The 142,744-nt window shown below is 46.8% G+C and overlaps 5 protein-coding genes across 8 annotated transcripts; 4 read left to right on the top strand and 1 right to left on the bottom strand.

The window, feature by feature from the left end:
• The first annotated feature begins 25,369 nt into the window (after positions 1-25,369).
• LOC310843306 (uncharacterized protein) lies at positions 25,370-136,016 on the top strand. 4 transcript variants are annotated; one of them, XM_083736433.1, is made up of 6 exons: positions 95,037-95,086; positions 122,428-122,920; positions 123,117-123,198; positions 123,483-123,565; positions 133,318-133,444; positions 133,868-136,016. In XM_083736433.1, the coding sequence occupies exons 2-6, from the start codon at positions 122,519-122,521 to the stop codon at positions 135,712-135,714; spliced, it is 2,541 nt and encodes an 846-aa protein (XP_083592559.1). In that variant the 5' UTR covers positions 95,037-95,086; positions 122,428-122,518; the 3' UTR covers positions 135,715-136,016. The 4 variants fall into 4 exon arrangements, with proteins under 4 accessions (XP_083592561.1, XP_083592562.1, XP_083592559.1 ...); XM_083736434.1 differs by lacking the exon at positions 95,037-95,086 and adding an exon at positions 121,123-121,208; XM_083736435.1 differs by lacking the exons at positions 95,037-95,086; positions 122,428-122,920; positions 123,117-123,198; positions 123,483-123,565; positions 133,318-133,444 and adding exons at positions 25,370-26,051; positions 96,786-96,867; positions 97,152-97,234; positions 97,984-98,110.
• On the top strand, positions 34,686-36,292 carry LOC310842786 (uncharacterized protein; the record flags this gene model as incomplete). The annotated part of the gene is made up of 2 exons (XM_083734925.1): positions 34,686-34,878; positions 34,959-36,292. The coding sequence occupies exons 1-2, from the start codon at positions 34,863-34,865 to the stop codon at positions 36,290-36,292; spliced, it is 1,350 nt and encodes a 449-aa protein (XP_083591051.1). The 5' UTR covers positions 34,686-34,862.
• On the top strand, positions 51,993-102,702 carry LOC310843705 (uncharacterized protein). Its single transcript, XM_083737377.1, has 2 exons — positions 51,993-52,105; positions 100,684-102,702. The coding sequence occupies exon 2, from the start codon at positions 100,842-100,844 to the stop codon at positions 101,958-101,960; it is 1,119 nt and encodes a 372-aa protein (XP_083593503.1). The 5' UTR covers positions 51,993-52,105; positions 100,684-100,841; the 3' UTR covers positions 101,961-102,702.
• On the bottom strand, positions 59,044-68,361 carry LOC310843618 (zinc finger protein 202-like). Its single transcript, XM_083737234.1, has 5 exons — positions 67,869-68,361; positions 67,592-67,673; positions 67,225-67,307; positions 66,343-66,463; positions 59,044-59,694 (listed from the first exon to the last, which is right to left on the bottom strand). The coding sequence occupies exons 1-5, from the start codon at positions 68,268-68,270 to the stop codon at positions 59,399-59,401; spliced, it is 984 nt and encodes a 327-aa protein (XP_083593360.1). The 5' UTR covers positions 68,271-68,361; the 3' UTR covers positions 59,044-59,398.
• Positions 108,850-114,279, top strand: LOC310842785 (uncharacterized protein; the record flags this gene model as incomplete). Its single annotated transcript, XM_083734924.1, has 3 exons — positions 108,850-108,883; positions 112,303-112,718; positions 114,259-114,279. 3 exons carry the CDS (start codon positions 108,850-108,852, stop codon positions 114,277-114,279), a joined length of 471 nt encoding a protein of 156 aa, XP_083591050.1.
• Positions 136,017-142,744: the final 6,728 nt, after the last annotated feature.

The following is a 142,744-nucleotide window of genomic DNA, read 5'->3' as shown; positions in this document are numbered from 1 at the left end:
TTTAAGGGGAATCAGCCATTTTCCGATGGTGCCACCCCGGAAGTAGGAACGGTTTGGATTCTTAGATCACAGACTACAGTTTCTTGTAGATGGACTTCTGGCAACTGATGAGCTGCACCTCACAACGGTTGGGAGGAATGTTTTTGCCAAAAATCTCAGAAACCTCATCAGGAGGGCTTTAAACTGACTAATGTGGGGGAGGGAGACAGTGCTCCTGAAGGTAGGAGTCTATCAATTGATGAAGATGATCATCCAAATGTCATAGACCAAATGGAGCAAACAGCACGCAGACCTAGTGGTGGGAGGAAAAAATCCTTAAATAAGAGACACGGGGGAATGATTAATGGACTTCAATGTCTGCACACTAATGCGCAAAGCATGGGAAATAAACAAGATGAGCTTGAGCTCTTGGTACAGCAAACTAAATATGACATAATAGACATCACTGAAACCTGGTGGGATAAGTCCCATGATTGGAATGTAATAATGGAGGGATACAATCTATTTCAGAGAAACAGACCAGACAAGAAAGGAGAAGCCTGGAGAAGAGGAGGTTAAGGGGTGATATGATAGCCATGTTCAAATATATAAAAGGATGTCACATAGAGGAGGGAGAAAGGTTGTTTTCTGCTGCTCCAGAGAAGCGGACACGGAGCAATGGATCCAAACTACAAGAAAGAAAATTCCACCTAATCATTAGGAAGAACTTCCTGACAGTAAGAGCTGTTCGACAGTGGAATTTGCTGCCAAGGAGTGTGGTGGAGTCTCCTTCTTTGGAGGTCTTTAAGCAGAGGCTTGACAACCATATGTCAGGAGTGCTCTGATGGTGTATCCTGCTTGGCAGGGGGTTGGACTCGATGGCCCTTGTGGTCTCTTCTAACTCTATGATTCTATGATTCTATCCTTGGAGCTAAAATTCAGTACCCGCTGCCTTGAGGGACATCTAAGAGCAGTTGGGCAGGAGAAAGGTCTCCCTTGGGAGGTGGGGGACTCTCCTTCCTTGGAGGTTTCAAAGCAGAGATCAGACGGCCATCTGTCATGGATGCTTAGCTGAGATTCCTGCATAGCTAGGGGTTGTAGTAGTAGTGATAATGATGATGATGATGATAATAATAATAATAATAATATTCCAATAAAACACTCAAATACAATAACCTATTAAACATTGAAAGCTTCCCTAAACAGGGCTGCCTGTTTAGGGAACTAGACCAGCCCCCTCTTGCTTTGGGTTGGACTAGATGACCCTGGGATCCCCTCCTCTCTCTCCACTCCTGAATTCCAGGAGGAGCTTCCTTGCCTCCTGCAAAGCCCTTTTCCCTGCAGGCTCTTCCTCTGGTTTCTGGCCAAGGGAGGGAGATGCTCAGAGTCCAGCCAAGAGCCTCACCCCCAAAAGGATATCTGGGCATGGGCGTAGCCAGGGGGGCAGCTGCCCCCCTAAATCCATAAAAAATAATAAGAATCTGAGAGAGGGCTGAGCTGGAGGGACTCGGCTTGGAAAGGGTAAAAGGGAACCGAGCTGCCTTCCTAGAGAGGACAGGAAGCAAGGGGGGCTGGTCCTCCCGAGCCAAGCCCCCTCCCTCCCCAGTCCTTTCCTGCTTCGGTGTCTCTCCTGCAAGGGCTGCCTCGCTCTCCCCTCCTGGGATCTGGTGAGTCTCCTCTCTCTCCCCCCAGAGGGTGCAGTGGGGAGACGGGGGGGGGGGTCCCAGGGCTGCAGCAGGGGAGGGTGCCTGGGGGGGGGCTGATCTGCTCCTGCAGGGGGGGACCCCAAGTCAGGGAGGAGGAGAGGGACCTGCCAGGGAGGGGCCAGGTCTGCCACGCTCTCCTTCCTGCAGATCAGAGGATCCCAAACCCATTGGCCTATCCCCCCCCTCCCCCGTTCAGAAAAAAATCTCCCTTCTTTAAATAAAGGAGTCCCTGGGACTTTGACTCTGTGTGACATCGCTCAGCCTCATTGCACAACGGAGGAAACGTGCAAATGGTTTTGCAAAGCTGGAGGAGGAGGTGAACACTAGCCCCCCCCCCCCCCAAATAAGAACAACGGGGATGAAGGAAGGAAAAGTAGGAAAGAGAGGCCAGGAATAAAGAGAGGGATCCCAGGCCATAGTTTGGGTGTTACATTGCAAACCAATTTGTGTTAAGCTATATAATAGAACAACAAAAAATCAAGGGAGATGTCTTTGGCCCCGCCCACTTGGCCCTCTGGGGGTTGGCCAGATACATTCCTGGCCCTCAGGGCAAAGAAAAAGAGACCTCACCCCACAAATCTGTCTGGACAGCGGCAGAGATTGCAGAAAAGGAGACAGAAGCAGGGAGTGGAGGTGGGGTAAGGGTGAGGGTGGGGGTGGGGGGAGCAACTCCTGAGGACCCCCAGGTCAGGACCCCCACTAGAGAAAAGCATCCATTTATCACAAGATACAAATGACTCCCTTGTCATTCGGTTCTGACTTCATGCATTGACTGGGAGGCAGCAGAAACCAGGTTGATTAATTTGACAGAAATCCCTTCAGTTGCCTCCACATTCTGCATTGCTAGAAGGCTAGAGACTTATGTCTTCTCCTCTTCCTCCTCCTCTTTCTTTTCAAAAAGATATCTCATGGTCTGGGATGCAGTGAAGTCCAGCCCTGGTTCCCAGCAAGACTCATCCATGCTTGCTCAGGGAACCATTTTTCCCCCTGTCCTAAAAATTCTATAAGAGAACAATGTATTTGCTTTGTAGGATTTGCTGCAGCTTCTCATTTAGACAGACAGAACCTGGCAGAAGACCAAAAGGTCCCTTCTTGAGAACACAGACATTTTGGACTTAGAAGGTTTCAATAATGTTTTTGGGTGGCATGCATATTTGTGGTACAACAAGGTTAAAGCACATAAAGCATTTAAAAACCATATTGTCAGGAAAGCATTGTTTAATGTCTGGATAAGATACAAAGACTTACTGGAAACTAAAACCCCAAGGTGGTTGTCACCAATGGAAGCAAAGGCTCAGAAAAAGCTCAATATGGAGGCCAACTGGCCGAAATATTGGGAAATATTGGAACAAGATGGAGACAAATTGAAATTGCAGAGTTTTGAGAAATTAAAAGATAAGGTGAGAGATTGGCTTCATTATTATCAAATAAGAGAGGCCTATAATTTGGACAAAAAAATTGGCTTCCAGGTGGAAAAATCAAAATTGGAAACAGAATTGTTAGATCCCAAAACTAAGATACTTTCAAGAATGTATAACTTGCTGTTAAAATGGAATACGCAGGATGAAACGGTTAAATCTGCTATGATTAAATGGGCACAAGATATTGGTCATAACATTATGTTTGCTGACTGGGAACAGTTGTGGACCACCTGTATGAAATTTACGGCATGTAATGCCTTAAGAGAGAATATTATGAAAATGATATACAGGTGGTACATGACACCAGTCAAGCTTGCAAAAATATATCGTTTGGAAATGTAAAGAAAATGAAGGTACATTCTTTCACCTTTGGTGGACGTGCACAAAGATTAAGGCTTTCTGGGAGATGATCTATAATGAAATGAAAAAGGTATTTAAATATAGCTTCCTGAAGAAACCAGAGGCCTTTCTCCTGGGCATGGTCGGCCAATTGATGCCAAAGAAGGATAGAACTTTCTTTATGTATGCAACAACAGCAGCAAGAATACTTATTGCAAAACATTGGAAGACACAAGATTTACCCACCCTGGAAGAGTGGCAGATGAAGGTAATGGACTATATGGAATTGGTGGAAATGACTGGCAGAATCCGAGACCTGGGAGAAGAGTTGGTGGAAGAAGAGTGGAAGAAATTTAAAGACTATCTGCAGAAATATTGTAAAGTTAATGAATGTTAAAATGATGTTGGATTGAAAATAAGTGGTATTAGCAACAAAGTTAATAAGAATATGCAAAAATGAATTGATAATGGATGGAAATATAGAGTTAAAATAATGTTAAGATATTGTTAATGTTAACTCTATAATAATAATAATAATAATAATAATAATAATGTTAACTCTATAAGATAAATGAAAGAGGGCAAGGATTTGCTGATTTGATTATGTAAATGGGAATACAAAAAGGGGAGGTGTGAGGAGGTCCAAGAATCAAGCAAAGGAGCTTAAACTATGAAAAACGGTTTTGTTTTTAAATTTTCTCTTATTTTTTGTTTCGTTTTTTGTATGTTGTATTTTTTATTTTTGTTCTTTCTTTTGTGTATTTATGTCTCTGTAAAACTCTAATAAATATTTCTTTTTTTTAAAAAAAAAAGGTCCCTTCCGATCTCTCAGAGGCTTCCTGAGAACACAGATGGATGTGCGAGACTCAGCTGGCCCTGAAGCAGGAAGAGGCCATGCCAGCCAAACTGGGAGCAGTGGGGGATTCTGGTAAAACTCTGTGAAGAAGACCCTGGGTGAGGAGGACACCCTCCGCTCAGAGGTGCAGAGCCAGCAGTTGAGGCAGTTCTGCTGCCATGAGGCCAAAGGACCCCGAGAGGTTTGCAGCCGACTCTACCACCTTGACCATCAGTGGCTGAAGCCAGAAAGGCACACGAAAGCTGAGATGCTGGACTTGGTGATCTTGGAGCAGTTCCTGGCTGTCCTTCCTCTGGAGATGGAGAGCTGGGTGAGGGAATGCGGAGTGGAGACCAGTTCCCAGGCGGTGGCCCTGGCCGAAGGTTTCCTCCTGAGTCAGGCATAGGAGAGAAAGCAGGTGAGAGAGACTTTCCTCTGGATACTCCCAAGGGGCTCCAAACAGGACAGAGAACATCCCATAATGGTCTGCTGATGGCCCATCCTTTTTCTGGAAGGCGTCCATGGAATGAGATCTCACACCCTTCAAGTCTTTGTCATTCTCTTTCTAGTATTTCTCCCCATTCTCTGGTTTGAATCCTTGTTTCTTTCTCAGGGAAAGGATCTCTTTGCAGAAATGGACCCAGATTCCTGTGAGGCAGAGAGGCCTCCGTTGGACACCAGAGAGAGGCCACTGGGTAAGCAGGAAGGTGGCTTTTCTCCACTGGTCTCATTCTCTTGGTTTTCCAATTCATCTGAGGGTTCTTTTTATCTTGTTTTGGGGGGAGAAAGTTGGGACCAAGGGTCCAGACTAGGGGAGATGTATTTCTGCACAACAAACATATGAAATGGGCACAAACGTCCAAATGCTCTCAGTAGGTAAGTCTTTCTCAAAGGCCCATCTGTACTTAGAGATGCCCTGTTTCACCTGTGAGAGAAGCAGGCACTCCTGGCGTCCTGCTTACCTTTTTTCTCTTGCAGGTGGCAGAAGGATGCCGGCAAGACCTCCTGATCCGCCTTTTCATGGGGGCAGAAGGGAAGCAGTGGCTGTGGAACCAGATCAGGTCAGGGGAAGCTGCCTTGTGGGGACAGAGGCTGAGGGATGGAGCAATGTCATGGACTGGTTGGGCACAGAGGAATGGTGGGAGGAAGCAGCTGGGGAACCAGGAAGGGAAGATGGCTCAGAGCCCAAGGAGTGGAGGTGGAGGAAGGATGAGAGGTCAGAGGGAGAAGCCTGGGAAGAGGAGGGGTCAGAAGCTGAAGGGGAAACAGGGCTTAGTGAGCTGGGAGACTCTGTGGCAGAATGCAGTGCAGAATCAGAGGCAGAAGAGGAAGGAGGCGAGTGGGAGAGGAAGGTCGAGAGGCAGAGGTGAGTTAGGAGAAGGAGCAGCCACCGGTGGCTCCCTCTCCTTTTGCCAGAAACCACCCTCCCTGCTTGTCTCTCAGAGCCAGGAGACCCCCTGCATTGCAGGAATCTCTGCTAGATCATCCAAGACAGATGCCCATCCAAAACAGGCTTATTTTATTTCTAGATTGATAACTGAATGCAAATAGTGGCCTGGATTCACCTAACCAGCCCCATCGGCTGCAAAATGGGGCCTGCCTCCCATTCCTCCCCCTCCCCATTTGTCCATGAATCCCTTGAATTTGGCTCTAGGGCATTGGGAGGGAACTCCCCAGAAAAGCCCAGGAGGAGAAAGTGGATCCTTCCATTGGGGAAACTGGAATGCTTGCCTAGGCAGAATGACTTGAATAACACAAGGTGGAGTACAACCTATTTGCACAAAAACGAATACCCATAATTTAAACTTAGAATAAAATAAGCATCCATAAATAAAATGTGCAGCAAAGCAATCCTATTGAAACAACACCGCAATTTACAGGAAGGAAACAACAGAGCATTGTGGAGTAGATCATATTTCTGCTGTCTCAGAGGACATTTCCTTTTTCTTTTAGGGTCCAGTGTGCTTTGAAAATGTCGCTGTTCGTTTCACGGACGAGGAGTGGGCGTTGCTGGATCCTGACCAGAGAGCTCTGCATAAGGACGTCATGGAAGAGAATTGTGGGATCGTGGCCTCTCTTGGTAAGGCTCCCTGTGGGATCGTCCTATCTGCCTGGAAATTCAAAAAATACCTCTATGTGACCAACCTCATATATTTTCACAGAGCTCAACGGCGCCCCCTACAACACCTGGGAACCTAACACCCCCACAATAAACAGTAACTTACAGTTTTTTCTTTGAACAATCTTCCTCAGATTATTCCTTTTTCTACCATGATTGGGCTGCTCTCAACTGCCCAGGCCATCTTCAATATCAGCTTCAGAAATGTTAGGAAAGATAAGTAGCTTCAGGTTTTCTGTTTTTGTTTTTGCTCCTGTCAGTCTTGGGTTGACCCAAAGAGACGACTGACATTGGAGATGGAGGGGATGCCATGACTGGGCCAAACAAAATTCATCCCAGAGAAGAAGAGCTAGACTTATTGAATTTCAGGTAGAAGTAGCAGTGGTGGTGATGATGATGATGATGATGATGATGATGATACAGTGGTACCTCGGTTTACAAACTTTCCGGAACAGGACTATTCTTAAATCAAGGTACCACCGTAGTAATAATAATAATTTATATTTATACCCTGCCCATCTGGCTGGGTTGCTCCAGCCACTCTGGGCGGCTTCCAACACACATATAAAAATGAAACATAAATAATAATAATCTGATTCCATATAGAAGAACGTTAACTTTAAAATGAACAACTTCTCCTAGTGGCCGAAATTGTGGAAACCTTTTGTGAAAAGTGTATTTCTGAGGTTTGATGGCTCATAACACCACTTTTGTGTGGTGTAATCCCATAAAATTATATAGCAATGGAAAGATAATTTAATGAAGAATGTAATGCGATGACTTTTATGAAGGAGTATTTATTAGAACAGCAGTCATAAAGAAAAAACGTGAAACCTTTGGTAACCTTTAGTTTTAATTACGGCCTTACAACGCCTTCCCTTGAAGTGAACCAAGTTTTTAGTTCTGCAGCTGTAATAATGGGAAACCAAGACTGAATTATTGCCTCTGTTAATTGGGCTTTATTGCTGGGTTGCTTCTGACTAACAAGTTTCTTTAGTCAGCTCCAACAGCAGCAACACGACATTGAGCTGAATCCTGTTGAAAATATATAAATGCTTTGGTATCTGGGAAAAGATCACCTTCAGTTTGGGCTCACATATTTCGTTTATGCATTTTTCCACATTTATATTCCCATTAACAACGCAAATTCTGCCCACACCTTTTGCTGCGATACAACTCCAGATCATCACACTGTCTGGGTGTTTCACGGTCAGTGTAATGCAAGTAGGATGTAAATCTTATCTGATTCTTCTCCTCGCGTATTTCATGCCATCACTACCAAGCAAGGAGATTTGGGTCTCATCGCTCCAATAACACCGCCCCATTGTTCCACTGTCCAGTTAACATGGGTTTCATCTTTTCAACCTTTGCTTGAGAGATAACAATAGCTTTTTCCTTAGAATTCTAATTTAGACCAGTCCTTGCACTCAACTTCCCATTACATTGTGCCATGTCATCTTGTATACACCCAGATGATTTTCTTCTCTCATGTAGGCACAGTCTCTCCACTCGTCCATCGTCACTTTTGTAGTGACTGAGTCTCCTTATACATCTTCAAAAATATAGAAAGGCCAACTTTGGTTAAGTTTTCCCCCATCTCTCTTCTAATTTCTTCATAACTGTAGCCTTGCTCACTTAATAGTACAATCTTACATCACTTTCTGGGGACCACTCAACTCCTTGTGCCATTTCTATAATTTTATTATGTCTTACACCCTCACTAAATGAAAGAAGACAAAAAACCAACCAACTTGATAGCAATCACATAACACACTGGCAAAAGTCAACCAAAGCAAGTTGTGCTTCCTTTTTCTGGTTATTTGGCTATAACGTTTGATAGAATACGGGTAATTGAACAAACTTTGTTGGATTGCATTCTTGATTGCATTTTTGATCGAATTATCTTTCCACTGATATATAATTTTATGACATTACTCCAAATTAAGTGGTGTCATAAGCCATCAAAACTCTGAAATATACTTTTTTCCAAAGGTCTTTCACAGTTTTGACCACTGCTTTATATAAAAAAAGCAACATTCAACAACTCATCCGAATCTCATATTAAACAAACAACACAGGTAATGAACACACATGCAATTCCCTTCAGTTCTTCTCCATTTGCTCCTGAGGCTCTAATCCCTTTTTGTCCCCAATGCAGATTGTGATGAATTGGAAATAGAGAGCAAAGGTGACCACGAAAAAATCCCCAGAGAGGAGAAGCCACAAAAAAATTTGGAGTGTGGAGAAAGCTGCAGTCAGAGCTCCAATTCCACATCCCATCAACAAAATCTCATTGGAAAGAAACTCTATCAGTGTATGGGATGTGAAAAGAGCTTCAATCATAGCTCCTCTCTCACTTCCCATCAAAGAATTCATACAGGGGAGAAACCCTATCAGTGTGTGGAATGTGGAAAGAGCTTCAATCATAGCTCCTCTCTCACTTCCCATCAAAGAATTTATACAGGGGAGAAACCATATCAGTGTCTGGAATGTGGAAAGAGCTTCAGAAAGAGCTCCGATCTCACTAAGCATCAAAGAATTCATACAGGGGAGAAACCCTATCAGTGTATGGAATGTGGAAAGAGCTTCAGTCAGAGGTTCAATCTCACTTCCCATCAAAGAATTCATATAGGTGAGAAACCCTATCAGTGTGTGGAATGCGGAAAGAGCTTCACTGATAGCTCCTATCCTACCACCCATCAAAGAATTCATACAGGGGAGAAACCCTATCAATGTGTGGAATGTGGAAAGAGCTTCACTCACAGCCACAGACTCACTTCCCATCAAAGAATTCATACAGGGGAGAAACCCTATCAGTGTGTGGAATGTGGAAAGAGCTTCAGTCGGAGCTCCCATCTCACTTCCCACCAAAGAATTCATACAGGCGAGAAACCCTATCAGTGTGTGGAATGTGGAAAGAGCTTCAGTCAGAGGTCCAATCTCACTTCCCATCAAAGAATTCATACAGGGGAGAAACCCTATCAGTGTGTGGAATGTGGAAAGAGCTTTAGTCAGAGCTCCAAACTCACTTCCCATCAAAGAATTCATACAGGGGAGAAACCCTATCAGTGCGTGGAATGTGGAAAGAGCTTCACTGATATCTCCACTCTCACTTCCCATCAACGAATTCATACAGGGGAGAAACCCTATCAGTGTATGGAATGTGGAAAGAGCTTCAGTCTGATCTCCAATCTCACTTCCCATCAAAGAATTCATACAGGGGAGAAACCCTATCAGTGTGTGGAATGTGGAAAGAGCTTCAGTCGGAGCTCCCATCTCACTTCCCACCAAAGAATTCATACAGGGGAGAAACCATATCAGTGTGTGGAATGTGGAAAGAGCTTCAATCAGAGGTCCTCTCTCACTTCCCATCAAAGAATTCATACAGGGGAGAAACCCTATCAGTGTGTAGAATGTGGAAAGAGCTTCAGTGAAAGCTCCTCTTTGTTTTCCCATCAGAGAATTCATACAGGAGAGAGAGAAAAAGGGGACGTGGCCTACATACATAGATTTGCTGAACGGAAATGGTAATTAAAAGAATATGAGGAAATAAGAGATCATTTGCAGAGTTGGTTACACTACAGACAATTACATGAGTTGTACAAGGAAGATAATAAGAAAGGTTTAGTTATACATTTTCTAGATTTCAACAGGAAATTATAGAAGAAGTGCAGGTGCTGAAGAAAGTGTATAGTATTTTGCTAGAATGGGGAACAAAAGATGAGGTCGAATCGGTCATGATCAAATGAGCACAAGATATAGGACATAACGTACAATTTGAGGACTGGGAAAAATTGTGGAAAGTAAATTTGAAATTTACAGACTGTTATCTTTTGAAAGAAAACTACAGTGGTACCTCAGTTTACATACGCTTCAGGTTGCATACACTTCAGGGTACAGACTCCACTAACCCAGAAATAGTACCTCAGGTTAAGAACTTTGCTTCAGGATGAAAACAGAAATTATGTTCCGGCGGCGCGGCGGCAGCAGGAGGCCCCATTAGCTAAATTGGTGCTTCAGGTTAAGAACAGTTTCAGGTTAAGAACGGACCTCTGGAATGAATTAAGTACTTAACCCGAGGTACCACTGTAGTTGTAAAATGTATAGATGGTATATTACACCAGTACAGAAAGCAAAAATATATAAAACCGAGTCAAGCATATGTTGGAAATGTAAAGAAAAAGAAGAGACTTTTTATCATATGTGGTGGAAATGTAGAGAAGTTTAAAAATTGTGGGAAATGATATATAATGAATTGGGGGAAAAATGTTCAAATTGACATTTTTTAAAAAAACCAGAAGCTGAATTCAGTGCGTTGTCAGAGCTTTGTAGGGAACTAGAGTTCTAAAGTGTTTGGTCCAAGAGATCTGTGGAGAGTGTTGCTTGCCCATCACCATTTGGGAAGACAACCAACCCTGTTTGAAGTTAGCAGAGTCTGGACAGTTTATGTCCAGAACCAAACATTTGGACATACGTTTCCAAAATGCATGTCAGAGTGTTCAGACAGGCTTAGTGAAGCTGAAGTACTGTCCGAGCCAGAAGATTCTGGCAGATGGGTTCACTAAACCTTTGAGCTTCCAAAAACAGGGGGAGTTCTGTGAAGGGTTGGGGTAAGTGGTAGTGCTTACATTCACCCCAGCGGTACAGGATGAGCGGGGGGGGGGGGTGAGGAGACCCAGAGCTTATAGGGTTAATAGCTCGGGAAGTTATATCCTGTCGCTGGGGGGGTGTTCACATAGGGGAAGGGTTTGTACACTTTGTAATGTGAAATACTTTACTTTCTGTTTTGCTTTGAAGGGGAGAGACAGCATGTCAGCTCTTTCTCCCGGATTGCTGATTTATCTTGCCGCTGTACAATAAAGCTTCTTAGATTAGAAAGAAGCTGCGTACGGAGTCTTTTCTGCATGCCTGAGCTTTCTTCACACAGGCCGCATCGCTGTTCACAAACTCTGCTAGATGACGGGAAAAGCTTTTCCCTGGTCGCAGTGGAAGTGTGTTGTTTTTACCTTGTCTGCCAGGTTACCTGTTAATGGTCACTTGACTGGATGACCTGGGGAGGCTGGCCATTCTCTTGTAATGATAATACTTCATTCCTGAGCCAGGTCACAGGCTCACCCTATTCACACCTTAAATGTGCCCTTAAGGCAGGATTTGTGAGGACAGAGACAATGAGGAGGTTTCTGCATTTCCTTTGACCTTGTAGAGAAATATTTGAGGTGAGTGAAAGAGTCAAAACGGCTTTAGGACTTTTCTTCTGGGTTTTGGACATGTGGTTTATATATTGATATATGTGTTTGCTTGGTACATTGAGGAACATATTATATTATATATATATATATATATATGAAAATGGACATCGAATACTCGTTGCCAAGGGATGGAAAGATCAGGAGGCTCCAAAAATAACAGATTGTCAAATCAAATTACAGGAATTTGTGGAGATGGCTCAATTGACTAGTAAACTCAGAGGAAACTCAAAGCAAAAAATCGCGGAAAACTGGGATGGTTATAGAAGATATGTTCAAAAATACAATAATAGTTTTGACTCCATGCTCGCATTCGAGTGATAAAGGAACTAAAAGAAGGTGGACAACTATTAAGGATTATGTTTTCAGAATCTTTTGGAAAATTTATATAGAAAGGTTTATTGTTTTGTGTACATTCAATTGTAAGATAAAATATATGTGAAGGGACTTGATAGGAAGTCAAAACTGAAGAAAAGATTTTGTAATATAAAAGGGGGAAAATATTTATTTTCATTATTATCACTATTTATTTTATTGTATTTTTTGTGTTTCTGCGGGAGTGTGTTTTGTATGGAATGTTTGGGATGAAATAAGACAGTAAATAACAAATAACAAACAAAATATTGATGTATGTAATTTTTATTTCTCAATTATATTTTGTGGTAGTATGTTTGTAATGTTTTTTGTAACATAAAATCATTCAATAAAAAATATTTAAAAACCAACAAACAAATCGGTCAAAATAAATAAATATCAGCAGTAAGCATTGGAGATGCAGACAAAATGAGGGAACCTTATTCCACATGTGAACATGTCCCCAAAGGGAAAATAAAATAAAATAAAATAAATGCTATTTATTTTAAAGAAAACCAAAGCTTTCCTATTTAACATTCTAACGATAAGCATCCCAAATGAAAATAAAAGAGTGTTTCTTTACACGACCACAACGGGTAGGATGTTAATAGCAAAATACTGGAAAATGAGTTAATATCAACAAAAGATGAGTGGCAATTAAAGTTGTGCTAGTACCTTGAAATGGCCACAATGCCAGAACTTCCAAGCGACTGAGATCTACTCCCAGTAATAAAAATCCTGCCAGTGATCTACCCATTGTCTTTGCCCAGAGTTCTTGAGCTTTTCTCAGGGAGCAGTGACCAGAGTGGTGGATCGACCACAAGATCATTTAACAAATTAAAATCATATAAACAATTGTGCTTTAAAAGTACATACCGTATATGAAGTATCAAGATAATAGAACTTATAACATAGTGGTTTCTGCAGTGAACAACAACTGTCACAATGTAAGATGATATAGACAGGCGCAGCATTGATTTTAGTTACAGGTGACAGCAATCTGCAGCTGTAAGGTTTTCTTCTTAAAGTGACCCCTTTAAAACAACAAATGAAAAACAAACTTTATCCATACACAGGTTTGTATTTTGTTGTACATTTGTTAAAATATGATGTACATTTGTTAAAATATGATGAATTGCAACATTATATTCATTTCTATTACTTAGACTATGTAGTACTGATGAAGCCCATAAGAGCGAAACAAGGCATTATTCCAGAAATCCTCGCATAGCTGACAACCTTCCCTTTCTTTGTGGGAAATTCCCTTATTCCAGCACCGTTTCCTGCTGCCATCTGGATTGTTAGATATTCTGTAGACTGTCCCGGGGACAGGTGAGGCTGCTGATGCACAAATTGTCATCTTATCTGTCCTCCCAGTTGAACGACATGGCCCAGGGAGAGAGGGAAAAATAGTGGAAGTGAACAACTGGCTTCGCAAATGGTGTAAACAGGAACGGTTTGGATTCTTAGATCACGGACTGCAGTTTCTTGAAGATGGACTTCTGGCAAGCGATGGGCTGCACCTCACAACGGTTGGGAGGAATGTTTTTTCACAAAATCTCAGAAACCTCATCAGGAGGGCTTTAAACTGACTAATGTGGGGGAGGGAGACAGTGCTCCTGAAGGTAGGAGTCTATCAATTGATGAAGATGATCATCCAAATGTCATAGACCAAATGGAGCAAACAGCACGCAGACCTAGTGGTGGGAGGAAAAAATCCTTAAATAAGAGACATGGGGGAATGATTAATGGACTTCAATGTCTGTACACTAATGCGCAAAGCATGGGAAATAAACAAGATGAGCTTGAGCTCTTGGTACAGCAAACTAAATATGACATAATAGACATCACTGAAACCTGGTGGGATAAGTCCCATGATTGGAATGTAATAATGGAGGGATACAATCTATTTCAGAGAAACAGACCAGACAAGAAAGGAGGAGTGGTGTTATATGTCAGGGATGTGTATACCTGTGAAGAGATCCAAGATTTAGAACCTCAAAGCCAAAGTGAGAGCATTTGGGTCAAAATTAAGGGAGAGAAGAATAACAGGGACCTCATTGTGGGAGTTTACTATAGATCCCCAAGCCAAACGGAGGACATAGATGATGCCTTCCTGGAACAGATGGCCAAGCATGCAAAAGGAAGGGAGATAGTAGTAATGGGGAACTTCAATTACCCGGATATTTGTTGGATGTCAAACTCAGCCAAGAGCATAAGGTCAAACAGATTCCTCACTGGCCTTGCAGACAACTTCATTGTCCAGCAAGTGGGAGAAGCAACAAGAGGAACAGCCATTTTAGATCTGGTCCTAACCAATGTTGATGACCTGGTTAGTGGGGTAGAAGTGGAAGGATCATTAGGCACGAGAAGATCATGCTCTTCTGAAGTTTACTATACAGCGGAAAGGAGCAGCCAAGCATACTAGGACTCAATTTATTGACTTTAAGAAAGCCGACTTCATAAAACTTAGGGAAGTGCTGGGTGAGATCCCATGGACAGTAATACTAAAAGGAAAGGGAGTTCATGATGGCTGGGAGTTTGTTAAGAGGGAGATAGTAAAAGCACAACTTCAGGCAATACCAATGAGACGGAAACATAGAAGGTGCCTAAAGAAGCCAGGGTGGCTATCTAAAGAACTTTTAACTGAGTTAAGCTTAAAAAAGGATGTGTACAAAAAATGGAAAAGGGGGGAAACCACCAAAGAGGAATTCAAATCAAATCAAATTTTATTAAACGGTCACAGACCAGATTAATACGTATAGCTAGTCAACGAGGCATAACACCGGAAAAAACAAAGGACAGTTTCAATACAGATTAGGCCATAACAGCAATTTAGAATTAGACAGCATAAATAAAATTAAGTATTTGCCTTCGCCTGCATATTGACATTGGAAAGCTCTTGTTTCCTGCGCCTAATAGCGGCTACACAGAATTTGGCAACATTGAACGTAGTTTCAGGAACCTTATCTTCTACCAAGGCTCTCATACGTTGGAGTTCTGGTTTATTTTTAAGCTTTTGTATAACTGGGGCAATAAAGGTCAGGCGTAGATCCTCGTAGTAACTACAGTGCAGCAATACATGCAGACTTGTTTCCACTTCCGATGAGCCACATGGGCAAACACGTGAGTCATATGGTTTGCCCTCATATCTGCCTAGCAGCAGGGCAGAGGGCAGAACGTTAAATCTGGCCATGGTAAAGGAGTGTCTGTACTTAGGTATTTGTAAATCAGCCAGATAATTTGCGGGTGAGAACCCTCTCCCAAAGTCTCTAATTGTGGCATGTTTATCCATTTTGCCCATATGACATTGCAGCTCTATGTCCCTAATGCGTTGGAGCACTTGACTTCTGGCTCTCTCATATCCTGCCACTATCAAGATCTGCGGGGAGAATCCCAAGCTTCTTATCTTTTCAAACAGGGAAGCTTTCCAGGTAGAATGAAAGGTGTCTAAGAGTGTTAAAGGAGCCAAACCGGCCGGGGAAAAAAATAAGTTTTAACCAGTAGTGTATCTTTAGAATCCACAACCGCGCGTTAACGGGTGGTTGTCCAACTTCTAAGCGGACAGCTATATTAGATACACAGGGGGGGATCCCCAATAAACACCGATATAATTTTGTTTGAAATGCCTCCATAGGCGCAAGATTTTTAAAACTGCAAACCTGGGATCCATAAGTGAGTTGTGGGAGTATTTTTGCAGCAAAAACCTGGGAGGCCGCCGGAACGTATTTACCCCCTTTCCCGTGGGAAAATCTTGCTTTATTGGCCCTTCCTGCGTTGGCAATGGCATTTTTCATCTGTTGGTGCCACGAGACCCTTTCCTGAAAAGTTATTCCCAGGTATTTGAAAGTTGCTACCTGGTCAATAGGTTGACCATTAATTCTCCATTTGTGTTTCCTTCTTTTTTTTGAAAACACCATAATTTTAGATTTGCTGTAATTTATTGATAGTTGTTCCGCTTGACAATAGTCAGCAAGTGATCTCAAGGGCTTCTTCAAGCCAACGCAGGAAAAGGAGAGTAGGACTGCATCGTCCGCATACAGAAGCACCGGCAGGGGCATACCTGCCAGTTTGGGAGGGTGGGCATTTTCTTTCGCCATATTTACTGCTAAAGAGTTGATATAGAAATTAAATAGCATTGGCGCGAGGACACATCCTTGTTTAACCCCATAGTGCGTTTGAATTTCTTTAGTTAGATTGCCTGACCGATCGCATCTTACCCTCACCCTGGTGTTTTCGTATAGACCACGGATAAGGCGTAATAAGCGTTTATGTTTGTAGCGCCGAGCTTTTCCCAGAGTCTGTCCCTTGGTATTAGATCAAAAGCCGATTTAAAATCCACAAAAGCTGCATATAAAGACCCCCCTTTTCTAGAGTATTTGTCTGCCAGGTGTTGAAGGATAAGGGCCTGGTCTATAGTTGAACGCTTTGCTCTAAAACTAGCTTGAGCTTCTGATAGAATATGTTCTCTTTCCATGCACTCCACTAATTTATCACATAAATGAGCAGCGTACAGTTTGCTAATAATACTTAATAGACTGATTGGTCTGTAGTTAGCTGGCTCAGTTCTGTTTCCTTTCTTGAATATTGGAATGATGATGGCTAAACCCCAATCCTCGGGGATAATAGCCGCTTGATTTATACTAGTGCAGTTTCCCAACCGGTGTGCTGCCGGACGTTGCCCAGTGTGCCGTGGGAGGGAGGCGGGCGAGTCGGGCTAATCCTCCGATGAGCTCCACCTCCAGACCCATTGCTCAAATCCTTTAACCCAGGAGGGCGGGGAGAAAGGGTGGGAAAAAAGAAGGGGAAGAGAAAATATTTTTTTAAAAAAAAGGAAAGAGAGGGAAAAAAGCGAGGGATGGAGGAAGGGGAATAAACAGAAGGGGAGGACAATGAAGAGGGGCGGGGCTTGGCAGGCAGCAGATAACTGGGGAGGGGGCGCGGCTGGCGGCGGCTCAAGGCAGGAAGGGAGGAGCTGCCTCGCGGAGAGTCTTGGGCTGCAGAGATTTCCCGTTCAGGAGCGCGGGAGGCCACGCCGTGGATGGGAATCTCCTCCTCCTCTTCCTCCTCCTCCTCCAGGAGAGAGGGTGGTCCGCCCCACCGAGTCGGGCGTGCTCAAGCGTGGGAGCCTATAGTTAGAGCTCAGCTCCTTTTCTTGCCTTCCCCGCCCCCCCCCACGGAGCACATTTTCCTCGCCCCCCCAACCCCCGCATGTAGAATAGAAGCCCTCCAGCCTCCACGGTGCACAAACTCTCCCCTCTGCAACGAAGCGCTTTGTTGCATATCTTTGGTGAGGTTTTTAGGCAGTCTTGGTGCACCTTAAATCAGCGCTAATTGCGCCTGGACGCAGTATTTACTTCCGAGTAGGCCCCCTCCCCCCCCCGGTAGCACCTGATGTTGCTATTCGTATCATCAGGTTTGTTTGTTGATAATTTAATTGTTTTAAAAGCATCATGCTAAAGAGCTCTCTCCCACCCCCAGACCCTTGGGCAAAACAGAAACACACACACATACACAAACACAGAGATTGAGCCCTGCAGGTTTTATGAAATGAATGGATTCTGAATGCCTGTTTCAGTGGCTTGTCCGCCTTAGGCTGCTGGGCCAGACACCTGTTACACGGTGCAGTCCGTAAGCTGTGAGCGCTGCTACCTGCCGCCGAGACCACATAACGACAGTCTTGAAAGACCTACATTGGCTCCCAGTACCTTTCCGAGCACAATTCAAAGTGTTGGTGCTGACCTTTAAAGCCCTAAGCGGTTTCGGTCCAGTATACCTGAAGTAGCGTCTCCGCCACCATCGTTCAGCCCAGACACTGAGATCCAGTGCCAAGGGCCTTCTGGCAATTCCCTCACTGTGAAAAGTGAGGTTACAGGGAACCAGGCAGAGGGCCTTCTCAGTAGTGGCGCCCGCCCTGTGGAATGCCCTCCCATCAGACATCAAAGAGATAACCATTACCTTCTATGCTGTTACTATTTTTTTATTTTTTTTTACATAAGTAAAAAGTGACCTTTCCCCATCTGGCATGGTGGTGTGCCTCAAGATTTTTTTCATGAAACAAGTGTGCCTTTGCCCAAAAAAGGTTGGGAAACACTGTACTAGTGAACAAGGCGGCTAGCACAGGGGCCCACCATTCAACATTTGCCTTCAGGTGGGATATTGTCAGCACCCGGGGCTTTCCCTGATTTAAGAGATTGAATAAGGCCAGTAATTTCTTCTATGGTTACAGGGGGCCATTCCTTGCCAAATTCACTTGAAGCAGGAAGCAGAACTGGGACCAGTTGATTTGATGAGTATAATGAGAGGAAATAGGCCTCCCATGCTCCAGTATTCGATTTCAGTTGGGGAGTCTCTCCAGCTTTTTGCAATCATTTTCCAAAACATGGCAGAATCTTTCCTTTGGGAGGCCTCCACTAGGCACTGCCATTCCTCCCTTTGTGCCTGGAGCTTTTTCTTGTTAATCAAAGCTTTATAACTGTGTTTTAACTCAAACCAGTCTAATGGAAGCGAAGGTAAGTTCGCTGATCTATAGTTCCTGTAGTTATCCAACAGGAGGTGTTTCATGGCCATGCATTCTTGGTCAAACCAAGGTTTGGATTTATTAGAGTGTAGAGATTGCCGTGGCGTTTTTTTGTTGGTCAGATAAGGTTGTAGGGACGAAATCAGTTCCCGGAACATGTCTAATCTAGCCTCAGGAGTTGGGGAATTAACGAGGTTCTGCCTTCTAGCAAGAAAAGTATCTGAGTGAAGTCTTTCCGATATTTCATCACTCAATTTGCTGGGCCATTTAATACGTGAGTATCTTAGCTCCATGTTTTCAAAACATGGGGCTACAAGTTTATCAGAGCAAAATAAATCTTTTCTTACATCCAGTATTAAACAAAGCGGTAGATGGTCGCTGTCAACCCTCTCCACCACTTTACATTCCCATGCTCTGCTCAAAAGGTTAGATGACACCAGGACGTAATTGATAGTGGAGGCTCCCATGTTGGATATAAATGTGAATTCCCCACTGGGTTCTCTGTCAACACGACCATTTAATACAGTCAGATCCAGATTGTTGGAGAAACGTAGAAGGCATAGGCCTGCGTAGTTGCAGCCCTTGTCTTTTGAGAGCCTTGGGGGAATAGAATGGGCTTCTTCAGAAATGGGAGGTACGTCATGGAAATGAGCATATAACGCTTCGTCTGATTGGCCAATTCTGGCATTTAAATCCCCAGCCAACAGCACTGCCGCTGCAGGCATTTGATTCATTAGCTCATCGACATATGGAATTCAAACAAATAGCCAGCACGTGTAGACACAAAGTCAGAAAAGCTAAAGCACAGAATGAACTCAGGCTTGCTAGAGAGGTTAAAAGCAACAAAAAAGGCTTTTATGGGTATGTTCGTAGCAAAAGGAAGAACAAAGAAACAGTGGGGTCACTCAGAGGAGAAGATGGTGAAATGCAAACAGGGGACACAGAAAGGGCTGAACTCCTCAATGCCTTCTTTGCCTCAGTCTTCTCCGATAAAGAAAACAATGCCCGACCTAAAAAATTTGGAGCAAATGATTCAGCAGAGGAAACACAGCCCAGAATAACTAAGGAGATAGTACAAGAATACTTGGCTAGTCTAGATGTATTCAAGTCTCCAGGGCCAGATGAACTGCATCCAAAAGTATTAAAAGAACTGGCAGATGTGATCTCAGAACCACTGGCAGTCATCTTTGAGAATTCCTGGAGAAGAGGCGAAGTCCCGGCAGACTGGAGGAGGGCAAATGTTGTCCCTATTTTCAAAAAGGGGAAAAGAGAGGACCCAATAATTACCGCCCAGTCAGTCTGACATCAATACCAGGGAAGATTCTGGAGCAGATCATTAAGCAAACAGTCTGTGAGCACCTAGAAAGGAATGCTGTGATCACCAATAGTCAGCATGGATTTCTGAAAAATAAGTCATGTCAGACTAACCTGATCTCGTTTTTTGACAGAATTACAAGCCTGGTAGATGAAGGGAACGCAGTGGATGTAGCCTACCTTGATTTCAGCAAGGCATTTGACAAGGTGCCCCATGATATTCTTGTAAAGAAGCTGGTAAAATGTGGTCTTGACTATGCTACCACTCAGTGGATTTGTAACTGGCTGACTGACCAAACCCAAAGGGTGCTCATCAGTGGTTCCTCTTCATCCTGGAGAAGAGTGACTAGTGGGGTGCCACAGGGCTCTGTCTTGGGCCTGGTCTTATTCAACATCTGTATCAACGACTTGGATGATGGACTCAAGGGCATCCTGATCAAACTTTGCAGATGACACCAAACTGGGAGGGGTGGCTAACACCCCAGAGGACAGGATCACACTTCAAAACAACCTTGACAGATTAGAGAAATGGGCCAAAACAAACAAGATGAATTTTAACAGGGAGAAATGTAAAGTATTGCACTTGGGTAAAAAAAAAATTTAAAAAAATGAGAGGCACAAATACAAGATGGGTGACACCTGGCTTGAGAGCAGTACATGTGAAAAGGATCTAGGAGTCTTGGTTGACCACAAACTTGACATGAGCCAACAGTGTGACGTGGTAGCTAAAAAAGCCAATGCAATTCTGGGCTGCATCAATAGGAGTATAGCATCTAGATCAAGGGAAGTAATAGTGCCACTGTATTCTGCTCTGGTCAGACCTCACCTGGAGTACTGTGTTCAGTTCTGGGCACCACAGTTCAAGAAGGACACTGACAAACTGGAACGTGTCCAGAGGAGGGCAACCAAAATGGTCCAAGGCCTGGAAACAATGCCTTATGAGGAACGGCTAAGGGAGCTGGGCATGTTTAGCCTGGAGAAGAGGAGGTTAAGGGGTGATATGATAGACATGTTCAAATATATAAAAGGATGTCACATAGAGGAGGGAGAAAGGTTGTTTTCTGCTGCTCCAGAGAAGCGGACACGGAGCAATGGATCCAAACTACAAGAAAGAAGATTCCACCTAAACATTAGGAAGAACTTCCTGACAGTAAGAGCTGTTTGACAGTGGAATTTGCTGCCAAGGAGTGTGGTGGAGTCTCCTTCTTTGGAGGTCTTTAAGCAGAGGCTTGACAACCATATGTCAGGAGTGCTCTTATGGTGTATCCTGCTTGGCAGGGGGTTGGACTCGATGGCCCTTGTGGTCTCTTCCAACTCTATGATTCTATGATTCCAGCCAGTCCACCCCGAGCACCAGGGGAAACCGAGGCATGGTGGAAATGTCGAAGGTGCGCACCTCCCGGTGCTGCTAGTGACACAGGACCAAGGTCCGAGTCTCCTGAGTAACGGCCCCCGAGCACAGGAGCCGTCCGTCATTTCCCTCCACCTGTACCGGTTCTGGCTTGTCCTGGAGTGGCACCTGATGATGGGCGGCGAAGGCAGAGTCCATATAGGAGCGGGTTGCCCCTGAATCTACCAGAGCGTGAGTGAGAATCCAGCACCCACCAGGGGGATATAGACGCACCAGAACTATGAGGTGTTGCAATTCCACCGGTGAGGTCCCATCATGTGCTGTTTGGGACCGCAGATAGCCTGGGCCATCAGCTACTGGGGTTGGCCATTTCCCTTGGCTGGCGTTTTCTCAGGACAAGATCGGGCATAGTGTCCACTCCCGCCGCAGTAGAAACACAGGTTCCCCTTCAGACGCCGAGTATTCTCCGAGGTAGAGAGGTGAGGCCGCGCTGCCCCAAGCTGCATTGGTTCCTCCAGTGACTTGGCTGTGGCCGTGGAACTGCTGGGAAGGACCGGAGCTGGGAGCCGGGAGTGCTGGCGGCCCTGAGCCTGGCGATGGTCCTCCAACCGATCATCTATCTGCAGGCTCCGCTGAATGAGGGCGTCCAGCGTGGTGGGGCGATCCATCATGGCCAGCTTGTCCAGTATCTCATCTGAAAGCCCCTCGAGATACTGGTCCTGAAGGTTGCAGTCATTCCAGAAAAAGTCCTGTGCCAACAACCAAAATTTTGTGCCATAGGCGGCCACTGTGGACTTGTCCTGTTTCAACCGCCAAATCGCCCGATTGGCTTGACTCCCCTTCTGAGGGTTGCCGAACGCGGTTTCCAGATGGTTGCAAAACCCTGTATAGTCTGTCAGCAAGGGAGAGTCTTGCCGGAGCAGCAGCAATGCCCACTTGGCCGCCCGGTCCTTCAGCAAGCTGATCAGGAAGTGCACCTTAGTGCAGTCATCGGGGAAATTCTGGGCTCGCCCCTGAATATACAGCTTAGTCTGGGCAAGAAACATGGGAAAGCTGGCTGGGGACCCATTGAATTTCTCCGGCAGGGCCACTGGGTACTTGCCAGAAGCTGGGGCGTCGGCACCAGGAGCTGGTAAGGTGTCCAACCCAGCTGAAGCGCTGTAGCTGCATTGCTTGGCTGCTGAGCCAGGGCGGGTCAGGAGCTCAGGCAGGAACTGGCAACCAAGAATGCTGCTCCCGCAACATGGGACCGGGGCTGGCCGGCTTTTATCTGCCCTGAGGCATAGGGCGTCCCCGATCCTCTGGTGACTTGCCTCTCTAACCCTGAGCCTCTGCAGCTCAGGAGAGGCTGGATCTTCCTCCAGCAGCTGATCTTCCTCCAGCAGCTGAAAGGCAAAAGTCAGTCTGTCAGTTCCTCAGAAAGGGAGGGCTTCTCCACATCTGAGAGTGCAGAGTGGGGGGCAAGAGGGCAGGTCTGAGTCCCTGCTCTGGTTTTCCCCAATACTCACCCCTGGGGGAGAGATGTGCAACCGCAGCACATCTGCAAAGAGGAGGACATGGGGACAGGTGAGTCCGTCCCTGAGCACCTGGCAAGGCTATTCCAAGAGTTTTCTCCTGGATTCCAAGTCCTACTGCAGGGGATGAGGGACATCCCAAGCCTTGGGGGCCAATCCTGGCCTCCTTCAACCAGAATGTGGCTCCCCAGGCCAGGGGTAGGCAAGCTAAGGCCTGGGGGCCGGATGCGGCCCAATCGGCTTCTCAATCCGGCCCACGGACAATTCGGGAATCAGTGTGTTTTTACATGAGTAGAATGTGTCCTTTTATCTAAAATGCGTCTCTGGGTTATTTGTGGGGCATAGGAATTCGTTCATCCCCCCCCCATATAGTCTGCCCCCCCTACATGGTCTGAGGGACAGTGGACCAGCCCATGGCTGAAAAAGGTTGCTGCCCCCTGCCCCAGGCTAACAAGATGGTCAATCTCCGGTTCCACTCCACCCTTTTAAAATTAAAATAAGAAAATAGATCCCATCTCTCAGAGCATGTAAACCACATGAGTGGAAAGACCCCTGTGCCACTTGCAGAAATAGGACTATACTTCCTTCTACCACCTTTAAAGTAAACGTCTATATAACAAAACCAAATCGACCCAAGTCTGCCTTCCTCCACCAACCTGAACTTCGCTCTTGAAGCCAAATGACAACACTTCCCCGTCCCCGGGCGAAACCGCCTGGCCTGTCATAGGTAGAGCTGCCACCACGCTAGTGGCTAGTGGCGTTTACATCAGCTCGGCATGGGGACTGACTGAGCGGGCGGCGAGATGCTTTCAGCCTCGGACACTTGGCGGGTTCTGAAATGGCCGTGCAGGCCAGATTCACAACCCTGGAGGGCTGGAATCGGCCCAGGGAACATAGATTGAGGACCCTGGTCTACACTGACTGGCAGGAGCTCCTCAGAGTTTCAGGCAAGGATTTCGTCCGGCCCTGGCAGGAGATGTCAGGGGTTGACCCTGGGACATTCTGCATGCCAAGCAGATGCTCTAGGCCCCCCCATATTTCCCTAGTCTTTCAACATTATGCTATTAGCAACCGTGGAGATTCCACCTGCCTCTTTCGAAAGGAGAAAACTCACCTGATCAATTTAATAATAATAATAATAATAATAATAATAATAATAATAATAATAATAATACATTTATACTCTGCCCATCTGGTTGGGTTTCCCCAGCCACTCTGGGCGGCTTCCAACAAAATATTTAAATACAATAGTCCATCAAATATTAAAAGCTTCCCAAAACATAATAACAGCAACCATCCATTTTCACTCAATTGAATTAGCAATTAAGCGTTTCTTATAAAAAGCATGCATAAGAAAGTATTACTCATTTATGATGAGAATAGGGTTTATTTCTTTTGAACTTTGCTTGGTTCCTCCTTGGTAGCCAGCGCCATTATTTCAGCAGGGCTCGAACTCAGGACCCGCTGCCTTGAGGGACATCTAAGAGCAGTTGGGCAGGGGAAAGGTCTCCCTTGGGAGGTGGGGGACTCTCCTTCCTTGGAGGTTTCTCAGCAGAGATCGGACGGCCATCTGCCATGGAGGCTTCAGCTGAGATTCCTGCATTGCTGGGGGTTGGACTAGATGACCCTGGGATCCCCTCCTCTCTCTCCACTCCTGAATTCAAGGAGGAGCTTCCTTGCCTCCTGCAAAGCCCTTTTCCCTGCAGGCTCTTCCTCTGGTTTCTGGCCAAGGGAGGGAGATGCTCAGAGTCCAGCCAGGAGCCTCACCCCCAAAAGGATATCTGGGCATTGGCGGAGCGGGGGGGGGCAGCTGCCCCCCGAATGAATAACAAATAATAAGAATCTGAGAGAGGGCTGAGCGAGGGAGGACTCGGCTTGGCAAGGGTTAAAGGGAAGTGATCTGCCTTCCTAGAGAGGCCAGGAAGCAAGGGGGGGCCAGGTCCTCCAGAGCCAAGGCCCCTCCCTCCCCAGTCCTTCCCTGCTTTGGTGTTTCTGCTGCAAGGGCTGCCTCGCTCTCCCCTCCTGGGATCTGGTGAGTCTCCTCTCCCTCCCCCCAGAGGGTGCAGTGGGGAGACGGGGGGGGGGGTGTCCCAGGGCTGCAGCAGGGGAGGGTGCCTGGGGGGCCAGATGTGCTCCTGCAGGGGGGGACCCCAAGTCAGGGAGGAGGAGAGGGTCCTGCCAGGGAGGGGCCAGGTCTGCCACGCTCTCCTTCCTGCAGATCAGAGGATCCCTGACTCCCACGAAATCTCCCTTTTTAAAACAAAGGAGTCCCTGGGACTTTAACTCTGTGTTACATCACTCAGCCTCATTGCACAACAGAGGAAACATGTGCAAATGGTTTTCCAAAGCTGGACGAGGAGGTGGACTAGCCCCCCGCCCAAGAAAAAGGTAGGAGAGAAAGGTCAGGAATAAAGAGAGAAGCAGTGCGGCAGAGAGTCCAAGTGCAAGAAAAGGAGACAGAAGCAGGGATTGGGATTGGGAGTGGGGTGAGGGTGAGGGTGGGGTGGGGGGACCAACTCCAGAGGACCCCCAGGTCAGGACCCCCACTAGAGAAAAGCATCCATACAAATGACTCCCTTGTCATTCGGTTCTGACTTCATGCATTGACTGGGAGGCAGCAGAAACCAGGTTGATTCATCTCTCAGAAATCCCTTCAGTTGCCTCCACATTCTGCATTGCTAGAAGGCTAGAGACTTATTTCTTCTCCTCTTCCTCTTTCTTTTCAAAAAGATATCTCATGGTCTGGGATGCGGTGAAGTCCAGCCCTGGTTCCCAGCAAGATTCATCTGTACTTGCTCAGGGAACCATTTCCCCTCCTGTCCTACAAATTCTGTAACAGAACAATGTATTTGTTTTGTAGGATTTGCTGCAGATTCTCATTTAGACGGACAGAACTTGGCAGAAGACCACAGGGTTCCTTCTGATCTCTCAGAGGCTTCCTGAGAGCACAGATGGATGAGCAAGACTCAGCTGGCCCTGGAGCAGGAAGAGGCCATGCCATCCAAACTGGGAACAGTGGGGGATTCTGGGAAAACTTTGTGCAGAAGATCCTGGGTGAGGAGGACACCCTCCGCTCAGAGGTGCAGAGCCAGCAGTTGAGGCAGTTCTGCTGCCAGGAGGCCAAAGGACCCCGAGAGGTTTGCAGCCGACTCTACCACCTTGACAGTCAGTGGCTGAAGCCAGAAAGGCACACGAAAGCTGAGATGCTGGACCTGGTGATCTTGGAGCAGTTCCTGGCTGTCCTTCCCCCGGAGATGGAGAGCTGGGTGAGGGACTGCGGAGCGGAGACCAGTTCCCAGGCGGTGGCCCTGGCTGAAGGTTTCCTCCTGAGTCAGGCAGAGGAGAGAAAGCAGGTGAGAGAGACTTTCCTCGGGATACTCCCAAGGGGCTCCAAACAGGACAGAGAACATCCCATAATGGTCTGCTGATGACCCATCCGTTTTCTTGGAAAGCATCCATGGAATGAGATCTCACACCCTTCAAGTCTTTGTCATTCTCTTTCTAGTATTTCTCCCCATTCTCTGGTTTGAATCCTTGTTTCTTTCTCAGGGAAAGGATCTCTTTGCAGAAATGGACCCGGATTCCTGTGAGGCAGAGAGGCCTCCGTTGGACACCAGAGAGAGGCCACTGGGTAAGGAGGAAGGTGGGTTTTCTCCACTGGTCTCATTCTCTTGGTTTTCCAATTCATCTGAGGGTTCTTTTTATCTTGTTTTGGGGGGAAACAGTTGGGAACAAGGGTCCAAAAGAGGGGAGATGTATTTTTTCACAACAAACATATGAAATGGGCACAGACGTCCAAATGCTCTCAGCAGGTAAAGCTTTCTCAAAGGCCCATCTGTAGTTAGAGATGCCCTGTTTCACCTGTGAGAGAAGCAGGCACTCCTGGCGTCCTGCTTACCTTTTTTCTCTTGCAGGTGATAGAAGGATGCCAGCAAGACCTCCTGATCTGCCTTTTCATGGGGGAAGAAGGGAAGCAGCGGCTGTGGAACCAGATCAGGTCAGGGGAAGCTGCCTTGTGGGGCCAGAGGCCGAGGGATGGAGCAATGTCATGGACTGGTTGGGCACAGAGGAATGGTGGGAGGAAGCAGCCGGGGAACCAGGAAGGGAAGACGGCTCAGAGCCGAAGGAGTGGAGGTGGAGGAAGGATGAGCGGTCAGAGGGAGAAGAGGGAGAAGCCTGGGAAGAGGAGGTGTCAGAAGCTGAAGGGGTAACAGGGCTTAGTGAGCTGGGAGACTCTGTGGCAGAATGCAGTGCAGAATCAGAGGCAGAAGAGGAAGGAGGTGAGTGGGAGAGGAAGGTCGAGAGGCAGAGGTGAGTCAGGAGAAGGAGGAGCCACCGGGGGCTCCCTCTCCTTCTGCCAGAAGCCACTCTCTCTCCTTGTCTCCCAGAGTCAAGAGACCCCCTGCTAGATCATCCAAGACAGATGCCCATCCAAAAGAGGCTTTTTTTAAAAAAAGGAATATTTATTAAAGTTTTGACAATACAGTGGTGCCTCGCAAGACGAAATTAATTCGTTCCGCAAGTCTTTTCGTCTTGCGAGTTTTTCGTCTTGCGAAGCACGGTTTTCATAGGAATGCATTAAAAATCAATTAATGCGTTCCTATGGAAACCGCCTTCAGACCAGGTCCGGGGACAGTCTGTCCCCCGACCTCTTCTGAAGGCCAGTGGGGAGCGAAAGTCTCCGCTGTCCGGGGCGGTCTTAAAATGCTGGCGGGCGGCAGCGAATGCTTCGCTGCCGTCCCCCAGCATTTTAAAAGCCCCCGGGACAGCAGAGACTTCCCAGGGCGATTTTAAAATGCTGGCGGGCTGCAGCGCTGCCGCCCGCCAGCATTTTAAGATCACCCCAGACAGCGGAGAAGTCCTCCGCTGTCGCGGGGTTTTTAAAATGCTGGTGGGCGGCAGCGAAGGCTTCGCGGGCAGCAGCGCTGCAGCCCACCAGCATTTTAAAAACCCCGTGACAGCGGAGGACTTCTCCGCTGTCAGGGGTGATCTTAAAATGCTGGTGGGCGGCAGCGCTGCTCCCCGCCAGCATTTTAAAATCGCCCCGGGACAGCGCTGTCCCGGGGCGATTTAAAAGCCCCCGGGAAGGCAGGCAGGGGGGACAAAGACTTTCGCCCCCCACCCGGTCCAGGACCTCTTCTGAAGGCAGGCAGGGGGCAAAAGTCTTTGCTCCCCCCCACCGCCTGCCTTCAGAAGCCGTCCGGGAAAGCGGAGAAAGCGCTGCGTTTCTCCGCTCTCCCGGAAGGCAGGCAGGGGGGAGCAAAGACTTTTGCCCCCGCCCGCCTTCAGAAGAGGTCCAGGACCTCTTCTGAAGGCCGGTGGGGGGCGAAAGTCTTTACTCCCCCCCCCACCGCCTGCCTTCAAAAGCCATCCAGGATAGCGGGAAGCGCTTCCCTGCTATCCCGGACTGCTTTTAAAATGCTGGCGGTGGGGAGCAAAGCCTTTCGGCCCCCGCCGGCCTTCCTGGACCACTTCTGAAGGCCGGAGGGGGGGGGAGAAGGCTTTGCTCCCCACCGCTAGCATTTAAAAGAGGTCCCCGGAGATTTCCCTATGGGCTTTCTTCTTGCGAAGCAAGCCCATAGGGGAATTCGTCTTGCGAGGCAAATCGCGGATGAAAAAACCTTTCGTCTAGCGAGTTTTTTGTCTTGCGAGGCATTCGTCTTGCGGGGAACTACTGTATAACACAAACAATAACAACAAAACAACACAAATACAAAAAATAAACAATCAAACAATAAAAAATACAAAAAATTAGTTTAAGCCTTCTATAGTATAACTTTCATTAGCTTATTTCTTTGACCTCCTCACACCTCCCTTTTCTGTATTCTGCTTCAATTTGTTATTTCAGCAAATCCTTTCCATCTTTCCCAAATTTTTATCCATATTTTATTAAAACAAGGTAATTTAACCTTTCCTGCTTTCCATCAATAATTTATTTAACATATATTTTTTAAAATAGTTATGCAAGGGAGGTAGTTACAATGTATCCTTAAAATTCTTGTTACTTTAAAGTTCTTTAAAGTTCTTAAAGTTTTCCAAATACTTCCAATTGTAGCCAAATTTTGTTACTTTCAATTTCAAACCCTTCTTTTAAAAGTTTAAGAACGATTGGAAACAAAGACTCTACTTTCTCACCCAAAAGAGCTCCTTCAAAGTAGCAATCTCAATGTTCCATTGGCAGACCAAGTCCAGGTTTAAAGTGGTGGATTTCTCTAGTCTTAAAGTCCCTTCCCTGCAGGTTTAAAAGTGTCAGAAAGAGCACCCCCCTCTTTCTCCCTGCTACAAGAGGGGGGGGGGGTTTAATCTTTCAAAAGGCTGGAATTTAGATCTTATCCATTCGGCTTTCCAAGACTTCGCTTGCAGCCTCTTTGCTTTGTACTATTTACAAAAGCAGAAGGCGAACTTCCTGTTTAAGCCTTCCCGCTGTAGCGCCAAATTAAAGTCTTTCTTTTGAAGTAGTTTCGAATTAAAGTTCTTTAAAAAGTTCCGTTGATAGTCTTCCGAATTGTTCTACTCACGGGTAGTTGTTTAGAGTCAAATTGTCCACAGGAAAGAAGTTAGCGCTCTCCGACCACAGCTGTGCGGCTTCACTCCGTGAAAAAAGCGATCGCCTCGCAGCACCGCACCGCTCTCCCTTATCCGCTCCAGAAACCCCAAAAAGGGGGGGTTCCCCACGGAAAGGGGGGGGCGCTAAAGGTGCAAAAGAGGCTTGTTTTATTTCTAGATTGATAACTGAATGCAAAAATAGGTTTCTAAGCAGTGGACAAATGAGAACAAATAGCGGCCTGGATTCACCTAACCAGCCCCATCGGCTGTAAAATGGGGCCTGTCTCCAATTCCTCCCCTTCTCCATGCCCCCATGAACCCCTTGAACTTGGCTCTAGTTCAGGGGTCTGCAACCTTTAAGACAAAAAGAGCCACTTGGACCCGTTTCCGAAGAAAAAACAACAACTGGGAGCCGCAAAACCATTGCGACATTTAAAACAAATATAACACTGCATACATTGTTTCTTAGCCCAATGTTATCCTCGTCATTATAAAAATAACTTTTTTGACACTTTTTAATTATTTTTTGTTTGACCCCTCAGAATTACTCCTCCTCATAGAAATAAACGTTATATTAACAAGTTACCTTTTTTTGAGTGTGTGTTCTTCACTCCCCTTCAAAACAGTAGCTGCAAATTGCAAAGCAATAGCAGCAAATCAGCCAGCGGCTGCCTGTTGGGGCGGCAGCCTGTTGCCCGAAGCACAGGGAGCCCTCCGGAGGGCTCCCCGTGCTTCAGGCGAGTGTCTGCAAGCCTTGCGCGCCCGGCAGGAGCTCCCGTCGGGCGCGCAAGGCTTGGGGCGGCAGCCTGTTGCCCGAAGCACAGGGAGCCCTCCGGAGGGCTCCCCGTGCTTCGGGCGAGTGTCTGCAAGCCTTGCGCGCCCGGCAGGAGCTCCCGTCGGGCGCGCGAGGCTTGGGGCGGCAGCCTGCCGCCCGAAGCACAGGGAGCCCTCCGGAGGGCTCCCCGTGCTTCGGGCGAGTGTCTGCAAGCCTTGCGCGCCCGGCAGGAGCTCCCGTCGGGCGCGCGAGGCTTGGGGCGGCAGCCTGCCGCCCGAAGCACGCGGAGCCCTCCGGAGGGCTCCCCGTGCTTCGGGCGAGTGTCTGCAAGCCTTGCGCGCCTGGCAGGAGCTCCCGTCGGGCGCGCGAGGCTTGGGGCGGCAGCCTGCCGCCCAAAGCACAGGGAGCCCTCCGGAGGGCTCCCCGTGCTTCGGGCGAGTGTCTGCAAGCCTTGCGCGCCTGGCAGGAGCTCCCGTCGGGCGCGCGAGGCTTGGGGCGGCAGCCTGCCGCCCGAAGCACAGGGAGCCCTCCGGAGGGCTCCCCGTGCTTCGGGCGAGTGTCTGCAAGCCTTGCGCGCCCGGCAGGAGCTCCCGTCGGGCGCGCGAGGCTTGGGGCGGGAACAAAGGAAAATGCGCCTCCTCCCCTCGCCTCCACCCCGGAGCCGCGGCAAAGGCGTTAAAGAGCCGCATGCGGCTCCGGAGCCGCAGGTTGCCGACCCCTGCTCTAGTTCTTAGGAGGGAACAGCTCATGAGTAGAGGAGAAAGTGGATCCTTCCATTGGGGAAACTGGAATGCATGCCTATGCAGAATGACTTGAATAACACAAGGTGGAGTACAACTTATTTGCACAAAAGCGAATACCCATAATTTAAACTTAGAATAAAATAAGCATCCATAAATAAAATGTGCAGCAAAGCAATCCTGTTGAAACAACTCCCCTGCGTGAGTGCCTTGCTCCTGCCACTCACCACCTGGCCCAGGGCGGGGCCTGAAGCCTCATAAGGATGGTTGATGCTGCTGCTGCTGCTGGCCAGGTGGACTTGGAGCGGTGCAATGTTCTTTTTAAAATGTTTTTTTAAAAATTCTTTTTCCCCCTTTTGATTACAGTGCTACCCCTCAAGACGAAATTAATCCGTTCTGCGGGTGCCTTCGTCTTGCAGGGATTTTCGTCTTGAGGAGCTCCGCTATCAGCGGATCAGCTGATAAGCGGTAATTGACAGATTAGCGGCTTAGTGGATAAGCGGCAATTTGCAGATAAGCGGCTTAGCGCCTTTCAGAAAAGGCAAAAAAAAGCGAGACCACGAAAAAAAATTCGTTTTGTGAGGAAACCCCATAGAAAAAATCGTCTTGCGAAGCAGAAAAAATATCAGAAAGCCCTTTCGTCTTGCGCGTTTTTTGCTTAGCGGGGCATTTGTCTAGCGGGGTAGCACTGTACTTTTTTGTGGGGGGTGGGGTGGATGTTTGGTTGGGTTCGGGATTTTAATGTGTTTGCAATTTTTACAGTTTTTTGTTTGTATTGTTTTATTGTGGGTTCTTTCTGTTTTTTAAGGGTTTTATTTTGTTCTTAAGGGGGGTCAGGGCTGCCAGCCCACAAAATAGCTGGGGCATGTTCCATGGGGGGGATGCACTGGGGCAACTGATCTCAGTGATCACGGGTAGGAGGAGGAGTTACGCTAAGACCAGACCATGTCATTACAGAGGAGGCAGGTTTAGTCATTGTTGGAGGACTATCCCTGCCTCCAGGCCTGGTACTGACTGGACGGATACTAGAATCAGCAAGGGATACCCACATGACCTGAAGGTGCTGCTGTGCAATGCCAGGTCAATGATTCATAAAACCGCGACCCTTCCCCTCTGCATGGAGGTGGGACCGATTCAGATGGTCCGCCCCGCCACTTAATGGCTCCAAATGGTTTCCAGAGAGTGGTAGGGGATGTTTTATCCCATGTTGATGGCCTTTCAGCTGATTCCCTGGTGGCCCGCTGGAATGTGGAGTTAACCAGGGCTATTGACTGTTTGGCTCCGAAGCGCCCTCTCCGATTGCATGGAGCCCAGACAGCCCTGTGGTTTTCCACGGATCTGAGGGAAATGAAACAATCAATGAGACGGCTAGAGCGCTGGTGACGGATAACTCATTCTGAAGCTGACCGGACACGGGTTAGAGCTCAATGTCGAGTCTACCAAGTGGCGGTAGCAATGGCAAAGAAGACTTTCTTCGCCGCCTCTATTGCATCTGCAGAAAACAGCAGCAGGAGACTTTTTCAGGGGGTTCGCAATTTAGTGGAACTACCTGCTACATCGGGGCCCAGTATGGGCCACATGATCTCCTGCAATGATTTTGCAAAGTTTTTTGCAGATAAAGTCGCTCAGATTCAGGAAGAGGTAGACTCCACCGTGGGAGCAGGGCCGGGGCGGGAGAGTGCTAGTGTCCTGTCTAGTCAAGTTTTGTGGGATCAGTTGCAATCTGTTACCTTCGGGGATGTGGACAGGCTGCTTGGACAAGTGAAACCAACCACCTGTCTCCTTGATTCATGCCCATCCTGGCTTATAAAAGCTAGCCGGGAAGGGCTGGGAGATGGGCTTTGTGGGGTCGTGAATGCTTCTCTCTGTGAGGGAGCCTTCCCAGACCCGCTGAAAGAGGCAGTTATCAAACCGCTTATTAAAGAACCATCTTTAGATGGTGCCAATATGGCTAACTATCGCCCAGTCTCAAATCTTCCATTCTTGGGCAAGGTGATTGAGCGAGTGGTTGCTGAACAACTCCAGGCACGCCTGGAAGAAGCGGACCATTTGCATCCCTTCCAGTCGGGATTCAGGCCTCATCATCGGACTGAAACTGCCTTGGTCGCACTGGTTCGATGATCTCCGGCGGGCTAGGGACAAAGGTGAGAGCTGTTTCCTAGTTCTGCTGGATCTCTCAGCGGCCTTTGACACCATCGACCATAACATCCTTCTGGACCGTCTTGAGGGGCTGGGAGCTGGGGGCACTGTCATACAGTGGTTCCGCTCCTTCCTCCTGGGCCGTGTCCAAAAAGTGGTGGTGGGGGATGAGTGTTCAGACCCCTGGGCTCTCACTTGTGGGGTGCCTCAGGGTTCCGTCCTCTCCCCCATGCTTTTCAACATCTACATGCAGCCGCTGGGAGAGATCATCAGGGGGTTTGGGCTGGGTGTTCATCAGTATGCAGATGATACCCAGCTCTACCTCTCTTTCAAATCGGAACCAGTGAAGGCAGTGAAATTTCTGTGTGAGTGTCTAGAGGCGGTTGGAGGATGGATGGCGGCTAACAGATTGAGGTTGAATCCTGACAAGACAGAAGTACTATTTTGGGGGGACAGGAGGCGTGGTGTGGGGGACTCCCTGGTCCTGAATGGGGTAACTGTGCCCCTGAAGGACCAGGTGCACAGCCTGGAAGTCATTCTGGACTCGCAGCTGTCCATGGGGGCACAGGTCAATTGTGTGTCCAGGGCAGCTGTTTATCAGCTCCATCTTGTATGCAGGCTGAGACCCTCCCTGCCCGCAGACTGTCTCTCCAGAGTGGTGCATGCTCTGGTTATCTCTCGCTTGGACTACTGCAATGCACTCTATGTGGGGCTACCTTTGAAGGTGACCCGGAAACTACAACCAATTCAAAATGCGGCAGCTAGACTGGTGACTGGGAGCGGCCGCCGAGACCATATAACAGCGGTCTCGAAAGACCTACACTGGCTCCCAGAATGTTTCTGAGCACCATTCAAAGTTTTCCTGCTGACCTTGAAAGCCTCGGTCCAGTATACCTGAAGGAGCGTCTCCACCTCCATCGTTCTTCCCAGACACTGAGATCCAGTGCTGAGGGCCTTCTGGCGGTTCCCTCGCTGCGAGAAGCCAAGTTACAGGGAAGCAGGCAGAGGGCCTTCTCGGTAGTGGCACCCGCCCTGTGGAACGCCCTCCCACCAGATGTCAAAGAGAAAAATAACTACCAAACTTTTAGAAGACATCTAAAGGCAGCCCTGTTTAGGGACACATTTAATGTTTAAGAGATTATTGTATTTTAGTGTTTTTTGGAAGCCGCCCAGAGTGGCTGGGGAAAGCCAGCCAGATAGGCGGGATATAAATAATAAATTATTATTATTATTATTATTATTATTATTATTATTATTATTATTATTATTAACAGGAAGGAAACAACAGAGCATTGTGGAGCAGATCATATTTCTGCTGTCTCAGAGGAGGACATTTCCCTTTTTCTTTTAGGGTCCAGTGTGCTTTGAAGATGTCGCTGTTTGTTTCACGGACGAGGAGTGGGCATTTCTGGATCCTGACCAGAGAGCTCTGCATAAGGATGTCATGGAGGAGAATTGTGGGATATTGGCCTCTCTTGGTAAGGCTCCCTGTGGGATCGTCCTATCTGCCTGGAAATTCAAAAAATACGTCTATGTGACGAACCTCATATATTTTCACAGAGCTCAGCAGCGCCCCCTACAACACCTGGGAACCTAACACCCCCACAAAAAATAGCAAATTACAGTCTTTTCTGTGAACAATCTTCCTCCAGTTCTGCCTCCTTCTACCACTATTGGCCTGGTCTGAACTGCCCAGGCATCTTAAATGTCAGCTTCAGAGTTGTTAGGAAAGATAAGTAGCTTCTGGGAACCTAACACCCCCACAATAAACAGTAACTTAACAGTTTTTTCTTTGAACAATCTTCTTCAAAATATTCCTTTTTCTACCACGATTGGGCTGGTGTGAACTTTTCAGGCCATCTTCAGTGTCAGCTTCAACCTTCCACAATTTTGACCACTACTATATATCAGACAAAACAACATTCAACAACTCTTCAGAATCTAATAATAAATATGTTGGTAAAATGACAAACAACACAGGTAATGAACACACACCCAACTCGTTTCATTTCTTCTCTATTTGTTCCTGAGGCTCTAATCCCTTTTTGTCTCCATTGCAGATTCTGATGAATTGGAAATTGAGAGCAAAGGTGACCACGATAAAATCCCCAGGGAGGAGAAGCCACGCAAAAATTTGGAGTGTGGAGAAAGCTGCAGTCAGAGCTCCCATTCCACTTCCCATCAAGAAAATCTCATTGGAAAGAAACTGTATCAGTGCATGGAATGTGGAAAAAGCTTCAGGAAGAGCTCCTATCTCATTTCCCATCACACAATTCATACAGGGGAGAAACCCTATCAGTGTGTGGAATGTGGAAAGAGCTTCACTGATAACTCTTCTCTCACTTCCCATCACAGAATTCATACAGGGGAGAAACCCTATCAGTATGTGGAATGTGGTAAGAGCTTCAGTCAGAGTGCCCATCTCACTTCCCATCAAAGAATTCATACAGGAGAGAAACCCTATCAGTGTGTGGAATGTGGAAAGAACTTCAGGAAGAGTTCCAATCTCACTAAGCATCAGAGATTTCATACAGGGGAGAAACCGTATAAGTGTGTGGAATGTGGAAAGAGCTTCTGTCAGAGCTCCGATCTCACTTCCCATCGAGGAATTCATACAGGAGAGAAACCCTATCAGTGTGTGGAATGTGGAAAGAGCTTCACTCGTAGCTCCTCTCTCACTTATCATCAAAGAATTCATACAGGGGAGAAACCCTATCAGTGTGTGGAATGTGGAAAGAGCTTCAGTCAGAGCTCTGATCTCACTAAGCATCAAAGAATTCATACAAGGGAGAAACCCTATCAGTGTGTGGAATGTGGAAAGAGCTTCACTGGTAGGTCCTCTCTCACTTATCATCAAATAATTCATACAGGGGAGAAACCCTATCAGTGTGTGGAATGTGGAAAGAGCTTCTGTCAGAGCTCCTCTCTCACTTCCCATCAAAGAATTCATACAGGGGAGAAACCCTATCAGTGTGTGGAATGTGGAAAGAGCTTCAGTCAGAGCTCCTCTCTCACTTATCATCAAAGAATTCATACAGGGGAGAAACCCTATCAGTGTATGGAATGTGGAAAGAGCTTCAGTCAGAGCTCCCATCTCACTTCCCATCACAGAATTCATACAGGGGAGAAACCCTATCAGTGTATGGAATGTGGAAAGAGCTTCAGTCAGAGCTCCCATCTCACTTCCCATCACAGAATTCATACAGGGGAGAAACCCTATCAGTGTGTGGAATGTGGAAAGAGCTTCACTGATCGCTCCTCTCTCACTGCTCATCAAAGAATTCATACAGGGGAGAAACTTCCCATTAAAGAATCCATACAATGGTCAGAAAAACCATTATACAGCTTTAGGAGCCAGGCAAATCCGCACCTTTTTAACCAGCCTTTTGGCTGATTGACATCTAATGCCCTTTTAATATGTGGTGGGTTTTTAAAATATTTTTTTATGTTGTAACCATCCTGAGACCTGTGGGTGTATGGAATAGGAGCCATCTCTTAAAGGCCTAGGGGTCTTTGCCCCACCCCCAATAAAATATTTAAGGATGCCACCCCCCAGTTTTTGGTGTGTGTTTTTCATACACAACCTTTTATTATTCTGCAACTTGGCATACAATTTCTTTTTCAATTTGCCCTCTTAAAAAAACAAACGCAGAAAGGTCATGAGGAAAACAAAATACAAGAAGATGGACAGGTCCCATCTTTGCGGGCAAAATGGAAAAGTTGCTTTGAAGCAGGCTTTCCCACACCTGGGTCCCCAGCAGCTCCTGGACTATAGTTCCCATCTTATATATATAATTTTATTAATTTTCCAAAACGGTTATACAAATTGCACAAATTTCCATACAGTTGATTCCTTTTTGACTTACTTCGGCTTCTCTGATAATCATCCATATTTACCTCTCAGTTACGCATTTCTCTGATTATATTGCCATTGATCTTCCCTCCCACCTCTATTGCTTTTTAACAATATATCTCAACTTTTACAGTGCTTCTTGGAACCCCGCCAGCGTTGTTTGCACATCACATATTCTTTTCAGATATTCAACAAATTTCCCCCAATCCTCGATGAACTTTTGGTCTCTAAGATATCTAATTTTCCAGTTAATCTATCCAATTCTGAATAGTCTGTCAACTTCAGTCCCCATTCTTCTATCGTCGGAATTTCTTCTTGTTTCCATTTCTGGGCCAGTAAAGTTCTTGCTGCTGTAACCGCATATTGAAAAAGTTTACAGTCTTTCCTTCTTATTTCATTAAGGACTACAGTTCCCATCATCCCTTCCCACTGGTCCTGCTAACTAGAGATGATGGGAGTTGTAGTCCAAAAACAGCTGGAGACCCAAGTTTGCTTTAAAGGGAAAGTAGGCTGGCCCTGTGACACCCTCTGCTGGACAAAAGCACTACCCCAGAATCTGAACCACCCCCAGTACTCCTAATTGGAATTTATAGAGCGCAAAACTGAAGTTTGATCGGCACTTCTACCTCTAGGGAGCTTCTAGGTGCTTTCTGCACCACCTAGAGTACCCACAGAATTGTGGCTTCTACTGGCAACACACATAGGAGAACAAATGAATGACAAACACAAGAGGCAGGAAAAAACCTGGAAAGGGCCATAGCAAATGGACATCGGTGTGAAGAGGTCACTTTCCCCACTGCTGAACAATGCCACAGGCAGAGGAGATGGAATGCTAGAAGTGTCTCTGGGGCAATGGAAGCTGCTGGAAAATTGAACTACGGGCTCAAAATATTACTTTTTAAAAACGTTGCTGCCATTATAGGCATTGCCATTCTAATGGCATGCATGCTGTAAAACAGAAGAGCAGTCAAGTACAACCTTCCTAGAGTGAATATGTTTACACATGGGGAGGGATGTTTGTCCAGCCAGCAGGTCAACTTCCTGTTTCCTTCTGGGACAGACTTCCTCTGCATGTGACTAGAGGTGGGTGTGGCCTCACCTGTGCAGGTAATGACAAAAGCACAGGGCAGGGCAGCCATCTCTCTGTGACTACATGCATCGAAGACACAACATCTATTAAGCCAGAGATGCCCTCTTGGCTTCCAGCCAAGAGAGGAAAAAGGGACTATCTTCTTAAGAGATAGACTCCAAGTGTATATTACTTCATTAAGCTAAGTATGCCTTCTGGGATCTGATTGTGAACAGAATGTGAGTAAACTCTTTTTATATTTTTGTAAAAGACTGTGTCGTCTCTTCTATTTTATGAGGGAATAAGGGGAAAATACCAGAACAGTTATTATAGAGGCTTTAGCGAGCCTGAGCAAAGGCAGACGCTGCAAATTTAAAATAAAAGGGAATGTTACTCTGCTGATATTGTGGAAGTTGTTAACACAAGTTGGATAAGGATATACTCTGACAACATATCCTTTCCTGCATCCCTGAACATTCCCACACATGCATCATATGATGGATTGTGCAAGGCAGGACTTACCTGGCCCCCCACCAATATTTTATCCAAGTCAGCATCACTGGGTCATGTGGTTTCCAAATTAAAGACATAAATCTCCTTCCTTTGCACAAGTTCCAGCTTGTCAATATCCTCATTTATGCTTTTAAAAATTTATTTGCCCTTCATCTGAAGTTTTTACAATATAAACATACAGGATGAAAGCATGGCTTTCTCAAAAACAAGACAAGCCAGAGAAATCTCTCCTTTTCTCCTTTTCTTTTTTTGGATGGAGTTACAAACTTTGCTGATCAGTGGACTGTTGTGGAAATTGTGCATCTCGATATCAGTAAGGCTTTGGACAGAGTCCTCTGTGATATTTATGTGAGGAAGCTGGTAAAATGTGGGCTGAATGAGGTATATGTCTTAGGACATCAAACTGGGAAAGAGGATTTTAAACTGACTGAAGAGGTTTTATGCCCTTGGGAATTTGGTCTCTTAAATCTACCCCTTCGCCTTCAAAATGAGACTGAATGAGGTAACTGTTAGGTGGATTTGACTGACCGAACCCAAAGAGGACTCCTTCATGGTTCCTCCTCATCCTGGGGAAAAGTGACCAGAGGGGTGCTGCAGGGTTTTGTTCTGGGCCCGTTGTTGTTCAACGTCTTGATAAATGACATGGTTGAAGGAAATGAGGGGATGCTCGTCACATTTGCAGATGACACGAAATGGATCATGATGGCATCCTCTCTCTTCTTCAGCAACTGACAGGGAGACAAAGAACAGTGCAAAAGCACAGCAGAGCGAAAGAGATAAGACCAACTTCCGTTCTTACACTTTCCAAGCCTAGGAAAGTAAACAGGGGCATGTGACATACTAGCCACATATCCAGCAACGGGAGGAGTGAAATGCTAACACAGCAGACATGATTGCAGGTGATATAAGGGAAAAAACCTGCTCCTTTTTCCTTATGGGGTACCCAAGGGCCCATATACAGTCCTTTTGTAGGTTCTCTATCGGTAGGAGAAAATAACAGAGACCAACCAGAGAATATTGAGAAGCAAAGCAGCTAGTAAGCCTGTTCTTTATTAACTTTTGCAACAGGGTTCTCCACCCACAGGCAGGACAGAGGAGGAGGACCCCGAGCCATGTGTGCAAGCCCTTATATAGACATTTTTAATTGCCCAACCTGGAGTCCAAGACCACCCCCAGAAACTGTCAGGATATGAGTACAATGCAGCTGCAAACAGGCAGCTCAGTGTTTACATCATATGATGTGGCTGTTAGAATTCTAGCCCTGTCAGAGGTATGTGCCTATCTGTTCAGGCACCGGCTGAATTCCTTAGACCTCCCTCCGGCGACTCCCGGCAGAACAAAACATACACGAGGTCCGTTCCGGCGATTTTCCTCAGGCTGTGAGAAAAACACACCAACTGCTTCTCCTGCTTCTCCTCCTCCCTGCATATCCCCAGGGAGGGGAATCAGATTGTCTCGGAGCTGTTTCTTCCAAACGTTGCTCCCTCGAAGCAGAGAATGAATCAATCTGCATTCACTCTTCTAAGCCCGAAAATCTCATACCTTGGGCTCCGTTGCTTTGGCTGTCTTTCCTTCTGGTCAGCTTCTGGCTGCAGAGAATCAGCTTTTCACCTCAGGCTTCCATGGAGGCCACTTCTTGATGCAGAGGTCGATGAAAACAGCAACCGGCGTCTGCTACCATTGTTATAATTCTAGCCCTGTCAGAGGTATGTGCCTATCTGTTCAGGCACCGGCTGAATTCCTTAGACCTCCCTCCGGCGACTCCTGGCAGAACAAAACATACACGAGGTCCGTTCCGGCGATTTTCCTCAGGCTGTGAGAAAAACACACCAACTGCTTCTCCTGCTTCTCCTCCTCCCTGCATATCCCCAGGGAGGGGAATCAGACACAGACAGAAATGTAACTACATTCTTTTATTCCTGTCTTTAGCAGTCATACAGTAAAGATGTCTGCTCTCTTCAACAAACAGAGAGAAACTCCAAAACTCCACCCATGTACATCCTGTACAGGTCATATGACACACACTGAGCTCATATCCTGTGCTCAATAAGGAGAATGGACTGCCCCTTAGTTCCCAAGGCAACAGTCACAAACAGCAGACTGAGCTGCTATAGCCTTTGCTTGCTGCAGCTTTGGTGCTTTAGAATAACAGTGGCTAGTCCTGGGAAAGAATCTTCCAGGCAGTTCAGGGGATTCACAAGGCTTTGTTCTCAGTGTAATATGAGACCTTACTGTTGCGTATGTGCTCGGAGGAGACTGAACTGATCGGACATGTTTTTTGTGGAGATGTACAGTCAGAAATAAACACGATGTAAAAAGCCTTTCTGACTAGCTTCTTTCTCCTGCTGGTATGCAAAGGGGGTGTGCATCTTCCATTCCGGGGGATGTTGCTATGGGGGCCAAGATGGCGTCCGGCACTCTTCTTAGCTGCACCACTGCTGCCCGTGCCGGTAAAAACCTCCTCCAGCCTCTTTGGCCCTCTTAGCAGAGTTTACACAGCGGGGAAAAACTGTTGCTTGTGTGGGAATAACTCAGACTGCAAAGCAGGCTTTTCTCTTATCTCCAATAGCCTTTAATCAGTAGAATAACATCGCAAATTCAGCCCGGCGAATTGGCTGGCATTCTCACTGCTTCTCCGCAAAAGCGAAAGGAAAAAGACACACAGAGAAACACTCCCCTCTGTGAATATAGCCATGCCTCAGAATGTGAGACGTCACTCAGAACTGTTTAACCCTGTCAGTTCTGATTCTCCTCACACCCCCTCTCGTCTCGCATCCTGAGGGAAACTGTGAGGACACATCTACAGATCTCTTTGAGTTCAACTCCTTTCCCATTGCCTCTTGCCCCTTCCTGGCTTCTGTCTCAGGCAACTGTTGAACCTCCTCAAAACTCTCAGGTTCGCACTATGCGAAACCAACCCACGCGCTGGTGACCTGAAACCTCTCAGGTGGTATCCCCTTCGTGGTGCGTGCGGACCATCTGAGCACTGTCTCAGGTGCTCCTTCTGACCCACTCGGGCCAGCAAGTGTGTCTCCGACACCAGAAGACTCCCCCTCTGACTTACTGTGTCTTCGGGCCTTCTGAACTTTGCTAACGGGAGACGAAGGCTCACTCTTGGGCTCTCTTTTAACAACCTGTGGAGATGCCCAACCCCTTTCTTGACCTTGGTCAGCGACCTGGTCCTTATCAACAGGTTCAGCTTCTGCCTCTCCCTCCTCCTCAGAATCAGACAGACATTCTGAGAGAACGTCAGGATTCGCATGGATCCTTGACCAACCATTCTGCTCACAGAACTCAGCATTTCTGCTAACTAGAAGCCTGGACTGATCTGGATATGCAAACTTCCACCCCTTTGTCCCAGGCTCATACCCACAAAAGATCATTTTCCGGGACCTCGGGTCACCCTCCTTTCGTTGAGCCTTTGGCACAGGCACCCAGGCTTGTGAACCAAACACACGGAAGAAATGCAGCTTCGGCTTCTTTCCGTGGAGTAAGAAATACGGGGTGTCAACCTACCACTGAATTGTAGGACCTGTTCATCGTGAAATTGGCCGTCTTTATCGCCTCCCCCCAAAAACTTTGAGGCAAACCAGAGTCAAACAGTAAAGCGTTAGCTGCTTGAGCTAGTGCCTTGCTCTTGCGTTCTGCCACACCAACCTCCTGAGGAGAATTAGCACCCGTCAACCAGTGACGTATTCCCTTCTGGCGGAAGAAACTCTGCAGAGCAAACCCAGTGACCTCTGCGCCTCGGTCACTCTGAAACCCCTGCACCTTGGTGGAAAACTGTAGTTCCACTGCCGCAACCCAATCTTTGATCAGTTGCGCTGCCTCGCTTTTCCATCTCAGCGAGAAGACCCAGCCGGTTTGGGTAAAATCATCTGTCAGCGTCAGAGCAAATCTGGCCCCGCCCAGACTCTCTGGCATGGGCCCAAAAAGGTCTGAGTGCACTAGCTCAAAAGGCTTTGTGGTTACCCTCTCCAACCTGGGATAACTGCACCCTTTTACCTTTGCCCTTCTGCATGCCCTACAATCTAGGGTTCGGTCACATGCTTTTATCTTGCACCCTACTGTGTACTGGGGCAACTTCTGGATATCTTCCCAAGAGCCATGTGACATTCTTTTGTGCCACAAATGAGCACATGAATCATGAGTGGGAACGTTTGCACACTTCGCCTGTGCTCCCTCAGCGTCCCTCTCACCCTCCAGAGGTGTCTCCAGAATAAAGAGATTGTTCTGACATGCAACACTGACGAGTTGCCTCCCACCCCTGGAAATAGAACAGACATTATTTTCAAAGCAAACCTTGTACCCCTCCTGTAAAAGACAAGATACAGATAAAAGACAATGTTTCATCTCAGGCACAACGTAGACCTCCAGCTCTGCCTGCAAGAAAGAAACAGACACATTTCCAACAGTGGTCAAATCTCTTTGTGACCCATCAGCAAAAACAACTGTTTTCCCAGTTGAAACAGCCCTGCAGTTCCACATCTCTCCACTAGGTGGCATGAGATGATGACTCGCTCCAGAGTCTATGACCCAGCGCAGCACTCTCTCCTCACTGGAGTTGTCCTTTATCATTGCCATAGCAGCAGCTAGGTGATAAGGATTGTCCTCCACACATCCTGTGTCACGTCCTCTCTGCGCTTTCCCACGCTGGCCTCCTTTCCTGGACTGGCTGCCATGGAAACCTGGCTGACTGCCATGGGAAGTGACCTTGGAGACATCCTGCCCAGCCTCTCTGGCTCTCCGGGGCAGGAACGACTCATATGGTCAGCAGAATTGCAGATAAAGCAGCGACGAGTGGAAAAAGCCTGAACCGTGCCTTCCGCTGGCCTGCCCCCCCCCTCTGCAACCGGATGGGCTCCCTGTGCCAGCTCGGCCCTCTCTTAGACGGCGTTCCTGTTCGTCACTCAAGCGTCCTGTCACATACGCCAGCGTAAGATCTGCGGGATTCATCGATTCCAAAGTTAGACACAAATTGTCATAACTTTTGTCCAAAGAGCTGAGCAAAATATAAACTTTCAGTTCCTCAGAAAAGTTGACTTGCAGCAGCCTCAGCTGATTGAAAACAGAAAGCATCTCAGTCACATGCTGTCTGATGCTATCCCCAGGACGCAGCTTCATCTCAAACAAGCTTCTGGTAGTGTGGATCTTTGCCCCAGCTGTGGTCCTGTGATGCACTCTCTCTAGTGCCTGGTAGGCCTCATGAGCAGTCTCCAGCCCCTCTACCAAAGGTAGCTGTGAGCCCTCCAAACTGAGCACGATAGCTCCTAGGGCTTTGTGATTTCTTCTCTGCGAAGCATGGGCAGCTGCAATATCTGCTGCCGAAGCATCAGCCGCAGCTTGCTGTGGAGGCCCTCGGACCGCCTCCCACAGACCCTTGGCTACCAGCCATGCCTTCAGCTTCCTACTCCACTCCTCCCAATTCTTTCCATCTAATTTTTGAAAAGGGACGGAGTATGAATCCTGGCCGTCTGCCATCTTCTCCCCCAGGGCTCAGCGTACTCACGTATCAGCAGCTGCTCCGGCACCCGGTTCAGCAGACCAGATCCTCCCCAGCGAGCTCCTCTCTGCCTCAAACGTTAGGCACAGCTCCAACTGGCTCCAGCTTCTCAGCTGGCTTCCCCCACACACAGACACATCACAGCAACAGCTTCAAAGCTTGGCTGACCTACATAACCTATGGGGGCCAAGATGGCGTCCAGCACTCTTCTTAGCTGCGCCACTGCTGTCCGTGCCGGTAAAAACCTCCTCCAGCCTCTTTGGCCCTCTTAGCAGAGTTTACACAGCGGGGGAAAACTGTTGCTTGTGTGGGAATAACTCAGACTGCAAAGCAGGCTTTTCTCTTATCTCCAATAGCCTTTAATCAGTAGAGTAACATCGCAAACTCAGCCCGGCGAATTGGCTGGCATTCTCACCGCTTCTCCACAAAAGCGAAAGGAAAAAGACACACAGAGAAACACTCCCCCCTGTGAATATAGCCACACCTCAGAATGTGAGACGTCACTCAGAACTGTTTAACCCTGTCAGTTCTGGTTCTCCTCACAGTCGCCTATCAAGATCTCCCTGGACTGTCCGGGATGTCAGCCAGAGAGGATCACCGGTAAACAGGCCCCAGGAGCAGGGAGAGAGGCCAGCCTCACCCAAGGGGGCAAATTTTCCAACAGAAACATCATACCTACATCACAGAAAGGTGGTCTACAACAGAAAGCTGAGTGTTGTTTTTACCTTGTCTGCCAGGTTACCTGTTAATGACCACTTGACTAGATTACCTGGGAAGGCTGGCTATTCTTTTGTAATGATAATACTTCATTCCTGAGCCAGGTCACAGGCTCACCCTATTCACACCTTAAATGTGCCCTTAAGGCAGGATTTGTGAGGACAGAGACAATGGGGAGGTTTCTGCATTTCCTTTGACCTTGTAGAGAAATATTTGAGGTGAGTGAAAGAGTCAAAACGGCTTTAGGACTTTTCCTGTGGGTTTTGGACATGTGGTTTATATATTTATATATGTGTTTGCTTGGTACATTTAGATCTCTCTCTCTCTCTCTCTAACCTAAAATTTTTTATAACAATTCCCGCCTTTGGGGATATAATTTTTTTCTAAAAAATTGCTGCCCCACAAATAATAACCTGGTATGTTGTAAATGGATGCCTTCGTTTAAATCTTGAGAGACTGCATGTGAGGCCTCTTAAAGCTGTTTGCAGATGTAGCAGTGCACATAGCTGGACATAGGATATCACATAAAAAAACACATGTTGCATTTTGTTCCTAAATTACTTGTGGCATTCTAGCACTTTGGGAGAAACATTCTCAATAGTGGTCTATGCTTTACACTTAACGGGAAGGTCAAATAATGAGTGAAAAACGCAGTTTGTTTTGTTTCTGCCTTTTTTGTGTTTTCCCAGGTGTCAAAGCTAACTCTCCTCTGGACTCACACCTCCATCATATCACAGCAGCAACAATCTCTGGTGAATCCCTGTAGGGTTTTCATATTGACCATGTCACCTTGTAGTGGCACAGGTTTGGGCATTTATTGAGAGAGATGTCTTTGCCTTGGCCTTTCTATGAGATTTTTATTATTATAGGCTCTGGTCTTGCACTCTAGGGAAGTTGTTCAGTTGTTCCTAAGGGACCAAAAAGCTAATTGCAGCCTGGATACACTTGCGCAATTCTAACGGAGTCCAATTAGAATTTATATAGCCCCATGGTTTGCCGACATGGAGTTCTGGCCCCACCTGGTAGTGGCGGTCAGCCTGGACCTTGTACGCATCCTTGGCCTGGCGCAGTTGCTCCTGTGATGGCCTGGGAATCTGATTCAGAAGCTGAACCGGAGGAATCCCAGCCTGCACAGGAGTCCCCGCCTCCAGGGCCGGCTGAGCCGGGGCAGGGCCTTGAATGTGAAGGGCCCACACCTGTTCCGGATCCTCAGGAGCAGACACCAGATGAATCCACTCTGGCTCTGGGGGTGATTGAGGACCCATTGCCTGCAGGTGCTCCTCTCCCAGCCCTGTCAGGGGAAGGCAGGCACATGGACGTTTGCTGCTGGTTTCCAGGAACGGTCCTCAGATCCATACCCCTTCCAGTCTATGAGATACTGCAGCTTTCCCCTGCGGTATCGGGAGTCCAGAATGCGCTCCACCTCGTACTCAGGCTCCCCCTGAACCAAAACTGGCTGCGGTCGGGGACGGTTTGGGTGGAACTCGTCGGGCGGGGCCACCGGACTCAGAAGGGATCTGTGGAATACTGGGTGAACCTTCAGGGTTGCGGGTAACCTGAGACGGAATGCCACAGGCGAGACCTGGTCCACGATGGGAAACGGGCCGGTGAAACGGGCGTCCAGCTTCCGCGAAAGTCGAGAGGAGTGGAGGTGGCGAGTGGAGAGCCATACCAGGTCACCGACGTGGAGTTCTGGCCCCACCTGGTGGTGGCGGTCGGCCTGGGCCTTGTACGCCTCCTTGGCCTGGCGCAGTTGCTCCATCAATAGTTGTTGCTGAGACTGGAGCTCCTGAAGCCACTCTGTCACTGCAGGGACCGCAGATGCTGGCAACACATCCGGGAACAGCCGCGGATGATAACTGTAACTGGCCTGGAACGGGGTCTGCTGGGTGGATGCGTTCACCACGTTGTTGTAGGCGAACTCTGCCAATGCTAGGTGGTCGACCCAGTCATCCTGCTGGTAGCTGCAGAAACACCGGAGGTACTGCTCCAGCACCGCGTTCGCCTGTTCCGTCTGGCCATCGGTCTGTGGGTGGTAGGCTGATGATAGACAGACATCTGTCCCGAGGGTCTGGTGCAATGCTCACCAGAAATGGGATGTGAACTGCACGCCCACGCTCGGACACCACACGCTCAGGTAGGCCGTGCAGGCGGAAGACATGCTGCAGGTATAGCTGAGCGGTTTCCTTAGCTGTGGGAATGGATGGGCAGGGGGCACAGTGCACCATCTTAGTGAAATGGCCAGAGAAAACTAGGAGGCAGGTACAGCCACGAGACGGGGGTAAGTCCACTACAAAGTCCAGCGAAACCGTGTGCCAAGGACGTGGTGGGACTGGCAACGGCTGAAGTAGGCCGGGGGGTCGCCCAGTAGGGCCCTTGGCCCACCGGTAGACGTAACAACCAGCGATGTAGCGAGCCATGTCAGCCTTCAGGCAGGGCCACCAAAACTCGCAGCTTACCAAATGGGTGGTCCGATAGCGCCCAAAGTGTTCCCCTGCTGGGGCATCATGGGTCACCCAGAGAACCTCAGCCCGCAGTGGCCCTGGCGGGATGTACAGGCGACCGTGGTGCAGCAGAAGGCCCTGGTGCAAGACCAGCCCCGGATACTGAGGGCATGACCCTTTGGCCAGTTCCCGGAGTCATTCCTGGGCCCAGGCGTCGACCCACTGCTGTTCCCTCACCCGAACCTGCAGTGGCTCAGCCTCCTGAGTGGCCAGGAACGCAGCCGGTGGTAGGATCGTGGTTGGTACTGCTTGCTGTACCGTGTCTGCGGCGTCTTCAGGTTTCTGGGACAGGGCATCCACCTTCTGGTTTTGGGAGCAAGGGATGTAGCGGATCCGGAACTGGAACCGGGAAAAGAACAACGCCCACCGGATCTGCCTTTGGTTCAGCTTGCGGGTGGTCTGGAGGTACTCCAGGTTCCGGTGGTCGGTTCTCACCTCCACCGGGTGTCGTGCCCCCTCAAGATGTTGGCGCCAGACCTCAAAGGCCACCTTGATGGCCAGTAGTTCCCGCTCCCACACGGTATAGTTACGCTCCGCTGGAAGGAGCTGGCGGGAATAGAAGGTGCAGGGTAAGAGTGGTGCATCAGGTCCATGCTGCTGAGACAAGACGGCACCGAGAGCCGTGCTGGAGGTGTCGGTCTCTACCACAAAGGGTCGAGAGGGATCAGGATGTTGCAAGATCGGCGCTCTCTGGAAACAGGCTTTCAACCCCTGAAACACCTCCTCTGCCTCCTTGTCCCAGGAAAATGGCGTCCTGGAGCGCAGTAGCCGGGTCAACGGGGTGGTGTGATGAGCATAATCCACAATGAAGGTCCGGTAATAGTTGGTGAACCCCAGGAATTGCTGTAGGTCCTTGCGGTTCCAAGGTGCCGCCCATTCCCGAACTGCTGCCATCTTCCCAGGATCCATCTGCACCCCATCTGGAGAGAGTCGGTGACCAAGGAAGTGTACTGACCGCTGATGGAACTTGCACTTGCTGAGCTTCGCATACAGGCGGTGCTCCCGCAAACGCTGCAGCACGGTCCGGACATGACCCTCGTGGCGAGCCGGGTCACGGGAGAAAACCAGAATGTCATCCAAGTACACCACCACGTACTTGTCTAGCAAGTCCTGGAACACGTGGTTGATGTACCGTTGGAACACAGCGGGCGCGTTGCACAACCCGAAGGGCATAACCAGGTATTCGTGTTGAATGGTTTCTTTAAATGTAAAGGTTCATCATTGTTCCACCCGATGTGTATGTCTTTAAGGGGCCAGAGCAAGGGCCAGAGCAAAATAACGAGACCCAGCTTTACAGCTGTGAAACATAGCAGGTGCTGCTGAGTTGTGTTGATTAAGCTGTGTAGTATATAAGGAACAGCACCTAGCTCTCCCATTATCCTGGGGGATGGGTTGGTGGTTGGGTCTGGTTTGTTGATGTATTTAGTGTACCTGTTCTGGCTTGTCCTAGAGTGGCACCTGATTATGGGCGGCGAAGGCAGAGTCCATATAGGAGAGGGTTGCCCCCGAATCTACCAGAGCATGGGTGAGAATCTAGGGCACACCAGGAGGGTATAGATGCACCAGGACCATGAGGTGTTGCAATTCCACTGGTGTGGGCCCATCATGTGCTGTTTGGGACCCCAGGTAGCAGGGCCTTTGGCTACCAGGGTTGGTGGTTTCCCTGTGGCTGGCACCTTCTCGGGACAGGATCGAGCGTAGTGTCCGCTTCCGCCGCAGTAGACACAGGTTCCCCTCCCGACGCCGCGTCTTCTCCGCGGGGGAGAGGCGAGGCCGTGCTGCCCCGAGCTGCATAGGCTCCTCCGGCAACTCGGTTGTGGTCGTGGACCTGCTGGTAAAGACTGGAGCCAGAAGCCGGGAGTGCTGGCGGTCCCGGGCCTGACAACGGTCCTCCAACCGATCGTCTATCTGCAGGCTCCGCTGAATGAGGGCGTCCAGCAAGTTGGGGCGATCCATCGTGGCCAGCTGGTCCAGTATCTCATCCGAAAGCCCCTCAAGATACTGGTCCCGCAGTGCAGAGTCATTCCAGGACAAGTCCTGCACCAACAGCCGAAATTCTGTGGTGTAGGTGGCGGCTCTGGACTTGTCTTGTCTCAACCGACGAATCGCCCGATTGGCTTGGCTCCCCTTCATAGGGTTGCCAAACGCAGTCTCCAAGTGGTTACATAGTCTGTCAGCAAAGGAGAGTCTTGCCGGAGCAATGGCAAAGCCCACTTGGCCTCCCAGTCCTTCAGCAAGCTGATCAAGAAGTGCACCTTGGTGCGTTCGTCAGGAAAATTCCGGGCTCGCCCCTGAATATAGCTTGGCCTGGACGAGGAACATGGGAAAGCTGGCCGGGGACCCATCAAATTTATCTGGCAGGGCCACTGGGTACTTGCCAGAAACTGGGGCGTCGGCCCCAGGAGCCAGTAAGGCATCCAACTGCTGCTGAAGCGCCGTAACCGCATTGCTTAGCTGCAATGGTGGACAAGCAGTGGCAAGGACAGGCCCATCTGCTTCATCCAACCAAGTCTCTGTTACACATGCCAGGTCAAATCTTCCATCCATGATCCAGTCATGGATGGCAGTGGTCTTATGAATCATTGACCTGGCATTGCACAGCAGCACCTTCAGGTCATGTGGGTATCCCTTGCTGATTCTAGTATCCATCCGGTCAGGACCAGACCCGGAGGCAGGAATAGTCCTCAGACAATGACTAAACCTGCCCCACATAGTCTAGTCTTAGCGTAACTCCTCCTCCTACCCGTGATCACTGAGATCGGTTGTACCAGTGCACCCCCCCCTGTGGAACATGTCCCAGCCATTTTGTGGGCTGGGGCCCACTCCCTGGCAGCCCTGACCCCTCCCCTTAAGAACAAAATAACACCTTAAACAAACAAACAAACAAAACCAATAAAGCAATGCAAACAAAAAAACTGTAAAAATTACAAAAACAACAAAATCAAAAAAATTCCCCAAGCCCAACCAAACATCCACCCCACCCCCACCCCCCACATACAAAAAAATTCAAAAGAATTTTTAAAAAAACATTTTTAAAACACTCTGTGCCCCTCCAGCAGTAACAGCAACTGTGCTAGTGAGGCCTGTCAGGCCCCGCCCCAGGCCAGATGGTAAGTGGCAAGAGCAGGGCCCTCAGACACTCACACAGGAGAGTCTTCCTGGGCAGCAGGCAGCAAGCCGCAAGCAGTCCTTGTGAGGCTTCAGGCCCCGCCCTGGGCCAGATGGTAAGTGGCAAGAGCAGGGCCCTCAGGCACTCACACAGGAGAGTCCTATATAAAATTGTCTATATAAGAGCTTGCATGCAGGGCTCGGGGTCCTCCTCCTCTCTCCTGCGTGTGGGGGAGAACCCTGTTGCAACAGTTAATAAAGAACAGGCTTACTAGCTGCTTTGCTTCTCAATATTCTCTGGTTGGTCTCTGCTATTTTCTCCTACCGATAGAGAACCTACAAAAGGCCTTACTGAAATTGAAAAACACTATTTCCACAGCAGTCCACTGATCAACAAAGTTTGTAACTCCACCCAAAAAAAGAAAAGAAGAGATTTCTCTGGCTTGTCTTGTTTTTGAGAAAGCCATGCTTTCATCCTGTATGTTTATAATGTAAAATCTTCAGATGAAGGGCAAATAAATTTTAAAAAAGAATAAATGAGGATATAGGCAAGCTCGAACATGTGCAAAGGAAGGAGATTTATGTATTTATTTAATCTGTAAACCACCCGACCCAGTGGTGTCAACTTGAATAAAATATTGGTGGGGGCTAGGTAAGTCCCGCCTTGCACTATCAATCACAGGATGCATGGACACCAGTAGAATGACAATGTCTATAATGGCAGCGACTTTTTAAAAAAAGTAATATTTTGCGCCCATAGTTCAATTTCCCAGCAGCTCCCCTTGCCCCAGAGACACTTCTAGCATTCCATCTCCTCTACCTGTGACATTGTTCAGCAGTGGGGAAAGTGACCTCTTCACACCGGATGTCCATTTGGTATGGCCCTTTCCAGGTTTTTTCCTGCCCCTTGTGTTTGTCTTTCATTTGTTCTCCTGTGTGTGTTGCCAGTAGAAGCCACAATTCTGTGGGTACTCTAGGTGGCGCAGAAAGCACCTAGAAGCTGACTAGAGGTTGAAGTGCCGATCAAACTTCAGTTTTGTGCTCTATAAATTCCAATTAGGAGTACTGGGGGTGGTTCAGATTCTGGGGCAGTGCTTTTGGCCAGCAGAGGGTGTCAAAAGGCCAGCCTACTTTCCCTTTAAAGCAAACTTGGGTCTCCAGCTGTTTTTGGACTACAACTCCCATCATCTCTAGTTAGCAGGACCAATGGGGAGAGACGATGGGAACTGTAGTCCGGGAACTGCTGGGGACCCAAGTTTGGGAAAGCCTGCTTCAAAGCAACTTTTGCGTTTGGCCCGCAAAGATGGGACCTGTCCATGTTTGTATTTTCTTGTATTTTGTTTTTCTCATGACCTTTGTGCGGTTTATAAAAATTTCTTTTTTAAAAAAAAATATATATTAAAGTTTTAAATGTTACAAAAAGAGAAAGAGATAATTCCAAGTTAAACAAAAACTTAACAACACATCACAATAAAAAAAAGAAGAGAATAGGGGGGGGAAAGGTTATAAAAAAACAGAAAAACAGAAACAATTAAGAAACACAACGAACCTTCCCGTAACTTATCTTTCGTTTACTTGTTTCCTTGAGCTCCTCGCACCTCCCTTTTTTGTATTCTAGTTCAGTTAGCTATTTCAGCAAATCCTTTCTATCTTTCCCAATTTTTATCCTATAATTTATCTTAATATAATGTAACTTTACCTTTCCTCCTTTTCTCCATTAACAATCTATTTTTACTTAATCCTTTATAATATTTCTGCTAAAGCCACATAACTTCATTCCAGCCTCCTTCTAACATTCCTTAATTTTACAATGTTTCTGTAAATAATCTTTAAATTTCTTCCAATCTTCTTCCACCGACTCTTCTCCCTGGTCTCGGATTCTTCCAGTCATTTCCGCCAGTTCCATAAGGTCCATCACCTTCATCTGCCATTCTTCCCGGGTGGGTAGATCTTGTGTCTTCCAGTACTTTGCAATAAGTATTCTTGCTGCTGTTGTAGCATACATAAAGAAAGTTCTATCCTTCTTTGGCACCTATTGGCCGACCATGCCCAGGAGGAAGGCCTCTGGTTTCTTCAGAAAAGTATATTTAAATACCTTTTTCATTTCATTGTAGATCATTTCCCAGAAAGTCTTAATCCTTGGGCATGTGCACCAAAGGTGAATGTGCCTTCAGTCTCTTTACATTTCCAGCACTTATTATCAGGCAAATGGTAAATTTTTGCAAGCTTGACTGGTGTCATGTACCACCTATAGATCATTTTCATTATATTCTCTCTTAAGGCATTACATGCCGTAAATTTCATACCTGTGGTCCATAACTGTTCCCAGTCAGCCATCATAATATGATGTCCAACATCTTGTGCCCATTTAATCATAGCAGATTTCACTGTTTCATCCTGAGTGTTCCATTTCAACAGCAAGTTATACATTCTTGACAAGTTCTTAATTTTGGGATCTAACAGTTCTGTTTCCAATTTTGATTTTTCCACCTGGAAGCCAATTTTTTTGTCCAGATTATATGCCTCCATTATTTGATAATAATGGAGCCAATCCCACACTCTATTTTTTAGTTTTTCAAAACTCTGTAGTTTTAATCTATCTCCCTCTTGTTCCAGAATTTCCCAATATTTCGGCCATTTGGCCTCCATATTGAGCTTTTTCTGAGCCTTTGCTTCCATTGGGGTTTTATTTTCGAGCAAGTCCTTATATCTTATCCAGACGTTAAACAGTGCTTTTCTGACAATATGATTTTTAAATGCTTTATGTGCTTTGACCTTATCATACCACAAATATGCATGCCAGCCAAATACGTTGTTAAAACCTTCTAGATCCAGCACATCCGTGTTTTCAAGAAGCAACCATTCTCTCAGCCAGCAAAAAGGGGCTGATTCATAATAAAGTTTAAGGTCTGCCAGGGCAAATCCACCTCTTTCTTTAGCATCAGTTAGTATCTTAAATTTTATTCGAGGTTTCTTGCCCTGCCAGACAAATCTAGAAATATCTCTCTGCCACTTCTTGAAACAATCCATTTTATCCAGAATTTGCAATGTTTGAAACAAAAACAGCATCCTAGGCAGTACATTCATTTTTATCGCAGCAATTCGGCCCAGCAATGATAGCTTCAGATTTGACCATATTTCTAAGTCCTTTTTCACTTCCATCCAACATTTTTCATAGTTATCCTTAAACAAGTTCACATTCTTGGCAGTCATATTGACCCCTAGGTATTTCACTTTCTTAACCAATGTTAATCCTGTCTCCTTCTGAAACCTCTCTCTCTCAATCACTGTTAGGTTTTTCTCTAACACCTTAGTTTTCATTTTGTTCAACTTAAAACCCGCTACCTGACCAAATTCTTGAATTAGTTCCAGTACTCTTTTAGTACTAGACTCTGGCTCCTGTAATGTCAATACCAAATCATCAGCAAATGCTTTCAATTTGTACTGTTTAGCTCCGACTTGTATACCTTTAACCAATTGGTCCCTTCTAATCATGTTTAGAAGGACCTCCAGGACCGATATAAAAAGCAAAGGAGAGATTGGGCAACCTTGTCGTGTTCCTTTCTCTATCTTAAATTCTTCCGTCACTACATTATTCACAATTAATTTAGCCTTTTGTTCTGAGTAAATTGCACCTATACCATTTCCAAACCCTTGACCAACCCCCATCCCTTGTAAGTTTTTCCTCATGAAATATTGTCGAAGGCTTTCTCCGCGTCCACAAATATCATAACTGCTTTAGTATTAATATTCACTTGTAGTTTCTCTAAAATGTTAATTATGTTCCTCGTATTGTCAGACAAGTGTCTGCCCGGGAGAAAGCCCACTTGATCTTTATGAATTTCTTCTACTAACACCTTTTTTAGTCTTTTAGCCAAAATATCTGCAAAAAAATTATAATCCACATTAAGCAAAGATATGGGGTGGTAATTCTTAAGCTGTGTCTTCTCAGACTTTATTTTCAGTATAAGTGTAATATAAGCTTCCTTCCACGACTCTGGTGCCCTTTTCCCTTCCAATATTTCATTATAGACTTCCTTTAAAGGTTGTACTAACCATTCTTTCAAGGATCTATAATATCTTGAAGTCAAACCATCCGGTCCTGGGGATTTACCTAATTGCATGTTCTGAATGGCCCCTTCTACCTCCTGATCTGTTATTTTATAATTCAACATTAACTTATTTTCTTGAGAGATTATTTATAATCCATTTATTTTCAAAAAACGGTCAATGTCCATTTCTTTCTGCATCTCCTGTGTATATAGTTGTTTAAAGTACCTCTGGAAGCACTTTCTGATCTCTGCTGGATTCTGTATATTCTTTCCTTCCACTTCCAAATTTGTAATAATATTAAGTTTTTGTCTTTTTTTCATTTGCCAAACCAGCAGTTTTCCGCATTTATTTGCAGATTCAAACGTCTTTTGTCTCATCTGTTTAATTTTCCATTCTATTTCCTGATTCATCATTTTCATATATTGTACTTGATATAACTTTATCTCTTTCAGGATCTCCTGCGACTTTGGTTTCATTCTCAATTTCTTTTCTCCTTCCCTTATTTTCTCCAGAATTTTATCTTTTTTTCTCATTTTGGACTCTCTTCTTAATTGCATTCTGTTGTATCAGAAATCCTCTCATAACCGCTTTGCTTGCGTCCCAGATTACTCTTTTTTCAACAGTGGTGTTCATATTTATCTCGAAATAATCTCTCAGGGTTTTTTGGGCCTTCTTAGTCACTTCTTCATTCCTAAACAAAGTGTCATTCATCCTCCATCTAAAGGAACCAATTGGTGTTAGTTTCATTTCCATCTTCACAGCATTATGGTTGGAGCAAGTTTTAGGGCAGATTTCCACTTTTCTAATCTTCGGAGCCAGCCCTCTAGTTGCCCAAATTTGGTCAATTCTTGTCCATGTCATTTTGGCCTCAGAGAAGTTCCCTCTCTTCCCAAAGGGTTCTTCATTCTTCATGTGTCCACTAAACCCATATTGTCAGTCATATCAAAAAATGTTTTTGGTAGTCTACCATCCTTAGTAACTACCTGTTGTAGATACCACTCCATTCATGTCCCCCATCAAAATTATATTGTAGTCCATGTAATCCTTCATCCTGGAGAAGAGTGACTGGCACCCCACTAGTCACTCTTCTCCAGGATGAAGAGGAACCATTGATGAGCACCCTTTGGGTTCGGTCAGTCAGCCAGTTACAAATCCACTGAGTGGTAACATAGTCAAGTCCACATTTTACCAGCTTCTTTACAAGAATATCATGGGGCACCTAGTCAAATGCCTTGCTGAAATCAAGGTAGGCTACATGATCTACATGATGTACATGATGTAGCCTACCTTGATTTCAGCAAGGCATTTGACTAGGTGCCCCATGATATTCTTGTAAAGAAGCTGGTAAAATGCGGTCTTGACTATGCTACCACTCAGTGGATTTGTAACTGGCTGACTGACTGAACCCAAAGGGTGCTCATCAATGGTTCCTCTTCATCCTGAAGAAGAGTGACTAGTGGGGTGCCACAGGGTTCTGTCTTGGGCCCGGTCTTATTCAACATCTTTATCAACGACTTGGATGATGGACTCAAGGGCATCCTGATCAAATTTGCAGATGACACCAAACTGGGAGGGGTGGCTAACACCCCAGAGGACAGGATCACACTTCAAAACAACCTTGACAGATTGGAGAACTGGGCCAAAACAAACAAGATGAATTTTAACAGGGAGAAATGTAAAGTATTGCACTTGGGCAAAAAAAAATGAGAGGCACAAATACAAGATGGGTGACACCTGGCTTGAGAGCAGTACATGTGAAAAGGATCTAGGAGTCTTGGTTGACCACAAACTTGACATGAGCCAACAGTGTGACGCGGCAGCTAAAAAAGCCAATGCAATTCTGGGCTGCATCAATAGGAGTATAGCATCTAGATCAAGGGAAGTAATAGTGCCACTGTATTCTGCTCTGGTCAGACCTCACCTGGAGTACTGTGTCCAGTTCTGGGCGCCACAGTTCAAGGACACTGACAAACTGGAATGTGTCCAGAGGAGGGAAACCAAAATGGTCAAAGGCCTGGAAACGATGCCTTATGAGGAACGGCTAAGGGAGCTGGGCATGTTTAGCCTGGAGAAGAGGAGGTTAAGGGGTGATATGATAGCCATGTTCAAATATATAAAAGGATGTCACATAGAGGAGGGAGAAAGGTTGTTTTCTGCTGCTCCAGAGAAGCGGACACGGAGCAATGGATCCAAACTGCAGGAAAGAAGATTCCACCTAAACATTAGGAAGAACTTCCTGACAGTAAGAGCTGTTTGACAGTGGAATTTGCTGCCAAGGAGTGTGTTTCTTGTAGACAAATCAAGTCCAGTTGTTCCTTTTTCAATTAATGAAAGACTCTGCACCTTTTTTCGGGGGAATTCAGTCCATTAATATTCCAACTTAATATTTGCAATGCCATGATGTGATTACTCTGATTTTCCTCCAACTACACCCAATGCTTGCTCTTCTTCTGTTCATATCACTGGATTGTCCAGTCCGAAGGGTAGTTTGGCTATGTCCAGCATTCCTTTTTTTGGTGATCTTCTGTCCAAATCTTTTTGTTCTGGTCCTCTATCAGGTGATCATCTGTCCGATGCTCTTGACTCTTTTCCAGACCCCTTCTGCAGATCTTCTTTGTAATTATTCAAAAAAATTAGCTTTATCTTCTACTGATTTTATTTTTATTTTCCTTCCTTTGAAACTGAAGGATAGGCCTTGGGGAAATTCCCACCTAAGGTTAATTTTGTTCTTTCTCAGCAGGGCAACCAAATCACTGTAATTGGACCTAAGATCCAAAAGGTATTTCGGGATGTTTTTAAAAATCTCCACTCTTGGCTGTAGTACTTCCAAAGGATTCTGATAATGCCAACCCAAAATTTTATCTCTCTCTTTTTTTAGTTCGGAGGGTAATCAGTCTCTTATTCTATTCTTCTCTTTCTTCCCTCCTCTTCCAAGTCTAAAGGCAGTCACGATTTTAAATTCATCCTGTTCCAAATCCAAATCCCAAAAGTCTGTGAATTCCTGCGTCATTTCTTAAAAGGGCAAATTGAAAGCGAAATTGTATGGCAAGTAGTGGAAGAAAAAAAGGTTGCATTTGAAAAAACACACAAAAGGAAACCTGGGGGTGGCCTCCAATATTTAATAGGGGGGACAAAGACCCCTTGGCATTTAGGAGTTGGCCGTATTCCCTACACCCACACGTCTCAGAATGCTTAGAACATAAAAACATAATAACACAAAACATCACATGTTAAAATAGTATTAGATGTCAATAAGATAAAGGCCCGGTTAAAAAGCTGTGGATTTGCCTGGCTCCTAAAGCTGTATACTGGTTTTTCTGACCTTTGTATGTATTCTTTGATGGGAAGTGAGTTTAGAGCTAACAGTGAAGCTCTTTCCACATTCCACACACTGATAGGGTTTCTCCCCTGTATGAGTTCTTTGATGGGCAGTGAGATGGGAGTTATGAGTGAAGCTCTTTCCACATTCCACACACTGATAGGGTTTCTCCCCTGTATGAATTCTGTGATGGGAAGTGAGAGCGGAGCGCTGACGGAAGCTCTTTCCACATTCCACACACTGATAGGGTTTCTCTCCTGTATGAATTCTTTGATGGGAAGTGAAATTGGAGCTCCTACTGAAGCTCTTTCCACATTCCGCACACTGATAGGGTTTCTCCCCTGTATGAATTCTTTGATGGGAAGTGAGATCGGAGCTCTGACGGAAGCTCTTTCCACATTCCACACACTGATAGGGTTTCTCCCCTGTATGAATTCTGTGATGGTAAGTGAGAAAGGAGCTATCAGTGAAGCTCTTTCCACATTCCACACACTGATAGGGTTTCTCCCCTGTATGAGTTCTTTGATGGAAAGTGAGACTGACTCTCTGCCTGAAACTCTTTCCACATTCCACACACTGATAAGGTTTCTCCCCTGTATGAATTCTGTGATGGGAAGTGAGAGAGGAGCTATCAGTGAAGCTCTTTCCACATTCCACACACTGATAGGGTTTCTCCCCTGTATGAATTCTTTGATGGGAAGTGAGAGAGGAACTATCTGTGAAATTCTTTCCACATTCCACACACTGATAGGGTTTCTCCCCTGTATGAATTCTGTGATGGGAAGTGAGAGAGGAGTTATCAGTGAAGCTCTTTCCACATTCCACACACTGATAGGGTTTCTCCCCTGTATGAATTCTTTGATGGGAAGTGAGTTTGGAGCTCTGACTGAAGCTCTTTCCACATTCCACACACTGATAGGGTTTCTCCCCGTATGAATTCTTTGATGGGAAGTGAGATGGGCACTGTTCCTGAAGCTCTTTCCACATTCCACACACTGATAGGGTTTCTCCCCTGTATGAATTTTTTGATGGGAAGTGAGATGGGCACTGTTCCTGAAGCTCTTTCCACATTCCACACACTTATAGGGTTTCTCCCCTGTATGAATTCTGTGATGGGAAGTGAGATGGGCACTGTTCCTGAAGCTCTTTCCACATTCCACACACTGATAGGGTTTCTCCCCTGTATGAATTCTGTGATGGGAAGTGAGAGAAGAGTTATCAGTGAAGCTCTTTCCACATTCCACACACTGATAGGGTTTCTCCCCTGTATGAATTCTTTGATGGGAAGTGAGAGAGGAGCTCTTCCTGAAGCTCTTTCCACATTCCACACACTGACAGGGTTTCTCCCCTGTATGAATTCTGTGATGAGAAGTGAGAGAAGAGCTATGACTGAAGCTCTTTCCACATTCCACACACTGATAGGGTTTCTCACCTGTATGAATTCTTTGGTGGGAAGTGAGATGGGAGCTGTGACTGAAGCTCTTTCCACATTCCATGCACCGATACGGTTGCTCCCCTGTATGAATTCTGTGATGGGAAGTGAGAGAGGAGCTTTTCCTGAAGCAATTACCACATTGCACACACTGATAGGGTTTCTCCCCTGTATGAATTGTGTGATGGGAAGTGAGAGAGGAGCTTTTCCTGAAGCTCTTACCACATTGCACACACTGATAGGGTTTCTCCCCTGTATGAATTGTGTGATGGGAAGTGAGAGAGGAGCTTTTTCTGAAGCTCTTCCCACATTCCACACACTGATAGGGTTTCTCCCCTGTATGAATTCTGTGATGGGAAGTGAGAGAGGAGCTACATGTGAAGCTCTTTCCACATTCCACACACTGATAGGGTTTCTCCCCTGTATGAATTATTTGATGGGAAGTGAGACTGACTCTCTGCCTGAAACTCTTTCCACATTCCACACACTGATATGGTTTCTCCCCTGTATGAATTCTTTGATGGTAAGTGAGAATGGAGCTCTTCCTGAACCTCTTTCCACATTCCATGCACTCATAGAGTTTCTTTCCAATGATATTTTGTTGATGGCAAGTGGAATGGGAGCTCTGACTACAGCTTTCTCCACACTCCAAATTTTTGCGTGGCTTCTCCTCTCTGGGATTTTGTCGTGGTCACCTTTGTTCTCGATTTCGGTTTCATCACAATCTGCATTGGAGACAAAAAGGGATTAGAGCCTCAGGAACAAATGGAAAAGAACTGAAGGGAGTTGGGTGTGTGTTCATTACCTGTATTGTTTGTCATTAACCAACATATTTATTATGAGATTCTGATGTGTTGTTGAATGTTGCTTTGTTTGATATAAAGTAGTGGTCAAAATTGTGGAAGACTTTTGGGGGAAAAGTGTAGTTCTTCCTTTGGAGTAATATTATAAATTTATATCTCAATGGAAAGATAATTTGATCAAGAATGCAATCAACAATGCAATCAAACAAAGTTTGTTCATATTCTATCAAACCTTATAGCCAAATAACCAGAAAAAAGAAGCACAACTTGCTTAGGTTGACTTTTGTCAGTGTCTTATGTGATTGCTATCAAGTTGGTCATTTAGGAAGGTTGAAAAACATAATCAAATTAAAGAAATGGCACAAAGAGTTGACTGGTCACCCAGAAAGTGATGGAAAATTGTACTATTAAGTGAACAAGGCTAGTTATGAAGAAATTAGATGAAAAATTGGGAAAAACTAAACCAAAGCTGGCGATTGAAGAATGGAGAGACTGTGCCTACATGACAGAAGAAAATCATCTGGGTGTATACAAGACTATATGGTGCAATGTAATGGGAAGTTGAGTGCAAGTCTGGTCTAAATGTTAGAATTCTAAGGAAAAAGCCATTGTTATTTTTCCAACAAAGGTTGAAAAGATGAAACCCATGTTAACTGTACAGCGGAACAATGGGACAGTGTTATTTGGAGCGATGAAACCCAAATCTCCTTGCTTGGTAGTGATGGCATGAAATACCCGAGGAGAAGACTCAGATAAGATTTACAGTAGTGCCCCGCAAGACGAATGCCTCGCAAGACAAAAAACTCGCTAGACGAAAGGTTTTTTCGTCCGCGATTTGCCTCGCAAGACGAATTCCCCTATGGGCTTGCTTCGCAAGAAGAAAGCCCATAGGGAAATCTCCGGGGACCTCTTTTAAATGCTAGCGGTGGGGAGCAAAGCCTTCTCCCCCCCCCTCCGGCCTTCAGAAGTGGTCCAGGAAGGCCGGCTGGGGCCGAAAGGCTTTGCTCCCCACCGCCAGCATTTTAAAAGCAGTCCGGGATAGCAGGGAAGCGCTTCCCGCTATCCTGGATGGCTTTTGAAGGCAGGCGGGGGGGGGGGAGTAAAGACTTCCGCCCCCCACCGGCCTTCAGAAAAGGTCCTGGACCTCTTCTGAAGGCGAGCGGGGGCAAAAGTCTTTGCTCCCCCCTGCCTGCCTTCCGGGAGAGCGGAGAAACGCAGCGCTTTCTCTGCTTTCCCAGACGGCTTCTGAAGGCAGGCGGTGGGGGGAGCAAAGACTTTTGCCCCCTGCCCGCCTTCAGAAGAGGTCCTGGACCTCTTCTGAAGGCGGGCGGGGGCAAAAGTCTTTGCTCCCCCCTGCCTGCCTTCCCGGGAGAGCGGAGAAACGCAGCGCTTTCTCCGCTTTCCCGGACGGCTTCTGAAGGCAGGCGGTGGGGGGAGCAAAGACTTTTGCCCCCTGCCCGCCTTCAGAAGAGGTCCTGGACCTCTTCTGAAGGCGGGCGGGGGCAAAAGTCTTTGCTCCCCCCTGCCTGCCTTCCCGGGAGAGCGGAGAAACGCAGCGCTTTCTCCGCTTTCCCGGACGGCTTCTGAAGGCAGGCGGTGGGGGGGAGCAAAGACTTTTGCCCCCTGCCCGCCTTCAGAAGAGGTCCTGGACCTCTTCTGAAGGCGGGCGGGGGCAAAAGTCTTTGCTCCCCCCTGCCTGCCTTCCCGGGAGAGCGGAGAAACGCAGCGCTTTGTCTTTGTCCCCCCTGCCTGCCTTCCCGGGAGAGCGGAGAAACGCAGCGCTTTCTCCGCTTTCCCGGACGGCTTCTGAAGGCAGGCGGTGGGGGGGAGCAAAGACTTTTGCCCCCTGCCCGCCTTCAGAAGAGGTCCTGGACCTCTTCTGAAGGCGGGCGGGGGCAAAAGTCTTTGCTCCCCCCTGCCTGCCTTCCCGGGAGAGCGGAGAAACGCAGCGCTTTGTCTTTGTCCCCCCTGCCTGCCTTCCCGGGGGCTTTTAAATCGCCCCGGGACAACGCTGTCCCGGGGCGATTTTAAAATGCTGGCGGGCAGCAGCGCTGCCGCCCGCCAGCATTTTAAGATCACCCCTGACAGCGGAGAAGTCCTCCGCTGTCGCGGGGTTTTTAAAATGCTGGCGGGCGGCAGCGCTGTTGCCCGCGAAGCCTTCGCTGCCGCCCACCAGCATTTTAAAAACCCCGCGACAGCGGAGGACTTCTCCGCTGTCTGGGGTGATCTTAAAATGCTGGCGGGCGGCAGCGCTGCTGCCCGCGAAGCCTTCGCTGCCGCCCACCAGCATTTTAAAAACCCCGCGACAGCGGAGGACTTCTCCGCTGTCTGGGGTGATCTTAAAATGCTGGCGGGCGGCAGCGCTGCTGCCCGCCAGCATTTTAAAATCGCCCCGGGAAGTCTCTGCTGTCCCGGGGGCTTTTAAAATGCTGGGGGACGGCAGCGAAGCATTCGCTGCCGCCCGCCAGCATTTTAAGACCGCCCCGGACAGCGGAGAAGTCTCCGCTATCCCGGGAAGGCAGGGGGGGGAGCAAAGACTTTCGCTCCCCACCGGCCTTCAGAAGAGGTCGGGGGACAGACTGTCCCCGGACCTGGTCTGAAGGCGGTTTCCATAGGAACGCATTAATTGATTTTTAATGCATTCCTATGGGAAACCGTGCTTCGCAAGACGAAAAACTCGCAAGACGTAAAGACTTGCGGAACGAATTAATTTCGTCTTGCGAGGCACCACTGTACATCCTACTTGCATTACACCGACTGTGAAACACCCAGACAGTGTGATGATCTGGGGTTGTATGGCAGCAAAAGGGGTGGGCAGATTTTGTGTCATTAATGGGAATATAAATGCGGAAAAATGCATAAACGAAATACTTGAGCCCAAACTGAAGTGTTCCGCAGGTGATCTTTTCCCAGATACTGAAGCATTTATATATATGCTTCATATGCTTGAAATATATATGCTTGAAATATATTCTATTTCAACAGGATTCAGCTCCATGTCATGTTGCTGCTGTGTGCAAAAGGTGCTTTGGAATGGCCTGGGAATAGCCCACACTTCAACCCAATCAGAAATCTATGAAGCCGACTAAAGAAACTTGTTATACATGTTTGATGTATTAGAGGATTTTAATATTTTTTTGGAAGTCACCCAGAGTGGCTGGGGAAGCCCAGCCAGATGGGCGGGGTACAAATAATAAATTATTATTATTATTATTATTATTATAGAAGCAACCCAGCAATAAAGCTCAATTAACAGAGGCCATAATTCAGTCTTGGTTTCCCATTATTACAGCTGCAGAACTAAAGACTTGGTTCACTTCAAGTGAAGGTGTTGTAAGGCCGTAATTAAAGCTAAAGGTTATCAATGGTTACCAAAGGTTTCACGTTTTTTCTTTATGACTGCTGTTCTAATAAATACTCCTTCATAAAAGTCATCGCATTACATTCTTCATTAAATTATCTTTCCATTGCTATATAATTTTATGGTATTACTCCACAGAAAAGTGGTGTTATGAGCCACCAAACCTCAGAAATACACTTTTCACAAAAGGTTTCCACAATTTTGGCCACTAGTAGAAGTTGTTCATTTTAAAGTTAATGTTCTTTATATATGGGATCAGACTATTATTATTTATGTTTCATGATTATATGAGTGTTGGAAGCCGCCCAGAGTAGCTGGGGCAACCCAGCCAGATGGGCAAGGTAGAAATAAAAATTATTATTATTATTACAGTGGTACCTTGATTTAAGAACAGTCCTCTTCTGGAAAAGATTAAGTTTGTAAACCGAGGTACCACTGTATCATCATCATCATCATCATCATCATGACTGCTGCTGTTGCTGCTTGTGTGAGTGCTGGGAAGACCGCTCCCTCTCCTGCCAACTCCATCTGGCCTAGGGGGCGGGGCCTGCACTCACCACTACAGTTTAGAGGCCTGAGCAGCTACTTGCAGCGAGGGACAAAATGGTTTTAAATGTTTTAAGCGCTTTTAATTTGCAGCACTTTAAATGGTGGTTGTTTTTTATAATATAATATTATTTCATTATTTTATTTTTGCTTGGGGTGGGTTAAGCATTTAGTCAGAGTGGTTTTCCCCGGAGCTGAGGGTGATGAAACAATCGTTGAGACAGCTAGAGTGCCGGTGGCAGAAAACTCATTCTGAATCAGACCGGACACGGGCTAGAGCTCAACGTCGAGCCTACCAAGTGGCAATGGCTACGGCGAAGAGGGTTTTCTTCGCCGCCTCCATTGCACCTGCAGAAAACAGCAGCAGGAGACTTTTTCAGGTGGTTCGCAATCTATTGGAACCATCTGTACCACCGGGGCCTGGTAGGGACCCCAAGATCTCCTGCAATGCTTTTGCAAAGTTTTTTGCAGATAAAGTCGCTCAGATTCAGAAGGAGGTAGACTCCACCGCGGGAGCAGGGCCAGGGCGGGAGAGTGCTAGATTTCTGTCTGGTCCTGTTACATGGAATCAATTCCAATCTGTTACCTCCGAGGATGTGGACAGGCTGCTTGGACAAGTGAAACCGACCACCTGTCTCCTTGATCCTTGCCCATCCTGGCTTATAAAAGCTAGTTGGGAAGGGCTGGGCGATGGGCTCTGCGGGGTGGTGAATGCTTCCCTCTGTGAGGGAGCCTTCCCAGACCCGCTGAAAAAGGCGGTCATTAAACCGCTTCTTAAAAAAACATCTTTAGATCCAGCCAATTTGGCCAACAATCGCCCAGTCTCAAATTTACCATTCTTGGGCAAGGTGATTGAGCGAGTGGTTGCTGAACAACTCCAAGCATGCCTGGAGGAAGCGGACCATTTGGATCCCTTCTAATTGGGATTCAGGCCTCACCATGGGACTGAAACTGCCTTGGTCATGCTGGCTGATGATCTCCGGTGGGCTAGGGACAAAGGTGAGAGCTGTTTCCTAGTTCTGCTGGATCTCTCAGCAGCGTTTGATACCATCGACCATAACATCCTTTTGGACCGTCTTGAGGGGCTGGGAGCTGGGGGCACTGTCATACAGTGGTTCCGCTCCTTCTTCCTAGGCCGTGTCCAGAAAGTGGTGGTGGGGGATGAGTGTTTAGACCCCTGGGCTCTCACTTGTGGGGTGCCTCAGGGTTCTGTCCTCTCCCCCATGCTTTTTAATATCTATATGAAGCCACTGGGAGAGATCATCAGGGGGTTTGGACTGGGTGTTCATCAGTATAAAGATGACACCCAGCTCTACCTCTCCTTTAAATCAGAACCAGTGAAGGCGGTGAAGGTCCTGTGTGAGTGCCTGGAGGCGGTTGGAGGATGGATGGCGGCTAACAGATTGAGGTTGAATTCTGACAAGACAGAAGTACTGTTTTTGGGCGACAGGGAGCGGGTGGGTGTGGGGGATTCCCTGGTCTTGAATGGGGTAACTGTGCCCCTGAAGGACCAGGTGCGCAGCCTGGGAGACATTTTGGACTCACAGCTGTCCATGGAGGCGCAGGTTAACTCTGTGTCCAGGGCAGCTGTCTACCAGCTCCACCTGGTATGCAGGCTAAGACCGTACCTGCCCGTGAACTGTCTCGCCAGAGTGGTGCATGCTCTAGTTATCTCACGCTTGGACTACTGCAATGCGCTCTACGTGCGGCTACCTTTGAAGCTGACCCGGAAACTGCAATTAATCCAGAATGCGGCAGCTAGACTGGTGACTGAGAGTGGCCACTGGGACCACATAACACCTGTTCTGAGAGATCTGCATTGGCTCCCAGTACGTTTCCGAGCACGATTCAAAGTGTTGGTGCTGACCTTGAAAGCCCTAAACAGCCTTGGTCCAGTATACTTGAAGGAGCATATTGACCCCCATCCTTCTGCCCGGACACTGAGATCCAGCGCCGAGGGCCTTCTGGCGGTTCCCTCATTGCGAGAAGTGAGGCTACAGGGAACCAAACAGAGGGGCTTCTTGGTAGTGGCGCCCGCCCTGTGGAACGCTGTCCCATCAGATGTCAAAGAGATAAACAATTACCTGACATTCAGAAGACATCTTAAGGCAGCCCTGTTCAGGGAAGTTTTTAATATGTAATGCTGTACTGTTTTTAACACTTTATTGGGAGCCGCCCAGAGTGGCTGGGGAGACTCAGCCAGATGGGCGGGGTATAAATCATCATCATCATCATCATCACCACTGCTACTTCTACCTGAAATTCAATGAGTCTAGCTCTTCTTCTCTGGGATGGATTTTGTTTGGCCCAGTCATGGCATCCCCTCCATCTCCAATGTCAGTCGTCTCTTTGGTCAACCCAAGACTGACAGGAGCAAAAACAAAAACAGAAAACCTGAAACTACTTATCTTTCCTAACAATTCTGAAGCTGACATTGAAGATGGCCTGGGCACTTGAGACCAGCCCAATCGTGGTAGAAAAAGGAATAATTTGAGGAAGATTGTTGGAAGGAAAAACTTTAAGTTACTCTTTATTGTGGGGGTGTTAGGTTCCCAGGTGTTGTAGGGGCCACGGTTGAGCTCTGTGAAAATATATGAGGTTGGTCACATAGAGGTATTTTTTGAATTTCCAGGCAGATATGACGATCCCACAGGGAGCCTTACCAAGAGAGGCCACGATCCCACAATTCTCCTCCATGACGTCCTTATGCAGAGCTCTCTGGTCAGGATCCAGCAACGCCCACTCCTCGTCCGTGAAACAAACGGCGACAAAGCACACTGGACCCTAAAGGAAAAAGGGAAATGTCCTCCTCTGAGACAGCAGAAATATGATCTGCTACACAATGCTCTGTTGTTTCCTTCCTGTAAATTGCGGTGTTGTTTCAATAGGATTGCTTTGCTGCACATTTTAATTATGGGTGCTTATTTTATTCTGCGTTTTAATTATGGGTATTCGTCTTTGTGCAAATAGGTGGTACTCCACATGTGGTTTTCAAATCATTCTGCCTTTGCAAGCGTTCCAGTTTCCCCGATGGAAGGATCCACTTTCTCCTCTACTCATGAGCTGTTCTGGGAAGGTTCCCTCCCAATGCCCTAGAGCCAAACTGAAGGGGTTCAGGGGGGCATGGAGAGGGGAAAGGGGAGGAATGGGAGGCAGGCCCCATTTTGCAGCCGATGGGGCTGGTTAGGTGAATCCAGGCCACTATTTGCATTCAGTTATCAATCTAGAAATAAAATAAGCCTGTTTTGGATGGGCATCTGTCTTGGATGATCTAGCAGAGATTCCTGAAATGCAGGGGGTCTCCTGGCTCTGAGAGACAAGCAGGGAGGGTGGCTTCTGGCAGAAGGAGAGGGAGCCACCGGTGGCTGCTCCTTCTCCTAACTCACCTCTGCCTCTCGACCTTCCTCTCCCACTTGCCTCCTTCCTCTTCTGCCTCTGATTCTGCACTGCATTCTGCCACAGAGTCTCCCAGCTCACTAAGCCCTGTTTCCCCTTCAGCTTCTGACACCTCCTCTTCCCAGGCTTCTCCCTCTTGCCCCTCTGACCTGATCTGGTTCCACAGCCGCTGCTTCCCTTCTGCCCCCATGAAAAGGCAGATCAGGAGGTCTTGACGGCATCATTCTGTCACCTGCAAGAGAAAAAAGGTAAGCAGGATGCCAGGAGTGCCTGCTTCTCTCACAGGTGAAACAGGGCATCTCTAACTACAGATGGGCCTTTGAGAAATCCTTACCTGCTGAGAGCATTTGGACGTTTGTAGCCATTTCATATGTTTGTTGTGCAGAAATACATCTCCCCTCCTCTGGACCCTTCTTCCCAACTTTCTCCCCCCAAAACAAGATGAAAAGAACCCTCAGATGAGTTGGGAAACCAACAGAATGAGACCAGATAGAGAAAAACCACCTTCCTCCTTACCCAGTGGCCTCTCTCTGGTGTCCAACGGAGGCCTCTCTGCCTCACAGGAATCCAGGTCCATTTCTGCAAAGAGATCCTTTCCCTGAGAAAGAAACAAGGATTCAAAACAGAGAATGGGGAGAAATACTAGAAAGAGAATGACAAAGACTTGAAGGGTGTGAGATCTCATTCCATGGATGCTTTCCCAGAAAATGGATGGGCAATCAGCAGACCATTATGGGATGTTTCTGACCTGTTTGGAGCCCCTTGGGAGTATCCAGAGGAAAGTCTCTCTCACCTGCTTTCTCTCCTCTGCCTGACTCAGGAGGAAACCTTCAGCCAGGGCCACCGCCTGCGAACTGGTCTCCGCTCCACAGTCCCTCACCCAGCTCTCCATCTCCGGTGGAAGGACAGCCAGGAACTGCTCCAAGATCACCAGGTCCAGCATCTCAGCTTTCGTGTGCCTTTCTGGCTTCAGCCACTGATGGTCAAGGTGGTAGAGTCGGCTGAAAACCTCTCGGGGTCCTTTGGCCTCCTGGCAGCAGAACTGCCTCAACTGCTGGCTCTGCCCCTCTGAGCGGAGGGTGTCCTCCTCACCCAGGATCTTCTGCACTGGGATTTCCCAGAACCCCCCACTGCTCCCAGTTTGGATGGCATGGCCTCTTCCTGCTTCAGGGCCAGCTGAGTCTCGATCATCCATCTGTGCTCTCAGGAAGCCTCTGAGAGATCAGAAGGAACCCTTTGGTCTTCTGCCAAGTTCTGCCCGTCTAAATGAGAATCTGCAGCAAATCCTACAAAACAGATACATTGTTCTGTTATAGAATTTGTAGGACGGGGGGGAAATGGTTCCCTGAGCAAGCATGGATGAGTCTTGCTGGGAACCAGGGCTGAAGTGCGCCGCATCCCAGACTATGAGATATCTTTTTGAAAAGAAAGAGCAGGAAGAGTAGAAGAAATAAGTCTCTAGCCCTCAAGCAATGCAGAATGTGGAGGCAACGGAAGGGATTTCTGTCAGATTAATCAACCTGGTTTCTGCTGCCTCCCAGTCAATGCATGAAGTCAGAACCGAATGACAAAGGAGTCATTTGTATCTTGTGGGAAATGGATGCTTGGGGTCCTCAGCCGGGGGTCCTCAGGAGTTGCTCCCCACCCCCACCCCCCCTCCCCTGCTTCTGTCTCTTTTTCTTGCACTTGGACTCTCTGCCGCTCTCAGGACAGACCTATGGGGTGGGGTCACTTTTTCTTTGCTCTGAGGGCCAGGTATGTATCTGGAAAACCCCCTGAGGGCCAAGTGGGTGGGGCCAAATACATCTCACTTGAAATTCAGGCAGGCAATTTATTACTATTATTCTGTTAGACAGCTTAACACACAGCCATTGATGCCAAGGTCCCTGGAGGCTCAGTGAGTAGCAGCGCCCATTTCCGGCTTCTTTGCCAGCAACAATCCCTTTGGGGCAGAGAGGATGTGGTCCTGGGATGCCCTGCTCTGGGTGCGAGGGGATTGCTGCAGTGGCCTCCGTGGGGAGCTGCCCTGGGAGACGACTGGGAAACTGGTCCCCAATGCAGCAGCCAGGCTATGGCCTGGGATCCCTCTCTTTATTCCTGGCCTTTCTCTCCCACCTTTTTCTTGGGGGGGGGGGGCTAGTCCACCTTCTCGTCCAGCTTTGGAAAACCATTTGCCCATGTTTCCTCCGTTGTGCAATGACGCTGAGCGACGTCACACAGAGTTAAAGTTCCAGGGACCCCTTTGTTTAAAGGAGGGAGATTTCAGGGGAGTCAGTTTGAAAGGCCAAATGAGTTTGGGATCCTCTGATCTGCAGGAAGGAGAGCGAGGCAGACCTGGCCCCTCCCTGGCAGGACCCTCTCCTCCCTGACTTGGGGTCCCCCCCCCATGAGCAGATCAGCCCCCCCCCCCGCCTCCTCCCCTGCTGCAGCCCTGGGACCCCCCCCCCCTCTCCCCACTGCACCCTCTGGGGGGAGAGAGAGGAGACTCACCAGATCCCAGGAGGGGAGAGCGAGGCAGCCCTTGCAGCAGAAACACCAAAGCAGGGAAGGACTGGGGAGGGAGGGGGCTTGGCTCGGGAGGACCTGACCCCCCCTTGCTTCCTGGCCTCTCTAGGAAGGCAGCTCGGTTCCCTTTAACCCTTGCCAAGCCGAGTCCACCCAGCTCAGCCCTCTCTCCCTTTGCAGAACCTCAGATTCTTATTATTTTTTATGGATTAAGGGGGGCAGCCCCCCTGGCTACGCCAATGCCCAGATATCCTTTTAGGGGTGAAACCAGAGGAAGAGCTTGCAGGGAAAAGGGCTTTGCAGGAGGCAAGGAAGCTCCTCCTGGAGAGACAGGAGGGGATCCCAGGGTCATCTAGTCCAACCCGAAGCAAGAGGGGGCTGGTCTAGTTCCCTAGTGTTTGATTGGAAGCTGCCCAGAGTGGCTGGAGAAACCCAGCCAGATGGGCGGGGTATAAATTATTATTATTATTATTATTATTATTATTATTATTATTATTACAACCCCCAGCAATGCAGGAATCTCAGCTCCAGCATCCATGGCAGATGGCCCTCCGATCTCTGCTGAGAAACCTCCAAGGAAGGAGAGTCCCCCACCTCCCAAGGGAGACCTTTCCCCTGCCCAACTGCTCTTAGATGTCCCTCAAGGCAGCGGGTCCTGAGTTCTAGCCCTGCTGAAATACTCCTGACTGCCAAGGAGGAACCCAGCGATGTTCAAAATAAATAAATCCTATTCTCATCATAAATCAGTAATACCTTTTAATGCTAATATACAAAAGATTGCCATTTCCCTTTCCAGAAATGCTCAATAGCTAATTCAATGGACTGAAAATCGATAGTTGTTGTTATTATGTTTAGGGAAGCTTTTAATATTTGATGGACTATTGTATTTTAATATTTTTATTTTTTTTAATAATTTTTATTCAAAAATTTTTAAACACATAATAAAACAAACAAGCACAACAAATAAGAAGAACAAACAAAAACAAAAACAAACACATATAATTTCACAATCTTATTTTCATATACCTTCTTTCTGCCGACTTCCCCATACCTCCCTTTCACTGCATCCTTGTTTTACAATTTTTTAGCAACCCTTTGGTCAATTTACCCATTTAGTTTCTTTTCATTAAGTTTTCTTTAATTTGTTAGTTACAGCTGTACTTCTCTGCTTCTTACCCCTTGACATCTTAATACTCCTCAATTTTACAACAGTTTTTAAGATACATTTTAAATTTCTTCCAGTCTTCTTCCACTGTCTCTTTCCCCTGGTCGCGAATTCTGCCAGTCATCTCCGCCAGTCCCATAAAGTCAATCACCTTTGTCTGCCATTCTTCCAGAGTAGGTAGTTCTTGCATCTTCCAATACTTTGCCAGAAGAATTCTTGCTGCTGTAGTAGCATACATCAAGAAGATCCTATCCTTTTTTAGCACCAATTGGCCAGCCATACCCAGGAGGAAAGCCTCAGGTTTCTTAGGAAAGGTCCACTTAAGGACTTTCTTAATTTCATTATAGATCATTTCCCAAAAGGCTTTGACCCTCGGGCAGGTCCACCAAAGGTGATAAAAAGTACCTTCAGCCTCATTACATTTCCAGCATTTGTTATTGGGCAAATGATAGATTTTTGCGAGCTTGACTGGGGTCATGTACCACCTGTAAATCATTTTCATTATGTTTTCTTTTAAGGCATTACATGCCGTGAATTTAACACCAGTGGTCCATAACTGTTCCCAGTCAGCAATATTGTATTTTAATATTTTATTGGAAGCTCAGCTATACCTGCCGGAGGTGATTCAAAGCCATCCTGGTGAGTGATGGGAGGTGTGGGGGACCCCCATGCGGAAGTGGGGGAGCGAGGGGCTTTGGGTAAGGGGTTGTCCATCTGCCGGAGAGGAGGACCCTACTGGCCTAGGCTCACGTATCCTGTTTGAAAGGGGAATCATCTTACGGACTTCCTGTGAACATCTGGGTCAGGAATGCTGTTCCTGGAATGGACAAACACACAAGACGTAACCAGCTGTGCATTCACATAAACAATACTCTTCTATATATTCTTATCACAATATCAAATGTTCATTTTGCACATAAACAACACATAAAGTGCAATAATATAGACGGAAGTCCCCAATAAATCAGTTCATTCATAAAGACCAAATGTCTGCTAGTTTCTGTTCCACATATGTTCATAAATTCCAAATTGGGGACTACTACAAGTTCCACATGGTTGACAAGGATTTCCGGAATAATGCCTTGTTTCGCTCTCATGGGCTTCATCCATTGTACATATTCTAAGTAATATAAAGGAATATTGTTATGTACTGAGTTGAATAGGATCCAAATGCAGCAGTCTGATTGGTCCTAGAACAATGCAGCAGTATGAATGGTCTGCAGGAGCCACCCAATCCAGCTCCAGGTGGAAGTGAATCCACAACCTGATTGGCCTACAGGAGAATTCCGGAATTAGCCAATCACGTGCAGCCCATTGTGTAAATAATGTATATAAAGCAGATACTTTGAGGGGACTTTCATTCTTCCTCACCACTATGAGCTGAATAAAGAGCATGAAATCCACTCTCGACTCTTGAGTATATTTCAAATATATTGTCGGAATTCAACATATTTTAACAAATTAAAATTATATAAACAATTGTGCTATAAGAGTACATACAATATATGAAGTATCAAGATAATAGAACTTATAACATAGTGCTTTCTGCAGTGAACAACAACTGTCACAATGTAAGATGATATAGATGATATTTACTTTTTTTGTATTTTACCAGATAATAACAGTAGAAATTATATGGAAATGTGATAATAATATTGAAATGAATAAAATGCTTAACTCACTAAGATTTTTAGTGTTTACAGCTTCCCAAGAAAGGTCTGTATAGTTAAAGCCATGATCTTCCCAGTAGTGATGTATGGAAGTGAGAGCTGGACCATAAAGAAGGCTGATCGCCGAAGAATTGATGCTTTTGAGTTACGGTGCTGGAGGAGACTTTTGAGGGTCCCATGGACTGCAAGAAGATCAAACGTATCCATTCTTAAGGAAATCAGCCCTGAGTGCTCACTGGAAGGAGAGATTGTGAAGCTGAGGCTCCAAAACTTTGGCCACCTCATGAGAAGAGAAGACTCCCTGGAAAAGACCCTGATGTTGGGAAAGATGGAGGGCACAAGGAGAAGGGGACGACAGAGGACAAGATGGTTGGACAGTGTTCTAGAGGCTACAAACATGGGTCTGACCAAACTGCGGGAGGCAGTGGAGGACAAGAGTGCCTGGCGTGCTCTGGTCCAGGGGGTCACGAAGAGTCGGACACGACTAAACGACTAAACAACAACAAGAAAACTCAAGGAGACTCTCCCCTTTTTGGCTTTTACCTCTTACATTTATAACTTTGTCTTTAAGTCCCCAAAGTTCTGCCCCCTCAAGATATGCAACTGATATTTAATTAGTATGTTGTGTGTTGTGTGATATTATGTAGGAAAGCTAAAATGTGTCTGACAGTATGTTATTTCCACAAAGGGGGGACCCATTTTTGTGTAAAATTGTTTTTATGTTCAATGTATAGTGTCTTATTGCCTACACCTCAGTGGAGGATTCTCATGCATTTTAAGCTTTCTAATAGATCAGGCTATTGCGTAGTCCAGTATTTAGATTAGATCAATTTATGACCACATTTCCTTGTTCCACCTGGCACTCTGCAGTGTGCCAACCTTCTCTACCCATTTTTAAATGGTTTTAAATTCACTTCACCAAGAAAAAGCTTCAGGATCCATTAAACAGCAGATACATGAAAGTGCAGATACATGAAAGAGCTGTTTGAAGAATCGCTGTGTCGTCTGATATGTTCGCCCACAACTTAACACCAAGAATGAATATTGACATCCTGGGCATCAGCGAACTAAAATGGACGGGAATGGGTGAATTCAGTTCGGGTGACCATCATATCTACTACTGTGGGCAAGAATCCCGTAAAAGAAATGGAGTGGCCCTCATAGTCAACTAAAGAGTGGCAAAAGCTGTACTGGGATGCAATCTCAAAAATGATAAAATGATCTCGATACGAATCCAAGGCAGACCTTGATGTTGGTTTCTGCTCTCTTCACTGTGCAGCGAAATGCTTGTCACAAGACAATGTTTACATTCCACAGTCAGAGTTGCTGTTGGAGTTTCTCACGGGAAAGGAGACTGGATGTGACGTACACTGGTTTCCTGTTTTTCCCAGTTCTCTCCGTGCTTCAGAGGAGAGAGGATGCCTCTCTGCTCACGCAGAGGCAAGATGCTTGTTTGTAAGCTCTTAGCATTGAAGTGTAAATAAAGTAAAGTAATGTAAAGTATGTGGCACGTACTGCTCATCCTTCCGCTGTGCTCGGGACTCTGCAAATTCAACATTACTGGTTATGGGGCCCAGAAAAACGCAGTCATCTTGAGAATGGAATTCAGAAGTCGAATCGGAGTGCCGGCAAAGGATCGGAATGCAGAGGGACGGATCGGACGATATCTCTGTGCGTCAGGATGATTTATGAGAGATATGTGCTACTGCTACGGGCAGCCTGCCAGCTCCTAGTTAATGGCTTTATGGCTGGACTTTGAATTTTTAAAAGGCCGTTTGCCAGGCTCTAAGGCAAAGGCTTGGGACGCTGGAAAACCGAATGCATTTCAAAATTGCTTTTGGAAACAGGTTTGAAGCAGCTGCAGTTAAGCAGAGTGGCACAGGCTCACAGGCAGAGGCTGGAAATCGAAAGTACTTCTGAACTTGCTTTTGGAATGAAGCAGCTGCAGCTGTACACAGACGCGCTTGTATAAAGCAGCTTGATTTAAGGCAGCAGAGATGACGCAGAAGGCTAATGCCAGAGTCATGATGGCTAGCTGCAGAAGAGTGGCTGATGCAAGTGGGGAATCTGATGCCAATCAGCCAAATGCTCAACTCACAGTAGCCTGTGATACTGCCATGATTCAGAATAAAGCAGACCACCAGGGTGATAGGTGCATGGGTAAGGGGGAGTCTTCACAGACGTCATCCCAGAGTGCAGTGGAACCACCAGATGGCGCCAAAGCTTTGAAGGCAGCGAAATGCTACTCGTGTGGACATCTAGGCCATATGAAGAGGGAATGCAGATATCCCAGGGCCAAGACAGAGCAGCGCAGCGAAAGCTCATCGCGTGGAAAAGGCCAGAGCAAAAGCAAAGGTCCGGTGTCCAGGACAACGCAGCACAAGGCAATGGTCTCACGCTTCACTCCAGAGGTTGCAAAGGTCCAGAAGATGTCTAGATCTTTCTTCGTTGTTGATTCGGCTGCAACGAACCACATGTGCAACGATAAGCGACTGTTCGTGTCTTTTACACCGCAGGAAGGTGCAATTCACCAGGCAGATGATCACACAATCCCCAGTAAAGGCTACGGAACTGTTGTTCTTCACAGTTTGGACTTATCAATAAAAGATGTACTTTATGTACCAGATGCCAAACATAATCTGCTCAGCATTGGACAGCTGAATGAGCGGAAAATTGACGTTTCCTTTAAGAACAAAAAGTGCATCATCACAAAGAAAAATGATTATGTATTGCATGCTGAATATGTTGATCATTTGTTTGTTTTATATTTTGATGATGTTGTGCAGGATGAAACTTGTTGCATTGCAGGTTCTAACAAAAGTTTGCATGCAGAATGTATTCATGATTTTCACAGGAAATTTGGTCATTTGCATTTTGAGGCAGTATCTAAAATGCCTGCCTTGGTTGAAGGTATGACTATTAAACCCTGCAGGTACCACATGAAGTGCAAGGCATGCTCAGCAAACAAGGTGAAAGTGGCTGCGAAAGGTAAAGTGTCTAGTAGGCAAGCTACAGAACCATACCAGGTTGTTCATGCTGATTTGGTTGGACCACTAGCGCCCTCTTTGGGTGGAAACAGGTACTTCATGGTTCTCATTGATGCATTTTCCAGGTATATTTATGTGTACAATCTCAAGCAGAAATCAGAGGCTTTTCCAAGGTTCAAGGAATTCTGTGCTTGGTTGGAAAATGTGCATGGTAAGAAGATAAAAATTCTTTTCACTGATCGTGGGGGAGAATTCACTTCTCAGCAGTTTGAAGCTTTTCTGACTGAGAAAGGAATTCAACACGATTTGTCTAGTCCTCGCTCGCCATGGCAGAATGGACTGTGCGAGAGGGCAAATCAAACATTGCTTCAAGGGTTAAAAACCTTGCTGCATGATGCAAATCTTCCAGAGAGTTATTGGGCCGAATCTCTCTCGTGTTTTACTTACAGTTATAATCGCAGGTTATCTTCAGCAATTGGTTGTACCCCCTATGGCAAGAAGCCATACATCAAACACATGAAAATTTTTGGTTCTGACATGTGGGTTCACACACCACAAAGCTCCAAGTTAGGCAAGCGTGGTTTGCATGGTACCTTTCTAGGTTATCAGAAAGGTTCTTACAGAATAATGATGACTGACTCTAAGACAATTAAGCTCACAATAAGTGTTGAGTACAATGCCAAGTGGGGGGAGAATGTGGGAATTTTCCAATGTTATCCTGATGACAGTGATGAGACTGAGGATAGTCAAAAGCAGCCACAGCAACCCACACCCACTGATGAAGGTTCTGATTCTGCGTCTGAAACTGAATCGGGTGATTCAGAGGATTTCAAGAGTGTGAAAGCCTCTATGTGACCCTCTGAAAGCTCTGATCAAGAATTGGAAGAACCATTGTTCACAATAGGACACTTTTCTCCCAAGAAGGAAGAGGAGAGTGTTGAAGACCTAAGGCTAATTCGCAGGTCACAAAGAGCCACAAAAGGCAAACCTCCAAAGAGATTTGCTGATGAGTTTGCTAAGATAGCAGTAACAGCTGTTAAAAGCTCCAAGAAGGTATTTGAACCTTCAAGTTTCCAAGAAATCCAGGATTTGGATTCAAAGGAAGCTGAGCCATGGTTAAATGCCATGAAGGCTGAGCTTGATTCCATAGAAAGGAACAAAACATGGGAGCTTGTTCCAGTAGTTCCAGGAATGAAACTGCTTGGAAGCAAATGGGTCTTCAAAGTGAAGACTGATCAAAATGGCAAGATAGTCAGACACAAAGCCAGATTGGTAGCCAGAGGTTTTGCACAGGTACCAGGTGAAGACTATCACGAGACCTACTCACCCACAGTGAGGTATGAAAGCATTAGGCTTATGCTCAAGCTAGCTGCAGAGGAGAATTTACACATTAGTCACCATGATGTGAATACAGCTTTTCTGTACGGATCTCTAGGTGAATCTCTTTATATGCTTCCACCTGATGGCATACAGGTAAAACAGGGATTTGTTTGTGCTCTGAAAAAGTCCCTTTATGGTCTCAAACAAAGTGCACGGTGTTGGCACACAAAACTCACTGAAGTATTGTTTTCTCTAGGTTTTCAGCAAGGGAAAGCTGATCCATGTGTATTTGTCAAAGAGGAGGGGCAAAAGAAGCTGTATTGCTTGTTTTATGTTGATGATCTTTTATTCTTTGGGGAAGAATGGTACAATACACAATGTACAATAACGCCCTAGCTCAACTGAAAGAACACTTTGACATGAAAGATCTTGGTGAGGTAAACAACTACCTATCTCTTGAAATAGAGAGAGATCAAGATGGTAACATTCTAGTACACCAGTCATGGAAAATTGCTGATGTGTTAAGCAAACTAAACCTGATGGATGCTAACCCCGTAGACACACCGATGACAACAGGTTATCAGGTAGATGACACTGAAGAAGCATTTTCTGACACTACACTGTACAGAAGTGCGCTAGGCAAGCTAAACTTCATTGCCAGATGTTCAAGACCAGACATTGCTGTTAGCTGTAATTTGCTAAGCAGACAAGTCAACAATCCTACTGTTAAGGATTGGAAAGCTCTGAAACGTATAGCGCGCTATTTGAAAGGCACTATGCATTACAGACTGAGATTTAACAATCAGAAGTCTGGTGGTCTTGAGATATTTGCAGATGCAAGTTTTGGAAGTGACACTACAGACAGGAAAAGCACGTCTGGAGTTTGCTATCTGTACAATCAGGGTCTATTTGATTGGTCATGCAAGAAGCAAACAACAGTTAGCTTAAGTACTTGTGAAGCTGAACTGAATGCACTGTCTTATTCACTTAAAGATTGTGAATGGTTGTTACAATTATGCAAAGACATGAAAATTCCTGTCAAATGTCCAATCCAGGTTTACCAGGACAACAAAGCATGTTTGGCTTTGCTGAATTCTGAAGGTTGTAAGCAAAGCACGAAGCACTTGCAATTGAAGTTGCAACATGCTAGGGAACGTATTCAGAAGGGACTCGTAACGGTGTCCTATATGCCAGGTAATGAAATTCCTGCTGATGTATTGTCCAAGATTGTATCAAGGGATCAACACTGTACCTATGTGCAGAAGTTGGGTTTGTACTGATATTGTACGAACACGCTGCCCAGTGATGTTCACAGAAAGGGGGAGGATGTTGGTTTCTGCTCTCTTCACTGTGCAGCGAAATGCTTGTCACAAGACAATGTTTACATTCCACAGTCAGAGTTGCTGTTGGAGTTTCTCACGGGAAAGGAGACTGGATGTGACGTACACTGGTTTCCTCTTTTTCCCAGTTCTCTCCGTGCTTCAGAGGAGAGAGGAAGCCTCTCTGCTCACGCAGAGGCAAGATGCTTGTTTGTAAGCTCTTAGCATTGAAGTGTAAATAAAGTAAAGTAATGTAAAGTATGTGGCACGTACTGCTCATCCTTCCGCTGTGCTCGGGACTCTGCAAATTCAACACTTTTAACATCACAGTAATCCAAGTTTACGCACCAACTACTGGTGCTGAAGAAACTGAAATTGACCAATTCTATGAAGACTTACAACACCTTCTAGAAATGACACCAGTGAAGGATGTTCTTCTCATTATAGGGGATTGGAATGCTAAAGTAGGGAATCAAGAGATAAAAGGAACAACTGGCAAGTTTGGCCTTGGAGTTCAAAACGAAGCAGGGCAAAGGCTAATAGAGTTCTGTCAAGAGAACAAGCTGGTCATCACAAACACACTTTTCCAACAACATAAGAGACGAATCTACACATAGACATCCCCAGATGGGCAGCATCGAAATCAGATTGATTATATTCTCTGCAGCCAAAGATGGAGAAGCTCTATACAGTCAGCATAAACAAGACCTGGAGCTGACTGTGGCTCAGATCATCAGCTTCTTATAGCAAAATTCAAGCTTAAACTGAAGAAAGTAGGAAAAACTACTGGGCCGGTAAGATACAATCTAAATCAAATCCCTTATGAATACACAGTGGAAGTGAGGAACAGGTTTAAGGATTTAGATTTGGTGGACAGAGTGCCTGAAGAACTTTGGATGGAGGCTCATAACATTATACAGGAGGCAGCAACGAAAACCATCCCAATGAAAAGGAAATGCAAGAAAGCAAAGTGGATGTCCAATGAGGCCTTACAAATAGCGGGGGAGAGAAGGCAAGCAAAATGCGAGGGAGATAGTGAAAGAGACAGGAAATTGACTGCAGATTTCCAAAAAAAAGGAGGAGAGACAAGAAGGCCTTCTTAAATGAGCAATGCAGAGAAATAGAGGAAAACAATAGAATGGGAAAAACAAGAGATCTGTTCAAGAAAGTAGGAGATATGAAAGGAATATTTCGTACAAAGATTTCCATAATAAAGGACAAAAGTGGTAAGCACCTAACAGAAGCAGAAGACTTCAAGAAGAGGTGGCAAGAATACACACAGGAATTATACCAGAAAGATATGGATGTCTCGTACACCCCAGGTAGTGCGGTTGCTGGCCTTGAGCCAGACATAGAATCATAGAATCATACAATCATAGTATCATAGAATCATAGAGTTGGAAGAGACCACAAGGGCCATCGAGTCCAACCGCTTGCCAAGCAGGAAACACCATCAGAGCACTCCTGACATATGGTTGTCAAGCCTCTGCTTAAAGACCTCCAAAGAAGGAGACTCCACCATACTCCTTGGCAGCAAATTCCACTGTCGAACAGCTCTTACTGTCAGGAAGTTCTTCCTAATGTTTAGGTGGAATCTTTTTTCTTGTAGTTTGGATCCATTGCTCCGTGTTCGCTTCTCTGGAGCAGCAGAAAACAACCTTTCTCCCTCCTCTATGTGGCATCCTTTTATATATTTGAACATGGCTATCATATCACCCCTTAACCTCCTCTTCTCCAGGCTAAACATGCCCAGCTCACTTAGCCGTTCCTCATAAGGCATCGTTTCCAGGCCTTTGACCATTTTGGTTGCCCTCCTCTGGACACGTTCCAGTTTGTCAGTGTCCTTCTTGAACTGTGGTGCCCAGAACTGGACACAGTACTCCAGGTGAGGTCTGACCAGAGCAGAATACAGTGGCACTATTACTTCCCTTGATCTAGATGCTATACTCCTATTGATGCAGCCCAGAATTGCATTGGCTTTTTTAGCTGCCACGTCACGCTGTTGGCTCATGTCAAGTTTGTGGTCAACCAAGACTCCTAGATCCTTTTCACATGTACTGCTCTCAAGCCAGGTGTCACCCATCTCGTATTTGTGCCTCTCATTTTTTTTGCCCAAGTGCAATACTTTACATTTCTCCTTGTTAAAATTCATCTTGTTTGTTTTGGCCCAGTTCTCTAATCTGTCAAGGTCATTTTGAAGTGTGATCCTGTCCTCTGGGGTGTTAGCCACCCCTCCCAGTTTGGTGTCATCTGCAAATTTGATCAGGATGCCCTTGAGTCCATCATCCAAGTCGTTGATGAAGATGTTGAATAAGACCGGGCCCAAGACAGAACCCTGTGGCACCCCACTAGTCACTCCTCTCCAGGATGAAGTGGAACCATTGATGAGCACCCTTTGGGTTCAGTCAGTCAGCCAGTTACAAATCCACTGAGTGGTAGCATAGTCAAGTCCACATTTTACCAGCTTCTTTACAAGAATATCATGGGGCACCTTGTCAAATGCCTTGCTGAAATCAAGGTAGGCTACATCCGCTGCATTCCCTTCATCTACCAGGCTTGTAATTCTGTCAAAAAACGAGATCAGGTTAGTCTGACATGACATTTTTCAGAAATTCATGCTGACTATTGGTGATCACAGTATTCCTTTCTAGGTGCTCACAGACTGTTTGCTTAATGATCTGCTCCAGAATCTTCCCTGGTATTGATGTCAGACTGACTGGGCGGTAATTATTGGGTCCTCTCTTTTCCCCTTTTTGAAAATAGGGACAACATTTGCCCTCCTCCAGTCTGCCGGGACTTCGCCTGTTCTCCAGGAATTCTCAAAGATGACTGCCAGTGGTTCTGAGATCACATCTGCCAGTTCTTTTAATACTCTTGGATGCAGTTCATCTGGCCCTGGAGACTTGCATAAACTAGCCAAGTATTCTTGTACTATCTCCTTAGTTATTCTGGGCTGTGTTTCCTCTGCTGAATCATTTGCTCCAAATTCTTCAGGTCGGGCATTGTTTTCTTTATCGGAGAAGACTGAGGCAAAGAAGGCATTGAGGAGTTCAGCCCTTTCTGTGTCCCCTGTTTGCATTTCACCATCTTCTCCTCTGAGTGACCCCACTGTTTCTTTGTTCTTCCTTTTGCTACGAACATACCCATAAAAGCGTTTTTTGTTGCTTTTAACTTCTCTAGCAAGCCTGAGTTCATTCTGTGCTTTAGCTTTTCTGACTTTGTGTCTACACGTGCTGGCTATTTGTTTGAATTCCTCTTTGGTGGTTTCCCCCCTTTTCCATTTTTTGTACACATCCTTTTAAAATCTTAACTCAGTTAAAAGTTCTTTAGATAGCCACCCTGGCTTCTTTAGGCACCTTCCATGTTTCCGTCTCATTGGCATTGCCTGAAGTTGTGCTTTTACTATCTCCCTCTTAACAAACTCCCAGCCATCATGAACTCCCTTTCCTTTTAGTATTACTGTCCATGGGATCTCACCCAGCACTTCCCTAAGTTTTATGAAGTCGGCTTTCTTAAAGTCAAGAAATTGAGTCCTAGTATGCTTGGCTGCTCCTTTCCGCTGCATAGTAAACTTCAGAAGAGCATGATCTTCTCGCGCCTAATGATCCTTCCACTTCTACCCCACTAACCAGGTCATCAACGTTGGTTAGGACCAGATCTAAAATGGCTGTTCCTCTTGTTGCTTCTCCCACTTTCTGGACAATGAAGTTGTCTCCAAGGCCACTGAGGAATCTGTTTGACCTTATGCTCTTGGCTGAGTTTGACATCCAGCAAATATCCGGGTAATTGAAGTCCCCCGTTACTACTATCTCCCTTCCTTTTGCATGCTTGGCCATCTGTTATCCCACCAGGTTTCAGTGATGCCTATTATGTCATATTTAGTTTGCTGTACCAAGAGCTCAAGCTCATCTTGTTTATTTCCCATGTGTCAGGGGCTCAGGAGCAGAGGCACACGGAAGAGAGGAAACGGAGAGCGAAGGGGAAGAATCTGAGGGCAGCGTAGGGGAGTATGACAGTGACCCGAGAGATTCCATGAGCTTCTCCAGCGATTCAGAAGATTCCCAGAGGGGGGCGGACAGGTGGTACAGCAAACACCGCCAATGGTGATGCAAATTGGAAATCACCGCGAAGTCATCAGCTTCAACGTCACCCACCTGTCGGACACGCCCATAGTATTGGGCATGAGATGGCTGGACAGGCACAGCCCGGCATTAGCATGGTATCAGCGTCAATTGACCTTCTGCTCCTCCTACTGCGCAGAACACTGCATCCTGACCAGCCAGGAAGATGAGGGGCCAGAGGATGACCCACGGCTACGCTTAGGCATGGTGCAAGCGGTACCCAACAAGTACAAGGCGTTTTTGGAGGTGTTCTGCGAGAAGGAAGCGGACAAGCTGCCTCCCCACAGGCCCTACGACTGCAAGATTGACCTCCTGCCGGGGGCGACGCTGCCGACTGGAAAACTGTATTCCATGTCTGAAGACAAACTGCAAGAACTCAGGGAGTTCATAGATCACAACTTGAAGCGAGGATTCATCCAAGAGTCCAAAGCAGTGGGGGGCAGTCCCGTGTTTTTCGTGAAGAAAAAAGACACGCCCCAACGGAGGTTGGTAGTTGATTACCGGATCATCAATTCCAGGACAAAGCCCACGGCATTCCCCATGCCCAAGATCGACGACCTGCTCGCGACGGTGAGGAAGGGACGCATCTTCACCAAGTTGGATCTTTGAGGGGTGTACAACCTTATACGCATGCGGGAGGGCGACGAGTGGAAGACGGCCATGTTTGCGCCTTTAGGCACCTATGAATATCGAGTTATGCCGTTTGGTTTACAAAATGGCTCCCATTGTTTTCAAGCCTTCATGCACCATGTGCTAGCGGGACTCCTCTACAAGAAGTGCGTCTGCTTCCTGGACGACATCCTGATCTTCTCGGAATCGCAAGAGGCTCACGAGAGAGACGTCAAGGAGGTCCTGCAGAGGCTACGGGAGCACAGACTTTACGCCAAACTGGAGAAGTGCCAGTTCGACATGACGGAGGTGGATTTCCTGGGCTACAAGCTGTCCGACAAGGGACTCGCCATGGACAGCACCCAGGTCCGCTTGGTGTTGGACTGGAAGAGCCCGCGCAATTGGAAGGAGGTCCAGAAGTTCGTCGGCTTCGCCAACTTTTACCGCAAGTTCATCAAGGGGTTCGCGATGGAGACGGCGGCCATCACGGACACCCTCAGCTCTAAGAAGAAGAAGTTCACCTGGACGGACCAGGCGGAGCAGTCCTTTCAGAGACTCAAGCGTCTCTTCGCGTCCAAAGAACAGCTGCTACACGTCAACCCCAGCAGACCAATGAGGGTGGAAACGGACGCCTCGGACAGAGCGGTGGGGGCAGTCCTGTTGCAGCAAGATCCGCAAGCGGACTGGAGGCCGTGCACATTCTACTCCAGGAAACTCAGCAAGTCGGAACAGAATTACACCATCTGGGACAGGGAGTTGTTGGCCATCCATGCAGCCTTCAAGGCGTGGCGGCACTTCCTCATCGGAGCCAAACACACGGTGCAGGTCCGCACGGACCATAAGAACCTGGAGTACTGGCGCACGGCGCGGTTCCTGAACCAGAGACACATCCGCTGGGCGGAGTTCTTTGCGGATAGAATACATCCCGGGAGACAACAATGTCATGGCGGATGCGCTATCCAGGAAGCCGCAGTATCTCGAGGAAGCGGCACCGGTAGCAGCCAAACACATTTTCACACCGAAGGCGTGGGCGTGCGCTTCAGCTACCGTGGATCTGGACGCGGTACGTCGCGCGCTGCAGACGGATTCGTTCGCACAATCCAAGATGGAGGAGGTGCAAAGAGGCACAGCGAAGGACGACGAGTTCCAGATACGCGGAATTAGTAGCCAGAGACTTTTGGTGGCCCAAGATGAGAGGAGAAGTCGCGGATTACGTCACTAGGTGTGACACATGCCAAAGGGCCAAGCCAGTACACAGGCCGCCGGCGGGACTGCTGGAACCACTACAGAGGCCGCTCGAACCGTGGGAGAAAGTGGCCCTGGACTTTGTCACAGATCTGCCCAGCTCGCGAGGCAAGACAGCGGTACTCGTGGTCGTAGACATGTTCACCAAGATGGCGCATTTCATTCCTTGCGCGAAGGTGGCCACAGCGGAACAGACCGCCAAGCTGTTCATAGACCACGTGTTCAAGGTTCACGGCTTACCGCGGTCCATCCTGTCCGACCGGGGTCGCCAATTTATCTTGAGCTTCTGGCAGAAGCTGCTGGGCATCCTGAACGTCAAGATCAACTTAGCGTCGGCACGACACCAGCAGACCAACGGACAAGCGGAGAGGGTCAACGCCATCATGCAGCAGTACCTGCGATGCTACGCGAATCAACAGCCCTCGACCTGGGTGGATTACCTACCGCTGGGCGAGTTTGCCTACAACAACACGAAGCACGTGTCCACGGGGGTGACACCGTTCTTCGCCAACAATGGGCGGTGTCAGGACTGCCGCTAGGTCCCAGCTCACAGAGGACCAACGCCCAGTGGATATTATATACAAAAGTCTTTATTGAAGTTTAGTTTCCATTTCCAAGCTCTGGGCGCGCAGGCCCACGTCTTAACGCTAGACCGGCTAAGTCCCCTCTGACTCACTGCTCCACCCACACCAGTTTAAGATTCTAGCCCGGCTCCACCTCTTGCGCTGCTCTTTCCTGCGTTGGGTCCTTCTGCCCTCTGGGGTTCCCTCCTTCCTGGACTCCTCTGACGCGGAGCCTCCTGAGTCTTGCCCCTCCCTCCGGCGGGCTTTAGGACCTGGCTCCCTTCCCGGGCTCCCCGCTGTGCCGCGCTCCTGTACATTTGAACTTGGCGCGCGCGCCCAGCCGGTGACTTTCCTTCTGACCGTTTCCCCGCTTCCTGATGTGGGTGTTGCCAAACCTGACTCCTCTCCTCCCTCTGGTGGTGAGGACACTGGTCCCGACTCCTGGGACTCCCCCTCCCCACTGCGCTCTGGTGGAGACGCTGGCCCTGATCTCCAGCTGCTGTTCAGGGACTCCCCGCTGGCCCCTCCCTCTTGAGGTTTCTCCCTTGGAATCTCCCTTGCTCTGGCCACCGGCGCTCCCTTCTGTGAGTCCTCCGATTCGCTAGAGAGGCTTGTGGAATAACTCTGGCCACTGTCACTGCCTGCGCCCCCCTCGTACTCCTCCTCCTCACTCTCCATTTGCTCCCCCTCCTGTGTCTCTCCTTCTGAACCCCTGACAGGCGGCATCCCAGAACCTTCCCGGGATTAGAGAAAGTGGGGGAGGGGGAGACACAGGGAGCAGAGGCCTGGGCAGTGGAATTACGGGAGGTCCACGAGCAACTCCGAAGGCATTTAGAACTAGCAAAACACGCATACAAAGTGCAGGCAGACAGGCACAGGAGAGTTGGGGAAGACATCCAGGGGACTGGGTCTGGTTAGCAGCCCAGGCAGTGCCGGCCAGGATGTTAGCTAAGAAGAAGCTCAGACACAAGCAGCTAGGGCCTTACCAAGTCGAGGCACAAATCAATCCGGTAGCCTTCCGGTTGACACTCCCGGAGGGCTCCAGAATGCACCCGGTCTTTCATAGGTCAGTGCTCACACCCTACAAGGAACCCCCACAGGTTTCAGGCGCCAGGGAACGCACCAGACCCACCCTGCAAATCAAAGAGGGGGGGTCGCCAAGAGCGGCGCCACTCAACGAAGTCACGGAGATTTTGGACTCGAGATGGGGGGAGGAGGGGGTTGAATATCTCCTCGCCAGGGAAGGTACCCCGGCCAGTGCCAACAGGTGGGTGCCGTACTATGCCGTGGAGGAGCACTATCTCAAAGACGAGTTCCATGCACTCTTCCCACACAGACCTATGCCGGCAGATTATTTCAACGAATATCTTTTCACACCCACACTCTCAGCCAGCACGTTCCAGGGGTTCTCATCAGCTGAGGAAACGGCGCCAGAAACAAGCTCCCCGGAGGGATCACTCTCGGGGTCTGTCACAGACCGCTCTTATTGGTGGGACGACCAACCGGAGGTGGGGTGGAGAAGGGAACTGCTGAGGGGGCCTTTACAGGCAGCAGTCCCCGAGGTAACGGGGGGAGAGACGGACGTGTTGGGGGAGGATCCTGGGTTCGAGCACAGCTGCAGAGAGATGGAAGCAGAGGAGATCGACGTCGACGAGCCCATTACGGACTGGCCAGACCCAGCCGGCTGGCTGCACACCGGGGGGAAGAACTGTATCCCACACTCACCCCCACAGCACTGGAGCACCCGGAACCCGCACCCGAAGAGGGGGAGGGGGGGAAGGGGGGCTTCGGGGGGGATGGATGTCAGGGGCTCAGGAGCAGAGGCAGAGGGAAGAGAGGAAATGGAGAGCGAAGGGGAAGAATCTGAGGGCAGCGTAGGGGAGTATGACAGTGACCCGAGAGATTCCATGAGCTTCTCCAGCGATTCAGAAGATTCCCAGAGGGGGGCGCTGATGGCCAGGGCAAGGGGGGTCCCAGGGGGGACACACCAGAAGCAAGGGGCCAGCGGGGACTCCCAAAGCAGCAGCGGTCTAGAATTGAGACGTAGAGCTGCGCGCCGCGGCTTTGAAATCGAAACTGAACTTCAATAAAGACTTTTGTATATAACAAGAACTGGCGTTGGTCCTTTGTGAGCTGGGACCTTGGGCAGCTCTGACACCATGCTTTGTGCATTAGTGTACAGACATTGAAGTCCATTAATCATTCCCCCGTGTCTCTTATTTAAGGATTTTTTTCTCACGGACTGCAGTTTCTTGAAGATGGACTTCTGGCAAGTGATGGGCTGCACCTCACAACGGTTGGGAGGAATGTTTTTTGCCAAAAATCTCAGAAACCTCATCAGGAGGGCTTTAAACTGACTAATGTGGGGGAGGGAGACAGTGCTCCTGAAGGTAGGAGTCTATCAATTGATGAAGATGATCATCCAAATGTCATAGACCAAATGGAGCAAACAGCACGCAGACCTAGTGGTGGGAGGAAAAAATCCTTAAATAAGAGACACGGGGGAATGATTAATGGACTTCAATGTCTGTACACTAATGCGCAAAGCATGGGAAATAAACAAGATGAGCTTGAGCTCTTGGTACAGCAAACTAAATATGACATAATAGGCATCACTGAAACCTGGTGGGATAAGTCCCACGATTGGAATGTAATAATGGAGGGATACAATCTATTTCAGAGAAACAGACCAGACAAGAAAGGAGGAGGAGTGGCGTTATATGTCAGGGATGTGCATACCTGTGAAGAGATCCAAGATTTAGAACCTCAAAGCCAAAGTGAGAGCATTTGGGTCAAAATTAAGGGAGAGAAGAATAACAGGGACCTCATTGTGGGAGTTTACTATAGATCCCCAAGCCAAATAGAGGACATAGATGATGCCTTCCTGGAACAGATGGCCAAGCATGCAAAAGGAAGGGAGATAGTAGTAATGGGGAACTTCAATTACCCGGATATTTGCTGGATGTCAAACTCAGCCAAGAGCATAAGGTCAAACAGATTCCTCAGTGGCCTTGCAGACAACTTCATTGTCCAGAAAGTGGGAGAAGCAACAAGAGGAACAGCCATTTTAGATCTGGTCCTAACCAATGTTGATGACCTGGTTAGTGGGGTAGAAGTGGAAGGATCATTAGGCGCGAGAAGATCATGCTCTTCTGAAGTTTACTATGCAGTGGAAAGGAGCAGCCAAGCATATTAGGACTCAATTTCTTGACTTTAAGAAAGCCGACTTCATAAAACTTAGGGAAGTGCTGGGTGAGATCACATGGACAGTAATACTAAAAGGAAAGGGAGTTCATGATGGCTGGGAGTTTGTTAAGAGGGAGATAGTAAAAGCACAAGTTCAGGCAATACCAATGAGACGGAAACATAGAAGGTGCCTAAAGAAGCCGGGGTGGCTATCTAAAGAACTTTTAACTGAGTTAAGCTTAAAAAAGGATGTGTACAAAAAATGGAAAAGGGGGGAAACCACCAAAGAGGAATTCAAATCAAATCAAATTTTATTAAATGGTCACAGACCATATTAACACGTACAGCTAGTCAACGAGGCATAACACCGGGAAAAACAAAGGACAGTTTCAATACAGATTAGGCCATAACAGCAATTTAGAATTAGACAGCATAAATAAAATTAAGTATTTGCCTTCGCCTGCATATTGACATTGGAAAGCTCTTGTTTCCTGCGCCTAATAGCGGCTACACAGAATTTGGCAACATTGATCATAGTTTCAGGAACCTTATCTTCTACCAAGGCTCTCATACGTTGGAGTTCTGGTTTATTTTTAAGCTTTTGTATAACTGGGGCAATAAAGGTCAGGCGTAGATCCTCGTAGTAACTACAGTGCAGCAATACGTGCAGACTTGTTTCCACTTCCGATGAGCCACATGGGCAAACACGTGAGTCATATGGTTTGCCCTCATATCTGCCTAGCAGCAGGGCAGAGGGCAGAACGTTAAATCTGGCCATGGTAAAGGAGTGTTTGTACTTACGTATTTGTAAATCAGCCAGATAATTTGCGGGTGAGAATCCTCTCCCAAAGTCTCTAATTGTGGCATGTTTATCCATTTTGCCCATATGACATTGCAGCTCTATGTCCCTAATGCGTTGGAGCACTTGACTTCTGGCTCTCTCATATCCTGCCACTATCAAGATCTGCGGGGAGAATCCCAAGCTTCTTATCTTTTCAAACAGGGAAGCTTTCCAGGTAGAATGAAAGGTGTCTAAGAGTGTTAAAGGAGCCAAACCGGCCGGGGGAAAAAATAAGTTTTAACCAGTAGTGTATCTTTAGAATCCACAACTGCGCGTTAACGGCTGGTTGTCCAACTTCTAAGCGGACAGCTTTATTAGATACACAGGGGGGGTCCCAATAAACACCGATAGAATTTTGTTTGAAATGCCTCCATAGGCGCAAGATTTTTAAAACTGCAAACCTGGGATCCATAAGTGAGTTGTGGGAGTATTTTTGCAGCAAAAACCTAGGAGGCCGCCGGAACGTATTTACCCCCTTTCCCGTGGAAAAATCTTGCTTTATTGGCCCTTCCTGCGTTGGCAATGGCGTTTTTCATCTGTTGGTGCCACGAGACCCTTTCCTGAAAAGTTATTCCCAGGTATTTGAAAGTTGCTACCTGGTCAATAGGTTGACCACTAATTCTCCATTTGTGTTTCCTTCTTTTTTTTTTGAAAACACCATAATTTTAGATTTGCTGTAATTTATTGATAGTTGTTCCGCTTGACAATAGTCAGCAAGTGATCTCAAGAGCTTCTTCAAGCCAACGCAGGAAAAGGAGAGTAGGACTGCATCGTCCGCATACAGAAGCACCGGGAGGGGCATACCTGCCAGTTTGGGAGGGTGGGCATTTTCTTTCGCCATATTTACTGCTAAAGAGTTGATATAGAAATTAAATAGCATTGGCGCGAGGACACATCCTTGTTTAACCCCATAGTGCGTTTGAATTTCTTTAGTTAGATTGCCTGACCGATCGCATCTTACCCTCACCCTGGTGTTTTCGTATAGACCATGGATAAGGCGTAATAAGCGTTTATCTATGTTTGTAGCGCCGAGCTTTTCCCAGAGTCTGTCCCTTGGTATTAGATCAAAAGCCGATTTAAAATCCACAAAAGCTGCATATAAAGACCCCCCTTTTCTAGAGTATTTGTCTGCCAGGTGTTGAAGGATAAGGGCCTGGTCTATAGTTGAACGCTTTGCTCTAAAACCAGCTTGAGCTTCTGATAGAATATGTTCTCTTTCCATGCACTCCACTAATTTATCACATAAATGAGCAGCGTACAGTTTGCTAATAATACTTAATAGACTGATTGGTTTGTAGTTAGCTGGCTCAGTTCTGTTTCCTTTCTTGAATATTGGAATGATGATGGCTAAACCCCAATCCTCGGGGATAATAGCCGCTTGATTTATACTAGTGAACAAGGCGGCTAGCACAGGGGCCCACCATTCAACATTTGCCTTAAGAAATTCTGGTGGGATATTGTCAGCACCCGGGGCTTTCCCTGATTTAAGAGATTGAATATGGCCAGTAATTTCTTCTATGGTTACAGGGGGCCATTCCTTGCCAAATTCACTTGAAGCAGGAAGCAGAACTGGGACCAGTTGATTTGATGAGTATAATGAGAGGAAATAGGCCTCCCATGCTCCAGTATTTGATTTCAGTCGGGGAGTCTCTCCAGCTTTTTGCAATCGTTTTCCAAAACGTGGCAGAATCTTTCCTTTGGGAGGCCTCCACTAGGCACTGCCATTCCTCCCTTTGTGCCTGGAGCTTTTTCTTGTTAATCAAAGCTTTATAACTGTGTTTTAACTCAAACCAGTCTAATGGAAGCGAAGGTAAGTTTGCTGATCTATAGTTCCTGTACTTATCCAACAGGAGGCGTTTCATGGCCATGCATTCTTGGTCAAACCAAGGTTTGGATTTATTAGAGTGTAGAGATTGCCGTGGCGTTTTTTTTGTTGGTCAGATAAGGTTGTAGGGACGAAATCAGTTCCTGGAACATGTCTAATCTAGCCTCAGGAGTTGGGGAATTAACGAGGTTCTCCCTTCTAGCAAGAAAAGTATCTGAGTGAAGTCTTTCCGATATTTCATCACTCAATTTGCTGGACCATTTAATACGTGAGTATCTTAGCTCCATGTTTTCAAAACATGGGGCTACAAGGTTATCAGAGCAAAATAAATCTTTTCTTACATCCAGTATTAAACAGAGCGGTAGATGGTCGCTGTCAACCCTCTCCACCACTTTACATTCCCGTGCTCTGCTCAAAAGGTTAGATGACACCAGGACGTAATCGATAGTGGAGCCTCCCATGTTGGATATAAATGTGAATTCCCCACTGGGTTCTCTGTCGACACGACCATTTAATACAGTCAGATCCAGATTGTTGGAGAAACGTAGAAGGCATTCCAGAAAAAATCCTGTGCCAACAACCGAAATTTTGTGCCATAGGCGGCCACTGTGGACTTGTCCTGTTTCAACCGCCAAATCGCCCGATTGGCTTGACTCCCCTTCTGAGGGTTGCCGAATGCGGTTTCCAGATGGTTGCAAAACCCTGTATAGTCTGTCAGCAAGGGAGAGTCTTGCCGGAGCAGCGGCAATGCCCACTTGGCCACCCAGTCCTTCAGCAAGCTGATCAGGAAGTGCACCTTGGTGCAGTCATCGGGGAAATTCTGGGCTCGCCCCTGAATATACAGCTTGGTCTGGGCAAGAAACATGGGAAAGCTGGCCGGGGACCCATTGAATTTCTCTGGCAGGGCCACTGGATACTTGCCAGAAGCTGGGGCGTCGGCACCAGGAGCTGGTAAGGCGTCCAAATGCTGCTGAAGCACTGTAGCTGCATTGCTTAGCTGATGAACGGTGTGGGTCAAGACCTGGTTTTCCTGAGCCAATGCCACCAGTGCAGCCGCCTGGTCAGACATGGCTTCTGGTTCCTCCCGAACGCACCCCAACGAAGGGGGAGTGCGGATGTGGCGGGAGCAAACTGTGCTGGTCCTGTGGGTTACCCAAGAGGCTAGGTCCAAGTCCGGTCCGTGGTCAAAGGTGCAACGTGGAGGCAGTCCGTAGTAGCTGAAGCTGGGTGCAGGGCAGGGAGCTGGGTGAAGTCAGGAACAGGCTTGCAAGCAGGTAGCCAGGGCGGGTCAGGAGCTCAGGCAGGAACTAGCAACCAACAATGTTGCTCCCGCAACTTGGGACTGGGGCTTTCCAGCTTTTATCTGCCCTGAGGCAAAGGGCGGCCCCAATCCTCTGGTGACTCGCCTCTCTAACCCTGACCCTCTGCAGCTCAGGAGTGGCTGGATCTTCATCCAGCAGATGAAAGGCAAAAGTCAGGCTGTCAGTTCCTCACGAAGGGAGGGTCTCTCCACATCCGAGAGTGCAGAGTGGGGGTCAAGGAGGGCAGGTCTGAGTCCCTGATATGGTTCTCTCCAATACTCACCCCTGGGGGAGGGATGTGCAACCGCAGCACATCTGCAAAGAGAAGGACATGGGGACAGGTGAGTCCGTCCCTGAGCACCTGACAAGGCTATTCCAATATTTGTCTCCTGGATTCCAAGTCCTACTGCAGGGGAGGAGGGACATCCCAAGCCTTGGGGGCCAATCCTGGCCTCCTTCAACCAGAATGTGGCCCCCAGGCCAGGGGTAGGCAAACTAAGGCCTGGGGGCCGGATGTGGCCCAATCGGCTTCTCAATCTGGCCTGCAGATGATTGGGGAATCAGCATGTTTTTACATGAATACAATGTGTCCTTTTATTTAAAATGCATCTCTGGGTTATTTGTGGGGTATAGGAATTGGTTCACCCCCCCCAAAAAATATAGTCTGACACCCCCCCCCCCACATGGTCTGAGGGACGGTGGACTGACTCACAGCTGAAAAAGGTTGCTGCCCCCTGCCCCAGGCTAACAAGATGGTCAATCTCCGGTTCCACTCCACCCTTTTAAAATTGAAATATCAAAACAGATCCCAGCTTTCAGAGCATGTAAACCACATGAGTGGAAAGACCGCTGCTCCATGCACAGAAACAGGACTATACTTCCTTCTCTCACCTTTAAAGTAAACCTCTAAGTAACAAGTCTGCCTTCCTCCGTCAACCTCACCTTCGCTCTTCAAGCCAAAAGGCAACACCTCCCCGTCCCCAGGTGAAAACACCTGGCCTTTCATTGGTAGAGCCCCCACAACACCAGTGGCGTTTGCCTCACGGGGACTGACTGAGCGGCCGGCGAGATGCTTTCAGCCTCAGACACTTGGCGGGTTCTGAAATGGTCATGCAGGCCTGATTCATGATGCTGACGGGCTGGATTCGGCCCGCGGGACATAGTTTGAGGACCCCTGGTCTACACTGACTGGCAGCTCCCCAGAGTTTCAGGCAGGGATTTCGTCCAGCCCTTGCAGGAGGTGTCAGGAGTTGACCCTGGGACATTCTGCATGCCAAGCAGATGCTCTAGGGCTCCCCATATTTCCCTGCACTTTCAACGTTATGCTATTAGCAACCGTGGAGATTCCACCTCCCTCTTTCGAAAGGAGAACACTCACCTAGTCACCTCTGGGGCTTTTGTTATCACTTTGTGGGTGGATATTGGACTTTCTGTCAGACCGCCCCCAGAGGGTTCGGCTGGGCCCTTATACCTCTAATACGCTTAAGACTAACACAGGAACACCACAGGGATGCGTACTTAGTCCGCTCCTTTATATTCTCTACACGTACGATTGTGTCGCTGCTCACCCTAGTAATAGGGTTGTCAAATTTGCAGATGACACAACCGTGATTGGGCTCATCTCTGAAAGGGAGGGTGAAACGGACTATAGAGATGAGGTGGAGCGGCTGACAGAGTGGTGCAGAGCTAACAACTTGCTCATAAATACAAGGAAGACAAAGGAGCTTGTGGTGGACTTCAGGAGACAGAAGAGCAATGTCCAGCCACTTTTGATTGATGGGGTCTGTGTGGAGAGGGTAACAACGTTCAGATTTTTGGGTATTGAATTACAAGAGGATCTGTCCTGGAGTGCCAACACAAGGGGGCTTGTGAAGAAGGCGCAGCAGAGACTGTACTTTTTGAGAATCCTAAGGAAAAACCATCTTCCGCAGAAACTGCTGCTTGCCTTCTATCACTGTGCCATTGAGAGCGTGCTCACTTATGGCTTATGTGTCTACCCAGGACAGGATGGTGTTGTGCAGAGTTGTTAAGGCAGCAGAGAGCATTGTTGGCTGCCCACTCTCCACCTTAGAGCAGATTTATGCCACAAGGTGCCATAGGAAGGCACTGGACATAGTAAAAGATCCACCGCATCCTGGTCACTGTCTCTTCGAGCTCCTGCCGTCGGGACGGAGATACAGGACGATGAAGACAAGAACGAGCCGTCTCAAGAACAGCTTCTTCTCCAGAGCGATCTCGGCCCTGAATGGGAAATCTGGACTTTGAAAGTCATCTAATCTTCCTTGCTGTATTATACTATATTGTTTTAATTAGTGTTTTTATAGTTGTTCTGATTTTGAGTGGAGTGCCCTACCTGGGTGGATGGAGCAGCCAAGTAATTTCGTTGTCCCCGAGAGGGGGCAATGACAATAAAGATATTATTATTAATTATTATTAAATTATTGTAGTAGTAGTAGTAGTAATAATAATAATAATAATAATAATAATAATAATAATAATACATTTATACTCTGCCCATCAGGTTGGGTTTCCCCAGCCACTCTGGGTGGCTTCCAACAAAATATTAAAATACAATAGTCCATCAAATATTAAAAGCTTCCCTAAACATAATAAGAACAACCATCCATTTTCAGTCCTTTGAATTAGCAATTAAGCATTTCTGGAAAGGGAAATGGCATACTTTTATTCCATGCATCTGCGTGCATAAGAAAGTATTACTCATTTATGATGAGATTGGGATTTATTTATTTTGAACTTCGCTGGGTTCCTCCTTGGCAGCCAGTGCGATTATCTTGAGGGACATCTAAGAGCAGTTGGGCAGGGGAAAGGTCTCCCTTGGGAGGTGGGGGACTCTCCTTCCTTGGAGGTTTCTCAGCAGAGATCGGAGGGCCATCTGCCATGGATGCTCGAGCTGAGATTCCTGCATTGCTGGGGGTTGGACTAGATGACCCTGGGATCCCCTCCTCTCTCTCCACTCCTGAATTCCAGGAGGAGCTTCCTTGCCTCCTGCAAAGCCCTTTTCCCTGCAGGCTCTTCCTCTGGTTTCCACCCAAGGGAGGGAGATGCTCAGAGTTCAGCCAAGAGCCTCACCCCCAAAAGGATATCTGGGCATTGGCGGAGCCAGGGGGTAGCTGCCCCCCTGAATCAATAACAAATAATAAGAATCTGAGAGAGGGCTGAGCGAGGGAGGACTCGGCTTGGCAAGGGTTAAAGGGAAGTGAGCTGCCTTCCTAGAGAGGACAGGAAGCAAGGTGGGCCAGGTCCTCCAGAGCCAATCCCCCTCCCTCCCCAGTCCTTTCCTTGCTTTGGGGACTCTGCTGCAAGGGCTGCCTCGCTGCCCCCTCCTGGGATCTGGTGAGTCTCCTCCCTCTCTGGGATCTGGTGGGGGTCCCAAGGCTGCAGCAGGGGAGGGTGCCTGGGGGGGGGGTCTGATCTGCTCCTGCAGGGGGGGGACCCCAAGTCAGGGAGGAGGAGAGGGTCCTGCCAGGGAGGGGCCAGGTCTGCCACGCTCTCCTTCCTGGAGATCAGAGGATCCCTGACTCCCACGAAATCTCCCTTTTTAAAACAAAGAAGTCCCTGGGACTTTAACTCTGTGTGACATCGCTCAGCCTCATTGCACAACAGAGGAAACATGTGCAAATGGTTTTCCAAAGCTGGAGGAGGAGGTGGACTAGCGCCCCCCCCAAAAAAAAACCAGCGGGGAGAAAGGAAGGAAAGTAGGAAAGAGAGGCCAGGAATAAAGAGAGGGATGCCAGGCCATAGTCTGGCTGCTGCATTGCAAACCAGCTTGTGTTAAGCTATCTAACAGAACAACAAAAAAACAAAAAATCAAGGGAGCTGTCTTTGGCCCCGCCCACTTGGCCCTCTGGGGGTTGGCCAGATACATTCCTGGCCCTCAGAAGAGAGAAAAAGAGACCTCACCCCATGAATCTGTATGGACAGCGGCAGAGATTGCAGAAAAGGAGACAGAAGCAGGGAGTGGAGGTGGGGTGAGGGTGGGGGGAGCAACTCCAGAGGACCCCCAGGTCCGGACCCCCACTAGAGAAAAGCATCCATTTATCACAAGATACAAATGACTCTCTTGTGGTTCTGACTTCATGCATTGACTGGAAGGCAGCAGAAACCAGGTTGATTAATCTGACAGAAATCCCTTCAGTTGCCTCCACATTCTGCATTGCTTGAAGGCTAGAGACTTATTTCTTCTCCTCTTCCTCCTCCTCTTTCTTTTCAAAATGATAGCTCATGGTCTGGGATGTGGTGAAGTCCAGCCCTTGTTCCTAGCAAGACTCATCCATGCTTGCTCAGGGAACCATTTCCCCCCCCGTCCTACAAATTCTATAACAGAACAATGTATTTGCTTTGTAGGATTTGCTGCAGCTTCTCATTTAGATGGACAGAACTTGGTAGAAGACCACAGGGTTCCTTCTGATCTCTCAGAGGCTTCCTGAGAGCACAGATGGATGATCGAGACTCAGCTGGCCCTGAAGCAGGAAGAGGCCATGCCAGCCAAACTGGGAGCACTGGGGGATTGTGGGGAAAACCAGTGCCGAAGATCCATGGTGAGGAGGACACCCTCTGCTCAGAGGTGCAGAGCCAGCAGGTGAGACAGTTCTGCTGCCAGGAGGCCAAAGGACCCCGAGAGGTTTGCAGCCGACTCTACCACCTTGACCATCAGTGGCTGAAGCCAGAAAGGCACACGAAAGCTGAGATGCTGGACTTGGTGATCTTGGAGCAGTTCCTGGCTGTCCTTCCCCCGGAGATGGAGAGCTGGGTGAGGGACTGTGGAGTGGAGACCAGTTCCCAGGCGGTGGCCCTGGCCGAAGGTTTCCTCCTGAGTCAGGCAGAGGAGAGAAAGCAGGTGAGAGAGACTTTCCTCTGGATACTCCGAAGGGGCTCCAAACAGGACAGAGAACATCCCATAATGGTCTGCTGATGGCCCATGCTTTTTCTCCAAGGCATCCATGGAATGAGATCTAACACCCTTCAAATCTTTGTCATTCTCTTTCTAGTATTTCTCCCCATTCTCTGTTTTGAATCCTTGTTTCTTTCTCAGGGAAAGGATCTCTTTGCAGAAATGGACCTGGATTCCTGTGAGGCAGAGAGGCCTCCGTTGGACACCAGAGAGAGGCCACTGGGTAAGGAGGAAGGTGGTTTTTCTCTATCTGGTCTCATTCTGTTGGTTTCCCAACTCATCTGAGAGTTATTTTCATCTTGTTTTGGAGGGAAACAGTTGGGAACAAGGGTCCAGAAGAGGGGAGATGTATTTCTGCACAACAAACATATGAAATGGGCACAAACGTCTAAATGCTCTCAGCAGGTAAAGCTTTCTCAAAGGCCCATCTGTAGTTAGAGATGCCCTGTTTCACCTGTGAGAGAAGCAGGCACTCCTGGCATCCTGCTTACCTTTTTTCTCTTGCAGGTGGCAGAAGGATGCCGGCAAGATCTCCTGATCCGCCTTTTCATGGAGGCAGAAGGGAAGCAGCGGCTGTGGAACCAGATCAGGTCAGGGGAAGCTGCCTTGTGGGGACAGAGGCCGAAGGATGGAGCAATGTCATGGACTGGTTGGGCACAGAGGAATGGTGGGAGGAAGCAGCCGGGGAACCAGGAAGGGAAGATGGCTCAGAGCCGAAGGAGTGGAGGTGGAGGGAGGATGAGCGGGAAGAGGGAGAAGAGGGAGAAGCCTGGGAAGAGGAGGTGTCAGAAGCTGAAGGGGAAACAGGGCTTAGTGAGCTGGGAGACTCTGTGGCAGAATGCAGTGCAGAATCAGAGGCAGAAGAGGAAGGAGGCAAGTGGGAGAGGAAGGTCGAGAGGCTGAGCTGAGTCAGGAGAAGGAGGAGCCACCGGGGGCTCCCTCTCCTTTTGCCAGAAGCCACCCTCCCTGCTTGTCTCTCAGAGCCAGGAGACCCCCTGCAATGCAGGAATCTCTGCTAGATCATCCAAGACAGATGCCCATCCAAAACAGGCTAATTTTATTTCTAGATTGATAACTGAATGCAAAAATTTGTTTCTAAGCAGTGGACAAATGAGAACAAATAGTGGCCTGAAAACACAAGGTGGAGTACCACCTATTTGCACAAAGACGAATACCCATAATTAAAATGCAGAATAAAATAAGCATCCATAAAGAAAATGTGCAGCAAAGCAATCCTATTGAAACAACACCGCAATTTACAGGAAGGAAACAACAGAACGTTGTGTAGCAGATCATATTTCTGCTGTCTCAGAGGCGGACATTTCCCTTTTTCTTTTAGGGTCCAGTGTGCTTTGAAGATGTTGCTGTTCATTTCACGGACGAGGAGTGGGCGTTGCTGGATCCTGACCAGAGAGCTCTGCATAAGGACGTCATGGAGGAGAATCGTGGGATCGTGGCCTCTCTTGGTAAGGCTCCCTGTGGGATCGTCATATCTGCCTGTAAATTCAAAAAATACCTCTATGTGACCAACCTCATATATTTTCACAGAGCTCAACCCTGGCCCCTACAACACCTGGGAACCTAACATCCCCACAATAAAGAGTAACTTACAGTTTTTTCTTTGAACAATCTTCCTCAAATTATTCCTTTTTTTACCACGATTGGGCTGGTCTCAACTGCCTATGCCATCTTTAATGTTAGCTTCAGAATTGTTAGGAAAGATAAGTAGCTTCAGGTTTTCTGCTTTTGTTTTTGCTGCTGTCAATCTTTTTTTTAAAAAAAATTAATATTTATTACTTTTAGAGTTTACAAAAAAGAAAAAGAAAAAGAAAGGAAAAAAGCACAAAAACAATACAGTACAGTATATGAACAATACAAACCCAACCTAAACCCATTAAACTAAACACATAAATGAAATAAAACAAAAACAATTTAACAATAACACCGCCCCATTGTTCCACTGTCCAGTTAACATGGGTTTCATCTTTTCAACCTTTGCTTGAGAGATAACAATGACTTTTTCTTAGAATTCTAATTTAGACCAGTCCTTGCACTCAACTTCCCATTACATTGCGCCATGTCATCTTGTATACACCCAGATGATTTTCTTCTCTCATGTAGGCACAGTCTCTCCACTCGTCCATCATCACTTTTGTAGTGACTGAGTCTCCTTATACATCTTCAAAAATATAGAAAGGCCAACTTTGGTTAAGTTTTCCCCAATCTCTCTTCTAATTTCTTCATAACTGTAGCCTTGCTCACTTAATAGTACAATCTTACATCACTTTCTGGGGACCACTCAACTCCTTGTGCCATTTATATAATTTTATTATGTCTTACACCCTCACTAAATGAAAGAACACAAAAAACCAACCAACTTGATAGCAATCACATAACACACTGACAAAAGTCAACCAAAGCAAGTTGTGCTTCCTTTTTCTGGTTATTTGGCTATAACGTTTGATAGAATACGGGTAATTGAACAAACTTTGTTGGATTGCATTCTTGATTGCATTTTTGATCGAATTACCTTTCCATTGATATATAATTTTATGACATTACTCCAAATGAAGTGGTGTTATAAGCCATCAAAACTCTGAAATACACTTTTTTCCAAAAGTCTTTCACAATTTTGACCACTACTGTATATAAACAAAGCAACATTCAACAACTCATAATAATAATAATAATAATAATTTTTTATTTATACCCCGCCCTCCCCAGCCAAGGCCGGGCTCAGAGCGGCTTACAAGCAAGAAAAACAAGGTGAATGGTTACAACTTAAAAACAAAAATAAAATACATTAAAATAATGGAACATTAAAATATTAAGATGTAGCCTCATCGCAGGAGGAGAAGGAAAAGAAAGGGGGGGGGAAAGAGAGAGAGGGAGGGAATCAAATTGGCTCCAAGCCAAAGGCCAGGCGGAACAACTCTTACAGGCCCTGCGGAAAGAAATCAGATCCTGCAGGGCCCTGGTCTCATGAGGCAGAGCGTTCCACCAGACCGGAGCCAGAGTTGAAAAGGCCCTGGCTCTGGTTGAAGCCAATCTAAACTCTTTAGGGCCTGGGACCACTAGGGTGTTGTTATTTATGGACCTTGAGGCTCTCCGTGGGGCATACCAGGAGAGGCGGTCCCGTAGGTACGAGGGTCCTAGGCCATGAAGGGCTTTAAAGGTCAAAAGCAGCACCTTAAATCTGACCCTGTACTCCACCGGGAGCCAGTGCAGCTTGAAAAGCACTGGGTGAATATGCTCCCATGGCAGAGACCCCGTGAGGAGCCTCGCTGCAGCATTCTGTACCCGCTGGAGTTTCTGGGACAGCTTCAAGGGCAGCCCCGCATAGAGCGAATTACAGTAGTCAAGCCTGGAGATGACCGTCGAATGGTCGGGGCCGAGTCAGTGTGGCCATCCATCAGCAGATAGAGCTGAGTGTCATCAGCATATTGGTGACAGCCCAGCCCAAAGCTCCGGATAATCTGGGCAAGGGGGCGCATAAAGATGTTAAAAAGCATCGGGGAGAGAATTGCGCCCTGCGGCACTCCACACACCAGGGAGTGGCATGACGACATTTCCCTCCCTAGTGCCACCCTCTGTCCCTGACCAGAGATAAAAGAGCACAACCAGTTACGGGCTATGCCCTGTATCCCCATGTCTGCAAGGCGGTGGTCCAGAAGATCATGATCGACCATGTCAAAGGCTGCTGACAAATCTAAAAGGATCAGCAGTCCTGACCCGCCTCGATCCAGTTGTCTACGGAGATCAACCATAGGGCAACCAGAGCCGTCTCCGTCCCAAAACCAGGACGGAAACCAGACTGAAATGGATCTAATGCCGATGTTTCCTCCAGAAACCTACCAAGCTGTTCAGCAACCACTCTCTCAATTACCTTACCCAGGTAATTTGTAACTAATCCGAATCTCATATTAAACAAACAACACAGGTAATGAACACACGCGCAACTCCCTTCAGTTCTTCTCCATTTGCTCCATTCTTCTCCATTTGCTCATGAGGCTCTAATCCCTTTTTGTCCCCAATGCAGATTGTGATGAATTGGAAATCGAGAACAAAGGTGACCACGAAAAAATCCCCAGAGAGGAGAAGCCACAAAAAAATTTCGAGTGTGGAGAAAGCTGCAGTCACAGCTCCAATTCCACTTCCCATAAACAAAATCTCATTGGAAAGAAACTCTATCAGTGCATGGCATGTGAAAAGAGCTTCACTCATAACTCCTCTCTCACTTCCCATCAAAGAATTCATACAGGAGAGAAACCCTATCAGTGTGTGGAATGTGGAAAGAGCTTCAGTCATAGCTCCTCTCTCACTTACCATCAAAGAATTCATACAGGGGAGAAACCCTATCAGTGTGTGGAATGTGGAAAGAGCTTCAGAAAGAGCTCCGATCTCATTTCTCATCAAATAATTCATATAGGGGAGAAACCCTATCAGTGTGTGGAATGTGGAAAGAGCTTCACTCATAGCTCCCATCTCACTTCCCATCAAATAATTCATACTGGGGAGAAACCCTATCAGTGTATGGAATGTGGAAAGAGCTTCAGTCAGAGCTCCAATCTCTCTTCCCATCAAAGAATTCATACGGGGGAGAAACCCTATCAGTGTGTGGAATGTGGAAAGAGCTTCAGTCACACCCAGAATCTCACTTCCCATCAAAGAATTCATACAGGGGAGAAACCCTATCTGTGTATGGAATGTGGAAAGAGCTTCACTGATAGCTCCACTCTCACTTCCCATCAAAGAATTCATACAGGGGAGAAACCCTATCAGTGTGTGGAATGTGGAAAGAGCTTCAGTCGGAGCTCCCATCTCACTTCCCATCAAAGAATTCATACAGGGGAGAAACCCTATCAGTGTGTAGAATGTGGAAAGAGCTTCAGTCAGAGCTCCGATCTCATTTCTCATCAAAGAATTCATACAGGGGAGAAACCCTATCAGTGTGTAGAATGTGGAAAGAGCTTCAGTCAGAGCTCCTCTCTCACTTCTCATCAAAGAATTCATAAAGGGGAGAAACCCTATCAGTGTGTGGAATGTGGAAAGAGCTTCAGTCAGATCTCCACTCTAACATCCCATCGAAGAATTCATACAGGAGAGAAACCCTATCAGTGTGTGGAATGTGGAAAGAGCTTCAGTCGGAGCTCCTCTCTCACTTCTCATCAAAGAATTCAAAGGGGAGAAACCCTTTCAGTGTGTGGAATGTGGAAAGAGCTTCAGTCGGAGCTCCCATCTCACTTCCCATCAAAGAATTCATACAGGAGAGAAACCCTATCAGTGTGTGGAATGTGGAAAGAGCTTCACTCATAGGTCCTCTCTCATTTCCCATCAAAGAATTCATACAGGGGAGAAAACATATCAGTGTGTGGAATGTGGAAAGAGCTTCACTCACAGCCACAGTCTCACATCCCATCAAAGAATTCATACAGGGGAGAAACCGTATAAGTGTGTGGAATGTGGAAAGAGCTTCACTCATAGCTCCGCTCTCACTTCCCATCAAAGAATTCATATAGGGGAGAAACCCTGTTATTGTGTGGAATGTCGAAAGCGCTTCACTGATAGCTCCTCTCTTACTTCCCATCAAAGAATTTATACAGGGGAGAAACCATATCAGTGTCTGGAATGTGGAAAGAGCTTCACTGATAGCTCCTCTCTCACTTCCCATCAAAGAATTTATACAGGGGAGAAACCATATCAGTGTCTGGAATGTGGAAAGAGCTTCAGGAACAGCTCCAATCTTACTAAGCATCGGAGAATTCATATAGGGGAGAAACCCTGTCAGTGTATGGAATGTGGAAAGAGCTTCAGTCAGAGTGCCAATCTTACTTCCCACCAAAGAATCCATACAAAGGTCGGAAAAACCATTATACAGCTTTAGGAGCCAGGCAAATCCGCACCTTTTTAACCAGGCCTTTTTCTTATTGACATCTAATGCTATTTTAACACGTGATGTTTTGTGTTTTTATGTTGTGTTTTTATGTTCTAAGCATTCTGAGACTTGTGGGTGTAGGGAATACAGCCACTCTTAAATTCCTAGGGGTCTTTGCCCCCCATAAAATATATGTGTTTGCTTGGTACATTTACCGTATTTTTTGCCCTATAGGACGCACCTAGTTTTTTGGGGGGGGAATAAAGAAAAAAAAATATTTCCCCCCCAGGCACGGGGCTGGTCCGAGTTTCCCCCGACCGAGCCCCCAGAAGAGCCTGCTATCCACAAGTCTAGGGAGCTGTGCCGGTCTCCCCAGGTTTGCGGACAGCTGTGCGAAGCCCGGGCGCGCTGAGGCTTCCTAATGCAGGCAGCTCTGTGTGACCCTCCGGAGGCCGGCGCGGCATGGCGCCAGGCTCTGGAGGGTCATGCAGAGCTGTGCGGACCCCCAGAGGGCAGGCAGCTCTCCCTGACCCTCCGGAGGCCAGCGTGGATTGGCCGGCCCGGCGCAGCTTGGCGCCAGGCTTTGGAGGGTTGCGCAGAGCTGCGTGGACCCCGGGAGGGCAGGCAGCTCAGCGCGACTCTCCGGAGCCCGGCGCGGCTTTTGCTGGGCTCTGGAGGGTTGCGCAGAGCTTCCTGAAGCCTGGAGAGCGAGAGCCTCTCACTCTCCAGGCTTCTGCGAAAGCCTGTATTCGCCCCATAGGACGCACCCACATTTCCCCTTCATTTTTGGAGGGGAAAAAGTGCGTCCTATAGGGCAAAAATTACGGTATATGCCTTCGTGTAAATCTTAAGAGACTTGCATGTCAGGCCTCTTAATTCTATTTGCAAGTGTAGCAGTGCACATAGCTGGACATAGGATATCACATAAAAAATAACACATGTTGCATTTTGTACTAAATTACTTGTGGCATACTTGCAGTTTGGGAGAAACATTCTCTATAGTGGTCTATGCTTTACACTTAGAGAGAAGGTCAAATAATGAGTGAAAAATGCAGTTTGTTTTGTTTCTGCCTTTTTTGTGTGTTCCCAGGTGTCTAAGCTAGCTCTCGTCTGGTCTCACACCTCCATCATATCACAGCAGCAACAATCCCTGGTGAATCCTCATAGGGCTTTCATATTGACCATGTCACCTTGTAGTGGCACAGGTTTGGACATTTCTTGAGAGAGATGTCTTTGCCTTGGCCTTTCTATGGGATTTTTATTATAATAGGCTCTGGTCTTCCACTCTAGGGAAGTTGCTCAGTTGTTCCTAAGGGACCAAAAAGCTAACTGCAGCCTGGATACACTTGCCCAATTCCAACGGAGTCCAATTAGAATTTATATAGCCCCATGGCTCGCCGATGTGGAGTTCCGATCCCACTTGGTGGTGGCGGTCGGCCTGGGCCTTGTACGCATCCTTGGCGTGGTGCAGTTGCTCCATTAATAGTTGGTGCTGAGACTGTAACTCCTGGAGCCAATCTGGAGATGCAGGCAGCGCATCTGGGAACAAATGCAGATGGTAACCGTAAGTGGCCTGGAACAGGGTCTGCTTGGTGGAGGCATTCACCACGTTGTGGTAAGCGAACTCCTCCAATGCCAAGTTGTCGACCCAGTCTGGAGGTACTCCAGGTTCAGGTGGTCGGTTCTCACATCCACTAGGTGTCTTGCCCCGTCAAGATGATTGCCCCGGACCTCAAAGGCCACCTTGATGGCCAGTAGTTCCCACTCCCACACGCTATAGTTACACTCTGCCAGAAGAAGCTGGCAGGAATAGTAGGCGCAGAGTAACAGCAGCGCATCAGGACCGTGCTGCTGGGACAAGACCATGGCCTTACTGGAGGCGTCGGTCTCCACCACGAAGGGACGAGAGGGATTAGGATGCTGTAAAAGCGGCGCCCTTTGGAGACAGGCTTTCAACCCCTGAAACACCACCTCTGCCTCCTTGTCCCAAGAGAATGGTGTCTTGGGGCACAGCAGTCGGGTCAGCGGGGGGCGTGGTGAGCATAGTCCACAATGAAGGTCCAGTAATAGTTGGCGAACCCCAGGAACCGCTGTAGATCCTTGCGCTTCTGGGGTGCCGCCCACTCCTGAACTACTGCCACCTTCCTGGGATCCATCTGCACCTCATCAGGGGGAGAATTGGTGACCGAGGAAGTCCACCAACCGCTGGTGGAACTTTCACTTGCTGAGCTTAGCATACAGCCATTGCTCTCGCAAGCGCTGCAACATGGATCGGACATGACACTCATGGCAAGTTGGGTCGTGGGAGTAAATCAGAATGTCATCTACGTACACCACCACGTACTTTTCTAGCAAGACCTGGAACACGTGGTTGATGTACCATTGGGTTCCTCAAACACTTCTTGGTAGTCCTGGTAAACAGCGGGGAGCGTTGACGCAGCTTCCCCCGTGGGGGTGGCCACTAGCATCTCAGACTGAGCATGGGGACACGGGTGTGGGAAGTGTATAGTCTGATTGACCCAGTCAATCTGAACATTGTGAGACTCCAGCCAGCCCACTCCTAGCACTAGGGGAAACCGGGGCATGGTGGCAATGTCCAAGGTGTGCACCTCCTGGTGCTGCTGGTGACACAGGACCAAGGTCCGAGTCTCCTGAGTAACGGCCCCCGAGCACAGGAGCCGTCCGTCAATTGCCTCCACCTGTACCGGTTCTGGCTTGTCCTGGAGTGGCACCTGATGATGGGCGGCGAAGGCAGAGTCCATATAGGAACGGGTTGCCCCTGAATCTACCAGAGCGTGGGTGAGAATCCAGCACCCACCAGGGGGATATAGACGCACCAGAACTATGAGGTGTTCCAATTCCACCGGTGAGGTCCCATCATGTGCTGTTTGGGACCGCAGGTAGCCTGGGCCATCGGCTACTGGGGTTGGCCATTTCCCTTGGCTGGCGTTTTCTCAGGACAAGATCGGGCATAGTGACCACTCCCGCCGCAGTAGAGACACAGGTTCCCCTTCAGACGCCGAGTATTCTCCGAGGTAGAGAGGCGAGGCCGCGCTGCCCCAAGCTGCATTGGCTCCTCCAGTGACTTGGCTGTGGCCGTGGAACTGCTGGGAAGGACCGGAGCCGGGAGTGCTGGAGGCCCTGAGCCTGGCTACGGTCCTCCAACCGATCGTCTATCTGCAGGCTCCGTTGAATGAGGGTGTCCAGCGTGGCGGGGTGATCCATCATGGCCAGCTGGTCCAGTATCTCATCTGAAAGCCCCTCGAGATACTGGTCCTGAAGGTTGCAGTCATTCCAGAAAAAGTCCTGTGCCAACAACCAAAATTTTGTGCCGTAGGCGGCCACTGTGGACTTGTCCTGTTTCAACCGCCGAATCGCCCGATTGGCTTGACTCCCCTTCTGAGGGTTGCCGAACGTGGTTTCCAGATGGTTGCAAAACCCTGTATAGTCTGTTAGCAAGGGAGAGTCTTGCCGGGGCAGCAGCAATGCCCACTTGGCCGCCCGGTCCTTCAGCAAGCTGTTCAGGAAGTGCACCTTGGTGCAGTCATCGGGGAAATTCCAGGCTCACCCCTGAATATACAGCTTAACATGGGAAAGCTGGCTGGGGACCCATCAAATTTCTCTGTTAGGGCCACTGGGTACTTGCCAGAAGCTGGGGCATCGGCCCCTGGAGCTGGTAAGGCATCCAAACGCTGCTGAAGCACTGTAACTGCATTGCTTAGCTGCTGAACGGTGTGGGTCAAGACCTGGTTTCCCTGAGCCAATGCCACCAGCCCAGCCGCCTGGTCAGACATGGCTTCTGGTTCCTCCTGAACGCACCCCAATGAAGGGGGAATGTGGGTGTGGCAGGAGCAAACTCTGCTGGTGCTGAAGGAATGGGTTTCCCAACTGACTGTGCAGGCAGTTTGAAAAGGGCACCAAAATCCCTATTTTTCCTTAGCTTGAGCTTTGAGTCAATGTATAAACAAAAACCCGGTTGTATAAACAAGTGCTCAGAGCCCCTCCATTATCAGTCCGTGACGGCAAGGATTGCCTTAGCTGTTCCAGTGGAGCAGTCTGGGTCTTATCTTACATCCTGACCACACTCTGACGCACAGACCTAGTCCGGGAACAGCGCCAGAGTGTGTTCTTAGAGTTGGTGACCTTTTGCTCCAAGATAAGAGTATAGGAACTGGAAAACCCTTTTATGGTCAGGAGTACAGGAAGGAAAACCCTTTTATGGTTAAGAGTACCGGAGCAAGAACATCTGTGATGTCAACCTGCGTGTGTAAGCTGACGTGGCTGGATTCCTGGGGAAGGGGGCAGAGGGTGCCTAGAGGATATATAAACTGCATGGAATCTCTCATTTCTTTGGACTTGCTGTGGACTGACCACGCAAGTGCCTTCTGCTATCCGGAGAGCAGAATAAACTCTTTCTTTGATTCAACCTCGGTGTCATTTGACTTCCTTCCTCCCGTCCGGGAGCAACACAGACCCCACAAGTCGGTAAAGTCCAATAAGGTTACAGTCCTGTGGGTTACCCGAGAGGCGAGGTCCAAGTCCAGTCCGTGGTCAAAGGTGCAACGTGGAGGCAGTTCGTAGTAGCTGAAGCTGGGTGCAGGGCAGGGAGTCGGGTGAAGTCAGGAAGAGGCTTGCAAGCAGGGAGCCAGGACGGGTCAGGAGCTCAGGCAGGAACTAGCAACCAGCAATGTTGCTCCCACAACTTGGGACTGGGGCTTGCCGACTTTTATCTGCCCTGAGGCATAGGGCGTCCCCGATCCTCTGGTGACTCGCCTCTCTATCCCTGAGCCTCTGCAGCTCAGGAGTCCCTGGAGGGTTACCGGACCCAGAGGCAACCTCAGCTTCCTCTGACGGGGCTGAGAGTGGAGCACCTGCAGGCAATGGGTCCTCCATCACCTCAGGAGACAGAGCAGACTCAGCTGGTGCCTGCACCTGAGGTTCCAGCACAGGTGAGGACCCTTCAGGCTCATGCCCCAGCCCTGGCTCAGCTGGTTTTGGAGGCGGGGAATCCTGTGCAGGCTGGGATCCCTCAGGTTCAGCATCCAAGTCTGAATCCCAGGCCATCACACCTTGTCAACAATGTGGAACTGTAGTAGTCCCCAATTTGGACTTTATGAACATATGTGGAACAGAAATGTGAAACATTTGGTCTTTATGAATGAACTGATTTATTGGGACTTCCGTCTATATTATTGCATTTCATGTGTTGTTTGTGTGCAAGATAAACATTTGATATTGTGATAAGAATATATAGAAGATTATTGTTTATGTGAATGCACAGCCGGTTACGTCTTGTGTGTTTGTCCATTTTTAGGAACAGCATTCCTGACCCAGATTTTCACAGGAAGTCCCTAAGATGATTCCCCTTTCAAACGGGATACGTGAACCTAGGCCAGTAAGGTCCTCCTCTCCGGCAGACGGACAACCCCTCTCCCAAAGCCCCTCCCTCCCCCACTTCCCCATGGCGGTCCCCCACACCTCCCATCACTCACCAGGATGGCTTAGGCCGCCTCCTGCTTGGAGCAGTTTTGGGTTCGGAGCCCCCTGAGCTTAGCTGCCTGGCAGTTCTGAATCACCTCTGGCAGTTCCTCACGAAGGGAGGGCTTCTCCACCTCTGAGAGTGCAGAGTGGGGGGCAAGGAGGGCAGGTCTGAGTCCCTGCTCTGGTTCTCTCCAATACTCACCTGTGGGGGAGGGATGTGCAACCCCAGCACATCTGCAAAGAGAAGGACATGGGGACAGGTGAGTCCGTACCTGAGCACCTGGAAAGGCTATTCCAAGAATTTTCTCCTGGATCCCAAGTCCTACGGCAGGGGAGGAAGGACAGCCCAAGCCTTGGGGGTGAATCCTGGCCTCCTTCAACAAGAATGTGGCTCCCCAGGCCAGGGGTAGGCAAACTAAGGCCTTGGGATGGGATGTGGCCCAATCATCTTCTCAATCTGGCCCATGGATGATTCGGGAATCAGTGTGTTTTTAGATGAGTAGAATGTTTCCTTTTATTTAAACTGCATCTCTGGGTTATTTGTGGGGTATAGGAATTTGTTCATCGCCCCCCAAAAATATAGTCTGGTCCCCCACATGGTCTGAGGGACGGTGGACCGCCTCATGGCTGAAAAAGGTTGCTGACCCCTGCCCCAGGCTAACAAGATGGTCAATATCTGGTTCCACTCCATTCTTTTAAAATTTAAATAACAAAATAGATCCCATCTTTCAGAGCATGTAAACCGCATGAGTGGAAAGACCGCTTCTCCACTCACAGAAATAGGACTATACTTCCTTCTCCCACCTTTAAAGTAAATGTGTACATAATGAAACCGAATCGACCCAAGTCATGGAGGAGAATCGTGGGATCGTGGCCTCTCTTGGTAAGGCTCCCTGTGGGAATGTTATAGCTGCCTGGAAATTCAAAACATACCTCTATGGGACCAACCTCATATATTTTCACGGAGCTCAACTGTGGCCCCTATATCACCTGGGAACTTAACACCCCCACAATAAACAGTAAATTACAGTTTTTTCTTTGAACAATCTTTCTCAAATTATTCCTTTTTCTACCATGATTGTGTTAGGATATTGATATTCTGTTCCACCTAAACAGATGTGAGGAGCTATTGTATGTCACATATCTGTTTACATTCCAGCACAGCTTGCTGGGAACTTCCGTTTGTGTATAGCTTTTGCCTCATGCTTCCTGCTCTCAGACATGAAGGAGAGCAGACATGTTTTTCTTTGTCTTGATCTATGCTGAATAAACTGCTTGTAAATATACTTTACATATGCCTGTGTCCACCCTTCTGTCATGCAGAGTTAATTACTCTGCTGATTAGAGGGTGCTCCAGCTTCTGAAGAGTTCTGAAGCTGCGGGTCGCTGTTTGATGCTGTTCTGAGGACTGGAGTTTGCCCGGTTACCAGCCGGTGTGCTGGAGCCAGCTGGGGGCCTGCCAAATGGCCCTGTTTCCCTTGGACGCATCCCAACAGATTGGGCTGGTCTGAACTTCAGAGGCCATCTTAATGGCAGTTTTTATTGTTCAGCTCTGGCCCTTGAGCTGATGCGGCTCATCTTGCCTTGAGCCCAGCAGAGTAAAATCCCAGAGTCCGCAAACGAAAGGATGAAGCCGGTATGGTGCTACATTGCGAAAAGCTTTATTGCTGAACTATGCTGAGAGCATACAAATATACATCTTGTCTCTGTGAGAAGCAGAGAGCAACTCTCAACGAAACGACAGAACAAAGAAACAGGAAACCAGTGAACGTCACACCCAGTCTCCCTTTCCCGTGGGAACCCAACAGTAACTTGACTGTGGAATGGAAACATAGTCCCATGACTTGCAGCTGCTGCTCAGTGAGGGAAACAGAAACTAACACTTAAATGTCAGCTTCAGAATTGTTAGGAAAGCTGAGTAGCTTCAGGTTTTTGTTTTTGCTCCTGTCAGTCTTGGGTTGACCAAAGAGAGGACTGGCAGCAAAGTTCAGGTGCTGCCAGCCAGAGAAGAAGCAGGCCTAGGGAGAGGAGAGTTAGCAGCGGAAGGCAGAGAGGAGGGGGAGAAGAACTGTCATCTGAGCTCTGAACAAAGGGGAGAAGGAAAAGAGAGAGAGAGTGACAGACAGCTGTGTGAGAGCTACAGGAGTGAGTCAGACGCTGGAATGCAGGAAGTATTCTCTGCCAAATTTAAAGATACTGGAAGAGAAGGTGAGGGCTTCCGTGCTGGGGAAGGGGGAAGAGCTCAGTCTGGGCAACTCCATCTTGTGGGGAGGACGATGAGCAGAGGAGCTCCGTCCAGGTTTGCTGTTTTAGCAATAAATCTGAAATTATTAACAGCCAGAGTCCTCTCACGTTTGTGGGAGAGACCAAGGACTGACATTGGAGATGGAGGGGATGCCATGACTGGGCCAAACAAAATCCATCCCAGAGAAGAGCTAGGCTTATGGAATCTAAGGTAGTAGTAGCAGTGATGATGATGATGGTGATGATGGTGATGATGGTGATGACACAATGGTACCTCGGTTTACAAACTTAATCTTTGCCGGAACAGGACTGTTCTTAAATCAAGGTACCACTGTAGTAATAATAATTATTTTTATTTCTACCCTGCCCATCTGGCTGGGTTGCCCCAGCTACTCTGGGCGGCTTCCAACGCATATATAATCATGAAACATAAATAACACCAATCTGATTCCATATACAAAGAACATTAACTTTAAAATGAACAACTTCTACTAGTGGCCAAAATTTTGGAAACCTTTTGTGAAAAGTGTATTTCTGAGGTTTGATGGCTCATAACACCACTTTTGTGTGGAGTAATACCATAAAATTATATAGCAACGGAAAGATAATTTAATGAAGAAAGTAATGCAATGACTTTTATGAAGGAGTATTTATTAGAACAGCAGTCATAAAGCTAAAACGTGAAACCTTTGGTAACCATTGGTAACCTTTAGCTTTAATTACGGCCTTACAACGCCTTCCCGTGAAGTGAACCAAGTTTTTAGTTTGCAGCTCTAATAATGGGAAACCAAGACTGAATTATTGCCTCTGTTAATTGGGCTTTATTGTTGGGTTGCCTTTGATTAACAAGTTTCTTTAGTCGGCCCGATAGATTTCCGATTGGGTTAAAGTTTGAGCTATTCCCAGGACATTCCGGCAGTGAAATATCATTATCTTGAATGCACCTTTTGCACACAGCAGCAACACGACATTGAGCTGAATCCTGTTGAAAATATATAAATGCTCCGGTATCTGGGAAAAGATCATCTGCGGAACACTTCAGTTTGGGCTAAAGTATTTCGTTTTATGTATTTTGGGGCATTTACATTCCCATTAATGACACAAATTCTGCCCACACCTTTTGCTGCGATACAACCCCAGATCATCACACTATCTGGGTGTTTCATGGTCGGTGTAATGCAAGTAGGATGTAAATCTTCTCTGATTCTTCTCGCGTATTTCATGCCATCACTACCAAGCAAGGAGATTTGGGTCTCATCGCTCCAAATAACACCGCCCCATTGTTCTACTGTCCAGTTAACATGGGTTTCATCTTTTCAACCTTTGCATGAGAGATAACAATGGCTTTTTCCTTGCACTCAACTTCCCATTACATGGCTCCGTGTCATCTTGTATACACCCAGATGATTTTCTTCTGTCATGTAGGCACAGTCTCTCCACTCGTCCATCGTCACTTGCCTTTGTGCACCTTTCCCTGCCTTAAAATGTCTGATGTTGTAGTGACTGAGTCTCCTTATACCTCTTCCAAAATATAGAAATGCCAGCTTTGGTTAGGTTTTCCCCAATCTCTCTTCTAATTTCTTCATAACTGTAGCCATGTTCACTTAATAGTACAATCTTACATCGCTTTTTGGGTGACCAGTCAACGTTTTGTGCTATTTCTATAATTTTATTATGTTTTACAACGTAAGCAAATTGTGCTTCATTTTTCTGGTTATTTGGCTATAATGTTTGATAGAATACGGTATAATTAAACAAACCTGGTTGAATTGCATTCTTGATAAAATCTTTCCATTGATATATAATTTTATATTATTACTCCAAAAGAAGCAGTGTTTTGAGCCATCAAACCTGTGAAATACACTTTTCTCCAAAAGGTTTCTGCAATTTTGACCACTACTGTATATCAAACAAAGCAACATTCAACGAAACATCAGAATCTCATAATAAATATGTTGGTTAATGACAAACAACACATGTAATGAACACACACCCAACTCCCTTCAGTTCTTCTCCATTTGTTCCTAAGGCTCTAATCCCTTTTTGTCTCCATTGCAGATTCTGATGAAACGGAAATTGAGAACAAAGGTGACCACGACAAAATCCCCAGAGAGGAGAAGCCACACAAAAATTTAGAGTGTGGAGAAAGCTGCAGTCAGAGCTCCCATTCCACTTCCCATCAACAAAATGTCATTGGAAAGAAACTCTATCAGTGCATGGACTGTGGAAAGAGCTTCCGTCAGAGCTCCCATCTCATTTCCCATCAAAGAATTCATACAGGGGAGAAACCCTATCAGTGTGTGGAATGTGGAAAGAGCTTCACTGATAGGTCCTCTCTCAATTCCCATCAAAGAATTCATAAAGGGGAGAAACCCTATCAGTGTGTGGAATGTGGAAAGAGCTTCAGTCAGACCTCCCATCTCACTTCCCATCAAATAATTCATACAGGGATACAGGGGAGAAACCCTATCAGTGTGTGGAATGTGGAAAGAGCTTCACTCACAGCCACAGTCTCACTTTCCATCTGGCTCCAATCTGGTGGAACACTCTGTCACAAGAGACTAGGGCCCTGCGGGACTTGACATCTTTCTGCAGGCCCTGCAAGACAGAGTTGTTCCACCAGGCCTTTGGTTAGGGCGCAGCCTGACTCCCTCCTCTGGCAACCTGCACAGAATTTTGCTTAACGGTTGCCATTAATTTGATTTTAATTAATTTTTATAATGAAATGTTTTTAGAATGTTGGATTATTTGATTGTTGTTAGCCGCCCTGAGCCCGGCTTCGGCTGGGGAGGGCAGGATATAAATAAAAATTATTATTATTAAAAAGAATAAGAGTTAGAAAGGGGGGAGCTGCTGAGCTGCCTGTTGCTGTCTGTGTCTCAAGACAAGATTGGCAGAACTGGAAAGTCCCTGAGAGTTCCTGATGTGGAGAGGACCCAACAGGAAGCACTTAATGCAATTGCTTTTTTGCCTGGAAGAATCTGGGACCAGAAAGAGGAGACACAAGAAGATTGGAAGAAATTTAAAGAATATTTAGCTAAATATTGTTATATTTGATAATGAGAAGTCACTTGGAAGTAACAAATAGGCTTAGGACTAAAATATGAACATGTTGTAAAATATGAAGGATTAGAATACTAATAAAAGAGACGAGGGTAGTAAATAGGAGATCATTTTATTAGAAATATGATTTTGGAGAACTGTTACAAGGTGATACAATGAAATTCAGTTAGGGGGGACTCGATAAAGTCAGTAAACAATGTAAGGTAAATTGGGTTTTGAAAGGAATAATTGTTTCTATGTTTTTCTTTTGTATTCTAATGTGTTCTCTTTTGTTGTGTTGTGTTGTGTAATGCCATTTCTTCTTAGAAATTTGGAAAAGCAATAAAAAAAATTTGAAAAAAAATATTGGAGCAAGCTACCCCCCAGGTTTTGTTTTTTTAAAAAAAATGCAACCTTTTATTCTTCCACAACTTGCCATACAATTTCTCTTTCAATTTGCCCTCTTAAAAAATTAAAAAATAAACGCACAAAGGTCATTGGAAAAACAAAAAACAAGAAAATACAAACGTGGATAAGTCCCATCTTTGCGGGCAAAATGGAAAAGTTTATTTGAAGCAGGTTTCCCAAACTTGGGTCCCCGACAGCTCCCGGACTACAGTTCCCATGATCCCTCCCCATTGGTCCTGCTAGCTAGGGATGATGGGAGTTGTAGTCCAAAAACAGCTAGAGACCCAAGTTTGCTTTAAAGGGAAAGTAGGCTGGCCCTGTGACACCCTCTGTTGGCTAATTGGAATTTATAGAGCGCAAAACGGCACTTCAACCTCTAGTCAGCTTCTAGGTGCTTTCTGCGCCACCTAGAGTACCCAGAGAATTGTGGCTTCTACTGGGAACACACATAGGAGAACAAATGAAAGACAAACACAAGGGGCAGGAAAAAACCTGGAAAGGGCCATACCAAATGGACATCCGGTGTGAAGAGGTCACTTTCCCCACTGCTGAACAATGCCACAGGTAGAGGAGATGGAATGCTAGAAGTGTTCTCCGGGGCAAGGGGAGCTGCTGGGAAATTGAACTACGGGCTCAAAGTATTACTTTCTAAAAAGTTGCCATTATAGGCATTGCCATTCAAATGGTGTGCATGAATCATGTGATTGATAGTGCAAGGCGGGCCTTACCTGGCCCCCACCAATATTTTATTCAAGTCGGCACCACTGGTCAGGTGATTTACAAATTAAATAAATACATAAATCACCTTCCTTTGCACATGTTCCAGCTTGTCAATATCCTCATTTATTCTTTTAAAAATTTATTTGCACTTCTTCTGAAAATTTTACAATATAAACATACAGGATGAAAGCATGGCTTTCTCACAAACAAATCAAGCCAGAGAAATCTCTCCTTTTTTATTTTTTTGGGATGGAGTTACAAACTTTGTTGATCAGGGAACTGCTTTGGAAGTAGTGCATCTTGATTTCAGTAAGGCTTTTGACAAAGTCCCCTGCGACATTTATGTGAGGAAGCTGGTAAAGTGAGGCTGAATGAGGTAACTGTTAGGTGGATTTGACTGACCGAACCCAAAGAGGACTCCTTCATGGTTCTTCCTCATCCTGGGGAAAAGTGACCAGAGGGGAGCTGCAGGGTCTTGATAAATGACATGGATGAAGGAAATGAGGGGATGCTCAGCACATTTGCAGATGACACCAAACGGATCATAATGGCACCCTCTCTCTTCTTCAGCAACAGACAGGGAGACAAAGAACAGTGCAAAAGCACAGCAGAGCAGAAGAGATAAGACTGACTTCTGTTCTTACACTTTCCTAGCCTAGGAAAGTAAACAGGGGCATGTGACATACTATCCACATATCCAGCAACGGGAGGAGTGAAATGCTAACACAGCAGACATGATTGCAGGTGATGTAAGGAAAAAAAACCTGCTCCTTTTTCCTTATGGGGTACCCAAGGGCCCTTTTGTAGGCTGTCGCAACTGAGAATCCTGGCGGGATTTAAGCTGAACAAGTTAAAGACTAAGGTTCTTGAGAAAAACTTAACACCGATTGAGAAAGAGAGGTTTCAGAAGGAGACGGGTTTAACACTAGCTAAGAAAGTAAAATACCTGGGGGTTAACATGACTGCTAAGAACTTAAATTTATTTAAAGACAACTATGAGAAATGCTGGTCAGAAGTGAAAAAGGATCTTGAAATATGGTCAAACTTGAAGCTTTCCTTGTTTGGTCGAATTGCTGTTATAAAGATGAATGTATTGCCAATAATGTTATTTTTGTTTCAATCATTACAAATTTTGGACAAAATGGATTGTTTCAAGAAGTGGCAGAGAGACATTTCTAGATTTGTCTGGCAAGGCAAGAAGCCCAGAATAAAATTTAAAATATTAACTGATGCAAAGGACAGAGGTGGATTTGCCCTACCAGACCTTAAACTTTATTATGAATCAGCAGCATTTTGCTGGTTGAAAGAATAGCTGCTTCTTGAGAACACAGACATTTTGGATTTAGAAGGCTTTAATAACGTCTTTGGGTGGCATGCATATTTGTGGTATGACAAGGTTAAATCACACAAAGCATTTAAAAACCATATTGTCAGAAGAGCATTGTTTAATGTCTGGATAAGATATAAAGATTTACCTGAAAATAAAACCCCAAGGTGGTTATCACCGATGGAAGCGAAGGCTCAGAAAAAGCTCAATATGGAGGCCAAATGGCCAAAATATTGGGAGATTTTGGAACAGGAGGGTGACAAATTGAAATTGCAGAGTTTTGAGAAATTAAAAGACAAAGTGCGAGATTGGCTTCATTATTATCAAATAAGGGAGGCTTACAATTTGGACAAAAAAAATGGTTTCCAGGTGGAAAAATCAAAATTGGAAACAGAACTGCTAGATGCCAAATCTAAGATATTATCAAGAATGTATAACTTGCTGTTGAAATGGAATACTCAGGATGAAACGGTTAAATCTGCTATGATTAAATGGGCACAAGATGTTGGACATAATATAATGTTTGCTGACTGGGAACAGTTGTGGACCACAGGTATGAAATTTACGGCATGTAATGCCTTAAGAGAGAATATTATGAAAATGATATACAGGTGGTACATGACACTAGTCAAGCTTGCAAAAATATATCATTTGCCCGATCATAAGTGTTGGAAATGTAAAGAAAATGAAGGTACATTCTTTCACCTTTGGTGGACGTGCCCAAGGATTAAGGCTTTCTGGGAGATGATCTATAATGAATTGAAAAAGGTATTTAAATATACCTTCTTGAAGAAACTAGAGGCCTTTCTCCTGGGCATGGTCAGCCAATTGGTGCCAAAGAAGGACTCAACTTTATTTATGTACGCCACAACAGCAGCAAGAATACTCATCGCAAAGCATTGGAAGACACAAGATCTACCCACCTTGGAAGAATGGCAGATGAAAGTGATAGACTATATGGAACTGGTGGAAATGACTGGCAGAATCCGAGACCAGGGAGAAGAGTTGGTGGAAGAAGATTGGAAGAAATTTAAAGACTATTTGCAGAAACATTGTAAAATCAATGAATGTTAAAATGATGTTGGATTGAAATGAAACGGCTTTAGCAACAAGGTTAAAAAGAATATGTAAAAATGGATTGATAATCAGATGAAAATATGAATTTATAATATGTTAAGATATAGAATTAAGAAAAAACAAAAGAGGGAAAGGATTTGCTGAATTAACCATGTGAGTTGGAATACAAAAAAGGGAGGTGTGAGGAGGTCAGGAAAAATCGATCTGTTTTTAATCTGTTTTTTTATTTTCCATGTATTTTGTATTTTTCCTTTGTATTTTTGTACCTTTCTATTGTTATTTTTTCTTTTTTCTTTGTTTACTCTGTAACTTTTTTCTGTTTGTTAAACTTCAATAAATATCATTTTAAAAAAAAAAGAGTCCTGGCAGCAGGGAGCAGGTCTGAGGGATCCTCTCCCTCATTCATAGCTGTCAACTTTTCCCCTTCCTTGCGAGGATCCTTTTCGGAATAAGGGAATTTCCCTTTTAAAAAAAAGGGAAACGTTGACAGCTATGCCCTCCCTGCTCTTGTTTCCTCCAATAGTCACCATTGCTGGATGAAGAAAGCCTGCGGCACATCTTCAAGAAGAGAAAAAGAAGTAATAAATGAAATAAGAAACTGAGAAAATAAGAATCCACTGACTGCCTCGCCTTGTCCTCCGTCAACTGCCACCAACTGCTCTCTCCTCCACTCGCCTCACTGCTAACCCAAAATGGCCGCCTGCAAGTCTGTGGCTTTTACCGGTCCTTGTTACCATGGCAACCCCCTCCAACCTGGACCTGGGCCCACCTGGCTCCACCTATTGGGAGATGATGTATAATGAAATAAAAATGTTTAAGATAACCTTTGTTGAAAGACCAGAAGAATTTTTATTAGATATTTTAGGGCAGGATTTACCAAAAATTAAGAATAATCCATTCATGTATGTGACAACAGCGGCCAGAATTTTTCTAGCTCAAAGATGGAAAGGCGATGAAATACCAGCAAAAGAACACTGGCAAGAAAAGTTGGTGGAATACGCTGAAATGGCGAAGCTAACTGAGAGACTTAAAGATAAAGGACAAAACTGACTTTTAAAAAGATTGGGAACCTTTTAACAATGTGTAGAAATGAACTCACTGGCAGGATTTGAGTGATACACTTACAGAGGACAAATACAAATAGAAAATACAATTATGAGGTAAAAATGAGAAGGAAGAGACAAATGTTATTACCTTCATTTTAATATATAAGGAATACAAAATTATAAGCAAAAGAAACAGAGGTGTTATAAACCGGGGGGGGGGGGGTGTTAATTGAAATTGTACAATGTAATTTGAATTTTTGATTATATTAAAATTTCTTTAATTCAGATATTAAAAGTGGCTCCTCTTACTTAAGGGCCCCACAGACCTCATGGGACACCAGAGCAGATTCCCTTGTTGCTTTTTTTAGTCGACCAGCAATGGGGGTTGCATTTCCTTATTTACAGGAGGGCTGTTGCTAAAGCACATGACATGCTCTTCACACTTAGTTATCTATAAGGAGCACAGGCACAAATTAGTGTGTGTGTGTGTGTTTGTATTTGCAAACTACCCCAGTCCCTGAGCGCTGAGATTCCAGGGGTCCCAGGCGCTTCTCCAGATTCAGTTTCCTTGGAACAAAGGTCAGTGGAGACTGGGGCGTCTTTATGATATCTAGTTTTATTTACTCGTATACACAACCTGCGTGTAGGACGGAGGGGCTCACAGCATCAACACTCAAACAGATTGCTTCTACATTCGTCACAGCTTTGGCTCCGGCACAGAGCAAGCTGGTTTCGGGGTTTCCCACAACTCTCTCTGGGTCTTGCTTTTCTACCTAGCAGCCAGGTGAGATGGGAGGGGGGAGGACAACCCCCCCATTAGCTGCAGCTCTTGCAACCCAGCTCCTTCGTTGGGGATGTTGAGGAGGACACTCTATGGCCAGCAAAGGCCCTTGTCGTGCCAAGAAACTTGTCTGTGGGAATCGTGCATCCATAATGCTATGGAAAGGGTGAATGTCTTCTAGAATTCTCTGGTGTCGCCAGAAGAGGAAGCCGTTCTTTTCAGTTAGGTCTGTCATCAACTACAGAGGATGATCAGCCTTGGGAGCCTCTTGGGGAGATGGAAGTGATGAAAGGACTGAATCCATGAGGGAGAGCTACTTGCTCCGAGATGGGGGAACCTTCGGGCAAAGGCCAGCAAAGAAGGGATGCTGTTGGCCGCTGGTTTCCGCTCTTCCCCATTGTCACAGAGGGCGTAACATTGGAGGTCCTGCGGGAGGAAAGATGCCTCGGAGTCAGGGGCCAATCTGGGCCAAAGCGGCCCCCACTGCCCTCACCACGGAGTCCCTGGCACTCCTGGGCCATGAGGGTTGCCAATTTTAGTCTTGGACCAAACTGGGGGTCAAACTGTCAGTATTTCTTTCTCCCATTGCTAGTGTACCATGATATCCATGTTTACACCTTCTGTACTGTCTGTGTAAGAATCGAAGTCAGTCTGTAAATCACTTCCATCCTTTGTTTCCTCTTACTCTGACCGAGGATTTTCGGCTGTAAATAAAGCTTGATGTCACATTCCACCACAGTTTGCAGCACATCTGCAAGGAGAAGGACATGGGGACATGTGAGTCCGACCCTGAGCACCTGGCAAGGCTCTTCCAAGAGTTTTCTCCTGGATTCCAAGTCCTACTACAGGGGAGGAGGGACATCCCAGGCCTTGGGGGAAAATCCTGGCCTCCTTCAACCAGAACATGGCTCCCCAGGCTAAGGAGATGGTCAATATCCGGTTCCACTCCATCCTTTTAAAATTTAAATATCAAAACAGATCCCAACTTTCAGAGCATGTAAATCACAGGAGTGGAAAGACCGCTGCGCCACTCACAAAAATAGGACTATACTTCCTTCTCCCACCTTTAAAGAATACGTAAGGAATCCGAATCGACCCAAGTCTGCTTTCCTCCGCCAACCTCTTCAAGCCAAAAGACAGCACTTCCCCGTCCCCGGGCAAAACCCCCTGGCCTTTCATTGGTAGACTCGCCACCACGCCTGTGGTGTTTACCTCACAGGGACTGACTGAGCAGGCGGCGAGATGCTTTCAGCCTCAGACACTTGGTGGGTTCTGAAATGATCATGCAGGCCAGATTCACGACCCTGACGGGCTGGATTCAGGCCAGGGAACGTAGTTTGAGGACCCCTGTTCTACACTGATGGGGACATTCTGCATTCCAAGCAGATGCTCTAGGGCTCCCCGTATTTCCCTAGTCTTTCAACATGCTATCAGCAGCCATGGAGATTCCACCTTCCTCTTTCGAAAGGAGAAAACTCACCTGATTAATAATAATAATAATAATAATAATAATAATAATAATAATATATTTATACCCTGCCCATCTGGCTGGGTTTCCCCAGCCACTCTGGGCGGCTTCCAACAAAATATTAAAATACAATAGTCCATCAAGTATTAAAAGCTTCCCTAAACATAATAAGAACAACCATCCATTTCTGGAAAGGGAAATGGCATACTTTTGTATATTAGTATAAAAAGCATGCATAAGAAGGTATTACTCATTTATGATGAGAATGGGATTTATTTATTATGATATTCGCTGGGTTCCTCCTTGGGAGCCAGTGCGATTGTTTCAGCAGGGCTGGAACTCAGGACCCGCTGCCTTGAGGGACACCTAAGAGCAGTTGGGCAGGGGAAAGGTCTCCCTTGGGAGGTGGGGGACTCTCCTTCCTTGGAGGTTTCTAAGCAGAGATCGGACGGCCATCTGCTATGGATGATTTAGCAGAGATTCCTGCATTACTGGGGGTTGTAGTAATAATAATAATAATAATAATAATAATAATAATAATAATAATAATAATAATAATTATACCCCGCCCATCTGGCTGGGTTTCTCCAGCCACTCTGGGCAGCTTCCAATCAAACACTAAAATACAATAACCTATTAAACAGGGCTGCCTATTTAGGGAACTAGACCCGGCCCCCTCTTGCTTCGGGTTGGACTAGATGACCCTGGGATCCCCTCCTCTCTCTCCACTCCTGAATTCCAGGAGGAGCTTCCTTGCCTCCTGCAAAGCCCTTTTCCCTGCAGGCTCTTCCTCTGGTTTCTGGCCAAGAGCCTCACCCCCAAAAGGATACCTGGGCAAGGGCGGAGCCGGGGGAGCAGTTGCCCCCCTAAATCCATAAGAAATAATAAGAATATGAGGCTCTGCCAAGCGAGAGAGGGCTGAGCTGGGTGGACTCGGCTTGGCAAGGGTTAAAGGGAACCGAGCTGCCTTCCTAGAGAGGACAGGAAGCAAGGGGGGGCAGGTCCTCCCGAGCCAATCCCCCTCCCTCCCCAGTCCTTTCCTTGCTTTGGTGTCTCTCCTGCAAGGGCTGCCTCGCTCTCCCCTCCTGGGATCTGGTGAGTCTCCTCTCCCCCCCCCCCCCCAGAGGGTGCAGTGGGGAGAGGGGGGGTCCCAGGGCTGCAGCAGGGGAGGGGGCCTGGGGGGCCTGATCTGCTCCTGCGGGGGGGGGGGGACACCCCAAGTCAGGGAGGAGGAGAGGGTCCAGCCAGGGAGGGGCCAGGTCTGCCACGCTCTCCTTCCTGCAGATCAGAGGATCCCAATCTCATTTGGCCCTCCGCTCCCCCCCTTTCAGAAAAAATCTCCCTTCTTTAAACAAAGGAGTCCCTGGGACTTTAACTCTGTGTGAATTCGCTCAGCCTCATTGCACAACAGAGGAAACATCTGCAAATGGTTTTCCAAAGCTGGACGAGGAGGTGGACTAGCCCCCCCCCCAAAAAAAACAGGGAGGGAGGAAGGAAAAGTAGGAAAGAGAGGCCAGGAATAAAGAGAGGGATCCCAGGCCATAGTCTGGCTGCTGCATTGGGGACCAGTTTCCCAGTGTCTCCCAGGGCAGCTCCCCACAGAGGCCACTGCAGCAATCCCCTCGCACCCAGAGCATGGCACCCCAGGACCACATCCTCTCTGCCCCAAAGGGAGTGTAGCTGGAAAACCAGCCGGAAATGGGCACTGCTACTCACTGAGCCTCCAGGGACCTTGGCATCAATGGCTGTGTTTGCGTTAATAATAATAATAATAATAATAATAATAATAATAAAAGAATAAAAAATTACCCTCCTAAATTTCAAGGGAGATGTCTTTGGCCCTGCCCACTTGGCCCTCAGGGGGTTGGCCAGATACATACCTGGCCCTCAGAGCAAAGAAAAAGGGACCCCGCCCCAGAAGTCTATTCTGAGAGTGGCAGAGAGTCCAAGTGCAAGAAAAGGAGACAGAAGCAGCGGAGTGGGTGTAGGTGTGGGGGGCAACTCCTGAGGACCCCCAGGTGAGGACCCCCACTAGAACCAAGCATCCATTTTTCACAAGATAGAAACGACTCCTTTGTCAGTAGGTTCCGACGTCTTCAATTGACTGGAATGATGGAGAAACCAGGTTGATTAATCTGACAGAAATCCCTTCATTTGCCTCCACATTTTGCATTGCTAGAAGGCTAGAGACTTGTTTCTTCTCTTTCAAAAAGATAGCTCATGGTCTGGGATGTGGTACAGTCATGCTTGTTCAGGGAACCATTCCCCCCCTGTCCTACAAATTCTGTAACAGAACAATGTATTTGCTTTGTAGGATTTGCTAGAGCTTCTCATTTAGACGGACAGAACTTGGCAGAAGACCAAAGGGTTCCTTCTGATCTCTCAGAGGCTTCCTGAGAGCACAGATGGATGAGCGAGACTCAGCTGGCCCTGAAGCAGGAAGAGACCATGCCATCAAAACTGGGAGCAGTGGGGGGTTCTGGGAAATCCCAGTGCAGAAGATCCTGGGTGAGGAGGACACTCTATGCTCAGAGGTGCAGAGCCAGCAGTTGAGGCAGTTCTGCTGCCAGGAGGCCAAAGGACCCCAAGAGGTTTGCAGCCGACTCTACCACCTTGACCATCAGTGGCTGAAGCCAGAAAGGCACACGAAAGCTGAGATGCTGGACCTGGTGATCTTGGAGCAGTTCCTGGCTGTCCTTCCACCGGAGATGGAGAGCTGGGTGAGGGACTGTGGAGCGGAGACCAGTTCGCAGGCGGTGGCCCTGGCCGAAGGTTTCCTCCTGAGTCAGGCAGAGGAGAGAAAGCAGGTGAGAGAGACTTTCCTCTGGATACTCCCAAGGGGCTCCAAACATGACAGAAAACATCCCATAATGGTCTGCTGATGGCCCATCCTTTTTCTTGGAAGACATCCATGGGATGAGATCTCACACCCTTCAAGTCTTTGTCATTCTCTTTCTAGTATTTCTCCCCATTATCTGTTTTGAATCCTTGTTTCTTTCTCAGGGAAAGGATCTCTTTGCAGAAATGGACCTGGATTCCTGTGAGGCAGAGAGGCCTCCGTTGGACACCAGAGAGAGGCCACTGGGTAAGGAGGAAGGTGGTTTTTCTCTATCTGGTCTCATTCTGTTGGTTTCCCAACTCATCTGAGGGTTCTTTTCATCTTGTTTTGGGGGGAGACAGTTGGGACCAAGGGTCCAGAAGAGGGGAGATGTATTTTTTCAAAACAAACATATGAAATGGGCACAAACGTCCAAATACTCTCAGTAGGTAAGTCCTTCTCAAAGGCCCATCTGCAGTTAGAGATGCCCTGTTTCACCTGTGAGAGAAGCCGGCACTCCTGGCGTCCTGCTTACCATTTTTCTCTTGCAGGTGGCAGAAGGATGCCGGCAAGACTTCCTGATCTGTCTTTTCCTGGGGGCAAAAGGGAAGCAGCGGCTGTGGAACCAGATCAGGTCAGGGGAAGCTGCCTTGTGGGGCCAGAGGCCGAGGGATGGAGCAATGTCATGGACTGGTTGGGCACAGAGGAATGGTGGGAGGAAGCAGCCGGGGAACCAGGAAGGGAAGATGGCTGAGAGCCCAAGAAGTGGAGGTAGAAGAAGGATGGGCGATTAGAGGGGGGAAAGGGAGAAGCCTGGGAAGAGGAGGTGTCAGAAGCTGAAGGGGAAACAGGGCTTAGTGAGCTGGGAGACTCTGTGGCAGAATGCAGTGCAGAATCAGAGGCAGAAGAGGAAGGAGGCGAGTGTGAGAGGAAGGTCGAGAGGCTGAGGTGAGTCAGGAGGAGGAGGAGCCACTGGTGGCTCCCTCTCCTTCTGCCAGAAGCCACCCTCCCTGCTTGTCTCTCAGAGCCAGGAGACCCCCTGCAATGCAGGAATCTCTGCTAGATCATCCAAGACAGATGGCCATCCAAAAGAGGCTTATTTTATTTCTAGATTGATAACTGAATGCAAAAATTGGTTTCTAAGCAGTGGACAAATGAGAAATAATAGTGGCCTGGATTCACCTAACCAGCCCCATCTACTGCAAAATGGGGCCTGTCTCCAATTCCTGCCCCTCTCCATGCCCCCATGAACCCCTGGAATTTGACTCTAGACCATTGGGAGGGAACCTTCCCAGAACGGCTCACGAGGAGAAAGTGGATCCTTCCATTGGGGAAACTGGAATGCTTGCCTAGGCAGAATGACTTGAATAACACAAGGTGGAGTACAGCTTATTTGCACAAAAGCGAATACCCATAATTTAAACTTAGAATAAAATAAGCATCCATAAATAAAATGTGCAGCAAAGCAATCCTATTGAAACAACTTCTCTGTGTGAGTGCCTGAGGGCCCTGCTCCTGCCACTCACCACCTGGCCCAGGGCGGGGCTGAAGCCTCATAAGGATAGTTGCTGTTGTTGCTGCTGCTCCTGCTGGCCAGTAGGACTCGGAGCGGCGCAATGTTCTTTTTAAAAATTTCTTTTTTCCCTTTTCATTACTTTTTTTGTGGGGGGTGGGATGGATGTTTGGTTGGGTTCGGGAATTTGTTTGATTTTAATGTGTTTGTAATTTTTACAGTTTTTTGTTTCTATTGTTTTATTGTGGGTTCTTTCTTTTTTTTAAGAGTTTTATTTTGTTCTTAAGGGGGGGGGTCAGGGCTGCCGGGGAGTGGGCCACAGCCCACAAAATAGCTGGGGCATGTTCCATGGGGGGGATGCACTGGGACAACCGATCTCAGTGATCACGGGTAGGAGGAGGAGTTACGCTAAGACTAGACCATGTCATTACAGAGGAGGCAGGTTTAGTCGTTGTTGGAGGACTATCCCTGCCTCCGGGTCTGGTCCTGACTGGACGGATACTAGAATCAGCAAGGGATACCCACATGACCTGAAGGTGCTGCTGTGCAATGCCAGGTCAATGATTCATAAAACCACTGCCATCCATGACTTGATCATGGATGGAGGACTTGACCTGGCATGTGTAACAGAGACTTGGTTGGATGAAGCAGATGGGCCTGTCCTTGCCGCTGCTTGTCCACCAGGTTTCTCTTATGTACAGCAACCCAGGCCTTGTGGGCGGGGGGGGGGGGGGTTGCAGTTCCATGGTCAGATCACTTCCTTTTTTAAAAAAATAATAATACTTATTAAGGTTTTGAAAGGTTACAAAATTAAAGAAAAAGAAAAGAAATAAAGAGCAAAAACACAGAAAAATAAAAACAATTAAGAAAAAAAAAAACAAATCAATCCTTCCATAACTTATCTTTCATTTGCTTGTTTCCTTGACCTCCTCACACCTCCCTTTTTTGTATTCTAGTTCAATTAGCTATTTCAGCAAATCCTTTCCATCTTTGTTTTTATCCTAATAATTTATCTTAATATAATGTAACTTTACATTCTCACTACGTAACAATCTATTTTTACCTAATCTTTTATAACATTTCTGCTAAAACCACGTAACTTGATTCCAACATCGTTCTAACATTCCTTAATTTTACAATGTTTCTGTAAATAAACTTTAAATTTCTTCCAATCTTCTTCCACCGACTCTTCTCCCTAGTCTCGGATTCTGCCAGTCATTTCCGCCAGTTCCATGTAGTCCATCACCTTCATCTGCCATTCTTCCCGGGTGGGTAGATCTTGTGTCTTCCAATACTTTGCAATAAGTATTCTTGCTGCTGTTGTAGCATACATAAAAAAGTTCTATCCTTCTTTGACACCGATTGGCTGACCATGCCCAGGAGAAAGGCCTCTGGTTTCTTCAGAAAGGTATAATTAAATACCATTTTCATTTCATTATACATCATCTCCCAGAAAGTCTTAATCCTTGGGCATGTCCACCAAAGGTGAAAGAATGTACCTTCAGTCTCTTTACATTTCCAGCATTTATTATCAGGCAAATGATATATTTTTACGAGCTTGACTGGGGTCATGTACCACCTGTAAATCATTTTCATTATATTCTCTCTTAGGGCATTACATACCGTGAACTTCATAACCGTTCCCAGTCAGCCATCATAATATTATGTCCAACATCTTGTGCCCATTTAATCATAGCTGATTTCACCGTTTCATTCTGAGTATTCCATTTCAACAGCAGGTTATACATTCTTGACAAGTTCTTAGTTTTGGGGTCTAACAGTTCTGTGTCCAATTTTGATTTTTCCACCTGGAAGCAACCCAGGCCTTGTGGGCGGGGAGGGGGGTTGCAGTGCCATGGTCAGACCACTTCCTGGTGCAACTGGACTTCTCCGTGACCCTTCCCCTCTGTATGGAGGTGGGACCGATTCAGATGGTCCGCCCCCACCACTTAATGGCTCCAAATGGTTTCCAGAGAGTGGTAGGGGATGCTTTATCCCATGTTGATGGCCTTTCAGCTGATTCCCTAGTGGCCCGCTGGAATGTGGAGTTAACCAGGGCTATTGACTGTTTGGCTCCGAAGCGCCCTCTTCGATTGCATGGAGCCCAGACAGCCCTGTGGTTTTCCACGGATCTGAGGGAAATGAAACAATCAATGAGGAGGCTAGAGCGCCGGTGACGGATAACTCTTTCTGAAGCTGACCGGACACGGGTTAGAGCTCATTGTCGAGCCTACCAAGTGGCGGTAGCAATGGCAAGGAAGACTTTCTTCGCCACCTCTATTGCATCTGCAGAAAACAGCAGCAGGAGACTTTTTCAGGGGGTTCACAATTTAGTGGAACCACCTGCTACATCGGGGCCCAGTATGGGCCACATGATCTCCTGCAATGATTTTGCAAAGTTTTTTGCAGATAAAGTTGCTCAGATTCAGGAAGAGGTAGACTCCACCGTGAGAGCAGGGCCGGGGCGGGAGAGTGCTAGTGTCCTGTCTAGTCAGGTTGTGTGGGATCAGTTCTAATCTGTTACCTCCGAGTATGTGGACAGGCTGCTTGGACAAGTGAAGCCAACCACCTGTCTCCTTGATTCTTGCCCATCCTGGCTTATAAAAACTAGCCGGGAAGGGCTGGGAGATGGGCTTTGTGGGGTCATGAATGCTTCTCTCTGTGAGGGAGCCTTCCCAGACCCGCTGAAAGAGGCGGTTATCAAACCGCTTATTAAAGAACCATCTTTAGATGCTGCCAATATAGCTAACTATCGCCCAGTCTCAAATCTTCCATTCTTGGGCAAGGTGATTGAGCGAGTGGTTGCTGAACAACTCCAGGCACGCCTGGAAGAAGTGCACCATTTGGATCTCTTCCAGTCGGGATTCAGGCCTCATCATGGGACTGAAACTGCCTTGGTCGTCCTCTCCCCCATGCTTTTCAACATCTACATGCAGCCGCTGGGAGAGATCATCAGGGGGTTTGGGCTGGGTGTTCATCAGTATGCAGATGATACCCAGCTCTACCTCTCTTTCAAATCGGAACCAGTGAAGGCAGTGAAATTTCTGTGAGAGTGTCTAGAGGTTGGTTGGTTAGTTAGTTAGTTAGTTAGTTAGTGCTGGTGTATATAGTTATTCAGTTGTGTTTTGCACAAAGACTTTTAAGAATAAAACTCTGCAAGGATATTCTCGTGGACTCTTTTTGTGCTGACAAGAGTCCAAGGACCAGGCTGAGGAGACAAAGGGAGGTCAGAACCTTTTCCTCCTTTTTTTGCTTTTTACAAACACTGACAGGTTATGGGCCCAGTGTTTCTGAGCATGTGCAGAGTGCAAAACGACTGACAGCATCTCAGCAGGGAGCTGGTGAGTCCTGGTGGTGTACGAAGCCAGTGGCTGTGCGTTGGAGCAGTTGGTGGCAAGCTGTAACTGTCTGCAGTGACGCTGGAGCAGCTAGGATCTAAGGATCAGCAAAGCACTCAGTGTCGGCTACTGGAACTGTTTGAACTGCTAGAGGACCACAGTAGGCGACTCACAAAGCGGCTACACCAGTTGCAGAGCCAGACGGGACCTGAGGGTCAACAGAGGCAGCAGCTAGCAGCCGGTGAGTGCCAGCCAGGACCATCCAGTTGGACTCTAAAGAGAGAGTCAGGAGAGATTGCTGGAGGCCTCACAGAAGGGGCTCAACAAGCACCAGCAGAGATGGCAGATTTCCAGTCTTCCCAAGTTGTAAATATTGGGGGGAGGCATCCCTTTTGAACTTCTCTCAGAAAACAACTGGCTGAGTTGGTAAATTAAAATGCAGCAGTTATTAAGGAGAGATGGACTATGGGACTGTGTTGAAACTGAGGTTTTGAGACAGGACTCTGCTGAGAAAAAACGGCTGGATGAAAGGGCCCGTGCCCAAATTATGCTGTGTTTGAGCAACTCTCAGTTATTGCATGTAGCAAATGCCAGCACAGGGTTTGAGTGCTGGAATTTATTAAGGGCAATGCATGTCAGAGAAACTGCTGGAACTATAATTTCTCTGACCAGAAGGCTGTTCAGGACTATTATGAAAGAAGGTGAGAGTTTGGCAACTCATCTTCAAACGCTGAAATCTCTGTTTCTTCAACTACAGCAGAGAGGAAAGCGTTATGATGAGACTGACCAAACATACATTATCCTTTCAAGTTTGCCTGAAAGCTGATTGCCCGTAATTAATAGCATGGAGAGTATGTGTCCCCGAGATCTGACCCTTGAGTATGTGGTTGGCAGATTGAGCGAAGAAGCAGAAAGAAGGTCAGATAGACAGGCTGAACTCCAAGAGCGGAGGAGTTACAGTCGAGGGGGCCAGCAGCAGAATCTGCCAATGCAGTTTGTTTCTGCATTTTCTCGAGAGGAGAGGAAGATACCTCAAGGAACATGGTTGCTGGACTCTGGGAGCAGCAGGATTATCTGCAACAGTCAGGAGGACTTTAAGACCCTGGGGAAGCCAGCTGATGGAAAAGACTCAATCTATCTTGCTGATGGTCATAGAAGCAAGATTGATGGCCAGGGAACATGTTTCCTGCAGTGCTTGAACACTACTCTACCAGAGACTCTGTTTGTCAGCAGTTTGGACTATTGTTTACTGTCTGTAAGCTGTTTGATTAATGCAGGGTATAGTGTTAAGTTCACGCAGGATGGCTGTCTGATAAAGAATGGAACTCAGGTATGTGGCCATGCAAAGTTGGAAAATGGGTTATATGTAATGCAGGACAAGCCTGTTAAAGCTGATAATTTACCAGTTCATAAGGGGTGTGTACATGAACTGCACAGAAAACTGGGTCACACCAATTTCCGTGCGCTTTCAGAGATGCAAAAGGTGTGCAAGAATCTAAAAGTAAGTAGCTGTAACACTTTCCTAGATTGCAATGTACGTAAAATGGCCAAATCTAAGAGGAAGCCTGTGGCTTCTAAAAGTGACAGAATATCTAAAGAGTCTTCTGTGTGAAAGACGTGGGGCTGTGATACAGTCAGTAAAGGACTGCCTGCTAGTGGATGCAGGATTGGGTCACAACCATAGGCTGTGGGGCGAGGCTTTTCTGACAGCAAATTTTTTGATTAATAGAACCTGGTCTAGCTCTATAAAAGATATTCCTTATCGTGTGTTGTTTGGGAAAGAACCAGAGTGGACAGTGCTCCATAACTGGGGTTCTTGGGCACATGTAAATATCCCCAAAGCTCAGCGCCAGAAAGGGGGTGCTAGAGCGCAGAAACTGCGGTTTGTGGGATATCAGTCCTATGGCAAAGGGTGGCGTTTCAATTTACGCCCAGGACGCGTGGTTCTGTCACGAAGCGCAGACTTCGCTGACCAGGACAGATGGACTGCGATCCATGCCAACCCAGATTGCCTACTGCCCCTGCAAGTAAGAGAAGAGGCTTCTTCTCAGCCATTGGTAACACAGGAGCAGGATGAGGAGGGGGCACAGATTTCCCCAAAAGATGTGGCAATAGATAATACTTCTCTAGAGGAAGAGGAAGAAGAGCCAGAGATAAGGGGAGAAGAAGAAGTAGTTGTGCCTAGGCGCTCCCAGCATTCAAACAAGGGTGTACTTCCTTAGCGTTTGACCCTAGGAGGAGTGAGTATGCAATGTGAGTTGTGTGGAACCACAAAGTTATAATGAAGTCTTAGACTTACCCCCTGGGGAACGTGCTTTGTGGGAACAAGATATGAAAGAAGAAATGGACTCTTTTAAATGTAACAAAGTGTTTGAGGTCATAATGCCGCCACCTGGTGGCAGAGTGGTGTCATGCAAGTGGGTTTACAAAAGGAAAACCCTTGCATCTGGGGAAACACGTTTTCGAGCCAGATTAGTAGCCAAAGGGTTCACTCAAATTAAAGGGGAGAGTTATGATGAAGTGTTTTCTCCCACTGTAAAGAGTGAAACCTTTCATTTAATGCTTTCCATTGCTGCTGTAAGACAACTAACAGTGCACCATTTTGATGTTGATGCTGCATATCTGCATGCAAATTTAGACCATGAAGTGTTAATGAGATAACCTCCTGGGTTTGAAGAGGAGAATGGTGCAGTCTGGCGTTTGAAAAAAGCTGTTTACGGTCTCAAAGTGGAAGGTGTTGGAACCAGTGTTTAAATGAAGCCCTTGTAAAACTTGGATTTAAAAGGAGTGTGGCTGATCCATGCCTGTACACCAAGGGGACAGGCAACAAATATCTAATGCAGTGTTTCCCAACCTTTTTTGGGCAAAGGCACACTTGTTTCATGAAAAAAATCTCGAGGCACACCACCATTAGAAAATGTTTAAAAAATTAACTCTGTGCCTATATTGACTATATATAAAGTGACTCTCTTTAATAGGAATCAAATAAACACAAATAAAGTATTTTATAATTACTTTATTATGAAATAGTAAGTAAACAGAAATATGAAAAATTATAAAATACTTTATTCAGTGAACCTGTGAGGGCCCGCCCTTTGCGGCAGCCGATTGGCTGCCGCCGTGGGCAGTGAATATTAATGATGTATCATTTTTGTGCTTCATGCTGTGGCCACAGACATGTGATCTGATGGTGAATTTGGGGTGACCCAATGCAAAAATCCTGAGAATCCCTGTGGATCCATGTTTTGTAACCACGTTTTTGCACCATTGCAGCCCCAGGCAACAGTGGGTGTGTGATTTTGGGGGGGCAGGCTGTAGCCATGGACATGCTATGTGATCTGATGGTGAATTTGGGGTGACCCAATGCAAAGATCCTGAGGATCCATGTTTTGTAACCACATTTTTGCACCACTGCAGCCCCAGGCAACAGTGGGTGCGTGATTTTTGGAGGGCAGGCTGTAGCCATGGACATGCTATGTGATCTGTTGGTGAATTTGGGGTGACCCAATGCAAAGATCCTGAGGATCCATGTGGATCCATGCTTTTAAACCACATTTTAAGTGGGGAGGGAAGGAAAAACACAGAACGGACAAGGAGCACGAGAGGGATGTGCAGAGAAGCAGCTGGCTAAGAATGCAGGAGAGGGGTATAACGGGGAGGGAGGAAAGGAAGGCAAAAGTTTTCCCTCACCTACTCACCCAAGCCAGCCAGCTTTCTAGTGTGCCGCGGAACACCGGTTGGGAAACACTGATCTAATGCTCTTAGTCTTTGTTGATGATTTGCTTGTAGCAGGGAGTTCCACAGATGAGATCCAGAAGCTCACAAGTCAACTGGAAAAGAGGTTTAAGCTTAAAGCCTTAGGGCCTGTAAGCAATTACTTGGGAGTAGAAGTAAGGCAGGAAGCAGATGGAAGCTTCCTATTGAGCCAGAAAGAGAAAATTCTTCATTTGAAGGCATGGAAAACTGCAAGCTAATTCAGACTCCCATGACACCAGATTTCCCAAAGACAGTGTGACAGGATGTGATGATGAATTTGATCAGCCTGAGTTGTATCACTCAAAAATAGGATCACTATTGTATTTAAGCCAGTGGTCAAGGTCAGACATTGCATGTGCTACAAATGTTCTGAGTCAACGTGTATCTAAACCCAGTACTGCTGATTGGTGTGCTTTGAAAAGGCTTATCAGATATCTAAAGGGGACATTAAATGCATGTTTGAAGATATCTAGTACACAAGACGAAAAACTATAAGTATTTGTTGATGCGGACTGGGAAAGCTGTGTAGCTACCAGAAAATCTACAAGTGGAATGGTTATGATATTTGCCAATTCCATAATTGGATGGAGGTCAAAGAAACAAGGATTTGTTGTGACCTCGTCCTGTGAGGCAGAATATGGGAGCCTGTCGCTAGCATGCAATGAAATCATGGGTTTACACAGATACTAAAAGATCTAGATTGTAAAGTTGATTTGCCTATCCAAGTGTATGAAGATAGCCAATCGTGCATTGCATTAGCGGGCTCAGAAATAATGAAATCTGCATCAAAACATATTGCTATCCGTCATGCGAATGTTAGAGATTGTGTACAGAATGGGGTGATCAAACTGGAGTACTGTCAATCACAAGATAATATTGCTGATTTGTTTTCTAAGCCTTTGCCAGCAACATTCCATAATGAATTAACGACAAAACTGGGTTTATGTATATAATGTATGTATGTATTGTTTCTGTTGGGGTTTTTCGCATTTAAGAAACAGAAGGGGTGCCATGGCTAAAATGGCCGCTGTTTCTTTAATGCGAATAAAGCTGGGTCAACATGACTCAGCGGCTTGCAGCAGGTTGTGTGTATATATATATAGTGAGAAATGTTTGTTGCTGAGGCTGGTGTTTGGGTTGGTTGGTTGGTTAGTTAGTGATGGTGTATATAGTTATTCAGTTGTGTTTTGCACAAAGACTTTTAAGAATAAAACTGCAAGGATATTCTCGTGGACTCTTTTTGTGCTGACAAGGGTCCGGGGACCAGGCTAAGGAGACAAACGGATGTCAGAACCTTTTCCTCCTTTTTTTGCTTTTTACAAACACTGACACGTTCTTCCCAGACAGTGAGATCCAGTGCTGAGGGCCTTCTGGCGGTTCCCTCCCTGTGAGAAGCCAAGTTACAGGGAACCAGGCAAAGGGCCTTCTCGGTAGTGGCACCCGCCCTGTGGAAAGCCCTCCCACCAGATGTCAAAGAGAAAAATAACTACAAAATTTTTAGAAGACATCTAAAGGCAGCCCTGTTTAGGGACACTTTTAATGTTTAAGAGATTATTGTATTTTCGTGTTTTTTGGAAGCCGCCCAAAGTGGCTGGGGAAGCCCAGCCAGATGGGCGTGGTATAAATAAATAATAATAATAATAATAATAATTATTATTATTATTATTATTATTATTATTATTATTATTATTATTATTAACAGGAAGGAAACAACAGAGCATTGTGTAGCAGATCATATTTCTGCTGTCTCAGAGGAGGACATTTCCCTTTTTCTTTTAGGGTCCAGTGTGCTTTGAAGATGTCGCTGTTCGTTTCACGGACGAGGAGTGGGCGTTGCTGGATCCTGACCAGAGAGCTCTGCATAAGGACATCATGGAGGAGAATTGTGGGATCGTGGCCTCTCTTGGTAAGGCTCCCTGTGGGATCGTCATATCTGCCTGGAAATTTAAAAAATACCTCTATGTGACCAGCCTCAGATATTTTCACAGAATTCAACAGCGCCCCCTATAACACCTGGGAACCTAACACCCCCATAATAAACAGTAACTTACAGTTTTTTCTTTGAACAATCTTCTTCAAAATATTGCTTTTTCTACCACGATTGGGCTGGTGTGAACTTCCCAGGCCATCTTCAGTGTCAGCTTCAAACTTCCACAATTTTGACCACTGCTATATATCAGACAAAACAACATTCAACAAGTCTTCAGAATCTAATAATAAATATGTTGGTAAAATGACAAACAACACAGGTAATGAACACACACCCAACTCCCTTCAGTTCTTTTCCATTTGTTCCCGAGGCTCTAATCCCTTTTTGTCTCCATTGCAGATTCTGATGAATTGGAAATTGAGAGCAAAGGTGGCCACGATAAAATCCCCAGGGAGGAGAAGCCACGTAAAAATTTGGAGGGTGGAGAAAGCTGCAGTCAGATCTCCCATTCCATTTCCCATCAACAAAATCTCATTGGAAAGAAACTCTATCAGTGCATGGAATGTGGAAAAAGCTTCAGGAAGAGCTCCTATCTCATTTCCCATAAAAGAATTCATACAGGGGAGAAACCCTATCAGTGTGTAGAATGTGGAAAGAGCTTCAGTCAGAGCTCCTCTCTCATTTCCCATCACAGAATTCATACAGGGGAGAAACCCTATCAGTGTGTGGAATGTGGAAAGAGCTTCACAGATAGTTCCTCTCTCATTTCCCATAAAAGAATTCATACAGGGGAGAAACCCTATCAGTGTGTGGAATGTGGAAAGACTTTCACATGTAGCTCCTCTCTCACTTCCCATCACAGAATTCATACAGGGGAGAAACCCTATCAGTGCGTGGAATGTGGAAAGAACTTCAGGAAGAGTTCCCTTCTCACTAAGCATCAGAAAATTCATACAGGGGAGAAACCCTATCAGTGTGTCAAATGTGGAAAGAGCTTCACTGAAAACTCCTCTCTCACTTCCCATCACAGAATTCATACAGGGGAGAAACCCTATCAGTGTGTGGAATGTGGAAAGAACTTCAGGAACAGCTCCAATCTCACTTCCCATCAAAGAATTCATACAGGGGAGAAACCCTATCAGTGTGTGGAATGTGGAAAGAGCTTCAGGAAGAGCTCCAATCTCACTTCCCATCAAAGAATTCATACAGGAGAGAAACTCTATCAGGGTGTGGAATGTGGAAAGAGCTTCACTCACAGCCACAGTCTCACTTCCCATCAAAGAATTCATACAGGGGAGAAACCCTATCACTGTGCGGAATGTGGAAAAAGCTTCATTAGAAACTCCCATCTCACTTCCCATCAAAGAATTCATACAGGGGAGAAACCCTATCAGTGCATGGAATGTGGAAAGAGCTTCAGTCAGAGCTCCCATCTCAATTCACATCATAGAATTCATACAGGGGAGAAACCCTATCAGTGTGTGGAATGTGGAAAGAGCTTCACAGATAGTTCCTCTCTCATTTCCCATAAAAGAATTCATACAGGGGAGAAACCCTATCAGTGTGTGGAATGTGGAAAGAGCTTCAGTCAGAGCTCCTCTCTCACTTTCCATCAAAGAATTCATACAGGGGAGAAACCCTATCAGTGTGTCAAATGTGGGAAGAGCTTCACTGAAAGCTCCTCTCTGACTTCCCATCAAAGAATTCATACAGGGGGAAAACCCTATGAGTGCATGGAATGTGGAAAGAGCTTCAGAAATAGCTCCTCTCTCACTTTACATCAAAGAATTCATACAGGGGAGAAACCCTATCAGTGTGCGGAATGTGGAAAGAGCTTCAGTCAGAGCTCCTCTCTCACTTTACATCAAAGAATTCATACAGGGGAGAAACCCTATCAGTGTGCGGAATGTGGAAAGAGCTTCGGTCAGAGCTCCTCTCTCACTTTACATCAAAGAATTCATACAGGGGAGAAACCCTATCAGTGTGCGGAATGTGGAAAGAACTTCACTCAGAGCTCCTATCTCATTTCCCATAAAAGAATTCATACAGGAGAAAAACCCTATCAGTGCATGGAATGTGGAAAGAGCTTCAGGAACAGCTCCAATCTCACTTCCCATCAAAGAATTCATACAGGAGAGAAACCCTATCAGTGTGTGGAATGTGGAAAGAGCTTCCGTCAGAGCTCCCATCTCAATTCCCATCAAGGAATCCATACAATGGTTGGAAAAACCATTATACATCTTTAGGAACCAGGCAGACGCACCTTTTTAACCAGACTTTTGGCTGATGGACTTCTAATGCCCTTTAAATATGTGGGTTTTTTTGTTTTTTGTTTTTTATGTCATAACCATCCTGAGACCTGTGGGTGTAGGGAATAGGTGCCAACTCTTATACGCCTAGTGGTCTTTGCCCCACCCCCAATAAAATATTTAAGGATGCCACCCCCCAGTTTTTGGTGTGCTTTTTTCAAACACAACCTTTTATTCTTCTGCAACTTGCCATACAATTTCTCTTTCAATTTGCCCTCTTAAACAATAAAAAGAATAAACTCAGAAAGGTCATGAGGAAAACAAAATACAAGAAGATACAAACATGGATAGGTCCCATCTTTGCGGGCAAAATGTAAAAGTTGCTTTGAAGGAGGCTTTCCCAAACTTGGGTCCCCAACAGCTCCCGGGCCACAGTTTCCATCATCCCTCCCCATTGGTTCTGCTAGCAAGGGATGATGGGAGTTGTAGTCCAAAACCAGCTGGAGACCCAAGTTTGCTTTAAAGGGAAAGTAGGCTGGCCTTGTGATACCCTCTGCTGGCCAAAAGCACTGCCCCAGAATCTGAACCACCCCCAGTACTGCTAATTGGAATTAATAGAGCGCAAAACTGAAGTTTGATCGGCACTTCAACCTCTAGGGAGGTTCTAGGTGCTTTCTGCACCACCTAGAGTACCCACAGAATTGTGGCTTCTACTGGGAACACACCAGCATTGTGGTACGATAAGGTAAAAGCAAATAAAGCGTTTAAAAATCATATTGTTAGAAAAGCACTGTTTAATGTCTGGATAAGATACAAGGATTTGTTAGAAAAGAAAACCCCAAGATGGTTGTCACCAATGGAAGCGAAGGCACAGAAAAAACTCAATATGGAGGCCAAATGGCTGAAATATTGGGAAATTCTGGAACAAGATGGAGGCAGAATAAAACTGCAGAGCTTTGAAAAATAGAAAAACAAAGTGCGAGATTGGCTCCATTATTATCAAATAATGGAGGCATATAATTTGGACAAAAAAGTTGGTATCCAGGTTGAAAAATCAAAATTGGAAACAGAATTGTTAGATTCAAAAATCAAGAATCTGTCAAGAATGTATAACTTGCTGTTGAAATGCAACACTCAGGATGAAATGGTGAAATCAGCTATGATTAAATGGGCACAAGATGTTGGACATAACATAATGATGGCTGACTGGGAACAGTTATGGACCACAGGTATGAAATTCACGACATGTAATGCCCTAAGAGAAAATTTAATGAAAATGATTTATAGGTGGTATATGACACCAGTCAAGCTTGCAAAAATTTACCATTTGCCCGATAATAAATGTTGGAAATGTAATGAGACTGAAGGTACATTCTTTCACCTTTGGTGGAGATGCCCAAGGATTAAGACATTCTGGGAGATGATTTATAATGAAATGAAAAAGGTATTCAAATATACCTTCCTGAAGAAACCAGAGGCCTTTCTCCTGGGCATGGTCAGCCAATTGGTGCCAAAGAAGGACAGAACTTTTTTTATGTATGCAACAACAGCAGCAAGAATACTCATCGCGAAGTATTGGAAGACACAAGATTTACCCACCCGGGAAGAATGGCAGATGAAGGTGATGGACTGTATGGAATTGGCGGAAATGACTGGCAGAATCCGAGACCAGGGAGAAGAGTCGGTGGAAGAAGACTGGAAAAAGTTTAAAGACTATTTACAGAAATACTGTAAAATTAATGAATGTTAGAAAAATGTGGGAATGAAGTTATATGGCTTTAGTAGAAATGTTATAAGGAATTAAGTATAAATAGATTATTAGAGTATTAAAGGAAAAAATAAGGTTAGAATATGTTAAGGTAATTATAGGATAGAAAACAGAGGAAGATGGAAAGGAATTGCTGAAACAATTAATAGAAGTGAAATACAAAAAGGGAGGTGTAAGGAGGTCGTTGAAATAAGTGAATGAAAGATAAGATATTGAAATTGTTTGATGTGTTTTAAACTGTTTTTGCTTTGTTTTGTTAGTTTAATGTGTTAGTGTTATGCAGTGTTTTTGTATTGTATTGTATTGTTCTTTTTTGTAGTGTTTAAATTGTTGGAAAAGTAATAAATATTATTTAATTAAAACAACAACAACAAAATGTTACTTTTTAAAAAAAGTTGCTGCCATTATAGGCATTGCCATTCAAATGGTGTGCATGCATCATGTGATTGATTGTGCAAAGCAGGCCTTACCTGGTCCCCCACCAATATTTTATTCAAGTTGGCACCACTGGGCGGGTGGTTTCCAAATTAAATACAGTGGTGCCCCGCAAGACGAATGCCTCGCAAGACGAAAAACCCACTAGACGAAAGGGTTTTCTGTTTTTCGATGCGCTTCGCAAGACGAATTTTCCTATGGGCTTGCTTCGCCGCCCGCCAGCATTTTAAAAAACCCCGGGACAGCGGAGAAGTCCTCTGCTGTCCCGGGGTTTTTTAAAATGCTGGGGGTGGGAAGAAAAGCCCTTGTACCCCCCCCCCAGCCTTCAGAAGAGGTCGGGGGACAGACTGTCCCCGGACCTGGTCTGATGGCGGTTTCCATAGGAACGCATTGATTGATTTTCTTTTTTCTTTTCTTTTTTGCCAAATACATTTTTATTAACATTATATACATAACAAGCATACAAACAAATACAAAAGAAAAAATTACAACAAGAAAAAAGTAAAAATATACAAGCCAAACTTTTTCCTCTCTCTAACTATACAAAGAGAGATTAATCCGGCTACTTCACAAAAAAGGAGGAAAAAGAAAGAAAAAAGGAAAAACAAACAAACAAACCACCACCTCCTGGACTTCCATCCTTTTGGTAAGTATCGAATATTTACTTCCATTCACATATTTGATTTTTGATCTGTAAACCTAAATTCACACGCTGGTAGTATTGTTCTAACCCCGCCAGTCACATTAAACATTTATTCCAATGTAGTTCCAGTATTTACTCCAATTTTTCAGAGATTTCTGTTCATCATGGTCTCTTATTTTACCTGTTAATTTATCAAGCTCAGCATATTTTATCATTTTAATTTGCCAATCATTTATATTGGGGATAGTTTCCACTTTCCAATATTGTGCCAACAAAATTCTCGCTGCTGTGGTGGCATAGAGGAATATCGTTCTATCTTCTTTTTTAATATCTTTATCCAACATTCCCAGCAAAAAGGCTTCGGGTCTTTTGGGGAAGGTGTATTTAAATATTCTTTTAAGCTCATTGTAAATCAATTCCCAAAAGCCTTTCACCTTTTTACATGTCCACCATAGATGATATAGGTCACCCTCCACCTCCCCACATTTCCAGCATTTCTTATCCTTTAATCTATACATTTTGGCCAACTTCACAGAAACGCATTTCAACCAACTTCAGAAACGCATTGATTGATTTTCAATGCATTCCTATGGGAAACCGTGCTTCGCAAGACGAAAAACTCGCAAGACGAAAAAACTTGCGGAACGAATTAATTTCGTCTTGCGAGGCACCACTGTAAAGACATAAATCGCCTTGCTTTGCACATGTCAATATCCTCATTTATTCTTTTTTAAATTTATTTGCCCTTCATCTGAAGATTTTACAACATACAGGATGAAAGCATGGCTTTCTCAAAAACAAGTCAAGCCAGAGAAATCTCTCCTTTTCTTCTTTTCTTTTTTTGGATGGAGTTACAAACTTTGTTGATCAGGGAACTGCTGTGGAAATAGTGCACCTCGATTTCAGTAAGGTTTTGGACAGAGTCCTCTGTGAGATTTATGTGAGGAAGCTGGTAAAATGTGGCCTGAATGAGGTATATGTCTTAGGACATCAAACTGGGAAAGTGGATTTTAAACTGACTGAAGAGGTTTTATGGCCTTGGGAATTTGGTCTCTTAAATCTATCCCTTCGCCTTCCATTTCTGTGCGCTGCTCTGGTTCGCCAGAAGCGGCTTAGTCATGCTGGCAACATGACCCGGAAGCTGTACGCTGGCTCCCTCGAATCTTCCCTGTCAATTTGTCCAATTCTGCATATTCAGTCAATTTCCTTCTCCATTCTTCCACTGTTGGAATTTCTTCTGCTTCCATCTTTGGGCCAGAAGTATCCTTGCTGCTGTCACTGCATATTGAAAAAGTTTACAGTCTTTCTTGTTAATTTCATTTCCTACCAAACCTAATAGGAAGGCCTCTGTTTTTTTAACAAATGTATATTTCAACATCTTTTTCAGTTCATTATATATCATTTCCCAGAAGCCTTTCACCCTTTTGCACTCCATATGATAGAAAGTTCCTTCTTTTTCTTTAAATTTCCAACACTTATCACATGTTTTATACATTTTAGCCAGTTTAACTGGCGTTATATACCATCTGTAAACCATTTCATTACATTTTCCTTCAACGCAGAACATGCTGTAAATTTTAACCTTTCATTCCATAGCTTGTCCACTCCCGCCGCAGTAGAGACACAGGTTCCCCTCCAGACGCCGAGTCTTCTCCGAGGGGGAGAGGCAAGGCCGCGCTGCCCCAAGCTGCATTGGCTCATCCAGCGACTTGGCTGTGGCCGTGAAACTGCTGGGAAGGACCGGAGCCGGGAGTGCTGGCGGCCCTGAGCCTGGCGATGGTCCTCCAACCGATCATCTATCTGCAGGCTCCGCTGAATGAGGGCGTCCAGCGTGGTGGGGCGATCCATCATGGCCAGCTTGTCCAGTATCTCATCCGAAAGCCCCTCGAGATACTGGTCCTGAAGGTTGCAGTCATTCCAGAAAAAGTCCTGTGCCAACAACCAAAATTTTGTGCCGTAGGCGGCCACTGTGGACTTGTCCTGTTTCAACCACCGAATCGCCCGATTGGCTTGACTCCCCTTCTGAGGGTTGCCGAACGCGGTTTCCAGATGGTTGCAAAACCCTGTATAGTCTGTCAGCAAGGGAGAGTCTTGCCAGGGCAGCAGCAATGCCCACTTGGCCGCCCGGTCCTTCAGCAAGCTGATCAGGAAGTGCACCTTGGTGCAGTCATCGGGGAAATTCCGGGCTCGCCCCTGAATATACAGCTTGGTCTGGGCAAGAAACATGGGAAAGCTGGCCGGAGGGGGGGGGACCATTGAATCTCTCTTGCAGGGCCACTGGGTACTTGCCAGAAGCTGGGGCGTTGGCACCAGGAGCTGGTAAGGCATCCAAACGCTGCTGAAGCACTGTAACTGCATTGCTTAGCTGCTGAACGGTGTGGGTCAAGACCTGGTTTCCCTGAGCCAATGCCACCAGCGTAGCCGCCTGGTCAGCCATGGCTTCTGGTTCCTCCTGAACGCACCCCAAGGAAGGGGGAGTGCAGGTGTGGTGGGAGCAAACTGTGCTGCTCCCCTGGGTTAACCGAGAGGCTAAATCCAAGTCCGGTCCGTGGTCAAAGGTGCAACGTGGAGGCAGTCCGTAGTAGCTGAAGCTGGGTGCAGGGCAGGGAGTTGGGTGAAGTCAGGAACAGGCTTGCAAGCAGGGAGCCAGGGCGAGTCAGGAGCTCAGGCAGGAACTAGCAACCAACAATGTTGCTCCCGCAACTTGAGACTGGGGCTGGCCGGCTTTTATCTGCCCTGAGGCAGCCCCGATCCTCTGGTGACTCTCCTCTCTAACCCTGACCCTCTGCAGCTCAGGAGAGGCTGGAGGGTTTACCGGACCCAGAGGCAACCTCAGCTTTCTCTGATGGGGCTGAGAGTGGAGTACCTGCAGGCAATGGGTCACAGGTGAGGACCCTTCAGGCTCATGCTCCAGCCCTGGCTCAGCTGGTTCTGGAGCCGGGGTCTCCTGTGCAGGCTGGAATCCCTCAGGTTCAGCATCCAAGTCCGAATCCCATGCCATCACACCTTGTCAACAATGTGGAACTGTAGTAGTCCACAATTTGGACTTTATGAACATATGTGGAACAGAAATGTGCAGACATTTGGTCTTTATGAATTAACTGATTTATTGGGGCTTCTGTCTATATTAGTGCACTTTATGTATTATTTATGTGCAAGATAAACATTTGATATTGTGATAAGAATATATAGAAGATTATTGTTTATGTGACTACACAACCGTTTACGTCTTGTGTGTTTGTCCATTCCAGGAACAGCATTCCTGACCCAGATGTCTACAGGAAGTCCCTCAGATGATTCCCCTTTCAAACAGGATACGTGAACCTGGGCCAGTAGGGTCCTCCTCTCCGGCAGACGGACAACCCCTCCCCCAAGCCCCTCCCTCCCCCACTTCCCCGGAGGGGCCCCCACACCACCCATCAGTCACCAGGATGGCTTTGGTCGTCTCCTGCTTGGAGCACTTCAGGGTTCGGATCCCCCTGAGCTGAGCTGCCTGGCAGTTCTGAATCACCTCCGGCAGGTACAGCTGGTCTTCCTCCAGCAGGTGAAAGGCAAAAGTCAGGCTGTCAGTTCCTCACAAAGGGAGGGTCTCTCCACCTCTGAGAGTGCAGAGTGGGGGGCAAGGAGGGCAGGTCTGAGTCCCTGATATGGTTCTCTCCAATACTCACCCCTGGGGGACAGATGTGCAAGGACACGGGGACAGGTGAGTCCGTCCCTGAGCACCTGGCAAGGCTATTCCAAGAGTTTTCTCCTGGATTCCAAGCCCTACTGCAGGGGAGGAGGGACACCCCAGGCCTTGGGGGCCAGTCCTGGCCTCCTTCAACCAGAATGTGGCTCCCCAGGCCAGGGGTAGGCAAACAAAGGCCTGGGGGCCGGATGTGGCCCAGTCCTCTTCTCAATCCAGCCCACGGACGATTCGCGAATCAGTGTGTTTTTAGATGAGTAGAATGTGTCCTTTTATTTAAAATGCCTCTCCGGGTTATTTGTGGGGTATAGGAATTGGTTCATCCCCCCAGAAAATATATAGTCTGGCCCCCCACATGGTCTGTGTTAAGTTGTGGGCGAACATATCAGACGACACAGTGATTCTTCAAACAGCTCTTGTTTATTCAAAAGGCCAGAACAGAACTGAACTGAGGAGCTCAGTCAGCCTGCTTATATAGAGCTCCAGAACAGCGTAA

This window comes from Podarcis gaigeae (assembly GCF_964106915.1).
Source record: "Podarcis gaigeae genome assembly, chromosome: 4".
NCBI lineage: Eukaryota > Metazoa > Chordata > Lepidosauria > Squamata > Lacertidae > Podarcis > Podarcis gaigeae.
This window is presented reverse-complemented; position numbering and strand designations above follow the sequence as displayed.

Excerpts from the sequence above, each read along its gene's own strand:
- LOC310843306 (XM_083736435.1), top strand. The coding sequence starts at position 25,650 with ATGGATGAGCAAGACTCAGCTGGCCCTGGAGCAGGAAGAGGCCATGCC. Across the intron at positions 96,868-97,151 it reads CACCAGAGAGAGGCCACTGG|GTGGCAGAAGGATGCCGGCA; the intron begins GTAAGGAGGAAG and ends TTTCTCTTGCAG. Across the intron at positions 98,111-133,867 it reads TGGGATCGTGGCCTCTCTTG|ATTCTGATGAATTGGAAATT; the intron begins GTAAGGCTCCCT and ends TCTCCATTGCAG.
- LOC310843618 (XM_083737234.1), bottom strand. The coding sequence starts at position 68,270 with ATGGATGATCGAGACTCAGCTGGCCCTGAAGCAGGAAGAGGCCATGCC. Across the intron at positions 67,674-67,868 it reads AGGCAGAGGAGAGAAAGCAG|GGAAAGGATCTCTTTGCAGA; the intron begins GTGAGAGAGACT and ends TTTCTTTCTCAG. Across the intron at positions 66,464-67,224 it reads CGGCTGTGGAACCAGATCAG|GGTCCAGTGTGCTTTGTCGC; the intron begins GTCAGAGGGGCA and ends TTTTTCCTTTAG.
- LOC310843705 (XM_083737377.1), top strand. The coding sequence starts at position 100,842 with ATGGCATGTGAAAAGAGCTTCACTCATAACTCCTCTCTCACTTCCCAT.